General features: G+C 40.7%; 1 protein-coding gene across 1 annotated transcript; it reads right to left on the minus strand.

Moving 5' to 3' along the window:
• Nucleotides 1–9,582: 9,582 nt before the first annotated feature.
• Nucleotides 9,583–88,176, minus strand: TNFRSF21 (TNF receptor superfamily member 21). The gene is made up of 6 exons (XM_001145645.7): nucleotides 87,585–88,176; nucleotides 64,126–64,777; nucleotides 62,119–62,613; nucleotides 31,422–31,687; nucleotides 13,037–13,265; nucleotides 9,583–11,017 (listed from the first exon to the last, which is right to left on the minus strand). The coding sequence occupies exons 1-6, from the start codon at nucleotides 87,678–87,680 to the stop codon at nucleotides 10,788–10,790; spliced, it is 1,968 nt and encodes a 655-aa protein (XP_001145645.4). The 5' UTR covers nucleotides 87,681–88,176; the 3' UTR covers nucleotides 9,583–10,787.
• Between the last annotated feature and the right edge of the window lie 56,003 nt (nucleotides 88,177–144,179).

The following is a 144,179-nucleotide window of genomic DNA, read 5'->3' on the forward strand; positions in this document are numbered from 1 at the left end:
AGCTTCTTCTTTCTTTCTTCTCCCTTCTTTCTTGCCTACTAAACTCTCCGCTCCTTAAAACCACTCCACGTGTGTCTGTGTTGTTTTTTCCAGTTAGACTGGAGACAAGACCCCTGGTGTTCCTCCACTCATCGGAGCCATATCAATAGTACCACTACTGTGAAAACAGCTTGACAGTCTATTATAAAGTTAAACATACACTTACCATACTTCCCAACAATCAACTCAGGTGTATTTACCCTAAAGAAATGAAACATACACCCCAAAAAACTCAGGTGTATTTGCCCTAAAGAAATGAAAACTTAGGTCTGCACAAAAACCTGTATACGAATGTTCATAGCTTTATTTATAATAGCCAGAAACTGGCAACAGTCCAAATGTCCTTCAATGTTTGAATGGTCAAGGAAACTATGGTACATCTATACCATGGAATACTACTCAACAATTAAAAAGAACAAACTTTATTTTTCTATTTTTTTCCTGCTACGACAAAAAAAACTTTAAAATATTTTTTACAGACATGAGTGCTTGAAAAAGCTCTTAACTATTATGGAAATGAAAACATTAATAATTAATGTTAGTATAACAGACCTCTGAATGTTAATACACTGGAAAAATAAAACTTAAAATGAAAATGAATCTTAAAGCTCTGCTATCTCAGTAAGAACATTTACCTTCTATTTTTCTTTTTCTTTACAGGTGTTAATGATTAAATACTGCTAATATAAATAGTTTTTATATTAATGACACACTTTTTAAAATAGTCCATGAAATTTGTTCAAGTTCCTTATGGATGCTGGAAATTAGACCTTTGTCAAATTCACAGTTTGCAAACATTTTCCTCCATTCTGTAGGTTGTCTCTTTACTCTGTTGATAGTTTCCTTTGCTGTATAGATGCTCTTTAGTTTAATTAGATCCCATTTGTCAATTTTTGCTTTTGTTGCAATTACCTTTTTATCTTTGCCGTGCAATCTTTGCCTGTTCTTATGTCCAAAATGGTATTGCCTATGTTGTCTTCTAGGGTTTTTATAGTTTTGGGTTTCACATTTAAGTGTTTAAGCATCTAGAGTTGATTTCTGTATATGGTGTGGGGAAGGGGTCTAGCCTCAATCTTCTGCATATGGCTAGTCAGTTATCCCAGCACCATCTACTGGATAGGGAGTCTTTTCCCCATTACTTATTTTTGTCAGCTTTGTCCAAGATCAGATGGTCTTAGGTGTGTGGCCTTATTTCTCGGTTCTCTCTTCTGTTCCATTGATCTATGCTCCTGTTTTTGTAAATTTACAAGGAAAAAAAAACCCATTATGAAGTGGGCAAAGGATATGAACAGACCCTTTTCAAAAGAAGACATACATGCAGCCAACAATCATATGAACAAAAGTTCAACAACATAACTGATGATTAGAGAAGTGCTAACCAAAACCACAATGAAATACCATCTCACACCAGTCAGAATGGCTATTATTTAAAAAGTCAAAAAATAACAGATGCTGGTGAGGTTGTGGAGAAAAAGGAATGCTTAAACATTGTTGGTTGGAGTAAATTAGTTCAACCACTGTAGAAATTGGTGTGGTGATTCCTAAAAGACCTAAAAGCAGAAATACAATTTGACCCAGTAATACCATAACTGAGTATATGCCCCAAGGAATATAAATCATTCTATGATAAAGGCCAGGCACAGTAGCTCATGCCTGTAATCCCAGCACTTTGGGAGGCCAAGGTGGGCAGATCACTTGAGGTCAGGAGTTTGAGACCAGCCTGGGCAAAATGGTGAAACCCCATCTCTACTAAAAATACAAAAATTAGCCAGGCATGGTGGCACACACCTGTAATCTCAGCTACTCAGGGGAGACTGTGACAGCAGAATCACTTAAACCTGGGAGGCGGAGGTTACGGTGAGCCAAGATCATGCCACTGCACTCCAGCCTGGGCAACAGAGCGAGACTCCATCTCAATAGAAAAAAGAAAAGAAAAGAAAAAGAAAATGTGGTACATGTATACCATGGAATACTATTCAGCCACAACAAAGAACAAGATAATCTCCTTTGCAGGAACATAGATGGAACTGGATGCCATTATCCTTAGCAAACGATTTCAGGAACAGAAAACTAAATACCACATGTTCTCACTTATAAGTGGAGCTAAATGATAAGAACACATGGATGCATAGAGGAGAACAACACACATTGGGGCCTATTGGAGGTTGGAGGGTGGGAGGAGGGAGAGGATCAGGAAAAATAACTAACGGATAATAGGCTTAATACGTGGGTGATGAAATAATCTGTACAACATACCCCATGACACAAGTTTACCTATTTAACAAAACTGCACATGCACCCCTGAACTTAAAATGAAAGTTAAGTTTGTTTTTTTTTGAAGTCCATGAAAATCTCACCTTAAGTATTTGTTTTGTTTTCTTCCTAACACTGATATATAAATTGGGACTCTTCATTCTGGGGAAAGCATCAAGTTCTCTCCAGCCCCAGCCAGGTGAAGAATTTCAAAATTGTGAATAAGGAGTACTGATATGCAAAACAATTGTGGTCCGATCTCAAGGGAATTACGCCAAGTGAAATAAGGTCAATCTCAGAAGGCTATATCCTTTATGATTCCATTTATTTAACATTCTCTAAATTACAAAACTATAGTGATGGACACAGTTGCCAGGGTTTACGGTTGAAAGTAAGGTATGAATATAAAGTTAGCAGAAGGAGGTTTCTTTGTGTGAAGAAACGGTTCCATATTCCGATTATGGTGGTGGTTACCAAGTGAACCAATACATGTGATAACATTTCATATCCACCCCCAAAAAAGTACAGGTTAAAAACTAATATGAACTATGTTCTGTAGTTTCAGTTAGTAATATTGTACCAATGTCAATTTTCTGATTTTGATAATGTCTATGGCTACACAAGATATTATTCTTAGAAAAAGCTATGTGAAGAATAGAGAAACTATCAAAATAAAAAGCTAGGTGAAGGAAATAGAAACTCACTGTGATATTTTTGAAACTTGTGTGTCTTAAATTATTTAAAAGTACAAAATCTTTTACTAAGGAAAAAGCCTGCCTACCTCAAAATTCAATTTCAGTTGAGTCCAGGTGAGAGGCTCTAGGAAAACAGGAATCGGATCCACTTTATTTGCCATTTTGTCTCCAGGATTTACCACCATGCCTGGCTCACTCATCTCTGTAACAAGCCTTCCTGGTTATACCCTTTACTAGCTGTGTGACTTTAGGAAAGTCGCTGTCTCTCTTGGCCTCAGATTCCTCATTAGTAGAATGGAAATAACAGACCCCACATAATAAGATTCAGGTTAAGATTGAAGAGTGAATAATGTCAAGTGCATTGAATACTTTATAGGAAGAGTCTTTCCATGAGGGGACATATATCCTTTCTACCCTCTGAGTATGTGATATGCACAAAGGAGTAGCATGACTGGGCCTCACGTCTTGTCTTATAATGATAGTAAACAATAAGCCCGGGAAATGGTGGAACAACCAATTTATAAATGATTCGAAATCCTTGCTTATAAAATCATGTCTACTGTATACCTGTATTTTTCCTTTTGTTTTCTTCCCCTTTTCCTCTTCCTTCCTCAAGCTTTGAAATGCATGGAACTGCAACTGTCAGCCCTTTGTTTTTGATGCAATTTTCTTTAAAATTAATAAGAAAGAAGGTTTACAGTAGGGATCTTGCAATATTTTTCCTTGATTCATATTTAGTTTCTGGCTTTCCTAATATTCTCTTCATATTACTATCACTTCACTCGGATACATTTGATGATGTTCATAAATCTGTTTCTCTTTCTAAGTTGTGAATTCTTGAAGCCAGGACCATGCATTCATTTATTTATTCAACATTGCAGTGACAGAACACCTACCATGTTCCAGGCATGGGTCTAGATGCTGAGAATACAGCAGTGAACTAATGCCTTGTTCTCATTGGTAGTTACAATCTTGTATCAAATTCTTCTTTGTACTTCTAGCTTCTAACATAGTGCCTGGTAGTTGCTCAAATATTTCATGGATAGATGAGTGGAGTGATGAAATGAATGTTTCTGTGGGTGAGTGCACTGTATTTAAACAGCAACAACAACAACAACAAACCAATGCTATGAAATTGGCTGTCCTAAGTTTCTGGAAGCAGTGAGAAACAATTGTCATAGGATTCTTGGAAATGAGCTGCCTTTCTGCCTTCTCCTTCCCCATGAGATTTCCTGTTTGGCATGTTGCTGTGGATAAAGCAGTAGATGAGTGACAATGAGACAGTGCCAGTGCAGAACAGAAGTATCTCCTTTGGAGAGATGAACTGCTGAAGGATCCTTAAGAAATCTTTGATATTTTTCCTCACAGAGACATTGATTATGAGAGATGTCTTTTTTTTTTTTTTTTTTTTTTAGACGGAGTTTCGCACTTGTTGTCCAGGCTGGAGTGCAATGGCATGATCTAGGCTCACCGCAACCTCCTGCCTCCCGGGTTCAAGCGATTCTCCCACCTCAGCCTCCCAAGTAGCTGGGATTACAGGCATGAGCCACCAGGCCCAGCTAATTTTGTATTTTTAGTAGAGACAAGGTTTTTCCATGTTGGTCACCTCAGGTGATGCACCTGCCTCGGCCTCCCAAAGTGCTGGGATTACAGGCGTGAGCCACCGTGCCCGGCCTGATTATGAGAGATTTCTGTGCTAAGAAATATAAAAAGATATTTTGGCCAGAAATTAGCTACTCTGCCCCATCTCCCTAAATTTCCAACTTTGAATTCTCTCCATTTGAACTTTGTATTACTTTTGTGTTTGTGATCTAAGCCCAAGAAAAGGATGTCAAATTCTCATAAAGAGGATGTGGAGGGATGGGGAAGGTGGCCACTTCTCCTGGAGAGCAGGGCAAGAGGCTGATTCCCTTTGCAGATTTTACCAAAATGCTCCTCACAAAGCTACTGCTAGCATTTTAAGTCTAGCGCATATGACTCTTACCAGCAAGTGCACATTTCCTGGATGCCATAGAAACATTCTACAGTTTTTATTTACAACTTTTTGAATTCAATAATATATACAAATGATGTACTACTCAAAATGCTCAAAAGAACAAATCATGACAAGAACATGTCCTTCTTTGCCTCCTACCTCCTTGCTAGCCCATTTTTCTTCCTAGAGGCGCCCATTGGCATGTTTCTTATGAATCCTGGCAAGCTATTCTATGAATATCTATACTGGAAATCCGAGACTCCAAAATCCAAATGTGTTTCATGTAAGCAGCTACTTCAAAGTCCAGTACAATAAAAGCCTTTTTAAAACTCAATCCTTCCTCAGATGAGTGGATCTCATTTTCTACTTACTTTCAAGAAAGGTAGTAAGAAAAGAAGCAAAAAGAGATAGATTGGAATCATAAAAGAGTGCTGACAGGTGCTAGGGTGACCAGGCTCCACCACTAACTAGCAGATGTGAGTCTAGCTCCCCTACCAGAAAACCGCAGGGTTCTCCAGGTGATGTCCGAAGCTCCTTCCAAGGTAAGGACCTCAGTTCTGCTCAACAAGAGATCACATCTTTTTTCTTAAGTCAAAGACCAGCATAGGTGCCTGTTACATCTGCAGTATTGTACGAGATTGCTGCTCCAAATGGGGCAGTCTGAGACTCTAATATAGTCAGGGCAGTTTTATCACTCATTATATCTCACTGTATCTCTTTGAAAATTGGCATTCTATCAAATATAAATATAGGAACTTAAATCACAATAACATCATTTCCCAAATATTCTTGACTAATAATACCCTATACATTATGCTAAAAACCATGAAGAATTGATTACTGTACTTGCAGGTAGGTTCATCAATGCAATTGAGCTTTAAGGTGTTGCCTCATTAGTGCTTGGTGTGTATCAATTCTTAGCATAATCACATAAATCTTACCATAAGGTTATGGGTCCTAAAGCAAACATGCAGAGTCAGGTAGGACTGGCTATAGCAAAATCACTTTTCAATTACAGATCTTCAGGTTAACTCCCTGGAAGGTTTGTTCATCAGATCTTGGGTGAGGCTTGAGAAAGGCTCTGTTCCTAAGCTTTAAATACATCGTTCTCCAAGCTGACTATACACTGGGATCTCCTGGAGAGCTTTAAAAAATGCTGCTCAATCCCATTACTGGGTATATGCCCAAAGGAATATAAACCATTCTACCATAAAGACACATGCATGCATATGTTCATTGCAGCACTACTCGCAGTAGCAAAGACATGGAATCAACTAAATGTCCACGTATGGTAAACTGGATAAAGAAAATGTGGTACATATGGAATGTGGTACCATGGAATACTACACAGCCAGAAAAAAGGATGAGATCATGTCCTTTGCAGGAACACGGTTGGAACTGGAGGCCATCATCCTTTGTAAACTAATGCAGGAACAGAAAGCCAAACACTGCATGTTCTCACTTATAAGTGGAAGTTAAATGATGAGAACACATGGACACAAAGAGGGGAACAAGACACTGGGGCCTATTTGAGGTTGGATGGTGGCCGGGGGAGAGGATCAGAAAAAAATAACTATTAGATACTAGGCTTAGTATAATATTTGGGTGACAAAATAATCTGTACAATAAACTCCTGTGACAAGTTTACACACACACACACACACACATATATACATACAACCTGCACATGGACCCCTGAACCTAAAGTAAACCTTTTTTTAAAGCTTCCCCCCAAATAAAAAAAAATTTTAAATTTAAAATTTAAAAAAAAGTGCTGCTGCCTGAGTCCTATCTCCTGTGATTCCGACATTGTTGATCTTGTATATGGCCTGGGCATTGGGTCTCTCAAAGTTTTCCCGCTGATTTCAATGTGTAGTCAGAATTAAGACCCACTACTGTAGAATTTGCCCAAGATTGTCTGGTTCTAGAAATCTCGTTGGGTCATCAGAATTTGTTTACTTCTCTCACATGGAAGTGGTATAATCTCCCATATTAGTGCTACCCTTTGCATGAAACTGAGGCATAATTGGCCTGTTTCAGGCTACCCAGTGTTATCTCATGACCGGGAGCATCCACATCACCCAGGAGCTTGTTAGAAATGCAGCCTCAGGCTGGGCATGGTGGCTCATGCCTGTAATCCCAGCACTTTGGGAGGCCGAGACGGGTGAATCACAAGGTCAGGAGTTCGAGCCTGGCCAACATAGTGAAACCCCGTCTCTACTAAAAATACAAAAAAAAGTAGCCAGATGTGGTGGCGGGCGCCTGTAGTCCCAGCTACTTGGGAGGCCGAGGCAGAATTGCTTGAACCTGGGAGGTGGAGGTTGCACTGAGCCGAGATCGTTGCCACTGCACTCCAGACAGAGTGAGAGACTCCGTCTCAAAAAAAAAAAAAAAAAGAAAAGAAAGAAAGAAAGAAATGCAGCCTCAGCCCAGTCCCACAGAACAATTAAAACCGAATCTGCCTTTAAGATACCCAGGTGTTTCAGTTGCATATTCAAGTTTAGGGAGCACAACACAGTGGCCTCAAATTCTGCATTCCTAACACAATGCTTCCTAGTATTATGGATACTGCCGGTCCTCATCCACAGTGGCAAGGATCTAAAGCACTTTCTGTAAGTGTGGGAAACTCATTCTGGAACTCACCACAAACCTGAATTGAATTCTCTCCGAATCTGCCTTTTTAATTGACTGCTTATTCCCAGATGATTCTTATTTACATGAAAGTTTGAGAACCACTGATGCAGGCCCAACTTTTTCCCAGAGCAGGAATCATTCTCTTATTTGAAAAGCAGCTCAGTCTAATTGCACTTAGCCTACATCAGCCTAGAGGAAAGTATATTATCCTCTAGAGAAAAATACATCATCTCTTCCTTAGCCCTTCAAATAACTGAAGCTAATCTTTCTCCTGTTGCCTGGTCTTCATTGTCAGGCTTAGATTTGCCAACAGTTGCTCCTGATTCTGTTTCTTACTCTTCTTGGTATCCCCCTATGTCCCCACGACACACTGGAAACCTTTCACTTCAGCCATACTCCTCACAGTAAGACAGGCCAAAGCTAGAGGAAAGCTCTAAAGTGTGCCACACAGTATACAAATAACACTATCATCGGCTCTGATCAGAACTTCTTATTTTTTAATAATGTGGCTGGAGGTGCCATTCTTTTTAGAAAAGCTATATATCATGTTAGTTCAATATTAAGCTTTCATTTAACCACATCTCCTATGTTCCTTCCCTATGGACATCAACAGATATCACCTCATTCCAATATTTTCACAAGTACTGACTGAACTTGCATGTAGGGCTTTACTTATAACCCAAATAAATTTCATCACTGTGATCTCTGCCCACTATTTCAGCCAACAAGGAATTTCCGGTCACTGGTCCTAAATACATGGAACAGTCAGTCTTGGATTCAGACAGTCAGAAGACATGGATTCAAGTCTGATCTCTACAACTGCTATAGGCCTTACGCAAGTTCTTTAGCCTTTATAAGCCTGTTTTTTAATCTATAAAATGGACACAATAATAGTACCTACCTTATAGTTGTGAGGATTCAATAAGATAATATAAAAATCACTTTGCAAAGTATAAACCTGTGTAAATGTGAGTTATTAATGAAAGCATCCCAAGACACAAGGTACAAATAACCCACAAACTTAATCATAATAACCATTCATTCTTTGTGTTTTCTACCCCCACATGAAATTAGTGGCAGTTCTGAGATCCTCTGAAATGCAAACTCTGTCTCCCCCACTACCATCTGTGACCCATTCTAGTTTGCTTTCCTTCCTGATAGAGTTCCTGTCTTTTATTGACAAAAGGCGGGGAAACCTGGTGTAAGAACCAGTATAATTAAATACCAGGATAGTTCTCTAGAAACCAACCATGTGGAAGTGGATGAAACCAGAAAAACCCTTTAATGTCGCTGACGTGGGTGTCCAAATGTTCAGGCAGGGCATCCACTTCCAGTTTCCCACTGAAAGAGGAACTTAAAATTGCCAAGGTTCTGGTTGTTGGAATTCTGTAGAGCCACGGTTCCCAAGCAAAGGGAAACATGCAATGAATATGATATGATATATGATATGCTACAATATATTCTATCAATCAACATGAGATCTCACCCTGCCTCAAGACCATCAGAGCCCTCTGAACTTATTCAGGAACAATGAGGTATCTACCCATTTCCTATAATAAGGACGATCTCAAAAACTGAATTCTCAGATTTAATCCAAAAGACTAGGAAGTGCTTGGTAGTTTTCACTAAAGTCCTTCCCTATGAACCTCCAGGTACCTTTCCAAACACAAATCTATAGAATTGTAGAATACATTATAGCATATCATATATCATATCATATTCATTGCATGTCTCCCTTTGCTTGGGAACTGTGGCTCTACAGAATTCCAACAACCAGACCTTAGCAATTTTAAGTTCCTCTTTCAGTGAGAAAATGGAAGTGGATGCCCTGCCTGAAATCTTTGCTAATTTCCACGATTTACAGATTAGAATAGCTGAGGTTTTTAGAGCACACATACTTTTGCAAAAGACTAATCAAAGAGTCACAACTAGAGGACATGTACAAAGCAAGAAATTCAACGATTAAATATACTCGGACTACTTAAGTAACAAACACCTAATGTTTATTAATAAATTAGTACACTTGAAGGCATTTTTCTGATATCGGTCCTTCACCACTACCCACAAACCCCACCCACACAAAGGGAGTCCATGCCACCTTTGCATTGGAACCTGGCAACTGAGCATTAGAAGGTACATTTGTAAATGGGAGCATAGTTGCAAATATATCAGACAAGGGTTCTTACAGTTGCAGCCATTTTTAATTAAAGTAATTGGTGAAGGAATCCCACCAGGACCAAGGCCTTGAGAGCAGATTGGACCTATTGATTATGTGTATATAAAAAACAAGACATCTTTTAAAGCAAAGCTGGGCAAATTCTCTATGGAAAGGGCGCCACTGGCACTTGATTTTGACTTTCCAAAGTGCAGCAATGTGTTCCAGAACAGCTCAAATCCTAAAAGGTGAAGTTCAAGTTCTTTGGTGGCCCAGTTGTCAAGCCACTTAAATAGCAAATCCTGATGGCTTGAGGATTTCATTTCTCCAGCCCAGAGCATATTAGCATAAGAAGAGTACAAGTAATCAAGCATTCTACACGGTGTCCAGGTGAAAACCATACAATCAGCAATAGTGTGGTCAAGTTTCAGCCATGAATATGAACTATACAAGACATATTTAAAAGATAACTCAAAGTTGAATTGCATTACAGTAACTCAATGGGGTCTTAAATTTTCTTAATCTTTAAGAAAATTTATAAAGGACAAACAATAATAAAAATAGTAATAATATTTGTTTTTAAAAAGTAGGTGTGAATGTTAAGAGACATAAAGACTGCTTATAGGATTCACAAGATGCCATTATACTTTTAAGAAGTTAAGAGCCTCACAATCCAATGTGTGGGAAAAGTCACACTGCATTTATGGTAAGTTAAGTAAATTTAAAGTGCACAGAATAATCTTGAAAATACATAAGAAGGCAAAATGGAGAAAATATGGAACTTAAAAAACTTTAGTGGTGGGTATTTCACAACAGTTACACCTTGCAAAGGCTTATAAACCAACTTCCCAGAAGAGTTATTTAAAATAAAAAGAGAGAGAGAGAGAGAGAAAGAACTCAAGCACTGGCCATATACTCTGTTAAACACACACACACACACACACCCCCCAAACAACAAAAATCAGAAACAGAAGAAAATTAAAAAACCACCCTGCCACTAAATTGAGTAATTTCCAGAATGCAGTATCCCTATGTTCTACAGCAGGTCAGGAAGATGGCTATAAACAGAGTCCAGGAGGGTCTGGCTGGCTTCCTGGCTCTTGACTCCAATAATTTCGAATAGCCGGTCTAGTTTGTCCTCAGCCTGGGAAATCTCTTCAATCACCCGCAGCTCCTCAGGATTTAGAAAGTGGAGCATGTCATCAAAGATAGGCTGCAAGTCACAGGGGTCCAGGCGTACCTGCCGCAACACTGTGTCCTTCTTTTCTGCAGAGAAGAGAGGGAAGCAAAGACAGCTGTAAGGTGACTGTACTGGCAAGGCCTGGAGGAAGGAGAGCAGGGTCCTAGAGAGAGAGACATCTATGTCCCCCCCAGCCTATTATTCTCCATCCTCCATTACAGTGAGAGAGTGAGTGATCCTCTGGCACATTCGAAACAACACAAGAGTTTTTACTTGTGTTGCAAGTGTAAGATAGCAAACAAGATTTGCCTGGTAGAGATCAGACAAGGTCTTGCTTGAATGGCTTGCTGAGGTATCATTAATGTGACATTTGCCTAGACTTAAGTAACTTCTAAATTATTTTAGAATTCAGAAGGTGAATGGTGAGATACTTAAAGAAACCAAAGAAACAAAAACAAAAAACTAAAAAACCTTTACTGCTTTCCCTATCTGAAATGTGTTTACTAAACTAAGATACACCTTTATCCTCATGATGCTATCAAATGTGTGTTTCGGGGAAGGCCTGATAAAATGTAGTCTGGCAAGATTTTTGAAAATTCTTTACCAAGCTTGCCGTATCCAAAGATTTAAAGTTGAACTTATCTTGAGAGTCAGAAGTACAGGTTTTAGGCCATGCGCAGCAGCTCACGCCTGTAATCCGAGCACTTTGGAAGGCCGAGGTGGGCGGATCACTTGAAGCCAGGAGTTAGAGATGAGCCTGGCCAACATGGTGAAACCCCATCTCTACTAAAAAAAAGAAAAATTAGCCCGCTGTAGTTCCAGCTACTCAGAGGCTGAGGCAAAAGAATCACTTGATCCAAATGATCAAGTGATCCAAATGATCCAAATGATCAAAAATTCCAAGACAATCTAGTCTACTTATGTGACTTTCTGATTACATTGTAATATTTTAGAACTAAACTGCTGAGAGAGTAAAAGCACATAAATAAGAAAATATGATTTCTTCTCAGGTCATACCTTACATTGGGATGAGGAACTATAACTTTTATTACTATTATAAAGCACTTTTTCTAAAATATATTATATAACATAAAATATAAACTAAAATATAAATATTTTATGTAAATGTAAAATAGATTAATATAAATATATAAAGTATACAAATTATAAATATGTAAATATAACATTTTATAAATACATAAAATAATCAAATATAACCCTTTCACTAAAATATAACTGGAATTACCCAAAACTAGAAAATTTCTTTAAAAACTGTCATAAATAGTGTATGCTAATTCCCTACCCTGATATTAAAAATTAAAAGTTGCAAATTCTTTGCCAAAACTACCAATCCATAATGTTTAAAATATTGGTATTTGCAATGTAGTTTAACAAAGTGAACTTTAGGGTATTTTTAAGTCAGTAAAACCTGTAGTTTTCTTTTTTTTGAGACAAAGTTTTGCTCTTGTCACCCAGTCTGGAGTACAGTGGCACAATCTCAGCTCACTGCAACCTCCGCGTCTCAGGTTCAAGTGATTCTTTTGCCTCAGCCTCTGAGTAGCTGGAACTACAGCGGGCTAATTTTTCTTTTTTTTAGTAGAGATGGGGTTTCACCATGTTGGCCAGGCTCATCTCTAACTCCTGGCTTCAAGTGATCCGCCCACCTCGGCCTTCCAAAGTGCTCGGATTACAGGCGTGAGCTGCTGCGCACGGCCTAAAACCTGTACTTCTGACTCTCAAGATAAGTTCAACTTTAAATCTTTGGATACGGCAAGCTTGGTAAAGAATTTTCAAAAATCTTGCCAGACTACATTTTATCAGGCCTTCCCCGAAACACACATTTGATAGCATCATGAGGATAAAGGGTGGCCGATAGCTCTCCACCGGGCAGTGTGAGCTGCAAAGATTTTGGAGGGGTGTCTTCGCCAGCCAATGGCGAGGTTACTCTCGGGCCAGCGTATCTTGAAGTTTTGGACTGCTCTTCCTGGGCAGGTAATTCAGATGACTCAACTCTCAGCTACGACTGGGACGAATCGTAGGGACGAATCCCAGGGGCTCTTTGGGGGGTTTAAGTGCGTGTGTGAGGTCTGCTGCGATGCCCGTACCTTTGGTAATAAAGGAACCGTTCCTGCTCAGCGCGGAGGAGCCGCTGGATGTAGAGTCACAGCGGAGAAGGGGCTCCGACTCATCCACGAAGAAGCCCTTGTTCTTGTCCTGTGGGGAAGGCTCCACCGTCAGGAGAGCGGAATTCTCAAGTTTCGCGTTGGGGCTGGGGATGGGGCTCGGGCTAAGTGGGCTGGGGCTCATCGGGAGAGCTAGTTTGTCAGTTTCCAGCTGTAGGAGGGAAAATTTTTTTTTATTATATATAGAAAAAAAAAACAGTAAAATTAAAATCCCTCCTCAGAGGCTATTTTTTTTTTGTTCCATTTAATATTTTATATATACATCCTCTCACTTCAGTTGACCTTAACTTATTTATATGATTGCTAGACACATACACAGACTTTTAAACCCTTCAAAAATACAGTGAGGACATGCATGAGTACTAAAAACGGGGAGGCATATGAACCAAGCTATTATCTCAGGGGAGTAGAAGGGAACATGGGTGTAAGGAGAAAGATCCCCGATTTAAAATATAATTTTGTAGAGCTGAAAGGAGTCTTAGATATAATTTAGTATTATGAGCCGAACGAATTATGCCACCTCCGTGTTGAAGCCCTGACCCCCAGTACTTCAGAATGCGACTACTGTGAGAGAGGGCCTTTAAAGAGGTAATTACAGTAACATGAGGTCTTTAGGGTTGGCTACACTCCGATATAACTGGTGTCTTTAATAAAAAGAAGAGATGAGGACACAGACGCACACAGAGGGAAGACACAGTGAAGACATGGTGAGAAGGCAGCCATCTGCAAGCCAAGAGAGAGACCTCAGAAGACACCTTGGTCTTGGCCTTCTGAGGCTCCAGAATTGTGAGAAGACCAATTTCTGTTGTTTAAGCCATGCAGTCTGCGGTCCTTTGTTACTGCAGCGCTTGCTGACTCTTACACTCAGCTTCACAGGGAAGGAAACTGGGGCCTGGAGAAGTGAAGTGACTTTCTTAACTAAGGGCCAACAGGGAAGTCACAGAACTAAAACTAGACCCCAGGTTTTCTGACTCCCATTTCAAACTAGCTCAGGAAAAAAACTGCGAAAATTAAGAATGAGAACAGGAGAAAAGGAGAGGTGTCAGTGGCTGGGAGGAGAGTAATGACCAAAGGATAGAACAGAGACTGTGAAGATTGCATTCTGGAGTGGGGAGGTCAGAGAGACAATAACAGACACACAAGATGGTTTCAGATAAAGATGGTGAGCTTCACCACCACTCTGGCTGGTGGGTAGAGAATGGATTTTAGGGAGGCAAGAATCAAAGCAGGGAGAGCAGTTAGGATGCTCCTACAGTGGCTACATACAGTATGACTGTGGCTTGTACTGGGGGTGTGCAGTGGAGAGAGGGGGAAGTGATAGGTGATGTGACCTCATTTTACCAGTAAAATGACTGCGGCCCAAAGAGGGCACACAGCTACTGGGAGAAAGCCAGTGCTCAACTCAGGCCTGCTTGACAGCTCTATTTGGCCCTTTCATTTGAGAAAATACATCAGAACTCTGGCAGGCACTTGTGGCCTCTCCTAGTAATTGACTTTATCTTTTTATTGGCTCTTCCGGCATGGATAAAAAAACCTGGGAGCCAGCTGGCCAGATCACACAGAGCAGGGTTCAGGGAATGATGGGCACTCTCCCCAAGCTGTTAATCACCACTCCTTAGAATCCTCATCCCTTCACCCACACACTTCAAGTAAAATGTTTTCAAGCTTTTCAGCGAAGATATTGATATTTCAAAGTATTACATGGGATAGCTATATAAGGCACAAAGCAAACACAACTGCTTCTTTTACAAATTTTAAGGCCTGAGAAATTCTTGCAACTGATTGCAGATTGTGAAGATAACTGATTACTGCACATGTCTAATGTTCCAACAGCGTTTTTCCTCTGAACCACCACCCACACCCTGCTGCTGCTTCCAGGGCAAGTTTCAGACTTGGGAAACATGCATACCTAGCAGTCCCTTTCTGACCTACAGACAAATGTTACGTACATGCTTGTAAAATGTTAATTCCATAGGCCCTGGCGCGTGCCCCTCCTCCTTGAAAATGCACATGGCCATTCACGCCAACACACTTTTTTAATTCACTCAGTTAGACTAAGAACACTTGTCTACATCCTGGTTCTCAGGGACAATACATTGGAAGACATGGTCAGTCAATATAGTACACTGTTCTTGCTTAAAAGGAAATTTCCACCCACAAATCACATGCCAATGAGCAAAAAGTCCACCCACCTGTTTCCTAAATTCATTTGAAAACTTGAAATGTTTAATTTTCCCCCCGATTTCACCAAAAGGTCCTATTAGTAAAACTTAAGCACATGATTTCCAACATAATTGGAAAGACAGAATGCTGAACTGATGCTCTCCTGTAATTAACAATGAGTCAGGTGAATATGAAAATGCCCCTACAAATGGGATTAGCATCACAGCAGAGCTAACAAGCATCACTAAAGCCAGAGACCATTTAAAAATCATCTTTCTGGAAAATCTACTCAGTTACTAACTATAAGTATCTCTTACTTTGTGCAACCATAGCTGGTTGCATTTTGACTTCACCTAAAGTTGTTTTCACTTTTTCCCAAAAGAAAGTTCATGGTTCAGCATTCTGAGTTTATAGCCAATGAAGAACACCTACAATAAGATTTAGATACTAAAGAGAAAACAAATACTCTAAACAAGAAAGCCATATTTCCAGAGAAGAGGATCCTCTTATAAAAACTTTGAGCATAAACTTACCAAGATACTCATAAAATAAAATAATTTATTTCCTAAGGTTCTTTGAGCTTTCCAAATTCTCTGTGAAGATATATTAGGCTGGGCACGGTGACTCACACCTATTTTTTTTTGTTCCATTTAATATTTTATACATACATCCTCCCATTTCAGTTGACCATAACCAGTTGACCTATAATACTAGCACTTTGGGAGGCCGAGGTGGGTGGGTCACTTGAGGTCAGGAGTTCAAGACAAGCCTGGGCAACATGGTGAAACCCTGTCTCCACTAAAGATACAAAAATGAGCCAGGCGTGGTGGCAGGCGCCTGTAATCCCAACTACTTGGGAGTCTGAGGCAGGAGAATCACTTGAACCAGGGAGGTGGAGGTTGCAGTGAGCCAAGATCGTGCCACTGCCCTCCAGCCTGGACGACAGAGTGAGACTCTGTCTCAAAAAATAGAAAGAAAAAAAGATATATTAACTTTTACAGCTAGAAAATCAATAAATGTTGTTTTTAAAAGCCGTCACTACCGATAAGTATATTTTCCTTCTGCTACCTTGAAAATGTTGTGGCTGCAGCAGCTCTTATTTATATGGGTAGCCAAGAAACAGGGTAACAGGAAGATTATCAACGTGGCTGAGCTCCTCTCTATACTTTTGTGAAATGTTTGTGGACACGGCATTCATACATGTCCCAACTTATTTCAATAAGGCAGATATTAAGAAAACGCGGCCTGTAAAGGCAATGTATCTGTCACTTATTTGAAGCTCCTTTGGAGAAACTTGAAAACTACAGTTCTTTTTGCCTACTGCCATGACATAATCCTAACTTGGAAGACTCATGTGAGAAATGAGGTGGGGACAGTAAATAGACCAAAATGGTAGGGGGCTCCCAAAGCAGCCCAAAAGAGATCAATTCTATTTTGTGAACTTCAAGAGCATGGTATTTCTTTCAGCCAAACAAGTTCCAAATGTCCTTCTGATTAGTTTCCATGCAAACACACTTAGTCCTTCCAGGTACTTATTAGTCCAAACTGATAAGGGAAGAAAGATAAATGGTTCAACTCACTCAAGGCTGAGTCACACCTAAAGCTCTGCTGCTGACCTAACAATTTTCCTTTCCGAGCACCTCTACCACTGAGTACAAGGAACCATCCAAATGGATTAGGTAAACAGACTACTGCTTTGGGAATCTGAACATCTCTGGGCTACTGAGTTTGGTAGCAGTGTTTATGAGAATAATGATTTAACTTGTATCTGGATTGTACCACAATGAACCACGACTGTCATCATTGTCTTTCCCCATTTCCAGCTGTGTCCTTGCCAACCCTACATTCCTGCACCAACCAGACTTCTAAAAAACTGAAGTACCCACTCTGGGTGCTTAACCAAATCAAAATGGGAAACTGAGGCTGGGCACAGTGGCTTACACCTGTAATCCCAACACTTTGGGAGGCCAAATGGGCAGATCACTGTAGGTCAGGAGTTCAAGACCAGCCTGGTCAACATAGCGAAACCCTGTCTCTACTAAAACTACAAAAATTAGCCGGCCATGGTGGCACATGCCTGTAATCCCAGCTGCTCAGGAGGCTGAGGCAGGAGGATCGCTTGAACTGGGGAGGCGGAGGTTGCAGTGAGGCGAGATCACGCCCCTGCACTCCAGCCTGGGCAACAGAGCAAGACTCCATCTCAAAAAAAAAAAAAAAAAAAAAAGGAAACTGAAGCTCAAAAATAATTCTCCACTTCTAATATCAAACTGAAAAATCACTTCCCTGTTGACTGACCTTTCCTGAGATGACACACTGGTGGAGGTTGCAGTATTCCCCTAGCCCCGGGGATGGCAGAGCCATGGATGGTAAAGGAAAATCCTTCCAAGTTTTATTCATGACAAGGGTGGTAGATAAATGAAATAAGATTTCGAGGCAGCAAGATCTGGCAGCATTCCTGAGTAGACTCTGAGAGCAGGAATAGGTGAGAACTCCAGCCTCAACTGCCATCTGTGTGGCATGTACTTCATGTTCCCCATAGTCAGCTCCTAAAAATCAAAGTCATGAAAATCCTGGAAAAAGCATTGCAAGAAAAGAGAGAAGACATAACACTGACTAGCTGTGTGGCACAAGGAAAACCACTTCCCTCATCAGACCTGTGGTCTCACTTCTAACCTAAATAGGTTAGACCAGGTCACTTCTGTGTTCCTTTCATTCAAATTATGTCTTATTTATTGCTTGTCTTACTGTTGCTATTTCATTCTCCTCATGCCCTAATCCCCCACTCCAATTCTCTTTCCCCTTCCAAGTTACCCCCAACTGAACTACCTGCTCAACGAAAGTTTACCACAAAGTTATTTTCAATTACTACCCAATTACAATCTCCCTGTGGTTGCACAATCTGTTTTCATAAAACTAATTAATGACTTTGATGCATCAGCGACCCCCTGAAATGAAGCATTAATTGCCCAGCCTGGATGCTCTTTGCCAGCCTGCTAAAATGGTTCCATTTAACCCCTTGGCTCCTGACACTACCCAGTTCAATACCACCAGGCCCCTTTTCCCTAATATAACTAGATATGCCTGATAGTCCCCAGCAGAAAGCTCCTTACAGTAAAGTCGCTGTTTTGATTTAGTTTTCCCTCCAGACCTCATTCAACACTTAGAAAGAAGGAAGAGTTCTATGTTACATTTGTGAAAATCTCTCACTTTAATAATGGTTTTTAAAAGCCCATTTGCTAAATCTAACTGAAACTTACTGCTTTTCCATATGAGGTAACAAAAAGAGACCTGAAGAAATAAGCCATTGCCAATACTGTGCTAGGTGATTCAGCAGAAAATATCTGTGATTCGTTTGCTGCTAAGGAAGTTGTATCAGCCCCATTTTACAGATGAGGAAACTGAGGCTCTAAGAGATAATAACTTGCCCCAAGCCATAGAACCAGGATTCAAGACCAGGTCTGTCTAGTTTCAAAGTTACCCTCTTTGCCGCCATGTCACTTCCCTGTCTGGACCCCACAGCATTTAGAGAAAATTGACAAATCCTGTAAACTGATTACAAGTGATCACATGACCACAGGGCATTGCCCAAGCCCCTCCGCTAGAGTGAAGTGGGTAGAGGTTGAGATCTGCAAGTACCTGGGACTCAATGGCAGACTTACACTCCAGCTGGATGACTGCGCTAAGATAAATATGAGAGATTCTGTAAATACCAGATACCTCAACTGTAGCCAATAACTTTGTTTTCTATTGAAAATATTTCAGATCCCAACAGACAAGTGGCTGGTTAAGAAAACAAACAAACAAATTCAATTTCTACTAAAGGTTTATCTCAAAGGAATTCTAGTCGTGAATAAATATAAAATTACAACTATTTAAGAATTATGATATTATCTCAAGCCTGTTTCCCCTGCTCTCCTAGCTGCCCACATAATCAAAATCAAATTAGATTTCAAGACCTTCTATAGGCCTATACAGGCATATAAGATTGGGCTCCGGGAGGAAAAAAAGGCATATTTTCTTTGCCAGAAAAGTATTTCTTGATATCTGAATCTATGTGGTCTTTAGAGAAGAGGAATTCAGATAATAAGAAATGCTTTCTTATTCAAATCTATGTGGTTCCAGGATTTCAGATATAAATGAGGGTTCATATAATGAGGTTACCAGCCTGATCACAAAACAATTTATCTGAATCTATTCAATTCCTAAGTTCGGACACTGTAAAATACTTGTATATAATGATTTCTCCCTTAAAAAATAAAAACAAATACATCACCCTAAAAAAAAAGTTTCAGATGATGAGAGACAATGATTTTAAAATTATTCTTCTGAGTGTGAATTCTTGCTCAATTCAATCCAGAGTAAGGGGTCTTGGCAAGTAGAACCCAAATGTACCCAATTTTTTTTTGCAAACAAAAATCTTAAGAGGCAAATGGAAAAATGCTGATTTCTAAATGCTTGAAAGAAGGATTATCAGTTATAAGAAATTTAGAGAAAGTCTTCGAAATGGGAATATGGACTGGAAACGTATACATACCTAGATAAAGCAAATATGCCAAAATCTGAATAACGATTGAATCTAGATGGTAGATTTATTATTTGTTGTAATGTGCTTCCAAATTTTCTTTGCTTCGTAAGTCTTCTCTTAAAACGTTATTTTAAAAAATTAAAGAGAAGGGCCAAGAGTCAAGTAACTTTAAGAGAAAAATTCCCCAAACTTTTCCTGGGCTTCTAATTGTTGAGTTAAAACCTCTTGTTTTCTTTCCTTCTTTCTTCTTCTCCTGCACAGCCCAGACTTTAGTACGTGAAGCAAGGAGGTGCTTCCATTGCATAAGTTAGGGAACAGCACCAACACTTATATCTAAATTGTCAATTGCCAAGTGGACAGCGAGGGCCATCTGCTGTCTAGAGCTCCCTGGGATCACTGGATGTCATGGGATGGAAGAAGGAACAGGAGCACAACACCAAGATGTTCTGCTCAGCTTCCTTGGGAACCCCCAAGCCAGACCACAGAGATGGCATAGGTGAGTGAACCTTAAGCTGGGAGCCAATGCAGAGCCTGCAGAACAAACTCACCCACCATCAGGGGAATCTCAGGATTAACCTGGCCAAAAAAATGCCAAAACCACTGGGGAATTATTTTAAAAAACACTCTCACTCACCCCAGATCTGTTCAAGCACAGAATAATGAAAAGGTTTTGTTTCAACTGCAACCTTACTTAAGGCCTATGAAGTTAGACTAGGTTAGCTGGTCACGGTGGGTTTCTCGCTTAAATACCCCAAACTCAAATCAAGGTAGTTGACTATAATTTTCTGTATATACCTCGTCTTAGAATTCTCATCATTTCTAAGAGTTAATTTCAAAATTGAGCCCCAAAGTCTATAAATCCACCGCCATTTAAGTCAAAGTGTCAATAGCCAATCCTTGCCCTAGGCAAGAGAGCTGTGCCTTTGCTGTATGTACAGGAGAAAAGCCACAACAAATAGTGCTGCACAAAGCTGCCAAAGCTGGTAAGAACCAGCTGGCTCCGGAGGGAGGGAAAAGGGGGGGGGGGGCAGCCCCGCCCTGCTGCCGGCACGGGTGTCTGCAGGCTGTCCAGGCTGCTGACATCAACGGTAGTGGTGTTGCAGCCCTGAGCTGACTCACTGATTAGCTTTCTCAAAAAGAGGAAGTGAGGACAGTGAATAAGTGGGTTCTCTTGGTTCAGAGCTGGAGCCCACTCACGTTTGAATATATTGCCAAGACTTTTAAGAGCTCAGCACCATCGGGACATGAGGAGATCATGCTCCGTTGGAAATTCCTTAGGTTTCCCTAAACTTCTATTGGAAAATCTTTCCCACAAAAAAGCCTTTCGATAATTCTATCCATGAGAAAAAGTTTCGCAAACCTTTTTAAAGCTTGCCATAAGACACTGTGGAGGATGGAAAGTAATTTCATAGGAAACTCAAGACCTTGAAGTAAGAAGGCTTAAGTTCATCTTTATGACTCGGGCTTTTTGAACTCATCAAATCTGATTAAATTAGCATTGCATAATAAGTCCATTAATTAGATTCATGCCATTAGAATTACAATGCATATGGTCTACAAGTCTAAGTTAACCTTTGATTTTAACCTCTGACTTCCAAGTCTCGGCAACTCAGTTTCCCTCCGTGGTGGTAACTACTGTTACCAAGTCACAATATACTCTTCCAGAGATAGAGACAGTCTACACTTATACCAATAAATAAGTATATATGTTCTCCACCCCCCTTATTTTTTAAAACAATTTTTAACATCTATGTATATACTGTGTGTGTGTATATATATATGTATATATATTTGCAATATGGTGGCACAATGTACATACTGTTGTTTTTTTTGTTTTGTTTCTTTCGTGTCTCCCAGGCTGGAGTGCAGTGGTGCAATCTCGGCTCACTGCAGCCTCCATATCCCGTATTCAATTGATTTTCGTGCCTCAGCCTCCTGACTAGCTGGGATTACAGGCATGCACCACCAGGCCCAGATGATTTTTGTATTTTTAGTAGAGATGGGGTTTCACCATGTTGGCCAGGCTGTTCTCAAACTCCTGACTTCAAGTGATCTTCCCACCTTGGCCTCCCAAAGTGCTGGGATTATAGGCGTGAGCCACTGTGCCCCATCCTACGTACTATTCTTCACCTGGCCTTTTTTCGTTTAACCCTTCTTGAGGTTAGCACATGAAGAGCTGACTCACTTCTTCTGACAAGTGCATGCTGTTCCATTGTACGGATGTTCAATAACTTTCATAACCAGTCCTCTAGTGAAGGGCATTTGTAGATCTCCTCACTCTTTTGCTATTACACATGACACTACAATGAATATATGTGTACTTGCATCATTCTGAATGCATGTGAACATGTGTAAGATATCTTCCTAGATGTGGAATTATAGGTCTCCATGCCAGCCTGAGAGGTTAAAAATCTGCATATTTAAAAAGTCTTCAGGCTGGGCGCGGTGGCTCACACCTGTAATCCCAGCACTTTGGGAGGCCGAGGCGGGCGGATCACAAGGTCAGGAGATAGAGACCATCCTGGCTAACACGGTGAAACCCCATCTCTACTAAAAAATACAAAAAAAAATTAGCCAGGCGTGGTGGCGGGCACCTGTATTCCCAGCTACTCGGGAGGCAGAGGCAGGAGAATGGCGTGAACCCGGGAGGCGGAGCTTGCAGTGACCTGAGATGGCGCCACTGCACGCCAGCCTGGGCGACACAGCAAGACTCCGTCTCAAAAAAAAAAAAAGGCTTCAGTATTTCCTTCTCTGTGAACTGTCTTGTTCACAAGACTGCACATTTTTTTCTTAATTTGTAAAAACTCCTTATTTTTCAAGAAACTGAACCCTATGTTTCAAACAATTTCAACCTGTGATTATTTTGTCTTTTGATTTGTATACGGTGTTTTCTGGCTTGTGTATTTATTGTTAAGTAGTTGCATTGTTCTTGTACGGCTTCTGTGCTTTATGTTATTCTCTACTGTTGTGATTATAAAAACAAAACATTTCCCCCAAGTTTTTTTTCTAGTACTTTTTTGGTGATAAGTCATTTTAGTTGTTGGGCATTTAATTTCAGCCTGTCCTGTGAAAGTCCAACTGTAGATCAATCAAAGTTTCCTCTGTGGCAATTGTTTATTAAAAAACCAGGAATGACATTAGTCTCTCCCAAGGAAATGGTGAAAAATAAGTGATGAAAACCTCGAAATTAACTGATATAAAATAAAACCTACTGCTGACCATGATGCAATTCCTCATCAGCAAGTGTACCTGTTATTGACACTTGGGTTATAACAGAATAAGGGACACTTTCACAAACACAGAGTGGAGAAGCTAGGCCAAAGCTGGAAGCTATTCAACTTTATCCAAATCGGTGTTTTGGCTTTAAAAAGAAAAACTGAAAATGTGCTCTCCAGCACTGGTAATTGATGGAGAAAATAAGCTTCTTTTCACAGTATTGATTCTGATTTCCTCCCAATGCACTTTTTGAGAAAGCCAGTAAGGGTGTAGATTAAAGGGGTGGGAAATGTCATCCACTAACAGACCCAGCCTTTTCTGAATGGTGAGACACTCTGTCTCAGAAAAAAATTAAAGCCCACTTCCATCCCTCTGTATAGCAGCTTCACAGAATATATTCTCAAGTCTGGCTCACATATCTATCCCTCCTATAAAACTGTCAGCATCCTAAGGGATGATTCTGCTTTGTGTTTTGTTTTGTTTCATTTAGTATCTCAGTGCCTGGTACAGGGCTCAATACATAATGGGTGCTCTGATAATCTATTAAATAAATTGTCTGTGTTGAATTATCTCAACCTTAAAGGCAATACTAAGAAGAAGTGTGTGTGTGTGTGTGTGTGTGTGTGTGTGTTCGGGAGGGAGTGTACATTAATATAAAGACCCCAAGAATCTGTTTCCTAGACTTTTCTCCTTACGATCTGCATACAGCAAGCTCAACTACTATATTTATTAAAATTCTATGATGCATATTTTTTTCACATTTTAACATCTCTGAAATAGGGGTGTCTCTTACAATTATAATTAACAGTATTTTATTTCTTTCTCAGTAATACATAATGACAATGGTATATCTTACAATTGACAAGGGATTCAATGAAATATAGTAATATATCTGTATTAGTCAGTTTTCATACTGCTATAAAGAAATACCTGAAGTTGGATAATTTATAAAGAAATGAGGTTTCATATGCTCACGGTTCTGCAAGCTGTATAGGAAGCATGACTGGGGAGGCCTCAGGAAACTTATAATCATGGCAGAAGGCAAAGGGGAAGCAGGCATGTCTTACATGGTCAGAGCAGTGGTGACAGGGGGAGGTGCCACATGCTTTCACACAATCAGATCTCGTGAGAACTCTATTGCAAGAACAGCGCCAAAGCAGGAAATCTGCCCACATGATCTAGTCACCTCCCACCAGGCCCCACCTCCAACATTGGGAATTACAATTCAACATGAGGTTTGGGCAGGGACACAGACCCAAACCATATCACTATCTTAATTAGAATATACCCACCTATACTTCTCAGGACCATGAAGCTTGCTAAATAAACCAGCTATAGAGCACCCAGACAGTGTTTGGGACACAACAGATATTTAGCAAATGCTGATTTCAACTTAATGTGCATTTACTGAAAACATAATGCATTTGCTGTCAAGTCAAAAAAAGGACAATGTAGAATTCAAATTCCAACACAGAAAATAGTTGCTAAGATTTACTGAGCCCCCTGCTCTATGTCAAGTGCAGGACTGGGCATTTACACTCACCTCTATTTCTCAGCAAGATCTTTACAAAGCACTTACAAAGCTTGGAGACTGTATAGGACTTGCCCAAGGTCACATAGTGAGTGGCAAAAACAAAATTCAAACCCAATTCAGAGAGACAAAGTCAAATTCTTGAATTTGTCAGTTCCTTCTAGTAGTTCCTGGAGATTCAAAGTTCAATATCTAGCACGTGACATGAAATGGGATATTAAAACCTTATTTCTATACCTTAAATATTACAGAACAGTTAAGGGTTTCTAAAAAGCTTGCTACTGAGCAAAACAAGGATGTAAGTAAAACAGACGTTCTTTGCAGAGTCAAAGATTTGAGAAGCCCTTAATATGAAAAAGCAGGTGGGGCTTCCTAGGCAGAAACCAAATGTGAAAGTTTCAGGAAAGAAGACCAAAACATAGTCTTGAAAAAAAACTAGTCTGATTTTTTTAAGTGACTTTCAAATGGACAAATATATATCTGCTCTAGCTTTCTATGTATTTTTTTGGCAGGTTGAGTACTTCTTCACCCTGATGCTTATAATTCCTCATGCACACTTCTATTATAACATTTGCTTATCCCACTGAATTATAATTATTTGCACATGTGTCTCCATCACCACAAGTGAGTTATTGAAAGGCATTGACCACTTTTCTTCTTTACCCAGTACCAGGCTCACAGCTGGTGTTTGACAAAAGGTTGTCAACTAACTGAATGAAACTTTGGACCATGATAATAAATAGAACAGCCTGAAATGTCATTAAAAATCTAAAGCCTATTTATAAACATTGCTCCTTTGTGCACAATGACAACTTTAAACACAAGCATCACTAAATGTTCCTGGTTCTATGTGTGTCAGCAATCCCTTTATAATGTCTTCTTCTCCTCACCACCCCAGAAGTTCCCCAGAGCCCGCAGTCACACCCCATGAATTAAGTAACTTGACCTTAAATAACCCTCCATGCTGCGGTAACACGGCAGAGGGCAGCTGCTAGATACATGCAAGTTTAGCTGTTACCTTAGGTCCTCAGGTCTTAGGACAAGAATCCCTAATTTCTAAGAGATGACAAATTGGAAAATTAATGACAAAGACTAATTTGAATAGCCAAAAAGCCAACAGTTAATGTACAGCTGGTATTTGCTTCAACTCGTCCTCACTGTATTAAATTTCTGAAAATAGCTGGTCTCAGTCAGACCCGTAGATAAGGACAGCTGCATCCTGCAGCTGGTAAGCAAAAAATCAGTAACTGTAGTTCCCTCTGCAGCAGAGGCAGGAGTGCTGCTCTCACCAAAATAGAAGGCCCAGTACTTCTCTAGCTGTTGGGATTCTCCGAGTTGATTATACAGAGCAAAGCCATCCAGGATCCAACACAGAGTCTACTATAGTAGAGAGAGAGAGAGAGTGCCTAAGTGCACAAATGCTCTGTTCCTGAGACATAGGTCCCCTATGTGGTTCTGGAAAGGACTAAAATATCCTAACAAAGAATCATTCTATTATATAGAAATCAACAACAACCACCACAAAACATTGGCGGTGGGTCTACTGGTTGTGAAATTATAGTGTAGTTTTAATCTGCTTAATCTTATGGAAGGAGAGATAAGAAGTAGAGCATTGATTCTCCACTCCGCTTCCTAGTTAACATCAGTCCTTTACATTTGTGAATCTCTGATCAAAGCAGACAGCTAAAGTAACAATTTATATTATTTTAAATTGTTGTGGTTGTTTTTAATACCATCATTTTTTAAGTATCTATAAAATTTCTTTTTCCACCCCTTTCTCTCATGAAGCAATGAAGGGATGCTGAAACTCTAACCACAGATATAATACTTCTGAACCTAGCTGCAAAGCATCACTTTAATATCTCACTCTAGTATGGCCCACAGTAATTTGATTATCAAAATTAATTTTGATAACCACTCACAGTGTGAAGGGCAGGTTCTGTAATTCCCATTTTAAATGGAAAAATCTCAGAGTTAGAGAAATTGTTTGCCCAGGGTTTCCTATGGAGAAGAAACAGACTCCTTTCCTCCCACCCTAGCCAAGGCGCAGGGGAAAAGTGCACTGGTTAAGTCTCTCTGCACATACAAAGGCGCTAAAATAAAAGGGGGGAGCGAAAAAAAAACATGGAAAACAAAATCATAAGGAAAACCAGAAATTCACTTGCTCAATTTTGTTTCTCTGACAGCTATTGAGGAAGCAGACCATTATCTCCCTTGCTAGAGAAAACATTCCAGCCAGCCTAGGAACATGTGCTCAGGCAGTAAGCAACACATAGCTACAGTTAGCTGGGATTTCCAGCTCTGGGGCACTGAACCCAGATAGCACTTCCTGCTCGGCCACCTGCTTTCAGCAGTCCTGGAATTGGGTGAACATCCCCACCCAACACTAAGTGACCCTCAGTATTCAGCATCTAAAAGACCCATTATGTGTATGAGTTTTAGCTAGTTAGGAACATTCTTCCATCTCTCTTGCCTCCAGAGCCTGGAAATAATTGCAACTCTTAATAGTCAACATCTGACAAATGCTTACAGTGGGTCACACTCACCTCATTCTCAGAGTAACCCATAGGACAGGCACTCATGTTGTTCCTATTGTCTCATGAAGAAACTGAGGCAGAGAGGCCAAGTAATTTACTCAGGGTCCCTAAAATGACTATGTTGCCAGGACAGGGATTTAACCCGGCACACGTCTCCATACTGATGTTCTAATCGGAGCCTTACTGGCTGGTTAGATGGCGATCCAGCACATTCCTCCTCCCAACCTCTTGGATTTACTCCTTCAGATTATATAAGTATGTGTAAACTTCTTCCTTCCATCCAACTGTAAGCTTCCTTGATGGCATTGACTTTGTCTTACTCATCTTTGCATTGCCCAAAGTGCCTGTTATAATACTGTGCACAAAATGTGTTATGTAATATAGATTTAAAAATAAAATCACATCCTCTCGTTTGCTGGTTAGCAGGGGAAACTTAAACCCAGGCATTAAAGGACTAAAGGAAAATAACTGGCAAGCTAGAATTTTATTTCCAGCTATCCTTCAAAAACTAAGGTGAAATAATGCAATTTATTTATTTATAAATAGGCACTTTTCAGACCAACAAAAACAGAGTTTACTGCTGGAAACCTACACAGAGAAGTATTCTTTAGGCAAAAGAAAAATTATCTCAGGTAGAAGTTGAAGCTCCAGGAGGAAGGTATTAAGAATGTTAAGAATGGAAAAGATCAATATGCAGATAAATCTGTGTGACTCCTGACTGTGTAAAACTGTAATAACTCTGCCTTTTAGCAGTATTAAAAGTGTAACATTAAAATTCATGAAAACAAAAGCAAAGTATAAGAGGAGGATAAATAGGATTAAAGTCTTCTAAGGTTGTAGTATCTGTAAAATGATAAGAAGTACACATTTATTGCTTATATCTCATAATTAAGCATGTGTGTTGTAATCCCTTGGGTATCCCTTAAAAGTGAAGTAAAAAATGTGAAATTAACAAGCTAACAGAGGAAAAATGGAATAAGAAAAAATACTTGATTATTCCAAGAGAAAGCAAGAAAAGATGGAGAGAGAAAAAAATAAAAAAAGAGGACAGGACAAATTGAAAACAAAGATATGGTAGATTTAAACCCAAATCTTTGAGTAATTACATTTTAAAAATTACATTTAAAAAGCAATTATATAATTACATAAAAATGTAAACAAACTGAAATTCTCTAATTATCAAAAGCTATCAGACTAGATTTAAGAAAAAAATCTGAAATATATGCTTCTTATAAGAGACATTCTTTAAATAAAGACAGAGAAAAAAATCAAATTAAAAGGATGGGAAAAGAGATAACATACAAACTGGAATGCTGTATTAGGGCAGTGTTTTGTTTTTTAATAGCTTTGGCAAAATTGCAATAACTTACAACTATTATCCCACTGTTTTGCTGCTTATTCCAAATGCTCATGTCCCAGAAGGGAAGAATAGCTATGATTCTGGAAGGCTGGGTTCAGTTTAGATATTGAACTTGAAAGAAGAGGGTGCTGAAAAATACAGCTCATACCTCAGATAAAGAAAGAGTCAGACTCTGAATGGGTTTAATTTAAAAATGGCTAATAGGCCACCATGGTTAATAATGAACCGGCTGTTCTTGACAGAGGCAACAAAGAGCCACACCAGGGCTAATCCTTTTAGTGGAACATAACATAGGCACTTTCAGGCTTATGAAGAGAAAAAACATTGACCATTGAAAAAAAATAGTCATTTTTACCCATTAAGAGTCCAATAACTCCTGGGGCAAAGCCCCAAATCCCCAGCAGTACCACCATACACAGGGAGTACAAGCCCATCACAGGATGAGAATAAGGAGTCTCAATTAAGCCCCCTGCCTTCTGATTCACTTGTTAGATGGGACAAATTTCAGAAATAAACTATGGACAGAGAGTAATATACTGTGCAATTACCACTTGAGCATCCCTAATCCAAAAATTCAAAATCCAAAACTTTTTGAGCACCAACATAATGCCACAAGTGGAAAATTCCACACATGAGTACTTAACACAAACTTTGCTTCATGCATACACTTTTTCTAATTTTGTATAAAATTACCTTCAGGCTATGTATATAAGGTATATGTGAAACATAAATGAATTTCATGTTTAGACTTGGGCCCCATCCCCAAACTACCTTATTATGTATATGCAAATATTCCAAAGTCTGAAAAAATCCAAAATCTAAAACACTTCCAGTCCCAAGCATATCAGATAAAGGATACTCAACCTGTAATAAGAACCGGCAGCCAAAAATCCATGTTCATTGGCTATTAAAATTAGAGTTAGAGCTGAATCCAAAACGCTGCTAGACATTGATGTATATTGTTGAAATGTGAAATGAAAAATTTAATATTGCCTTCTCAGCCTCCATCATAACTCAAAGGCTATAGCAGAACCAAAGAGAAAGTTGTAGAGTGCTTTGACATTACTGTTCTCAAAAAATAAACAACAAAAAATAGCTACTATTAGAATCTTTTGGTATTATAGAAGAGATAAGGGGAAGGAAATAATTAAAGTGTACAAGAGTTTGGCACTTAGGAAGAAGGTGCTTTGTTCTCTCATTCGTTGACCTAATGATTTTATTATGAATCACTCTTTTTGACATGCACTCTCACCTTCTTATTTTTCCATGGGCCCACCACAGGTTTGGGTTAACCAAATCCTAACCTTGCATCAGTCATATGTTATCTTTCTTTTAGGCATCATCAAGGACATTAGGCGACTTATTCTCACGTATCTAAATCCTTCTTTGAGCCTTAGGCTTGTCTTCCAGCTCTCTCCTTAAAGCCAGTCTCTAAGAATGCATGGCAATGCTTTGCCTCTAAACTCCCTGTATTCAAACCGCCGCCATTTTACTTAATTGGAGGGTTAACATCTCCCTCGCTTTCCCCCAAATCCAGCTACTTAAAGCCTAGTTTTACTTGTGAATAATATTTCACACCTAAATTATTTCTTAGAAAGTCATAAGACACTGGTGTATGCCTCTGAATGTTTATCACTTGGGTCTATTAATAAGTATTTTTTTCTGAAATTCCACACTTCAAAGAAGTTAAAAATATGCCAGAGCTTTAAAAGACCACCTTCAAAGTCAATTAGCACCTATAAATTGTTATTATCCAGTTACTTGGATAAAAGATTCACCTGATAAATGATTACATCAATTGTCAAGAATTACTGCACTATCAGTATAAAAAGATAAAAGCATTTGGACTTCTTAAGTACATAAAGTATACTTAAACATAAGTATAAAGTATGCAAAATGGAATCCTTTGATACACAAAATGTGATATAGAATGATAGTAAACTGAATTGATGTCATAAAAAATCTCTACCTAGCTCTTTTAGGTAACAAATTTGGACCACTGGAATAATAACACAGACCGGCCCTTTAAATCTTAAGTGGGTTTTATCTAGTCTTAGTGGCAGCATTTTCTTTACTTTGGGAATATGTTCTGAAACCTGAATTGAAGTCTCTGGAAAATATGATTCAATATCCAAATCTGAACTTTATTCATGGCCTTTCAGGGAAGTACATACAATTAAAGAAAGGCTAAGTAAAATGAGTTACATCATGGTCGTAACTACCACTTGTAGAACACTTTCAATGAGTCAGGCATTTTATATGCTTTATTTCTCATCTTAATCTTATATAGCAGGCTTGAAAATGTGAATAACAGAGGCAAGGAAAGTTGAAGTAACTTACCCTTCATCACCTAAACTAATATGTACCAGAGCCAGGATTCAAATCCAGCGCTGTCTGGCTCCAAAGCCAGGGCTTATTAGCTATAAAGAAATCACACTCCTGGGTCCCCTCAGTTCCCATCTGATGTGCTCCACGGAACAACCCAAGGAGGAGAATCAGTTCTGTCATCAACTGCCGCTAGCACCACCTGTATCCTCAGGAGGCAAGAATGCTGCCTTCATAAGCCACATCACAAAAACACCCTCTGGAGGAGAGGCGGTGTAGTAAAAAGTATTTTTTCTTGGTTTTGTTCAAAGTGTGTCATGCAAAATGAGATTGTAAATGGAGTAACAAAGAGAGCTTTTACAAATACTGATTCACGCTCTGCCCCCTGGAGATTCTGATGTGACTGGTCTGCAGGTAGAGTCTGAGCATCAGTATTTTTTTTTAAAGTTTTCTAGATGATTCTAATGGACGGCCACTGAGAACCCCCAACCTAGAAGGTAGGGTGTGTGTGTGTGTGCAGGCGTATGCGTGTGTGTGTGTGTGCCTATCCACCGAATATGTTATTTTTCTTTGTTCCCATACAACTGATAAAATTTGAAGCATAGGGGCAATAGGTCGGTGGTAACAACACACAACCAGGGCTCCATTACCTGGGTGGTGTCTTCCATCAGCCCACGAATCTTCTCCACAACATCGTTTCTCCGGTGCTGGCGCAGGGCGCTAATTAGCTGGGCGAGGCTGGCCTCGGGGCCCCGGATGGTCCAGTGCTGCAGAGCTGCGTAGGCCCGCTCGTGGTCGGCTGTGTACCCATTGGAGAAAGCAGCAACCTCCCTCTCACTGGCATTGCAAAGAAACTGATAGATATCTTTCCACTGGCTTCCCACTTGGGCTGCTACAAGCTTCAGGATGTCGATACCTACACCAGAGAAAAAATAAAAAACAAATGAGGGCTTGTAAGGGAAGCTTCTTACATAAGGTAGCTCTGCTTTAATGAATGAACTAGAAGAGGCACGCTTTCCTATCGCTGTATGTCAAAGGAATGCATTGCCTCCCTTAAGCACTTGGCACAAGCAGCTCATCTTGTGGACTAGCTGGTACCCTCATACAAATTTCACTTCCTGAGTGTGGAACCAGAAGAAGGAATGATCATGGAATTATAATAAATCAGACCCAAAAAGATGTTTTGAAAGCCAAACCCAAATAAGGTATTCATGGTGATTCCTCTGTTACTATAGTAATAAACCCTTGTTGAAGGAGAGGGGTGGATAAGTTCCAAGATCCCCAGTGGATGCCTTGAAGCCATGGATGGTACAGAGCCCTATACATACTACGCATGAATTTCTTTTTCCTTCTTCACAATGTATGGATAGAAGATTCCTTCTTCTTGTAGATCTTAGCAACCTCAGCATACAATTGACTTTTCTTATTAAGTGGGGAACTTTCATGTTTTCACTTAAAGGAAGCACTTTATGGCCGCTGGCATATCCAAACTGTCAGCATCACTCCTCTCGAGCTTTAGGCCAATATTAAGTAAAATAAGGGTGACTTGAACACAGGCACTGTGGTACCAGTACTGAGACAGTCAATCTGATAACCTAGACGGCTACTAAGTGACTCACAGGCAGGTGAGGTCTCCAGCATGGATATGGTGGACAAAGGGATGATTCCCTTCCCCAGCAGGACACAGCAGCATGGTACAGGAATGTGAGGTTTGATCACATTACTCAGAATAGTGCATCATCTAAAACTTATGAATTGTTCATTTCTGGAATTTCCCATTTAGTATTTTCGGACCACAGTGGACCACAGGCAACTGAAATCTTGGAAAGCTAAACTGTGGATAAGGGAGGACTACCGTACTAAATACAATAGTAACAAAGTAAGTTAGAGGCTCCCATCTAAAAACATGGTGACTTCATGACATTTAGAAAAAGGGAAGCTGCAAATTAAAACTGTAATGGACTTTACCCAGAACTGTCTAGGTAAAAGGTTTTCAAATTCTGGGAATGGTGTCCTTTATATCAACTAACAGTGTGCCCAGCTGTTCCAGGCCAATAGAAGCATTCCTGAAGAACACCTAAGTTGTGCTCAAATTCATGTTCAACAAGCAATTTTCTAATTCATTATTCAGACTTCCAACTTGACTTGCATAGTTATAATGAGGACAGCAGCCAAAATGACTGTATAATAACAATAGCTATTATCTTCCAGGTATTATGTTAAGGCATTAGCTCACTGAACATCTTTATAAGGCATTAATATTCCAATTACACAGGTAAGAAAAAAAATACACTTAGAAAAGTTAGGCTACTGGCCCAGTATCACAAAGGTAGGTGAGTTGGTTATTGAACCCAACTCACCAGTTTTGTAATTCAAATCCTGTATGTGTAACCACTATGAAATGTGACAGTATCGATGGTACCTTCCAAGACGAAGGAAATGCCTTGGCTTATAATGACCATGGCTGGTTAGTCTGACAGACAGCTGTCCCCAGTGATTCAATATATTATCATCCTGGCTCAGCAGTCACTTGAAAACCCAGTGAGTGTGCATCTGTGGTCCCCAGATCTAATGAACAGATGAAATGGTGATGATGAAATTGGTGAAATGCAAAAATCAAATCTCAAGATCCAAAAACTCAGGATAAGCACCTGGCACCAACCGTTCGTGAGGGGAGGCTCTCCCTGAGTAGCTCACTTTGGTGTCTCTCTCTTTATGGCGTCTTCTCTCTGCAATTACACATTGGCTTTGCCAGGATTTACATGTGGGATGCATATATCACCCTTATAGTAAGGGCCCTGGTATTTTACTACAACGGGTGAGTGAGTCCTCTGAATCAATGTCATGTCTTTGGTTTTTTTTGTTTTTTTTTTTTTGAGATGAAGTTTTGCTCTTGTCAGCTAGGCTGGAGTGCAATGGTGCCATCTCGGCTCACTGCAACCTTAACCTCCCGAGTTCAAGGGATTCTCCTGCCTCACCCTCCCAAGTAGCTGGGATTACAGACACCCACCACCACACCCAGCTAATTTTTGTATTTTTAGTAGAGATGAGGTTTCATCAATGTTGGCCAGGCTGGTCTCAAACTCCTGACCTCAGGTGATCTGCCTGCCTCGGCCTCCCAAAGTGCTGGGATTACAGGCGTGAGCCACCATGCCTGGCCAATATCATGTCTTTGAATGAGGTCACGCTCACCTGCCCTGACAACATAGCTGTTATAGTTAACAATATCTTAAAAAATATTTACTGCTCAATAAAAAAAATAGGGTCACATTCCCAAGTGAGGCTTAGGAGAGAAAGGAAAAGAGAAGAATAAAGAGGGGTTTACTGTTCTGATTTCTCAATCAAAGGTTTCCTAGAAAAAAAATAAAAATATTTTTTGCACCCATCAGTTGTTCAGGAAAATATTTATAAAATGATCAATTATTGCTAATAAATACAATAATAATTATAAAAGTTTCTGTAAAAACGAAGGACGCTGTGGCTCCTCAACACGCATTCTTACTCTGCCAGGCAATCCTATTGAGGCAGATGATGTGGAAGACTGTATACACATTCTGCACCAATCCACTGAAAATGGTTTTCAAAAATCAGTTCCTAGTAGAAGGCTGTTTTCCTGTCAACTATAAAAGTAGAATGGCTGGGCAGGGTGGCTCACACCTGTAATGCAGCACTTTGGGAGGTTGAGGCAGGTGGATCGCTTGAGTCCAGGAGTTTGAGACCAGCCTGGGCAACATGGTGAAAACCCATTTCTACAAAAAATACAACAATTAGCTGGGTATGGTGGCATAGGCCTATATTCCCAGCTACTTGGGAGACTGAGGTGGGAGGATTGCTTGAGCCCCAGAGGGGAGGTTGCAGTGAGCCAAGATTACACAACTGCACTCCAGCCTGGGTGAGAGAGGGAGACTCTATCTCAAAAAAAGTAGAATGCCACAAAAAATTAAAAAAGGATGCCACAAATTGAGTCATTACTGTACTTCTCACAGTTTTCCCTGGCAGTGTGAAGTTACTTGAACCAAGTCCTTTTCAGTTTTCCAAGCAATGTTTAGTCAGATACAGAGCTTTTGATTTCAAGCAAATAGACTCCTCAGAAAACCCATAACTGATTTAAAACCCTGCAGGTAACTTTAAGGAATAAGCCAGCTTTTTGTGATCGATGTGGTAGACTCTTCCAAACACCAAAAGTCTTGTTAGTCCCTGAATCTTAATTTAGATCAATTTGACTAAGGTCCACAGTGTCTTACATGAAAACATGACCATGTTTTCTGGTAAGTAGGACCATTGCTTAAATCTTCATAATGCCGATGACAGTGGCTTTGGGCAAACCTCTAACTGTCATGTCCATTTCCTCATGTGTACAATGGAGAAACTCACTAGGGTCACTGCGGATAAGCTGATTAACATTTTCTATAGAGTTACTTTATTTTTGGAAGTGTTCCCATCATTATGAAAGCTCCATACACAGAGCACTAAACTTAAGGCTCAATGCATTTCAGATGCAAATACACGGCCTTTACGAAGTAATTACAGAGTTTAAAAGGTTTAAGTTTAACAACCACTCCTTCTTCCAAAACCCAGTACTGTATTTATCCTTTTTTAAGCCACAAAATAAAGAAAAAAAGAAAAAAAAACCCACAAAGAATAGATACAATGAAATTTCCCATAAACTAAAATGGACTGGAAGCTAAATTTAAGGCCTACAAATCAGGTTTCATCTTGTTCTCTCTCTCAACTAGATTCTCTACTATGAAAACATGGAGTCAACTCCATGAACTGGCTGGGGTCGCCAATGTTCTTCACTGCTGTCCTCTCCCACCGTGGAGTTGATAAATCAAAGATAAATCAATGACTCCCTCAGGGGATACCAACCTTTTAGTCTAGCACATTATCACAAAACCCCAGTGAGGAGACCAGACTGGGGTTTGAATGCCTTCCTTGTGTAGGAAAAAGTGTTAGTCAAAAGAAAACAATCAACTACAGAGAAAAGCAGGAGGATGATTTGCCAAATTGAGATAGTTACCTCTTTGGGGAGGGGGAAGGAGCACAGAAGGGATTTCAAAGGTATTCATAAAGTTCTGTTTCCTAGGCTGGACAGTGGAGAAATGGGTTTTCTTTTCATGTTATTACTTTTATTTGAGATTTATTTTACTATTCCTTTTTAAACTATCTATATAACATACACATATATAAGATGTGTTTATATATACTTCATAAATACACATGGTTAAGTGTTCAATTTTGTTGGCAAGGAACTCGCATGTTGGGGTTGGTGACTAGTGCAAGGTCACCCACCCAGTTAGTGGTGCCTCAATTGTGGTTAATAGGGAATGTGATGCAGTGGAGGAACATTATTATTTGCTGGAATTATTCTCCTCTGGCATGGCCATCCAGCCTAGGATGAACGCACTCAAGGCTGGCCACAGTGTGTGTGCTGCCTCCTGGTCTGTTATTACTGACCAAGCATATGTTGGTGCAAAAGTAATTGTGGGCTGGACGGGTGGCTTATGCCTGTAATTCTTTGGGAGGCTGAGGTGAGTGGATCCCTTGACCCAGGAGTTCATGACCAGCCTGGCCAACATAGCGAAACCCTGTCTCTACTAAAAATACAAAAAATTAGCGAGGCGTGGTGGTGCACACCTGTAATCCCAGCTACTCAGGAGGCTGAGGCAGGAGAATCGCTTGAACCTGAGAGACAGAGGTTGCAGTGAGCCAGGATTGTACCACTGCACCCCAGCCTAAGCAACAGAGTAAAATTGTCTCAAAAAAAAGAAAAAAAAAAAAAAAGTAATTGTGTTTTTTTTTTGTTTTTTTTTTTGGTCACCAAAATGGCAAAGACCACAGTAACTTTTGCACCACCTAATAGACACTGGAACAGTTTCCCCAGGGACTTTATTTCTTTTCTTGTGATCTCAGCTCACTGCAGCCTCTGCCTCCTAGGTTCAAGAGATTCTCCCAACTCAGCCTCCCTAGTACCTGGGACTACAGGTGTTCACCATGCCCGGCTAATTTTTGTATTTTTAGTAGAGACGGGGTTTTGCCATGTTGGCCAGCCTGATCTCAAACTCCTGACCTCAAGTGATCTGCCCACCTCAGCTTCCCAAAGTGCTGGGACTACAGGAGTGAGCCACTGCACCCTTTATTTCCTTTCTTTAAATCTATGATACCCTAAAAGAAAGAGAAAAAGAGAGAGAACGAGAGAAGTCAGCAAACTTTTCCTGTAAGGACAGCAGTAAATATTTGAGGCTTTGAAAACCATACAGTCTCTGTCATGACTCCTCAGCTCTGTTGGAGCATGAAAGCAGCCACCAACACCACAAATGAATGTGGCTGTGTTCTAATAAAACTCGACTTACAAAAAAAGTAGGCTGGATATGGCCTACAGGCTGTAGTTCCCCAGCCCCTGCAATTACAGCAATTTAAAGAGACCTTGGGTAGGACTGTCAAATAGCATAAAGATTTAGAAAAGCATTTCATTAAAAGAAAAGAAACCACACTCAGACGACAATGAAAGTTTCCACCCCAATTATTAACCTCAATGTGAAATGACAGTAAGTGACATGGAGACCACCTCTCTGCTTGGCAGGATGCCCAGTCATCTGTCCCATCAGAGTTCCCAGGGTTTTTGTCAAGACTGGTGACAGGAGCTATGTGTTGAATTGATCTAAATTGTTTAACTGGATGTGATGCCAAGTGTCTTTTTCCTTACATTGAAAAGTAACACAACCCTCAACCCACTGAAGGGCTGATAGACAGGGGCATAGAATATCACATTGCTTTTTTTTTTGAGACGGAGTCTCACTCAGTCACCCAGGCTGGACTGGAGTGCAGTGGTGCAATCTTGGCTCACTGCAACCTCCACCTCCTGGGTTCAAGAGATTCTCTGGCCTCAGGATCCCGCGTAGCTAGAACTACATGTGTGCACCACCAGGCCCAGCTAATTTTTGTATTTTTAATAGAGAAGGGGTTTCATCATGTTGGCCAGACTGGTCTTGAACTCCTGGCCTCAAGTGATCCACCTTCCTAGGCTTCCCAAAATGCTGGGATTACGTGTGAGCCACTGTGCCCTGCCAACATTGCCTTTTCCCGTGGTGCCAGATCCTGGAGCTCTGGAGAATGGATGAAGTTTCTGAGGAGGTCATCAAAGGAGTCAAGCCCTATACATCCGAGGCTGTACTAGTTAGGAATTATCTGAGAAGGTGGCCCTGGCCGCTGGAGAAAAGCATGAGGATGGGAAGGATCAGGTAGTGGGAAGATCATTGGTAGTAGTCACAAGATATGGTTTCAAACTCCAGATTTGTGACTTGTTAGTTGCATGACCCTGAGCAAGTGGCAACCTCTCAGATTTCACTTTTCACTTAAGTAAAATAGAAACACCCCCTCTTATCTGGTAGAGTGGTTAAGGAGATTTATGCGATCAAGTATTAAAGACTCCTAGGGTGGCATATCAGTACAATTCGGCTCTGCTTCCCCTGCCTGTCCATTTCTGCCTGGACAAGTGTCATTGGGCCAATGAACCTAAAAGATGGGAAGAGTTCTGTACAAACACAGGTTTTAGCACTGGGATTATTGGTGCTGAACAATGAAGCCAAGCACCAGACTCCCGGCTTCCTGTGTTTCTTGGAACCTCACACGTACATGTTAGGAGATGGCTGAAGTCATCCACAGGAGGGTTTATGTGGAAGGAAAAATGCTGCTGCTACTACCTCTGCCACATGCAGGGCATCACAGCAGTACTCAATGGGTTCTTCCAAGTGAGCTGGTACTGACTTGATCCCCAGCAGGAGAGCTCAAGAACTGAGGTATGAGCTGATAAACTGGGTTATTATGGAAGAAATGGCAATTTCCAGTGCATCATAAAACCTTGAATTACATATTATCTGGGGGACAATCCTAATTTGAAGCTCATTTTTTAAAAGCTGAATATCAGCTTCAGGATGCAAAAATGGGTTCCTTCTCTTTTAATAAAAACCCAAATTGACCTTTATAATTAGAGAAAATGTGAAGGCTGTTTTCCTTTTGGAGATAAATATCTGGAATGAATGTCATCACTGAGAACCCATATCAAAGCCCTCCTTGGATGAGGTATAAAGGACAGTGAAGACAAAGCCGGAGGAAGCAAAGGCTGCCTGGAACTATACAACATAGCACTCAGTTTCATGCTGCACAACCAGGCTTCGTGCAGAATGGGTGCATCTAAGAGACAGGTTTATAAACTTTTTGATGGTATCAAACTCATCATATAAAAAGATTCAATCACCCCCAACACATCTTGTTACATGTAATGTCAGTTCTCATTATTCTTCTAGAAAGAGAGGTGTAAAGGGACAAATAATGAGAAAATTCCCAGGGAGGCAATTAATACACAACCTCCTCCCAGGACAGACAACTCCACAGTTATCCCTGTGCCAGTTTCTCAACACACAGCAGTCTCCTGAGATGTACACATGGAAGACGGGAGACATGAACTCAAGACAGCCTCCCTTCTAACACCCCCCCAAACCTCCCTAAAAGACATGCTCCTAACAGGCACGCACTGTGTCCATAACCTTACAAGCTGCAGATACAGGGACAAAGATGGCCACAGCACATACAGCAACTATACAAAGCAACATATGTCAAAGTCAGAAATTGGAATAAAAGCCTGGCTTTAGCATTACTGGAATTGATGTTCCACATACAATGGTCTTGTCCTCCAAGATGCCTTTGAGGCCAAGCCCAAGATCACACTGCTTTGACTAGCAGCATCCCCAGCACCTGTCAGAGGAATACCACAAATATCTTTGGATGAATGAATGAGAGTCTTTTTTTGTCATCCCTGCCCTCTTGACTGACCCTCCTCACCATTTGTCATCTCATTAGCTTCTGTAACCTAAGCCACTGAGAACCTGAGTGGCCCCAGGCCCACACACACCCTAGCCTTGTGGCCCTGCCAGATCTCTAGCCTCTATAATAATGAAAAGAAAGGACAACAGTTCTATGGTGTCCTATGCTCACCACTGGGTGAAACCTGGGCTCCCAGGGACCCTGTTCTTGTACAACGGCCTCTCCCTCTGCCAGTGCCCTCTTCCCATTGAGAGTGATCCACTACGTCCACTTTAGTGGCCAGAGCTCATAAGCGGGAAAGTTCTCCCAGATTCTCCCACTGCAGCAAAATCCTTCTGCTGGGATCAGCTGTCCAAGCTGTGGTCTCTCCAGCCTAATAACAGAGTAAGTGCTCCTAAAAGCAACATACCCACATGTACCTGTGTTTCATAGTAACCAGTATACGACAGCATGGTTAAAAATTTGTATACCAACAGCAGTAACTTCCAGTGCATCCACTACACAGGAAACTGCTTTATTAGTGCTAGGAACTTTGTATGCCCCAGGTTAAAAATAGTCCTTCCCTAATTGAGGTGTAAAAGTTAGAAGATCTGTTTAGATTTTACTTTAGCTGCAAAAAATTATTTCTGAAGCAGAATTTATCACTATCTAGTTGAAGGTTTAATAGACAATAACCGTAAGCTCAGATGAACCTTGGGGACTACTAAGAAAGAAAAAGAAAAAAAACAAAAAACACTGTGCAAAGATCTCTTGAAGTAAATGGACAACATGTTTTCCAACGATAAACTATCAAAACAGTAGACAATTTTCCAAATGGAAGAAATATCACTGATACTGTGAGGAAAATGAATAATCTTTTATTTCATTCCACTGGGCAAAAAACAAAACAAAAACATCCCTCCTTCCTGCTTATCTTAGTCTGTTTTTGAAGCTATCCCAAATATCTGAAGCTGTTAACTTATTCATTCAACAAAAATTTATTGAGCGCCTACTTTGTGCCAGACACTTTTCTAGGTACAGGAGATATGGCAGTGAAAAAATGCCAAGTGAAACAAAATCCCTTTCTCTGTGAAGGTTACATTCCATTGGGGGGAAGTAATAAAACATAAACTGTGTTAGACAGGAAGGAGAGCTGAGGAGAAAAATAAAGCAGGGAAAGAGGATAGGGTAGGAGGTGATGGGCCTGCCACATCTAAGAGAAGCCTCACAGAGGTAGCATCAAGCCCCTAATGGAGAAAGCTGTGCAGATTATCTGCGGAAAGAGGGTTCTGGGCAAAGGGAGCAGCAGGTGCAATGGCAAGAAGGGTATTGGCATGGACAAGGAGAAGCAGGAAGGCTGGCATGGCTGGATCAAGTGGGCCAGGGAGAGGGACAAAGCGGAGTCGCAGAGAGAGAAAAAATTGGAGTCAGGACAGTGCAGATCACATCCAGCCTTTAAGCTGCTACTATGCATTCAATAAAAAGTCACAGGAGATCTTGGGGAGAGAAATGACACAATCTGACTTTACATCTTTTTACAGTATCATTACAGCTGTTCTGCCAAGAATAAACTGAAGGGAGCACAGATAAAAATGGAGCAACCAGTTAGAGGCCACAGCAGTAATCCAGCAAGGAGGTGATAGGGGTCTGGGCCAAAGTGGTGGCCATGGAGGTGATGGGAGGTGGTGGACTTCTCCATGTATTTTGAAGGTAGAGCTGACAGACAGGATTTACTAATGAGCCAAATATGGGGTGAGAATGTAATAAAGGAATCAAGGATGCTAAGGTTTCATCCTGAGCAAGTGGAAGACAGGGGACCACTTTCTGTGATGGGCAACTGATGTGGAGGTATGGTTTGTAATTTGGTGTTAGACATCTTAAGCATGAGGTGCCTGTTAAACATCTGGGTCTGCCAAGCAGGCAGGAGCATATTTCTATCGTGAGTGCAGGTAAAAGGTCCAGGCTGGAATATGCACTTGGGAATTACCAGCAGATAGATGGTATTTAAAGTCGTGGGTCACCAAGGGAGAGAGAGTGTGTACATTGAAAAGAGGTGCAAGCACTGAATCCTGGAGCTCTCCACTGTTTAGAGGTCAGGAAAATGAGGAGGAACCCGCCATGGAGACAGAGAAGAAACAGCCCAAGATGGAGGAGGAAAACCAGGACAATGTGGTATTTTGGAGGCAAAGGGAAGAAAGTGTTTCAAGGAAAAGGGAGGCAAGAGTGTCGATTGCTGCCAATAGGCCAAGCAGAGGAAAACTGAGAACTGAACAGTGGCATTAGAATCATGTTGTCACACTCTATGGAAAAAAGGTGAGACTGTGGCTGAAAGATCACCATATTTACTAATTCTAAGACACCTGAATGTATATTTTAATCAATGTCTTTTCATAGTTTGGTTGCATTATTTCCTTTTTCTACTTAGTGGTGTATAAAAGAGTGGTATGTCTCACAATTAATTGTGTGTCAGATTTGGTGAAATAGAATTAAGAGGTTTTTTATACTTATAAATTTGAATTTACCTATTTGTTAAAATTTGACACAACATCAATAAGCCTAATATGTCCAATTCTATACATACATTGCCATGTTAGCCACCAATTACTCATGAAGAACATCAGCAGAATTCCAGAAATTCCTCTTCTTCTGCAAAATCTGCTTACATAATACCTGACCAGGTTGACTCAAGGACATACATTTTTAGATTTTTTTTTCCTATTTGTATTTGAGTCCTATGTGGGAGAAATGCTGATTTGCTTTTCAATATCCCAAACAGCTTAAATTTAAAAGCTGTTAGTTAAAACATGGAGTGAAATATACATTTTAAAAATAAATACCTTAGGCCGGGTGCGGTGGCTCACACCTGTAATCCCAGCACTTTGGGAGGCCAAGGCAGGCGGATCATTTGAGGTCAGGAGTTTGAGATCAGCTTGGCTGACATGGCGAAAACCTGTCTCTACTGAAAACACAAAAATTAGCCGGGCATGGTGGTCCCAGCTACTCAAGAGGCTGAGGCAAGAGAATCGCTTGAACCTGGGAGGCAGAGGTTGCAGTGAGCTGAGATCGCACCACTGCACTCCAGCCTGGCCGACAGAGCAAGACTCCATCTCAAAAAATAATAAATTAATTAATTAATAGCTTCACCCTAAAGGCTAGAGAACAGTCACTAGAGGGTGGGTCTGAGGAGAATCACAGTCTCTGACTCCCAAGGTCAAAGGCCATGCCTCTGGCCACCTTGTGCATGAGATAATGCTTTTTAGGCTACAAGCATAAGAGGCTTTTCTCCTGCCAACAGTTTTGGGTGCTTTATAATCCTCAAACACCCTAAGAGGTTAAAGAGAAAGGTGCTGTCTAGTGGAAATGGTATTCCTGGACTCAGAGGTGGAAAAGGCAGTGGGATGGGGGCAGGGGTGAGAACAGTCCAACCCCACCGCTGGAAAATGACTGCGGCTGTCAGCCCAGAGCTGGAACGCTAGGACACAGCAGCCTCTTAAAGGGAATAACCTGCTCCCTTCAGCCTGGCTTCCTGGTGTTTACACTTCAAGTCTACTTCCCATAGGAAATCTGGGCTGACAGACAGGATGACTGTCTGGAATTTTAAGTCAAAAAGTCTATCTGGCAAAGGAGGGAAAGCTTTGGTTGCAGCAACTGCTGCTGCTGTTGCCACTGCTGTCTGGTGATGAGAAAAACACCAAGTTAAACAGAAGGGAGTTCAGATTAGAAGGACTCCATCACCTCTGACTTACTTGAAACAGCCTCTATTTCTTAAAACAGCCTTGTAGAGCCTTCAGCCATTGGGTGTCTGGCTTTAGAATTTTTCTATTTCAAGCAATTTATGAACAAGTAGGAAATCTGAGTGATTTCTACAGAGGAAAATTTACTGTTGATGACAATTTTGTAGGCGTTTTATTTCAGAACAAGCTGGGCTTTGCTAAGGTAATAATTTTTTTCTTGACTGAGCACAGTTTTTTTGTTTTGTTTTGTTTTTTTAAATCAACCACAAAAGGTTAGACCTTTCTAGCACCGAGTAATTTATAGGAAAATCCAGATTCTGATCATTAAGGGACAGTGTCTAGCATCAGATCAGTGCCTGACTTTAAAACCTGGCACTGCTACTTCCTAGCTATGTGAACTTGGGGAAGTTACTGTTCAAACCTCAGTTTCCTCATCTCTAAAATAGGGATAATAGTGGCCTTCTGTATAGGGTTATGAAAATGAAGTTGATACTTATAAAAACTTAGAACAGGACATGGCACTCAGGAAGCATATCAATCTTTGTTAAAGAAAAGTAGAATGTGAAAACAATGTAGCAGAAGAAGCCTTTCCTATAAAGGTTAAAAATGTATATTGTAGTAATCACATTTTATGTCATCTTTGCATCCCAAATCACCTCCTGATCTTGCCTATGCCGGTAGTAGCAAACACCCCATAGATTCATTTTAAGCAAAACCAAAGTGGCAAAGTGCTAATGTAACATATCATTCCTAACACACTTGATTTGTTCATTTCCAAACACTGCATATGGTGGTTTTAATAATTCAGATGAAAGTTTTCTTAAGGTATTCCTGATACCTGATTGAAGAGTTTATTAATATTGTTCAAATATATCCACAGCATAGCTTCCAGTTGATCAACTTCTGTCACCTGACCACTGAAACCTCTAGGAAATCTTTGTATAAGAAACATGCAATTCCACTCCTACGATTGCACTGCATTGCAAATCTACTCCCACTATTGGACTGGCCCTTACTGCTTACCCTAGAAAAAGGGAGAAGTCTGCAGGGTTGAGAGTCTGGGAGATGGGTTTTGTTCACGACCCCCAATAAAGACAAATTCTCCCACATTTGACCAATCCTAAAAGAGGAATCACACTTGGGGAAGGAAGGAAACATTTTTTTCTAAGCCTGTTGTTGGGATTCATAAGAACTTAGAACTCTGAACTGGGCTGTAATTGAGTAAAATCATTTTTGCTGGCTTGCTAGGGAAAGAAGGATGATGTTATGATTTGCTTTGCTTGAGTAGTACATTGTGGATAAGGGATAGAATGGAAGAAATAAAAAATGTTATCACCAGAAACTCAAGTCCTAAAATATAACTTAGTTCAATATATAAATAAATATGCTAAGCAAATTATGTCTTGTTTGTTAAGCAGCGTTATTTCCCCAAAGAACAGTCTTTACATTCAAACTGGGACATCAAAGTTATGCTAATAAGAGGTTCGACCACCAAGCCAGCTGGTCTGTACTTTAACTTAGTATTTGAATTTCAATCCTAAAATACAGAAGGGGTTGGTTGTAGGTTGTTTTCAACTGCAAGTTTCAGTTTTTGCATCTCCGAAGGAAAAGATTTTAAGATGAAAAGAGACATTATAAATATTTGAATCCAAGACCTTTATCATTAAGGGGAGTAAAATCAGGCCCACAGGGTCCTTCCCTCTGCACAGCTTCCCTCCCGAGCCAAAGTTGCCTCACTCCACACATCTCCCAATAAGCAGGTTTGCTTTTTCACTTATACACAGAATATTCCCTTCTTTCACCTCCCAAGGCTTCACCCTATCAACTTAGCAGGTGCTCCCCACCCTACAAGAGCAGACCTGTGTGAGTAAATTTCCTTCCTTCCAGCCTCTAATATTGTTAGAGTCAGACTACCCATGCCACAGTCTGATTTTCTTTTTTCTTTTTTTTTTGTTTTTGTTTTTGAGACAGAGTCTCACTCTGTCACCCAGGCTGGAGTGCAGTGGTGAGATCTCGGCTCACTGTAACCTCCGCCTCCCAGGTTCCAGTGATTCTCCTGCCTCAGCCTCCTGAGTAGCTGGGACTACAGGCATGCACCACTACGCCCAGCTAATTTTTGTATTTTTTAGTAGAGACGGGGTTTCACCATGTTGGCCAGGCTGGTCTCGAACTCCTGACCTCAAGTGATCAGCCCACCTCAGCCCCCCAAAGTGCTGAGATTATAGGCATGAGTCACCGCACCTGGCCTCACACTCTGATTTTCTTTTCTACTCTTCTTGTACTGGTCAATCTTTAAGGTATTTTATAGTCAAAGTTCCTAGTGCAGTTGTTGCCTCTGCAACCACTTCTTCTGGCCTATGTGACTCATACATTTTGACCCTAGACGGATTTCTACTTGAGTTGAAAATCAGATATAATGTCCCTCCGCCTCACTCCAGCTCTCCATGAATGCTTCAGTATGGCTCATCTCCCTGACCTTGTGGGGAAGAAAAAGGGGCAACCAAGCTGGTAATTTTATCAATGTTACATATTATATCATTCAATCTGCATAGACATCCCATGAGATAGGAGTCATATCCACATTACAGGTGAGACACAGGCTTGGCACCATGGCATAGATAGGACTGATATTCAAAACCCAGGTATATCTGACGCATGAGCCCTCACCTTTCACTGCACTATGCTGCCTCCCAGGGTGAAGTAAAAATTATCAACCCCATCTTTCTGAATCTTGATTGCTTCTTTGAATATAAATATCTTGAATATGTCTCTCCATCAACCCCCACTCCTCATCATGGGGTCCTAGAAAGGGAAACAAGTAGAAATTGAGGAGAAATATGTTGCAACAGTATATTTGTGATGGTCTAGGTTTCAAGCATCTGTCCACACCTCCACTCCTCCTTCTGCAAAGGATGGAAGGGTAAGAGTGAGATGCAGTGTATGCACTAGTTCCCAGCTCAGGATCCAAGGCCACATGCCTGAGAGCCAGTCCAGGCTCCCCACTGACTCGTGGTGTGGCCTTAGTCAAATTACTTTATCTTTCTGTGCCACTGCTCCTAATGTGTAAAATTGGCACGATCCTGACATCATAAGGTTATTCTGAGAATTCAACAAGAAAATATACATAAATTCCATAGAACAGTGCCTGGAACATCATAAGCATTCAGTAAACAGGAAGTATTATTTCTCTCCCTTCCCTCACCAATAATAAGGCTCTCCTAGAGGAGCTTTCTTATAGATTTATCCTGGACAAGAACATTTTCAAGTAAAACTGAGTTAAAGTCAGAGAATGTCAAAAGCACCTAGAAAGGTGCTCAAGTCTCTAAGAGGGTTCAAGGAAAGGAGACATAAAGAAGAACACCTTTGTCTCTTCAAGGCAAAGGTGGGAAGGTTTCATTTGTGTTGAAAGAGTTTAAGAATTTCTTTAAGTTGCTTTCACCTGGAGCCAAGATCTCCTAATTTATCTCACAGCCACCAGTTCTTTCACCTCCCCCAGCCTGAAATCATCCAAGTAAAAGATACTCATAAAAAGGTAGACACATACCGCTTCCCCTTCTGTCTTGATTATCATCTAGGAACCATTACCGGTGTCATCCAGGCTATCCAGGGACAGACAGCAGGTCAGGCTCTGAGACATGCCTTCCATCCCCACCTCGTCATCTACCCTATGCCCCTGATAAGGGCCAAAGGGCTATGTTCCTTCATTCCTTTGCTTCCCCAAACCTCAGTCTCCAATATCCTTATTTATCTTCTAGGTTTTTGCAATCGCCTGTGTGTGTTCTCATTCAAGAAACTTGAGTAATTGTTTACAAACCAGAATGTCCTCTGTACTGAGCAGAAGAACCCTGCAGTCCTTTGACCAGGAAAGCAACATGTCAAATATAAAGAGCACTGTCTCGAGAATTAGAGAGCCAGGCCTTGGCTTCCCTCTAACCCTACTGGCCATGTGACTTCGGGCAAGTCACCCTTCCTTCCTGTGCCTCAGCTTCATCTTCTGTATAATGAGAGGACTGGACTAAGTGAATCTCCTCTAACCGTGACTTACACACAAACACACACACACAGACATGCACAGACACAAACACACTGACACAGACATGCACAGACACAAACACACTGACACAAACACACACACACGCATACACACATTGCCCATGATCTTTATTGCTCTCCAATTTGTAAATTTTCCAAAAAATAAAATGAAAACAAACACTATATTACTAAAGCCTAGTAAGCCCTAGTCCTGGAACAGTGCCTTGAACATGGTGTTCAAATATATATAATTAAATAAAAACATCACAAGTTAAGCAGCTGAATAACAAGTCTTTGTAAAGATTATTTTCTATTTTTTCCTTTGCCTTGAGATTCCTTAAGGGTGAACCTGGTTACAAACTTATCCCAAACTTCCCTCATTTCAGAATAGGATAGCATGTTTACTTCATATAATGTATTTCCCTGCTTTAGCCAAATTCCAACTAATTCAGAATTGGGCAGACTGACCATTTAGCTTCTCTTTAGGCAAATAATGCAAACATATGGATAACAATAACTCTCAACCAAGAGATAATGTACCAAACAGCAGAACAAAGAGGGAGAAATATCATCTAAGACAGAGAATAATTCCTCTCTAATTTAATATCTCTCATAAGCATTTTTAAAGGAAGAAATTTGTGGTTGTCATGGCTAAAGATATATGCTGTGGACAAGAGCTCTGCCTGGGCCCCTGGAAAGCCACCTTCTTCCCAGCAGAGCACTTAGCCTGTAACCTGCATGTGAAACCAGACTTGGACATTGCCTTTCTAGAAGTGAAATAAATTATTTCTATAACCCCAGCCTCTACCCATATATGAGTGACAGTTTTCTCCATTCTCAAGTATCACTTTTAGATTATCTTGTAAAACTTAAGCACATAGTCCCAACAAATTACAAAGATGCACTGATCTGTGGTAAACACGTAATTTAAGAAAGTTTTTACTGGGGAGAGTTACGTCCCTGTCTGACAGCTCTAAAGAGAGCAGCGGTTCTCCCAGCACGGCGTTTGAGCTCTGAGAAGGGACAGACTGCCTCCTCAAGTGGGTCCCTGACCCCCGTATAGCCTAACTGGGACTCACCTCCCAACAGGGGCCAACAGACACCTCATAAAGGCAGCTGCCCCTCCCGGATGAAGCTTCCAGAGGAAGGATCAAGCAGCAATATTTGCCGTTCTGCAACATCCACTGGTGATACCCAGGCAAACGAGGTCTGGAGTGGACCTCCAGCAAAATCCAACAGACCTGCAGCTGAGGGACCTGACTGTTAGAAGGAAAACTAACAAACAGAAATGAATAGCATGAACATCAACAAAAAGGTCGTCTACACCAAAACCCCATCTGTAGGTCACCAACATCAAAGACCAAAGGTAGATAAAACCACAAAGATGGGGAGAAACCAGAGCAGAAAAGCTGAAAATTCTAAAAATCAGAGTGCATCTTCTCCTTCAAAGGATCACAGCTCTTCGCCAGCAATGGAACAAAGCTGAAAGGAGAATGACTTTGAGGAGTTGACAGAAGTAGGCTTCAGAAAATCAGTAATAACAAACTTCTCCGAGCTAAAGGAGCATGTTTGAACCTATCGCAAGGAAGCTAAAAACCTTGAAAAAAAAGTTAGACTAATGGCTAACTAGAATAAACAGTGTAGAGAAGACCTTAAATGACCTGATGGAGCTGAAAACCATGGCACGAGAACTTCGTGACGCATGCACAAGCTTCAATAGCTGATGTGATCAAGTGGAAAAAAGGGTATCAGTGATTGAAGATCAAATTAATGAAATAAAGCGAGATGACAAGGTTAGAGAAAAAAGAGTAAAAAGAAACAAACAGAGCCTCCAAGAAATATGGGACTATGTGAAAAGACCAAATCTACATTTGATTGGTGTACCTGAAAGTGATGGGGAACCAAGTTGGAAAACACTCTTCAGAATATTATCCAGGAGAACTTCCCCAACCTAGCAAGGCAGGTCAACATTCAAATTCAGGAAATACAGAGACCACAAAGATACTCCTCGAGAAGAGCAACCTCAAGACACATAATTGTCAGATTCACCAAAGTTGAAATAAAGGAAAAAGTGTTAAGGGGAGCCAGAGAGAAAGGTCAGGTTACCCACAAAGGGAAGCCCATCAGACTAACAGCGGATCTTTTGGCAGAAACCCTGTAAGCCAGAAGAGAGTGAGGGACAATATTTAACATTATTAAAGAAAATAATTTTCAATCCAGAATTTCATATCCAGCCAAACTAAGCTTCATAAGTGAAGGAGAAATAAAATCCTTTACAGACAAGCAAATGCTGAGAGATTTTGTCACCACCAGGCCTGCCTTACAAGAGCTCCTGAAGGAAGCACAAAACATGCAGAGAAACAACCAGTATCAGCCACTGCAAAAACATGCCAAATTGTGAAGACTGTCGATGCTATGAAGAAACTGCATCAATTAACGGGCAAAATAACCAGCAAACATCATAATGACAAGATCAAACTCACACATAACAATATTAACCTTAAATGTAATTGGGCTAAATGCCCCAATTAAAAGACACAGACTGGCAAATTGGATAAAGAGTCAAGACCCATCGTTGTGCTGTATTCAGGAGACCCATCTCACATGCACACACACACATAGTCTCAAAATAAGGGGATGGAGGAAGATCTATCAAGCAAATGGAAAGCAAAAAAAAAGCAGGGGTTGCAATCCTAGTCTCTGATAAAACAGACTTTAAACCAACAAAGATCAAAAGAGACAAAGAAGGCCATTACATAATGGTAAAGGGATCAATTTGACAAGAAAAGCTAACTATCCTTAATATATATGCACCAAATACAGGAGCACCCAGATTCATAAAGCAAGTCCTTAGAGACATACAAAGAGACTTAGATTCCCACACAATAATAATGGGAGACTTTAACATCCCATTGTCAGTATTAGACAGATCAACGAAACAGAAGGGTAACAAGGATATCCAGACTTGAACTCAGCTCTACAACAAGCAGACCTAATAGACATCTACAGAACTCTCCACCCCAAATCAACAGAACATACATTCTTCTCAGCACCACATCACACTTATTCTAAAATTGACCATATAATTGGAAGTAAAGCACTCCTCAGCAAATATAAAAGAACAGAAATCACAACAAACTGTCTCTCAGACCACAGTGCAATTAAATTAGAACTCAGGATTAAGAAACTCACTCAAACCCGCACAACTACATGGAAACTGAATAACCTGCCCCTGAATGACTACTGGGTAAATAACAAAATGAAGGCAGAAATAAAGATGTTCTTTGAAACCAACGAGAAAAAAGACACAACATACCAGAATCTCTGGGACACATTCAAAGCAGTGTGTAGAAGGAAATTTATAGCACTAAATGCCCACAAGAGAAAGCAGGAAAGATCTAAAATGGACACCCTAACATCACAATTAAAAGAACTAGAGAAGCAAGAGCAAACACATTCAAAAGCTAGCAGAAGGCAAGAAAAAAGCAAAATCAGAGCAGAACTGAAAGAGATAAAGACACAAAGAACCCTTCAAAAAATCAATGAATCCAGGAGCTGGTTTTTTGAAGAGATCAATAAAATTGGTAGACCATTAGCAAGACTAATAAAGAAGAAAAGAGAGAAGAATCAAATTGATGCAATAAAAAATGATAAAAGGGATATCACCACCGATCCCACAGAAATACAAACTACCATCAGAGAATACTATAAACACCTCTATGCAAATAAATTAGAAAATCTAGAAGAAATGGATAAATTCCTGGACACATACACCCTCCTAAGATTAAACGAGGAGGAAGTTGAATCTCTGAATAGACCAATAACAGGCTCTGAAATTGAGGCAATAATTAATAGCCTACCCACCAAAAAATGTCCAGGACCAGATGGATTCACAGCCAAATTCTACCAGAAGTACAAGGAGGAGCTGGTACCATTCCTTCTGAAACTATTCCAATCAACAGAAAAAAAGGGAATCCTCCCTAACTCATTTTATGAGGCCAGCATCATCTTGATACCAAAGCCTGGCAGAGACACAACAAAAAAAGAGAATTTTAGACCAATATCCCTGATGAACATCAATGGGAAAATCCTCAATAAAATACTTGCAAACCAAATCCAGCAGCACATCAAAAAGCTTATTCACCATGATCAAGTCAGCTTCATCCCTGGGATGCAAGGCTGGTTCAACATATGCAAATCAATAAACGGAATCCATCACATAAACAGAACCAACGACAAAAACAACATTATCTCAATAGATGCAGAAAAGACCTTCGACAAAATTCAACAGTGCTTCATGCTAAAAACTCTCAATAAACTAGGTATTGATGGAACGTATCTCAAAATAATAAGTGCTATTGATGACAAACCCACAGCCAAGATCATACTGAATGGGCAAAAACTGGAAACTTTCCCTTTGGAAACTGGCACAAGACAAGGATGCCCTCTCTCACCACTCCTATTCAACATAATGTTGGAAGTTCTGGCCAGGGCAATCAGGCAAGAGAAAGAAATAAAGGGTATTCAATTATGAAATGAGGAAGTCAAATTGTCCCTGTTTGCAGATGACATGACTATATATTTAGAAAATCCCATCATCTCAGCCCCAATTCTCCTTAAGCTGAGGATATAAAATCAATGTGCAAAAATCACAAGCATTCCTATACACCATTAACAGACAAATGAGAGCCAAATCATGAGTGAACTTCCATTGACAATTGCTATAAAGAAAATAAAATACCTAGGAATCCAACTTACAAGAGATGTGAGGGACCTCTTCAAGGAGAACTACAAACACTGCTCAACGAAATAAAAGAGGACACAAATAAATGGAAGAATATTCCATGCTCATGGATAGGAAGAATGAATATTGTGAAAATGGCCATACTGCCCAAAGTAATTTATAGATTCAATGCCATCCCCATCAAGCTACCAATGATTTTCTTCACAGAATTGGAAAAAACTACTTTAAAGTTCATATGGAACCAAAAAAGAGCCTGCATTGCCAAGACAATCCTAAGCAAAAAGAACAAAGCTTGAGGCATCATGCTACCTGACTTCAAACTATACTACAAGGCTATGGTAACCAAAACAGCATGGTACTGGTACCAAAACAGATATATAGACCAATGGAACAGAACACAGGCCTCAGAAATAACACCACACATCTATAAGCACCTGATCTTTGACAAACCTGACAAAAACAAGAAATGGGGAAAGGATTCCCTATTTAATAAATGGTGTTGGGAAAACTGGCTAGCCATACGTAGAAAGCTGAAACTGGATCCCTTCCTTACACCTTATACAAAAATTAATTCAACATGGATTAAAGATTTAATGTTAGACCTAAAACCATAAAAACTCTAGAAGAAAACCTAGGCAATACCATTCAGGACATAGGCATGGGCAAGGACTTCATGACTAAAACACCAAAAGCAATGGCAACAAAAGCCAAAATTGACAAATGGGATCTAATTAAGCTAAAGAGCTTCTGCACAGCAAAAGAAACTATCATCAGAGTGAACAGGCAGCCTACGGAATGGGAGAAAATTTTTGCAGTCTACCCATCAGACAAAGGGCTATAACCAGAATCTACAAAGAACTGAAACAAATTTACAAGAAAAAATCAAACAACCCCATCAAAAAGTGGGCAAAGGATATGAACAGACACTTCTCAAAAGAAGACATCTATGCAGCCAACAGACACATGAAAAAATGCTCATCATCACTGGTCATCAGAGAAATGCAAATCAAAACCATAATGAGATACCATCTTACTCCAGTTAGAATGGAAATCATTAAAAAGTCAGGAAACAACAGGTACTGGAGGAAATGTGGAGAAATAGGAACGCTTTTACGTTTCTATATTCCCACTCCTAACGTGGGAGTGTAAATTAGTTCAACCATTGTGGAAGACAGTGTGGCGATTCCTCAAGGATCTAGAACTAGAATTATCATTTGACCCAGTAATCCCATTACTGGTTATATACCCAAAGGATTATAAATCATGGTACTATAAAGATACATGCACACATATGTTTATTGCGGCACTATTCACAATAGCAAAGACCTGGAACCAACCCAAATGTCCATCAATGATAGACTGGATTTAAAAAATGTGGCACATATACACTTTGGAATACTATGCAGCCATAAAAAAGATGAGTTCATGTCCTTTACAGGGACATGGATGAAGTTGGAAACCATCATTCTCAGCAAACTATCACAACGACAGAAAACCAAACACCGCATGTTCTCACTCATAGGTGGGAACTGAACAACGAGATTACTTGGACACAGGGCGGGGAACATCACGCACTGGGGCCTGTTGAGGGGTGGGGGGCTCGGGGAAGGATAGCATTAGGAGAAATACCTAATGTAAATGATGAGTTGATAGGTGCAGCAAACCAACATGGCACATGTATACCTATGTATCAAATCTGCACGTTGTGCACATGTACCCTAGTACTTAAAGTGTAATTTTAAAAAAAGAAAAAAAAAGGTCTCACATTCTCCCTAAAAGCACACAGAGTTATTACACATTCTCTTGGTTTTCCGCCAACCCTGTGACCTAATTTAAATAGAAATTTTCACTAACCTGCCCTCACACTTTCAAAAGCCTGGGGGAAAGCTCTTTCATGTTGCAGTGAGCACACAATCCTTCAGTGGCATCAGGTTGGCATTGAGCCTGGCCTCTTCCCTCTGACTGGCAGCGCAGTGTTCTCCACCCTACAGCACATTGCAGGACCCCTCAGGCCAGTGTTTTTCCTGATAGACACCAGGAAGACAGTAGGCACACTCAGGTAAGGCACAGATAAATTGTCACACTGATCAAAATCTGGTGGCCCTTCTGTGATGGGTTCAAGTCTCCTGATTTTACAAAGAAAGACGAGATCCAAAGAGAGAAAGTGCCTTGCCTGAGATCATCCAGCCTTTTAGTAGCCGAATAGATTTGAACCTGAGCTCTCCCAGACCCCCTCCTCTCTTCTCTATGGCTCCAGTTTGGCAAAGAGATGAGTTGTAGCAGGTACATGGCAGGTACACCTGTGAGGTGGACCCATACATAAGATGGAGTCTCCTGGTGAAAGCCGACATCTGTTAGGAGATGGAGGAAGCACAGAACAATTTTTAAGAGAAAATACAAGGACAGCTGCCACCTTTTTTGCTCCCACTCATAGCTGATGGTTCTCCTTTGTTACTTACCCCTTCAGCAGACTTAGAAACAGTTACTGCTAGAGGAAAAACTGAGCTTGAACTGTTGAAATTCGAGAAAGCCTCCAAGAATCAAACTGTTTATCCAAGCTGTGCAAGCCAGCAGAAGGTGAAAGAGAAGAAGCTGCTAAGAGATGACAAGTCTATGGCATAGACCAGATGCTGGTAGGCGACAACCTGCAGGACAAACCACCTGTTCTTGCAAATAAAGCTTTGTTGGAACACAGCCACACCCATAATTTACATGGTGTCTCTGGCCACTTTCACACTACTACACTTTCAAACAGAGTGGAGTAGTTGCAACCTATAATCCTAAAATATCTTCTAGATTCTCTTAAAATATCTCCTAACTTGCTGACCCATGGTATAGATAGCTTAGGGAAAATATTGTTTTGGACAGCATAGATTTATATCCAAGTCTAAAGCCACTGAAGAGTCTTGCTTGATGATCTCAGAGGCTCTGTCCATTTGAGAGAGCACTGCCTACAGGTGTAAATTAATTAAGCTAATAATCATATCTGGTATGGAGGGAAACCCATCTTCCTAATAAGCTCTTTTAAGGTGGCAGTGTTGCTCCTACCTAAGTACAGTTTTTTGGGGGTTTTTTTGTTTTGTTTTGTTTTGTTTTTTTGAGATGGAGTTTTTCTCTTGTTGCCCAGGCTGAAGTACAGTGGCACGATCTTGGCTCACTGCAACCTCTGCCTCCCGAGTTCCAGTGATTCCCCTGCCTCAGCCTCCTGAGTACCTGGGATTACAGGCGCCCGCCACCACGCCTGGTTAATTTTGTATTTTTAGTAGAGACAGACTTTCGCCAAGTTGGCCAGGCTGGTCTTGAACTACTGACCTCAAATGATCGGCCTGCCTCGGCCTCCAAAGTGCTGGGATTACAGGCGTGAGCCACTGCGCCCAACCCCTAAGTATAGTATTTTAAAGGAGAATGTTTCTTTCTTGCTAGTGGTCATTTCTGTGACTTAATCGGGAAACAAACTGAGACTGCCAGAGAGGAAGGAGGTGATGATGTCAGTGGTGAGGATGATGATGATCCATCCTCTGCATCATCTCCAGCATCTGCACCCTCGTCCTCATCACTGCTATCACTTGTGAACTGTGGACCATGTGGCCAGCAATGTCCCAAGCACTGGGCACACACTCATGTATGTAATCCTCACTACAGCCTGTGTACTATTAGTATCCCTGTATTACACATGAAGAAACTAAAGCACAGAGTGGTTAAGTAACGTGCCCTGGCTCACACAGCTGGTAAGCAAAGGGAAACCAGACTCCAGAGTCTTTGTTCCTAACTACATATTCTAATGCATTTTTTAAAATTTTCTAAGATTATAAACAGAGGCCCAGAGAAGTAAAAGGTCTTAACTGAGAGTACATGACTAGGAAATGGCAAATCCAGAATTTTAGAACCCAGGTTTATGGATGGAATTTCTAGTCTATGATGCTTCTTTCTTACCCAAAAGCTTCATCTCCTTTGCCTCCCTCACTCCCACTTCAGCCCAACCATATTACTCCTACAAGCATCTCATGCTTGTCTGCTAACGCCACGCACAAGGTTAATCCATTTCCACACTAGTTAAACACGAGCACCTAAGCATTTACGAAGCTGCCTTGGCCTTTGAATTAGCAGGGTTCCCTCTCTTGGCACCACCCTGCTCTCCAGTGTCCATGGGCTGATGTGTTTCACTTTGAAATAAGCAAATCAGATGAGGGATGTTAGCAATCTTTTCCTAGTCAGTTTTTGCATATTTTAAAGCAGTGCTATTATGGAAGCTTCCTTTAGCTCTGAAAAATAATTCTTACCATCTATGGCAATTTACTATAAAGAACCCACCTGAAGGTCTCTATGTTTAAATCCCTAACACCAACATCAGTATAAGTCAACAAGAAAAAAACCAATCCAATGTCTTTAAAACAATCTGGCCTTAAAAAGCATATGTAGATTACTTAGTTTATGGATGCTTTACACCAGTGCTATCCAAGAGAACTTTGTATGATGATGGCAATGTCCTTTATCTGTCCTATCCAATATGGTAACCACAAGCTATGTGCGGCTACTGAGTACTTAAGATGTGGCTGGTGCAACTGAGGAACTGAATTTTTAACTTCAGTTAATTTTAGTTTTAAATTAAATAGCTCATGAGGCTAGTGGTTACCATATATGCCAGCTCAGCTCTGGACCACCCCTCCTCAAGCCCTATTCCAGGCACAGGGGACATACAGTAAGACCCAATGTCTTCTCTCTAAGAACTTAGAAGCTATGTGGGGAGACAAACCACATAGCCACAAAGAGTTAAACAGTGACAGATGGCGAGAGCTAAAGGAATGAAGAAATTGTATCTTAGAATCCAGTTCTACAGAATAAGACCTTTGCCCTTTTGCTGTAGAGGATACAAAACAATCTGCTTGAGAAATAATGCCTGCCCCAACTGATTTCATAATCCCTGTTGCAGTTGATTTAAAGGAGATGCTGCCTATCTATGGCATGTGCCTCAAGTAACTACGTGAAGTGGGATCACTGTCTCTATCAAATGCTTACTACAGTGTCTCCTCAAGGCAGAGCACAGAAACTGAGCAGGTTTAAACGAGGTATATCCAATTCCTTCGTCTCTCACCTTTTTTCCCTCACTTTTCTTCACAGTCTGAAGGAAAAAGGAAATATGATCCAAGCCAGAAACTGCCGATGTTTTGTTCCTATTGTCACTTTGCAGAGCTTCTTCATCCATAAGTACTTTCAGGGCAATTCCTACTCCTCACCTGCTTTTCAAACTTCCCCTCTAAATTTCTAGGCCCACTAGTTGCTCAGAACAAGACTTCCTACTTTTTGCAAATAGTTAAAGAGGGAGGAAGAATGGGGGAGAGAAGGATAATAGGAAAGTAGGGAAGGGAGGAAGGAGAGGAAGAAAGAAGGAAAAGGGAAATAGTAACGGCACAAATTAGAAACTGCAATGAGCAAACAGCAATTGGTTTCTGTTCTCAGCTACCCTGTTTTTCAATTGGGACTGGAATACAGTTTTGTAGCCTCCATAGCTATAAGGAAATGAACAAAGTGGCTGTTTGCAGATCATTGGTGACTTTCCTCAGTGCAATGTATGGCCAATTGTATAGGGATTAAATTCTACTATCTTTACTTTTGTTCTTTTGTGACAAAACAGATCAAATAAAAAAATGTTTTCCATGTAACCTCTCAATTAATGTGAATCCACATAAATCCTTAATTTTTAATTAAATTGAAATTTTTGGACCCTCCCCCTCCACTTACCCCATTACATTGAGGTTATACAACAAAAAGAAATACATTTTCAGAAAATGATAAAAGCATGACAAATTGAGTATTAACAATATTCTTATCTGGCTGACACTTCAACCTCTTAACTATATTTTTATATGTAAACATTCTGAAGATACTTCCAATTCCTGTTGCTGAAATAGATACATTACGTGAAATCACAGTCCAGTCCCCAAACATATACCAACATCTACCAAACATAAAACTGCTCTGACTTCAGAAAGGAAGAAAGAGTACAAAATACCACAGCATCTTTATTCTTCCATCTCCTAGCCATGTGAGGCCTCCTCTTATGTTTCCAATACTAGGACTCCATGAAAGTAGGATTGTAGCTTTCTGGAGTTCAGCTTTAAAAACTATAAGTCCATGGTAGACAAAGATGGATGAGTAGAGCTGAATAATAAAAGAGGTTTTTGTTCGCAAGAAAGACAGAAACCAATGGCCTAGCTTCAAAGTTCGGAGGATGTACATGGCATCCAGGAGCATGGCTTGTTCTACTGAGGGTAGGCAGGGATAAGTGAGGTTTTAGAAGACCTCTGATAGAAAACAACCCAAGGCTAAGCCATTTCCTTCCCACCTTATCCTCATGAACAATTCAGTGTGAAATAGACAAGGACCAGGAAAAGATCTTATTATACGGGATTATCTGCTGGCCAGAACTCAATGCAATCAGACTAACAAAGCCCTGTTTCTAGAGGCCTCTCTGAGCACCTGGAATGGCTTTACTAAACAGAACCTCTCTTTGTAATAGGATTTTACCCGGTTGCATGTTTGAGACTAGCAATTTGGAAAGAAAAGACTTTCCTTAGAAAAACACCTTAAATATAAATATCCCAATGCAAAAATCTGAGGAACAAGCCTAAACTATTGGAAGAGATAGTTATGCCTCAATGAAACTACTGTAATTTAGTTTGAAAAGCATATTGCTGAGGTACTGCTTTCACAGACGAGTAGGATCAGGCTTTGTTTGATTTGGCACTTCCATTATTTTTACAAAATAGGATATTGTTTTAAGGACACAGGCATATAGTTTATAAGGTTACCATGGTCATAAGAACGTCTAAGGTCATTATATTAAATTGCTTTCTGCTGCTGGACCAGTTTTTACTCTACAACTTGCTGTGTTCTCAAGAATTTTAAAAACCAGACTGCAAAAGAGAGTTTAAAAATGTAGCTGACCATAATCTATAAATGCAACTACTAAAGGAATGGAGTTGCTTTTGTAATAAAGTGAATAATGAGAGGACAGTTCCAGATATTTAATTATCTATCAGGATGTTCACATGGTTTTCTACTAATTGGGTAAATCTGCAACAGAACAAATATCCTGACTAGCCACTTACAGGGCAGTTTAATGCAATTCTGATCCTAGACTGGATCCTACACTAGAGAAAAAAAAGTATATTTTATCTACCAAGGGCCTTATTGGGTCAACATACAATATTGGCAAATGAAAGGCAAAGGACTGTAACCCTGCTAAATTTATTAAGGCTGAAAACTGTAGTATGTTTTCTGAAGAGAACAGTCTTATTGTCAGGAAATACATGCTAAAGTATCAGGGGATAAAAGGCCAGAAAATAATTAAGAAAAATTATTTTTTCCATGTATGTATGTGTATATATGCACATAATTATATATTATATATTACATGTTATATAATATATAATAAGCTATTCTATAATACATATTTTACAATATAAAATCTATGTGTGATTTTTTTTTTTTTTTTTGGAGATGAAGTCTCACTCTGTGGCCCAGGCCGGAGTGCAGCGGTGCGATCCTGGCTCACTGCAACCTCCGCCTCCCAGGTTCAAGTGATTCTCCTGCCCCAGCCTCCCAAAAAACTGGGACTATAGGCGTGTGCCACCATACCTGGCTAATTATTGTATTTTTAGTAGATACGAGGTTTCGCCATGTTGGCCAGGCGGGTCTCAAACTCCTGACCTCAGGTGATCTGCATGCCTCGGCCTCCCAAAGTGCTGGGATTACAGGCATGAGCCACCACACCCGGGCCAATAGGTGTATTTTTTACGTAGAGAGAGCAAATGATAAAGCAAAAGAGCAATATGTTAATAATAGATAAATGTGGGCAAAGATATGTAGGTATTCTTTGTACTGTTGCTGCAACTTTTCAAAAGTTTGGAATTATGTACAAATAAAAAGATTTTTTTTTTTTTTGATTAAAAGAAGGGGGAATTGAAGCTTTCCCCAGACAGGCTTCCAGTAAATAGTTGTCTTATTCAAGTTTATGCAGGCTTAGTCTGATAAGACCCAAATAGGATGTTTGCCTCTGCCCGACTTTCACTTGACTTTTGACCATTTACATCATAGGTGTCCAATCTTTTGGCTTCCCTGAGCCACACTGGAAGAAGAATCGTCTTGGGCCACATAAAATACACCAACAATAGCTGATAAGCTAAAAAACAAACAAAAAAAGCTGGGCAAGGTGGCTCACACCTGTAATCCCAGCACTTTGGGAGGCCGAGGCAGGCGGATCACCTGAGGTTGGGAGTTCGAGACCAGCCTGACCAACATGGAGAAACCCCATCTCTAGTAAAAATACAAAATTAGCTGGGCATGGTGGTACATGCCTGTAATCCCAGCTACTCAGGAGGCTGAGGCAGGAGAATCGCTTGAACCTGGGAGGTGGAAGTTGTGGTGAGCTGAGATCACACCATTGCACTGCAGCCTGAGCAACAAGAGCTAAATTCTGTCTCAAAAAAAAAAAACAAAAAAAACCCTCAGAAAGTTTATGAATTTGTGTCGGGCTGCATTCAAAGCCAAAGCTGTCCTGGGTCATGGGATGGACAAACTTGATTTACACAAATCAATAAGGGGAAGCAAAATGAGTTGCAAGACTTTTTTAACTTTTTCTAAACGTTTCGTTATAGAAGTGGCATGTACTTAGTACAGACAACTTGGGGAAAGTACAGAAAACTAATGAAGAAAAAAGAAACCCACACATAAATCCCACCACACTGGGGAAAAAAAATTGTCACTTTGGCATATTTCCATTCAGTCTTATTCTCAAGTTTAATGAGAGTTGGGATTATATTCTACAAAGTATGTAGTTTGGTGTTTGTTTTTTTCCTTTAACCTAGTATAAACACTTTCCTGGCTAAAATCAAAAACTTCATAAAATCTTGAATGTCAACATAATATTCCATTCTATGAATATACCATAATTTACTTAGTTTTTCCCTAAAACTGTCCTTCTGTTATTTTCAATTTCTATGAGACATGATGTTGGGTTAAAAGTTTAAGATCTTTGTGCTTATATCTTTGTTTCAGTGTTTCTGATTATACCTTTATGATATATTCACAAGAATGGAATTGCCATGACAAATGGTATAAATATTTGTAAGAGCACAAAAAGCCAAACTGCTTTTTAGAAAAATAGATATGCCCCTTTCTCTTTGAGGGGAGAGGACACACCTGAATGGGGTTATCAAAACTGGGCTGAAGTTTCATTTAGGATTTAAAGAAAGAGAAGTTACTGCACGGTCTGAAAACTGCAGTCTTCAGATCAAACTTAGCTCTGGGACAAGTTCTATAAGCTATTTTTTGCCCTCAAAAGAGGAAAGGCCAAAATATTCCAGCCTGTATTCAACACCTGCTGACTACCAGGAAAGAGATGTAATGCTGAGCCTCAGATGATGACCGACATATTATGCTTCTGGGGTCTACAATCCAAAAGACCATCCTATCCTCCTGATAGACATGGGATCCTAAAATTTTAAGTGGGGAAAATATATATGTGACGAAATTGTTAGGAATCTAAAAGCAAGGTTCTGACTGAAAATGGCAAACTTATGACAAGTTGGGTTTTGTCCCCTTCATTTGCTTCACAGCCTAATCGTATAGCAAAAGCAAGTGCTCCAACAGTCAGGAGTCTCGTCCCATCTGTCCTCAAAAACAACTAGCCTCTTGTTTGGATCAATGTTGCCAAACCTCTCTAAACTCAAATTTCTCATTTGTTAAATGACAAGGTCAAACAAAGTCCCTAGGAGTCACTCAGGTCTCTGATTCCACAACATTCTTCTGTTTTAAAGGTACCAGGGGAAAAGGAGGAAGAGAGATTATTCTCTCTGAATGCATTACTTCTAATGAGACGGTCAATCTCTTTTTCTATAACACGACTAGATCAAGTAGTGTTTGGTCTACAAAGGAGATTCCACAAACTACGCATTCCCATTCCTTCAGAAAACAGGGACTAGGGAAAAAGTGGCAGAGAGATCTGTGAGCAAGGAGAAAAGAGAGAAGGCTCACCATGGCCATTGCAGTAGTAGATCCATTTCTCCCGGTTCTGGGTTGGAGTCATGGATTTCTTCAGCCCTGCCTTTTCCACAATGGCACTGGGATCCTGCCGGGGCCCCTTTTTCAGAGTCCTCGAGCTTTTCCGGATACTGCACACCACAATCACCACAAGCACCAGCAGCAGGAAAAGCACAATCATCCAGGGCAAATGCTCATTGATGTCAAAATGCTTGTGTAGGTTCTGTCTAGGATGTCCCCTCTTGGGGCCCTTGATGGGCGTGCTGGACTTCTCGCCCCCAGTGGCCTCCATGGACGGCAGCAGCTTCAGGATGTGTCTGTGGTGGGGGCCTTGCTGGTGGTTGACTACCTGAAGGTTTGGGAGCGTCTTGTTCACGTCTTCCTTCCCCCTTGCTGAGCTTGTGTTGTCAGGGACTGTCCCTTCCTGGATGCTACTCAGTACCTTTGGTCTAACAGGGGCAGAAGAGTTGGATTCTGTTGAGTTCATGCCTAGAAAAAAGAGTAAGGAGGGGGGAAGAGCTTTTCCATATTTGGGGATCTATACATTCCCTCCTTTCCCTGGTCATCTCCAAGCTAGGCCAGATAATCAAAGATGAGATGACCCTTGGGGCTTAAGAATAAATTGTGTTGCACATTTTCATAAAGACCCTAATGGCACCTTCATGTGGAAAGCAAAAATGGAACTGAACCACTAAACTCACATTCTTACACCAAAACCAAGGGCATCCTTAAGGATCCAACAGCTGAGCTTGACAGCAGCTTCTCCTGTACTTCACATATTGAGCAGGCACATATATGTGCAGAGATCTAATCAATTCTTATTTTGAGTTTTCAGAGAACCAGTTCAAATTTAATTCTTTTGTCCATCTTCCTTCTCCCACCTTTTGACTATTTTATGATGCAGTGGTAAAACTGAGAATATGACTAAGATAAAAAAAAGAATTCAAATGCAAATTTGACTAGTGAAAGACTTGGTGGGACAGGTCAGCAAATAAGAGCATCTGTTATCAAAAGATTAAACAAGATTTGGGCTGGCAGCTTAGCAGACTTCTCTCAGAGAAGTCTCCACAAGTAATTTTCATTAAGAAGTATGAGAGATGGGAATTTTGAGTCCCAAGAGACAGGACTTGGCCTAAGCAAAGCTAGAGTGGCCATCTGAGCTCTTGGAGGCTGTTTCTTCATTTCAACTGGCAATTGTAAGATGGCTGTCTTCACAGGCTTATCATGAAGGCTAAATGTAATCATGCATGAGAGGACACTAGGAGGAATAACTCAAGTTGGTCATCATCTCATGAAAATTACATTAAATCAAAAAGGATTTGAAAATAAAGGATAAATTTTATATTCTGCTTGAGGTTCTGATGGAAAACTTGAATAATTGATATAAGGAGTAAAGTTAAAATCATTTGGAAAAAATAAAGTTATTATTTTCCAGACATGAGTGCTAGTTACCTTCAATCTGATACAAATTTGCTTATTTCCTGAGCTTCTAACTTTCCTACCCATTCTTTGCCCCACCTGGATTCAAAATTCATCTCTCGCTTCCAGATGTAATGGTATTTTCTTCCTTTCTCCCTCTTTCTCTGCTCCTGGCTATGTCTACCTGGGACTGACTCCATGTTGGAAAACTTTTGATCTGGAAGGAACCTTAAACATCTAAATTATTCATTTGTTTGACAAGTTTGAAACTGAGGCCTGAAGAGGTTAAGTAACTTACATAAGGTCACACGCTGTCCTTGTTTCTCTTGGTTCATATTTTATAGCTTGATGTGACCTAGTTTTTAGATATCTGATCTCCCCTAACAGAAAAATTCTGAGTCTACATGTTTCTAGTAAGTCCAAAAAAGCCAGATTTAATTAGCCACCATATGAAGGTCTCTCTCCAAGGGGTGACTTTGGAATACACGAAATGGAGAAAACATCTTTGGTATAAGCCCACTCTTGGTACCTCCACTGGGCTCAAAGCCTTCCTCAAATAAATAATTCATGAGGTTAAGTTACCTTTGGGAACATAAGTGGAGGAAGGGACTTCATGGGTTTCCATGTGCTCAGGGCGTGAAAAGATGGCTGTGCCAGGGGAAGGTGAGGTGGAGCTGGAGAAGGACGGGAGTGTGCCACAGACGTTGTCTGTCTCCTTGGTCCCCGGCTTGATCACCACCAGGTTCTGACTCAGACAGTCTGTGTATGCTTTGCATTTCATCACACTAGAAGGCACATCTGAGAAGGTACCCCGAGCACACTGCTTACACCGCACATCCTCAGTCTCTGTCCCTTTCTTCCGCACACCCCAACCCACAGGACACACCGTATGGGGGGCACAGGTAGCGTTAGACTGGAACATGCCAGGTGGGCAAGTGCATTCTCGGTCAGTCAAGGCAGCACAAGGTAATTTCTCAATCATTGGCCATGGGCATGGCTGACTACAGTCATGGCATTTCTCTATGCCATTCTCATGCCTGGTAAAGGTCCCCACAGGGCAACTGCTGCAGACGCGCAGGCTTGTGTTGGTACAATGCTCAGAGACATAGGTTCCTGCTGGACACTTGTCACAGGTTAGCACCTGGCCGGTGGCACGGTCAACATGGCGGTATGTGCCAATGAGATTCGAGGCCTTTTGTTCTGGCTGAGCTGTGGTGGTGCTAAGGAATCCAAGCTGAAAGAAACAGAAGGGGAGGGAAAGGAACAAAAACCAAGAAGATGTTACATAGGAGCAGAGCAGAAAAGGGCCAACAATTCCAGCACCACCATCATCATTCCTGTTAAAGATCCGACCAGGACTGCATCCTCTTGACAGCATGCTGCAACACAGTAGAACGAGAGAAACTGTGAAGACTTGGATCCCACCCTACAGCTTGGTCTACTGGCTGTGATGCTTTGGTTTCATTGCCTGACCTTTGCCTCAGCTTCCTTTTTTTCCATTTGTAAAATGAAACTGAGAATGCATCTCAAATTGATTATAAAAATCAGTTGAGAATATGTATGTGAAAACACTTTGTAGCTGAGATTTAAAATGTTATATACGGCTGGGCGCACTGGCTCACACCTGTAATTTTTGCATTTGCAAAATTTGCAATCTGCAAAATTTGCCTTACATCACACCTGTAATTTTTGCACACCTGCATTTTTAGAGGCTAAGGCACGCAGATCACCTGAGGTCAGGTGTTCGAGACCAGCCTGGCTGACATGGTGAAACCCCGTCTCTACGAAAAATAAGAAATTAACTAGGCTTGGTGGTGCATGTCTGTAATCCCAGCTACTCAGGAGACTGAGGCATGATAATCGCTTGAACCCAGGAGGTGGAGGTTGCAATGAGCCAAGATCACACCATTGCACTCCAGCCTGGGTGACAAGAGTGAAACTCTGTCTCAAAAAAAAAAAAAGAAAAGAAAAGAAAAATTGTATACTAGTCAAAATCCAAATGCAACAAGAAAATAACTTGCTGACTTTTTAACATTGGGTATTTTATTCATTTAAGGATAAGGGAACTAATTTAAAAAAAAACTTGCCCTGTTCTTGTCTTTAGAAGATGTATTTTAATAAAAAATGTACTCTTTCTATTTAAGAATTATTTATCACAGATTTGTAAAATACTTTGTTTAGCTTAGTTCTATATTATAAAACTGAAATGGTAACTAAACCTGTAAGAAATCAGTTGAAATTTACATTTCAAATTTATACACATATTTTGTGGCTCAAGTCATGTATGCTACTCTTATAACTGACAAAGGGGTGGACAGAATATGTAAAGGACTCCTAGAAAATCAACACAAGATAAAAATGGGTGAAAAACTTGAGCAGGCATTTTATAAAAGTGAATATTCAAATAGCCAATAAAGGACAAAAACGTAAAACTTCATTATTAATTAAGGAAATGCATATTAAAACCATATTGAAATAGTACTATATACTCCAGAATGGCTAAAGTTAAAAAGACTATCTGATAAAATTAAGTCTTGGTGAGTATGAGAAGCAACTGGAATTCTCATACATTTCTGATAAAGGTATAAATTGCAACATACACTTTGAAAGCTGGTTGGTACTCTTTACAGAAGTTGAAAATGTATATGCTATGACCCAGAAATCCTACTAGTATATACACACATGCCTAATGGAAATGTGTATATATGTGCACCAGAAGGTATGCAACAGTGCTTATAGCAAAACTATTTAAAACATTCCCAAGGTGGAAACAGCACACGTTTGTTGGCAGAAAGGATAAATAATTGTCATTTGGTCATATAATGCATTATACAACAATGAAAATGAACTAATACAGCTCCACATAGTAACATGGATAAATCTTACAAACGTAATGTTGAGTAAAGGAAGTCAGGCACAAAATGTACACATTGTATCATTCCAACTGCTTGTTTGAAAACAGAGCTAATCTCTGTGTTACACTGCTTTGGAGAGTGGAGAGAAGGTACAGTGATTAGAGGAGGGCATGAGGGGTGAGTTCTAGGGTGTTGGCAATGCTCCATAACTTGATCTGGATGCTGGTTACTGGAGTGTGTTTGCTTTGTCACAGATCGTTGAGCTGTACACATAAAATCTGTATACCCTTTTTAGTGTCTCTAAGTAAATAAATAAATAAAAATAAAGTGGTAGAAGCAAACATAAAAAAAAAAAGAAAAAGAAAAAGAAAATAACTTGCTGAATAGTTCTCTTCCTTTCCCCAACCCCAATGTTAAGCTGCCATTTCATGATGCTAGGACAAGGCAACTGGGAACCAGGAAGGCATGCATTCAAGCTGCCAGTTCCATGCACCAGATTGCCTGCTTGGCATTACCTGATAGTCATGGCATGATTTTTTCAGACGCTTTGCCTACATGAAGCTAAACTTTTATTTATTTGTCAAAACAGAGGCGGGCCCTTGGCATTTTTGTAATGTGCTTTAAACAACAGAGTGGATGCTTTTAGATTCACACCCTGTTTGCTCAGCCTTTGAAGACCATAGCTATGAAAGCATGGGCCTGCAGCCACCCAGGAGAGGAAGCACAAAGCTAGACCCAGCAAGAGGGAGTCAACAGGCACTTAGGGGAAAGGAAATTATATTCATGGGACTAAATCCTGAGGTCCTTCTGAGAAGAGATTGGGGGAGAATAAGAATATTAAGAGAAAGTTTTTCTGCATTAATGAATATTGAGAAGTTCCAACAGTTTTCACTATCCTTTATGAAATGCACAAAGTTTATGTGTCAAGGAAATAATGGCTGCCTCAAACTACCAGCTACTCAGCAGGGCAAATTCCTTCTAAATTGGCTGCTATACCAGTGACTAAGAGAATAAATCAAGAATTTTTTTCATAGTGATCAGAGTTTGTCTTTTTAGCACCTTGACACTTAATTCAAGGTTCAGTTCTCTCCCACCCCAAAATTTAACTATTTGAATCAAAAGCATTTCCCTGAAGTCCCTTCCCCTATCCCAGAGCTGCCCATCTAGTTAAATGACAATACAGAAAACAAATTTTCAGCTTATGAGGGTATATTCATTTTTTCTGTCGAGACCCTCCCCCAACAAAAAAAGGACAGTTGTTGATTCTTTTGTTAAGAAACCTAACCTCATCTTAGAACCTGGAAAAAACCTCCTGCTTGATGATAAATTCTGTAATGTCTTCCCTTATCCCTTCTGACTTTACCTTTCATTTTCTTGTTCCTTCTATTTGAAAATAAGCCTCAGACACCTTTTTCTGAGCACAGCAGATGCACTGGATAAAAGGACCCATCCTGTGGAACCCAAGTTACATTTGTCAAGAATACCAGCCGGGCACAATGGCTCATGCCTGTAATCCCAGAACTTTGGAAGGCCAAGGTGGGCAGGTCATTTGAGGTCAGGAGTTCAAGACCAGCTTGGTCAACATGGTGAAATCCCGTCTCTACTAAAAATACAAAAATTAGCCAGATGTGGTGGCACATGCCTGTAATCCCAGCTACTTGGGAGGCAGAGGTGGGAGAATTGCTTGAGCCTGGGAGGCGGAGGTTGCAGTGAGCCGAGACTGCGCCACTTTACTCCACCCTGGGCGACAGAGTGAGACTCCATCTCAAAAAAAAAGAAAAAGAAACAAAAGAATATCAACGACAGGATTAGACCCTATCTCCCTACTAAACACCCAACCCAAGAGATTGCAAAAGTGGCTCTGCTCTGTACTTCCTGGCATGTCTACATACAAAAGCAGTTTTAGACAGCTGCAGTGTTCTGAAAGTTTGAAAGCTGTATTAGTAACCCAAGTGGCAGGGTGTTACACTTCAATTAAGAAAGAAGAGAACTGAACCCAAGATCTGGGCAGGGAGGGGTGGTCGGCGATGAATATCACTCTGATGTGCTGTGTGATCTAAGTCAGCCTCCCTACCTGTGTGGGAGGATGGGCAGTCAGACACACCCACACACACACTCACAAGGGTGGCTCTGCAGAATGAGCACAGGAGGTCATGAATAGCAAGTATGTGTGGATTTGGGTGTGGAGTTGGGGTAGGCTTCCTACAGCTTTCTATACTTCCCCCGAAATATGCACTTCTAAATCTAAAGTAAAACCAAAAAGGTTTTCCTAGCTATACATAAAACCCACCTCCAAACCCCACAGTCCCAACACTCTTTCTCAGACTGTAAGTGGATTTTAGAGCTCTTTGTTCATTTGGAATAACAGATCAAGTTTCTAATTAAAGCAAAACTCGGCCCTGTTTAAACTGTATCATACTGGGTAACCCACTTTAGACAATGTGTCTCTAAAAAAGGACCTTTAAATTACCTCATACAACAAGAGACAATTCCAGCTCCCGCAAGCAGAGCCAACAAACAATGATCCCTCCACAGTCGGGCCCAGGCTGAACACTAGAAATGAGATTTAGCAAAAACTAGACACTATGAATTCATTGGACAAATAATTATAGAAGACCTAATAGGTGTGTGCAAGACAGCATGCCATGGGCTGAGGATAGAACCTTGAGAACTCTATTCCAGCCCTTATGAAGTTTACATTCTAGGCTGGGATGAACAAAAAAAGAATACACCAGTAATTACTCAATTAGAATTGAGATCACTGCTGAGAAAGAGAAATACAGAATCCTATGAGAGGGAATTGAACAGGTGCTTCCTAGCTCAGGGAAGTTAGAGAAACATTTTGTCATCACTCTTAAGGATGGAGAGGCAGAAATTAACTCCAGGCAAGAAGCAGTGAAAGGGGGTTAGGCAGAGGGAACACCAGATCAAAAGTGTAAAGCAGAAGGAAGCTCAGCACAGGAACTAAAAAGCTTGTGGCTCTATCTCAAGATGCAACAGAGTGGCCACAGTTACATCTGAAGAGGCTCCATGTGCTGATCTTAATTCAAAATGCAATGAGAAGTCATTAAATGTTTACATGATAGGTTGGGGGAGAAGGCATATAATTGCACCTGTGAATCAAAAAGCTGTCTGCTTCAGAGCAGAGGGTGAAAAGGGTATGCGGGAGAGTAGACGAGAAAACCCAGTTAAAGGGTGAAAACCAACATGGAAGGTGGTGGTGACTCGGACTAGGGTGGCGGATGCGGAAATGGAGAGAAGGTGACAGATTTGAGGGCTCAGGTCAGCTGAATTTGGTGAATGATTACTTACGGAAGGGGACAGAGGAAGAAATCAGTGGTTTTCAAATAGGACTTAAGAGAGCACTGGACAGAACACAGCTCTCAGGATGCTCCTTGGACCAGGGAGGGATGGGAGGTAGGCTCCAAGCCCCCCATCTCTGCCTAAACCAAGCATCTCCACTTTACCAATTTGCTAATGGCTTTCCAAGTAAGAATTCATTTGCAGGAGGGATTTTTCCTAAAACAAGTCTGAAAATCACTGAACTAGAGGGACTTCGAAGGCCTCTTCCAATTCTGAAGTAAACAGTTAACCCAATCTGTGCTACAAAGCTGGAGGGACTGCTCCATGGGCTCTTTCGCCTGAGTGAAACCCTGCTGAGAGGAAGAGTTGGCAACATCCCTTTCTCTTTACAGAGACTCAGATGGCACCTGAGAAAAGCCATTTTCCTAAGGCCTTTTAGTCAACTCATGATCTAAAACTAGGGCTTTTGCCACTCGCCTGGTGGCAGCCCTCTGATTTCTAAGAAAATTAAAACACTGTAGAAATCATTCCCAGTGATGATCTGGGAGTGAAACAATGAGTAATGGGGGTGAGGTGGACCCCATTCAAAAGTGGCATTTAAGAATGGTTTCTGTATAACACAACAACAAGGTGAGATGCCACCCAAAGCTAATGCTAGGAAAACACCTGAATCAGGGGACACAGTCATTGAAAACTGCAAGAGAGTGGGAGCCAGAATATCTGACGCCGAGTCCTACCTGGTCAAGATCCTTAATTCCTTCATTTGTACAGAGTTGGATAAACTAGATCGGAGGCTCACCAAAGCCTCAGGTCTCAAAGGCAGCATCAAAATTACCTGGGGAGCTTTTTAAAAAAAAATCACACCCTGGCCCCATCATCTGGATCACTGTGGGTCTGCAGTGGGGCCAGGAATTTATTTGGTTTTAGCTTTGGTTCATTTTCTTTTTAAGCTTTCCAAGTGATTCTGATGCCCATCCAAGTTTTGGACACCCTGAACTAAGGGCTCTAATCTTCTCTGATTCTGAGACACATTTTGGAGACTGCCCAATCGCACTTCTGCACCACTCTCTCAGCCTCTTAACCAATCTGGCACTTTTAATTGTTTTAATGTTGCCCTGTATTAATTAGTATTTTTTATGATGAAAATAAACATTCATGTAATAATTCTAACAATTAGGAACTATAAAGTAAAACATTTAAGTCTCTGCTCAAATCCACTCATTCCCAGAGAGACTCACTGTGAATTTTGGTGCACATCTTTCCAGACCCTTTTCTGAGCATTCACACATAATACATACATACATGCATGCACACCTTAAATTGGCTGTTCCCATTGATTTTTGTTTTGTTTTGTCTTACATATCCAAAGGGGACTGTCCATACATAGCGTTCTGTGATTTGCTTTTGTTCATCTTCTAACACTGCATCACTAAAATTTGCAAGTTGGACTAGGTTGTGTTCACCTCTAACCCTCTAAGTGTTTACAATTATTTCTGTCAAGCTCCACCTTCCCTGTAAAGCCTTTAAAACTATTCCCAGACACCCAGATTCCAAGTAGATGAGTGAACTCTTCATCATATTTCCTGTTTCTGTTCATCATATTGGTGCCTAATTACATATTGTCTTGTGATGTTTGCTGATGGCCACTTAAGTGTATATACTTATCTTCCCATAATGATTATAAGCAGCTCAAGGCCAGGGACGACCACATAGATTGCATTTCCTCCCTTGCACAAGTACCTCAATAATGAAGATCGTGGGAATAAGAAGCAAAGCATTCTCCAAACCAGGGGTCAGCAAACTAAATCCCACATTCCAATTGTTTTTATAAACACGTTTATTGGAATTCAGCCCTTCATGTAGGTATTGACTATGGCTGCTTTCATGCTACAGCAGCAGAGTTGGATAGTTCCAAAAGACACCTTATGGCCTGCAAACTTAAAATATTATCCAGCCCTTTACAGAATACACTATATATACTACATGCTGGATAATATACTATCCAGCCTTTTACAGAGAAAGTCTGTCAACACCTGCACAGGGCAGTCAAAAGAAATGTCAAAAAATACAGAGAGCAGAAGCTCACTCACAAGAAATCGTCAGACCTCTGAAAGTTTAGCAACGAGTACTGAGATATTGGCTTCCTTTCTTGACACCCACTCCAACTCACACTCCAAATCTCATCCTTTCATCCTCTGCTTAAAACTCTCAATCACTTCCCACATGACTTAGGATGAAAGGCAAAGTCTTTAACAAAGATAGGACTTTCTCTGGAATGCCATCCCTGACCACCTCTCCACTAATAAAAACAGGTTTCACAAGATCCCCTCATTCCCATTTTTTCCCCCAGTATGGCTACCACAATACTGTATTTACCCATTTTTCTGTTTAGCATGTCTTCCCCTGTGAATCACAAGCTCCATGTGGACAAGGATCAGGTCTGTTTCACTTACTGGTGCTATCCATGCCCTCAAGGACCCAACTCATGGTAATGTCTGACAAGTGTTAGTTGAATAAATGAATGAATGGACTTACAGACCATAAATAATTAGAACCAACATATTAGAAGTGGTGGCAGAGGAGGTTGCTAAAGATGAGTGCACAGGTTTTTCGTTTTGTTTTGTTTTGAGATGGAGTCTTGCTCTGTCGCCAGGCTGGGGTGCAGTGGTATGATCTCAGCTCACTGCAACCTCCGCCTCCTGGGTTCAAGCGATTCCCCTGCCTCAGCCTCCTGAGTAGCTGGGACTACAGGGGCGCGCCACCACGCCCGGCTAATTTTTTGTATTTTAGTAGAGACAGGGTTTCACCATGTTGGCAGGGTGGTCTCCATCTCCTGACCTCGTGATCCGCCTGCCTCAGCCTTCCAAAGTGCTGGGATTACAGGCGTGAGCCAACGCGCCCGGCTGCACACAGGTTTAAAAGCGAGCAGGAGAAAACCCAAAGCCTCCACAATGTAGCCACAATAACTCAAGAGATAAAGCAGTCTGGCCTTATACCCTTCAGTACAAGGGCAGATACTTCATTTCATCTCCAAAGACCCTGAGGACATCACTCTGTTTTAACAGAACTACAAATGGCTTACAAGAATTACACTCTGCAGGGTGCTTAAGGTGACAAGCAAATGTATCAAAGAGTTAAAAAATTCCCTCCTCATTTCTTTCTTTTTTTTTGAGGGGGGCCAGGGGTTCTCACTATGTTGCCCAGGCTGATCTCAAACTCCTGGCCTCAAGCATTCCTGCCACCTCAGCCCCCAAAAGTGCTGGAATTATAGGCATGAGCCACTGTGCCCAGCCTCCCCTCTTATTTCTTTAAAAAAAGATGATACTAACTTGGTGATTAGAATTATAAGCAGCATAATAAGATTATCCTCCAGAACTTATCTATGCACCATCCTAGTTTAAACTTTAGTTATGTGGAAAATTTCACTTATCCAAGACATTTATTTCACCAACAATGGATAAATGTGGCAAATATCCCAAACTGTACAGGATTTATGAGCACTATAAATGCCTACTGAATGATTAAAAGGTAAACCCAGAACAACACAAATTTCAAAAGAGGGAGGAGGTAGCTCTAAATAATCAACAGTAGAAACTCCCTGGGTCTCAGCATTCACCCTGGTGAGCCACACCACACCTCTCCTGTTGTCACTTCTATTCTAGGACACAGACATGGGCCTGACTAAGGACAAGAAGCACTCAGATTTGCAAAGACATGTCAGAATGTTGATGCCTATTTATTCCTTAACAATTCTTACTCCATGACCTCATCCTTCAAACAACGTATTTTTGTCATTCTTGTTCCCTATCAAATTCTAATTTTTAGCGGAAAATGAGCAAAGTCAAGGTGGAAATAAACTTTTTTTCTATTCATAAAGGGCAGGCAGAGAGACTGCCTATGAGTTTGTTGTAGAATTTTTCAATGCTGCATAAAACTAATATTTTGAAGAGGAAGCCCGTTACCGTAGAGATGATAATGCAACCAAGTTATTCCTGAGATGGTGAATCTAAAATATGATAACAGATGATCTAAAGGCAAAAGCCAGGCAGAGCTGGACCTTCCAGAATTTCTGATCATTTTATTTTGAGCATCACATTAAATGTGTAATATCAAGACACTGGCTGTTTAGAATTCTGTAGATTTGAAGCGGGGAAAAAGGAATGCACAAAGAGGAAAGCTTCAAGGACAGAGCTTCCACAAATCACAGACAGAACTGTTCCCAGTTATGTTATACAAATTTGGTCAATTCTTGCATTTCCTACTATCCTCTCCGATTTAAAAAAAAAAAAAAGTCTTCTGTTGCTAAGGCAAAAGCAGGGACCATTTTTAAAGCTGGCGAATATAGAGGATGCCAAGGCTAGAATGTGCTGACTGCAGGACTGGAAGGAGGCAAGCTCAGGGGACACTGGAAAAAGGAAAAGCCATGTGAGACTTAACTCAGGTGCTGTTTTCCCTGGAATCTGCAATGCAGGAGCGTGTACACTCAGCAGCACTCAGTCCTGGGGCCACAGAACCTCATCTCCTTCCGTGTCCTTAGAAATAACTATTTCTAAGACTTCTGCATACATGAAGAAGCCAAGAGTAGGCTACCCATTTATTTAGTCACTAAGCAGTAAATGAATTGGCATTCCATGAAAGACAGGAGGAAAGATGCAGAAGGAATGTTACTCTGTGCTCACTAAGGATTTAAAGAAAAGCATGTGAACCAAGGCAAAACCAATGACTCTGGCCAGTGCAGCAACTCCAGCATAAAAGCACGCATAAACAAAACCTATTAATATTTTAGCCTATAGTGTGCTGAGCAGCCCAGATCTACCAGGTACTAGCTAGGTGTGATACTGTGATATAATAAATATATATATTTGGTCTCTGTCCCTGGTTTCTGGTGCACAATTCCTAAAACCTTAAAATCTCCAGCCATAATAGTGTCTTTTGTATGCTAATGAGATGATTGTCGGCTGGGGGCTGCTAGGTAGCTTCTGGATAGGGGCTGGTCATAAGAATGACCAAGGTATGATGGAAGGGTTGGGACTTTCAACCCCACCTCCAACCTCAGGGAAGGGGAGAAGGGCTGAACGTTGAATCACCAATGGCCAGTGATATAATCAATCATGTCTAAGTAATGAAGTCTCCATAAAAGCCCAAAAGGACTGGGGTTTGGAGAGCTTCTGGACAGCTGAACACCTGGAGATTCCTGGAGGATGAGGATGGGCATGGAAGCTGCATGCCCCTTCCCACACACCTTGCCCTATGCATTTCCTCCATCTGGCTGTTCATTTGTATCCTTTATTATATCTTTTATCAAGAAACTGGAGCTGGGTGTGGTGGTACACGCCTGTAGTCCCAGCTACTCAAGAGGCTGAGTAAGTAAAATGTTTCCCTGAGTTCTGTGAGCCGCTCTTGCAAATTAATCAAACCTGAGGAAGGGGTTGTGGGAACCTTGATTTACAGTGGGTCAGGCCGAAGCACAGGCAAAATAACCTGCGGCTTATGCTTGACATCAGATATTGGGGGCAGTCCCCTGGGACTGAGTCTTTAAACTGTGGGATCCAACACTACTTCCGGGTAGATAGGTCAGAACTGAATTGAACTAGAGGGCACTCAGTTGGTGTCCGCTGGAGAATTTGGTGTCAAAGATGTTGTGTTGAGCCTTGTGTGCGAGTAGAAAAACACGTTGGTTTTTTTTAATCCTTAATTCTGGGTGGCCTTGGCAAATGGCTCACTTCTGTGTCTCTGCCTCCTCATTAGTATAAAGGAGTTAATTAGCAATACCTACTCTTCAAAGACTGTTTTGAGAATTAATTGTTAATACAGATAAAGCAGGCAAAATGTGTCTGACACATAGTAAGCATTCCATAAATGTTATCTTAATTATCACTCCCACCAACTTAACAATGTACTATATTTTAACAATCTTTTAGTTTTTTACTTTTATTTTTCAAATTTTCTAATGAGTGATGGAAAATCCTTTCTCTTTTTACTTTTTTTTTTTTTTTTTTGAGTTTTTTGAGACGAAGTCTCGCTCTGTCACCCAGGCTGGATTGCAGTGGCACGATCCGGGCTCACTCCAACTTCTCCCTCCTGGGTTCATGCAATTCAAGTGCCTCAGCCTCCCCAGTAGCTGGGATTACAGGCGTGTGCCACCATGCCCAGCTAATTTTTATATTTTTAGTAGAGACGGGACTTCACCATATTGACCAGGCTGGTCTTGAACTCCTGGCCTCAAGTGATCCGCCTGCCTTAGCCTCCCAAAATGCTGGCATCACAGATGTAAGCCACCGCACCTGGCCAAGACAATCTTTTAAAACACCCCAATTAAAACGCAAGTATTCAATTCCTGAGAAGTGTATCAAAGACTTCAGATTTTTAAAAGCTATAATCCTGAAACAAACCATCCTGGACTTAGAGCAAACAACGAAACAAAAAATACAGACTGCACAGTAAAGAGTTAAAAGAGAAACGTGGGCCCACTAGCATTTTCAAAACATTTAAAATTAAAACTTGGTATATAGCAAATGAGAAAACACAAGAGAGCAGAAGGGATTTACTATTAATAAGTACATTAGATAACTGGGGCAGAATTTAAGTAAGCATTTCCCACAGTGAGTTTCCCTGATCTAGTCCCATGAGATATTAATGATTCTACCGTCTTAAAAGAGTGAGCATGGGAGGGCAAGGGGAGAGGATTGCTTGAGCCCAGGAGCTTGAGACCAGTCTGGCAACATAGGCAGACCCTGTCACTACAAAAAATTAAAAAAAAAAAAAAAGGAATCAGGTATAGTGGTGTTCCAGCTACTCAGGAGGCTGAGTGAGGTAGGAGGATCACTCGAGCCCAGGAGGTTGAGGCTACAGTGAGCTGCGATCACATGACTGAACTCCAGCCTGGGTGACAGAGCAAGACCCTGTCCCAAATTAAAATAAATAAATAAAAATTTAAAAAGAGTGAGTAAGCTCCAGCACCTGCCTGTTTCTGTATTGCTCACAAGCTAAGAATGGTTTTTACATTTTAAATAGTTTTTAAAAAATCAAACAAATAATCATATTTTGTGACATATAACAATTATATGACAATCAAATTGTAGTGTCCACAAATAAAGCTTTATTGGAACACAGCCACACCCAACCTCTTAGGTATTGCCTAGGGCTGCTCTCACTATTCAAACACAGAATTAAGTAGTTAGAGCAGAAACCACATGACCCATAAAGCTGAAAATATATACTATCTGGCCTTTCACAGACAAAGTTTACCAGCCCCTGGTCTAAAAGTTTAGAAAGTGCTCCTGATTAGAATCTTCTCTCAGAAAGGCACAATTAATATTAACCTATTGAGGGCTCCAGCAGGCCCTGCAGGACAGCTGCCAGAAATGGTGACTTAGTTGAACCTAGCACTCCCCAAACATATTTGACCATAAAACTCTTTCCTCATGCAATGAGTATTGCTATCTTGCAGAACATACTAATGTAGTTCTTACCACAAATATGACACTAAAGTCCGAAAAGTCAACAAACCCAATATTTAAAACATCACATAGAAAATTCAAAGTTATCAGAATAGTTCATTGAAAAGGATCAACTTCTGTTAAAATGAACAGCACCAACAAAATGAAAATATTCTCAGACACAAAATATTCTCAGACACAAACAAAGAAAAAGGTTTAAAAATATAAATCTCAGCTGGGTGCAGTGGCTCACACCTGTAATCCCAACACTTTGGGAGGCCGAGGCAGGAGGATCACTTGAGGTCAGGAGTTTGAGACCAGCCAACATGGCCAACATGGTGAAACCCCGCCTCTACTAAAAATACAAAAATTATCCAGGCAGGGTGGTGCACGCTGTAATCCCAGCTACTCAGGAGGCTGAGGGAGGAAAATCGCTTGAACCTGGGAGGAAGAGGTTGCAGTGAGCTGAGATCACGCCACCTGCACACCAGCCTGGGGAACAGAGCGAGACTCTGTCTCAAAAATAAAAACATAAATCTCAACTTTTATGTTATTAAATATAATAATATTACAAGTAGAATGTAAAATAAAACTAAAAATGTATATAAAGAATTCATGCAAATGTGGCTAACGTAACTCCTCAATAGTTATGACAGAGGGCTACATAAGTACATAATTACAAAGGTGATCATCCTATGGATAAATGTTTGATATCCCTAGGAGCTATTGAAATTCAAATTTGCACCCAAGGACCCTGACATATCTATATTAAAGCAGCATAAATAAATTAAAATTATAAACTCCAATATTGGCAGGCTTGTGGGCTAGAAAGCACATTTATAGGTGGCTGGTGGCATTCTAAATTAATTCAGTTCTTCTGGACTACAGTCTGGCAAATTCAGTTCTTCTGGACTACAGTCTGGCAAATTCAGTTCTTCTGGACTACAATCTGGCAATGTGCAGCAAAAGCCATAAAACTGTTCATTTATTTCCTTTGACCCAGCAATTCCACTTTGAGGAACACACCTTGGGGAAACAACCAAAAAGGAAAAAGAGCAACTGGTTTATACAGAGACAACTTCATTAGTGCTGCTTGCAGTGGAAGACCAAAGAGACAGCAAGCCAAGCATCCAACAACAGTAGAATGGCTCAACAGAGTGCCAACTGGAGGGGATAGTGCTATTAAAAAGTGGCAGCCATAAAGGCTTGAACTGACGTGAATCACAGGCACCTCAAAATTACTCAATACGCATCCAAACTTAAGGCCTCTCAGTTTCACCCGCTGCTCCCCAAGCCTTCCCTTTCAAAGGGAACCTAGGAATCAACCTTGATCACTGCTTTCAATATCACCTGCTCCTTCCTATCTCGCCATCAGCAAATCTCTCCAAAATTTCTATCTAGTAATCCCCATCTTCATTGTCACTGCTCTAGCACCATCATCTCTGCCCTGAATTACTGTAAAATGTGCTAACTGGCCTCCAGCTTCTATGCTCCCCTTCTCTAATCCATTCTCCACAGAGCTGCCAGTGAGTTTTTATTTTTTTTAATTGCATTCAAGTCATAGTATTACCCTGCTTCCCACTGCACTCTGAGTGATGTCCTGATCCCTTAAAGGATCCTGTATGATATGGCCCCTGCCTGCCTTTTCAAGCTCGATCCATTGTCCCCATTCACTGAGCAGCAACCACCGTAATCTTTCTATTCTCTGAACATGTAGGCTGTTTCCTCCCTCTGGGCCATCCCACATACTGTTCCTTCCTCCTGGCATACTCTTCCTTCTGTTCTTTAAAAGGCTGGTTCTCATTAAGCATCACCCCTTTTACGACGTCCAAGAAGGAAAGCCCATGAATAGTTATTCATATCATATACCCAAAGTCTAGCAATGCCTGACATTTAATAGATGCCCCATAAATTTTATTAAACGGATAAAATATAAATATATCTCTGTAAGATAACAGAAAATAGCTGCACTAAGAAAAGCAGAACACAAGCAGGTACATACACATTAGTTTTAACTATACATAAATACTATAAACAAAGGGAATTGAATTGAAATGACACATAAAGAGAATTCTACACCCACTAGGTTCTTCTAGTCTGACAACTTACATAAGTTTAAATTGTTCTTTCTTAATAACTCATCTATCCTTCAGTTGTTGTTCAAAGTACTGAGATGTAATGCTAGCTCCAACTACCCTCTAACTTGACTAGAATGAATGAACAGTTAGTTTAAATCAAGATCCTTCTGAAATTCATTAATCATTTATTGCTTAACTGTTATGTGTCAGGACATTGAGCCAGAAACACAATGATGAAGAGCATATTGTCTTTGAGAAGCTGAAAAACAATATTAGCCCTGAGCTTTTCAAATGAGGAAACACACACTAACCTTGTCTATTTTGTTATTTTTCCTTGACCAGGTCTGCAAGGTTTAAACCCAAGAGGAGAGAGGAGTCATGGACTTCTACACATAAAGGAATAGCAAAGATTGAATCATGATGTAGTTAGGATGTATGTCCTCTCCAAATCTCATGCTGACATGTGATCCACAATGTTGGAGGTGGAGTCTTACGGGAGGTGTTTGGGTCATGAGGTGGATCTGTCATGAACGGCTTGGCCTTGTCCCATTGGTGATAACTGAGTTCTCTGTTAATTCCTACCAGAGCTGGTTGCTTAAAGAGCCTAGCACTTCCTTCCCTCTCTCTTGCTCCCTCTCTCACCATGTGACACACCAGCCGCCCTTCCGTTCTGCCATGACTAAAAGCTTCCTGAGGCCTTACCAGAAAAGCCAAACAGATGCTAAATCCATGCTTCTTGTACAGCCTGCAGAACCATGAGTGAAATAAACCTCTTTTCTTTATAAATGACCCAGTCTTGGGTATTCCTTTATAGCATCGCAAAACGGATTAACAAAAATATCCAGCTAAATTATTCTGGGGACCTGTTACCATTTGCCTTGGAATCTCTTTCTTCCTTCCCAACACCCCCACCTCTCCTAATCCTGGGCAAGCTGACCCGGCCGTATATAGGATGAAATCAAACAATGGTCTTGTCCCAAAGGTTATTTGGGAGACCAGAATTCCAACCTGTTTTCCAGGACAAATGATTAAATAATTTCCTCTCACCCTTTGCCTTTTCCTAGTTTACTCAGTCTCTACAACCTACGAAGCGATGTTTAAAAGCTTACTTAAGCGAGTGCTACCAGTCAGTATGATAAACCACACACAAACACATGACCTCTGACACCCCTCAAATCACGGAGTTAAACCGGTTTCTAAGAGACCTGAAATGAAAGGTGAAAAAAGGAAATACTAACAACAGATGGTACAAGCCCGTGCACTTATCCTATACAAATAAACTAGGCTGACAGCAAAGAAAACCCTAAAAGGTCCTCAAGTTCTCAGGATAAGTGAGTTGAAACTACATTGCTAAGCAGAACCCATGTCACACCGTTACTCACTAAACAAATATTTTTCAAAATGACCCAAGTAGCAGGAAAGCAAAGGATCCATTCCCTATTTATAACATTTCAATTTGCAGGAGTATCTTTCCATCTTAGCGATGGCACCCTTGCCCGTCAGAGTCACACCATAGGAAAATGCTTACCAATGACTGCACACCCTTCCCTTTCAATCCACACACAGGTTGCTCTCAGTTTATAACCAGCAGTTTTAGCTAAACTTCCAAGCACCATCGTGGAGCAGAACTGCTCATTAAATTTCTGGAAAGAGAATGTTCAACTCTTGGGTAAAGTCATTCTCTTTACAGAAAACAAAATTCTGGTAAATTAAGGTGACCTCTCTCCTACCAACAACTTGCAGAAAAAGCAGTGTGCACAAAGCCACACTGACCTAGATTTAAACCCTCTCTCCAGCAGTTGCCAACTGCATGACCATAAGATTTCTCAAACTCCATTCCCTTATCTGTAAAATGGGGCTAATGCTACTACCCCATAGACTTGTCAGATGTACTGAGATCATTTGCAGAAGGTATTCAACACAATGTCAAAGATAAGTACTCAATAAATAAGAGGCAGTGATAGCAATATCAGTGATTAATATTAACACCCACTTGCTTATTCCTCCCCTCTGGGCTTTCAGAGCTGAAGCCCTATTGAATCCACAGCTGCTCTCATTTGATTCCAGGACTCATGGACTCACTCCTCTCCACTCTCCTAAATCCATTAAGCTCATGTTCCTTTTCCCAAAACAGATAGATTTGCAAGGGCACCAAGCAACAGAACCACACAGCAGTACTGACAGCAGACGAACAAATAGAAAAGTATATAAAGATTAGATAATGAGCCTTGCTATGACTTAGCTTACTAAGTGCCCCCCTTACTTTTCTTGTTTTTATTTTTGTGTAGCACAAAGTCTTAGGTATAATTTTTAAATATGAAGCCACAGGGCAACGTCCTGATCCCCACCCACACCCTGCTCAGTCCCACACCTGCCTGAGATCTCTTTGAGGGCAACTTTCCCACCACTGCACACATCTGTCATCTCCAAAGCCAGGATACTGACAAGAAAATCTTCTGGTGGCCTTTAGCACCTCTCAAGAACAGTGAGATCACTATTGCTCACTGATCTCACTGAGATCACTATTGCTTACTATTGCTTTGAGTCAACAGCCTAAGTATCAGTGAACCCCACCTCTGTACAGCCCTCAGTCCTGCCTGTACTCACTGATATCTGCCAGGTTCCTCCCAGGTTATAACCTCTACCCAAGCTCCTCTCCTCTTGGATTCAGGCTAGAAATGAAGGTGGTAAGAAAGCTGGGTGGCAGCATGCAAGCCAATTTAGGATTCCCATTTTATTTTTTGGTATTTGACAAACACAAACACTGGGGCAAGGCCAGTATTTATTCATGATCTCGCCCCTATCCTAAATAATCAAAGCTCAGCAGCTGTTGCTGCTACAGCCACAAGGCCCAGCCTTCTGCTAATGCTAAATGAGGATTCAACTTTGGGAACCAAATTGATTCCTATTATGGCTCCCATTGTCATTCTGTCAAACAGACATATCTTTGCCTAATGGTCCACACTGAGTCAGCTCCAAGTGATCACTGGACACATGCCCAAAGCTCTGAGATAACCTGGGCTCTTCTTGTCACAGAAGAGAAGCACCTGAGTTTGCCAAGAAGTTGCTGGTGACCTGGCATCACCGGAATTTGCCAGGCCTGCTTGGGGAAAGAAAGCCAACAGAATATTAGTGCTTTCTGGAAAATAAGCACAAGGAAAAGTCACTCAATTCATACCAGCCCCTGAATAGTAATGATCTGATAATGCACCGGATCATTTCGTGTCACCAAAAAAAAAAACCAAAAAAAAAAAAAAAAGATGTTTATTTAAGGCAATTAGAGTTTACATGCTTTATGAAGGACCAGCTGAACACAAAATTAATTTGCAAACTGTCTATGCAGCCTCCAAAGAGGCTTCACCTCTCATCTTTGTGGATATAGTTGCCTGCAAAGTTAAAGTGTGATGTCTCCACATTCTGGTCTACAATGCAGAAAGGACAAAGACCACCTGCCAGAGCCAGCCCAGAAGCTCCCACCTATTTGTTCTGACCCAATAATAGCATACCTGGAGAAAAGGACTGTCTTCAAACTGCCCCAGAATATACAGCATTAACTGTGCTTACCATATCCTGCTTGATAGACTTTGTCTACATCTAGCCACACTAAAATATGTCATGCAGGCATTTGGTGGATATATGCCTTTTCAAGCCTCCCTTTTTTCCCTTCCCAACTTAAGGTAGTCCTTAAATCCCACTTACGAGGAATTTTTTTTTATTGCTGATTTGATTTACTTGTGTAGTTTATTTACACTAGAGGTGTGTTTGTTTTGTACTGGACTTGGGGAAGATTCAAACATACGCCTTCAGAAACAGTTCAGATGACAGAGCTCAATTCCATGATACACATTTTGACTGTAATGATAACTCATGGGGTCGGTCAGGACTCCTGTATTCCAGCACAGGTTCTGCGCTCCCCATTCCTCTGATTAGAAGTTGCTTTCTCTACTGAGGCTAATGTATGTCATTCTCAGATTTGAAAGTTTTTTTTTTTTTTTCTCTTATTCTCAGACTAAGAGCCAAAGTTACTTCAGGTATTTTAAAGATTTTAGCACCAATCATATTTTGTGTATTAAGGTAAGTATACTACATTCATCCAGTGATTCCATATGAGCGAGTAAAACCCAACCAGCACTGGTGATGGCCATGCTCATTTTATATACCATACAAATTGTACCTTCATGGCAAGATCCAAATCCCAATTCATCCCTGGGTTCCCACTGCCCAGAATAGTGCCTCACTTAGAAAGGGTGCTCGATGCAGTTTCATTTGTAAACATGAAAAAGCAGTCACTTCCCCAGTAATTTTTTTTTCTCTCAACCAAAAAATACAGGGTGTTAAATCAGTATTTTTTATGCTCCCTTCCAGCTTTCACATTCTAGGATTGCAGAGCTAAGATATATAGGAGGGAGAAAATCTTTTGGATATAATATCAGCTCTAATTTAAAGTTCTGCTTGAATTTGCCACCAAGTCTTGACATGATTCAGAACTTCAGCCCCCACCAGACCACTCCACACCTGCCCAAACAGCCAAAGTGAATTGCCAATGTACGAGGTAATGTACTTTGATAAATGATGGTCAGGAGGTAGCACTAAGCTACATGTCTAGTTTCAGTAACAGAGAAAAACACTACTACTTGGCACTTTCTAGGCAAACGCACAGCTGGACAGGCTATAACAGCAAATAGCCCTCTATCTGGAATTCATAATGCTTGCAAAAGAGTTTTCTAAAACTTCAGACCTCATATCCTTACCAATTATGGCTCCCTTCTCTTCTGAGGGCCTCACTGCCAAAATCCTATCTATGCAGTTAAAGCGAGCTCCCCGAGGGCAAGGGGCATCTCTGACTAAGTAGTGTCACTCTGGGCAAGCCATTCTAGAGCATTCCTTATCACTGGCACAAACCTAAAGCTCTCATGGATCTTGTCTCTGCCTTACAGAGATATGATATAGCAAGGGTAAGTGTCTCAGGCAGAATAGTACAATTGGTAAAGTCAAGATGGTGGAAGGTAAGCTTAGATTCTGAAGACAAAGCACAATCATGCACACTAGACTTACTGGGTGTCGAGCAACAAGAATGTTTTGTCCACCTGAGCCCCAGACTTTTGAACCAAGCTCTTGTCTTTCAGTGTATGTTTTACTTTCTATTATCATGCAGACACTCATCAGAAATAGAAGGGCAAGCAGCAAGAATACTTCCTTCCAAAGGCATTCCTGTAATTCTCATTCACGTTCTGTAACAAACCAAACCACCTTCTTAACTTTTCCCCAGTGAGCCTTCTCTGTTGTTACATTTCATTATCAAGCAATTTGGACTTGTGAAACACAGTGTGGCACAGGGCTAAGGGAGGACATGAGCTGAAGAGCCAGGCAGTCCTGGGTTCTGGCCCCAGCAATATCACGTGCAAGCTGTGTGGCCTGGGACAAACCAATGAAGTTCTGGGAGCTTCCATTTTCTCAACTATAAAAAGGAGATAATATCACCTGCTTCACAAAGATGCTATGAATAAATGAGATACTGTATACAAAGCACCTGGCATGTAGCAATTGCTCTCTCTATACATATACAATTGCTATATACGTGTGTATATATTATATCATATTGTGTACCTATATATTTGTATTTTTATAAGCTTATAGTAAGCTATTTTTCATGCAGTTAGCCTGTCATGACAAACAAAAAGTCATAACACAAAAATGATGACAATAAATATTATCACACAAAAAGGGAGATATTTGAAAGAAGAGCATTAAAAGACATAATAAATAGAACACTTTACTGGGATTATTACTTTTTAATCTAACTGTAATACGTGGGCAGGCCACTAACTTGCCCACCTCCCCCAGTAGTGTTCTGAGTACCCTGCCACGTGTACCCAGGCTCCAGTACCTGATGTCCCTTATGTTCACATGGCCAAGGATCCCAATGGGATAAATACTTCTTGGAACAGTATCCTGAGATCATCATTTTACACATTAACAAAGCCTGTCCTGTGGACTTGGGCATGCAGAATAAGAATGTGAATGACAAAAGGCATTTCCTCCCCACCCTGGATGGGGATTATAACATAGTCTCTACTGATTCCTGGCACACCCTCCAGTCACCCTTCAGGATGAAGGGCTGAACCTCATGCCATTTCATGAATTTACCTGAAGTCTTTTTAGCATAGCTAGCAGAAGAATAAGGAATCCTGTATTGGTTATCAACTTGAGACTGCTCCTAAACCCCATTATAAATTTTATCTTTTTCAAAGTAGCCAAACTTAAATTGTCAGGTCTTTAGTTGCAAATCCAGTACACAATTTTTAGGGTAGGTTGAGTTTGATGACTTATTTTTTATTTTGGTTTTGGAGACAGGGTCTCACTCTGTCACTCAAGCTGGAGTGCCGTGGCATGGTCACAGCTCACTGCAGCCTCAACATCCTGGGCTCAAGCCATCCTCCCACCTCAGCCTCCTGAGTAGCTGGGCATACAGGCGCACACCACCGCCACACCCACCTAATTTCTTGTAGAGATGGGGTCTCACTATGTTGCCCAGGCAAATCTCGAACTCCTGGACTCAAGCAATCCTCCCACCTTGGCCTCCCAAAACGCTGGGATTACAGGCATAAGCCAGGGTGCCTAGCCTGATGATTCAAGAAAAGGAGCTGGGCCCTTTCTCAGTTAGTTAAGGCAACCTACCCTTTGATTACATCAAGACCTTTGTTTAATTACCTACCTCATGCTAAAAGGTAAAATAAATGGAGTATTGCACAGTGACTTAAGATTTAATCTGGGAATGGACTCTGTGAGGCATATAATAATCAGATGTGTTGGAAGCACCTGAAACATAGTAGTGGATAGTAGTGGATCTAAAGCCGTGAAAAAGGAAATGATGATAGTTCTCACTCCACTGAACTAGGATCAGTGTTCCCATGGACCTAGATGTGTTTCTCTCCACACCAAGACTGTCAATCCAGGTTCATTGTCCCAAGAGACTCCCCGACTACTGCTTACCACCCACCACACTTGTTTCACTTGTTTCAAAGATATAAACCTTGGCCATGCCATTAATAAGTGGGCAGAAAAGAGTTTCTGAAGGGAGACTGGGACTTGCCTCATTATAAATGCTAACAGTAACAAACTTTTCTTTAGTCTCTCTCTTCCTCTTAAAACACACACACAAGGAACCAGAGTGTCTGTAGGATGAATTCCCAGGCCATAGCAACTGCAATGTCCTGAGATCTAAGCAGTTCTTGGCTGGCCAGGCGTTAAGCCCTTTTGGGGAAGGAGACAGCAAGCCTGCTTTTCCCTTACACAGCCCTGTCGTGAAAACAAGCTCTTGTTTTTTGGGGGTTTTTTTGTTCGGTTTTTAGCTAAGAATTTCCATCCCTCCTGCAGTGATAAAAGATAGGCAAGGGAAGCTCAAGGGTTTGATCTCAAATTTTCTTCCACCTAACTTGCCCCTTCACCCCAATATTTGGAAATAAAGGGAGGGAATTTGGGGGAAGTTGAGGGTAAGTTTTTGGTCAAGATGATTGACCCGAGATGTGGATGCAGCTTAGACGATGAGGGAGACTGCACCACCCTGCAGGGTCACCTGCCTAGCCCCAGGTAAACGAGGGATCGGAAAGACTGTAGAAAATTCATCTTCCTTCACACACATCTCCTTCCCCCTCCCCCCATTCCAGTGCCAGCGCGCTGGCTGGCTGGAAGCCGGCGCTTTGGAGGCGCCGGAGAGTGGGTCTAAGGGTGATATTTCGGCATGCAGAACCTGAGACCCCACCCGAGCCAAGAGGGAAGAGAGAGGGTAAAGGGATTGAGCAGGGGGCGGCTTGCTCCCTGCTCGGGAATGCACCGCGCGACAGCACCCGGAGGTCTCCGGTGTCCGGCGCGCACCGGTACCACTCTCTTCCACTGCGGTAGCATCCCGACATGACATTGCAGCTGCAACAAAGCGCCGGCCTCGGCCGGCCCTCGGAGCCCCACACCGCGGCGAGGCCCCACACCACGCAGAGGGGCAGTGGCCGATGGGTGGGGGGCTGTGGCTGCGGGCGTGGGGAGCGCGAGGTAGGCCGAGTAGGGGGAAAAGCCCTCAAATGCGCAGAAGCCGGGCGGCTACCTCTAGCGTCTCCTCCAGCAAAGCCAGACTGCAAGGAAAACAATTCGTCTTCATTCCCGAGCCCCGGCTGAGCCCTGAGATTCCCCCAAATAACCTAGTCGAGGCCCTCTGGTGTGTTGCCTTCCCTTGCAAACCCCTCAGTGCCCGTAACCCAGTCGGCCGGGCCCCGCGCCTCCCTAAGCCCCGGCCCGGAGACCCGCCCGGCTCCCGGAGAGCGGTTCCTTCTGCTCCGGCGCCGCCGCCACCCCCGGTCCACGCAAGCGCTCACCAGGAGAAGGGAGCCCGCGATCATCGTGGCTGTGGCTCGGCGGGCGATGCGGCTGCAGGAGGCGAGGGCGGTGCTGCTGCTCGCAGAGGTCCCCATGGCTGAACCGGGGACTCGCAGGGGCGCCCGGGGCGCGCGGGGCAGCTGGAATCGGCGGCTGCTTCTGCCCAGCGCCGCATCCACCGCCGCCTCCCGGGCCGGGAGCCCATCTACCTCCAACACCCCATGTGCACTGCTGCGGCCGGGCAGAGGAGGGAGGCGGCAAGGGAGGCTCTAGGGGCGCTCAGCACCTGCCCAGCGGCGCGGCCGCCCAGGCGGGGAGAAGCCGCCGCGACTGCAGCCCGCGTCTCCGGGTGCTCTCCTCCGACAGCGGCTGAGGAGAACCAGGGAGGAGGACTGGGCGCGAGAGAGCAAAGGAACAACTTCCCATAGCGAAGCTTCCAGCCACTGCCAACCACCCTCCTCCGCTGCCCAGACTGGCCGGCGAGGGACTGAGTCGGTGGCCACCGGGCGCAGGGACACACGTGGTGGCGCCGAAGGGGCGGGGGACCGGCCCTTTGTGATGTCACCCGGGAGGAGGCCGGGCTCTTTTGTGCGGTTGGAAAGGCGAAGGCGTTCCAGGTAGAGCGGGGAGGGAGAGGGTGCCCCTTGGCGTTCGCTGAGGAAATTGCACGCGCCTGTTGACCCTGGGAAAGCGCTGAGAAAGCATCTCACTCCTGATCTAACTTTACTTATTTTTTCCAAGATAATTCCAACTAAATTATTTCAGCTACATACGCCTTTCCATTGTTTCGGACACGATGATTAAATCAGAGAGCGATGGTGAATAGACCACAGAGCACTTAGATCAACTGCGTGACAAAAAAGGAGACCTGTGTGTTGCTTCTCAAACTTTGCTGCCCTGTGGAATCACCTGGAGAGTTCAAAACATATATATTGATTCTTGGGCCCCACCTCTAGAGACTCTGATTTAATTGGAACAGGACAGGATCTGGTCTGGGCATTGAGGCTTGTTGTTGTTGTTGTTTGTTTGTTTTTTAAGTCTTCAGGGTGATTTTAATATGGGGCAAAGATTTTAATTTTTTATATTTTAATTTTAATATGGGCTTATGAATGCAATTAAGGAAATCCAAACTAAAAGGATTTAAAACCCAGAGTCATTGGTGTTGGGTCCATGGATGGTCTTGGAGGGACTTTTGAACTCCTTGAAATGTATCAAAAGATGCATTTTCCTAATTTAAAAATCAAGAGTTTTGAATCGGATTATCCCTGAGATTTTTTTAATCACCCTTCCCCCAAAAAATAATGCTAAAAATTTTTGAGTTGATTTCCAAAGGCCTTGTCAGGATGTGGGTGGTAGAATAGGTAGTATTCTGCTTCAGAAGGAGAACTGGAATATTCTCGTGGATGTTGGTATCTCACACACTTCTGAATGTAAGAGAGCACCTGTTATCCTTTTGTTTGTTTCACCTGGGGGAAGGCCGAGTCTCCTGACTGTGGCCACCATTTCTGGTATCGTGTAATCCATCATCTAGGTACTGACAGCACATGGCACACTGTATTGATATTACCTCTTCAGCCATCCAGTCCACACCCCTCAATTGGGAGCCCTATGGTGCTGGGCTTATCCTAGGCTTCTTTGGTCCCATTTCAAAAGAATCACACTTTTTAAACTATCAGCTTCAAGATCCAACACCCAGTGCTAATAAAGGTAACTTGCTAAGTCATAGGTACCAATTATTTGCTTTATTAGTTAACATGTTGTCCTTTGATTCTTTGTTCTATGCACACTTTGGTAGAAGCTAAAATTAATATGAGGGTTAATTCCAATCTATTATTTCAAACATTTGTCAGTATTGTCTATAAATGTTAGAGTGGGAAAAAAGCTACAATATATAACCTCTAGTGAAATTCAAAGAAGTTCTAGAAAATATTACCACTAATTATGGAGTTTTGGGGAGAGGATGATGGTTGGACTTGCCACTCTCTAGCTATTTTCAGAAGTTGAAAGAGTGAGGGTTAGATGCTGTGTTTTCATGCATAACTGTATCAATTTTTTCTTCAAAAATTCAAATGACTGGCCAATACTATTATAAGGTTGGGTTTTTTTTTTTAAGAAGTTACATAGGTATTAAAGAGGGAGAGGAGCTTCAAATACGTTTTTATTTAGTCCATTTTACTCCTTGCATCCAAACTCACATTTTTCGTGGTAATATATGATTGATTTGCTCTAAAGAGTTGGGCAACTTTAGAGTTTAGTGTCTGGGTTACTATGCAGGTATAAGAAGTTCTTCTCAACTATTTGTCTTCCTAAAACTAAAAGAAAATTGTTTATTCGTGCTTGGACCACTTTGAAACTTCATGAATTCCTGGTGTTCCATTGATCATATCAAGTTGAAATTTAATATACATTTTGAGAGATGAAAAAATTTACTCAATTCTGTTTACTACTAACATGTAAATACATGTCCCTCTATAGAGTGATAGATTATAGATAATTTGAATCTAGATGCAGTGTGAAATTTTATTACTTTGAATTGAAATGTATACATGCCTTCCATTTTGAAGTAACAATGCTGCAACCATTAAATAATTCATTGCCACATTTTCAATATGGTAGCTTAGACATGTCTGTTTTCTGGGAAAGGATAAAAATTCAATGATACATAAGGAAGTTTCTTCCAAAGTTCCAAGGAAAGAGGAGATATGTGTTGATAAATCATAATTATAGCTAAATTTTAAAGTAAGGCCTAAATGAGTTAATCCAATGTCATCTTTGCCATAAAAATTACTCTGTCTCCACCCTCCATCCTAACTTTGGACTTTCTCTCTTTCTGCCAATGTTGTACAATTTTTCTAGTTTTCCAACCTCAAAAATCATTGCTAATTCTTTCCTCTTCCTTAGTACATTCCAATTAATGCTTTCCTAACCTTTCATTTTTTTCTATTTTATCTTTCTTGTTAAAAATCTGATATATACATCTGGATACTGAAGAAATCACCAGATTTACCATCTTGTCTTAATTTTTTTTTTAACTTATCCTGCATACTTTCAGAAGGTCTAGTAAAATTTCATGTTCTTTATAATGAAAATAACAATTGTCCACATTTTGAGAAGTGACTGCTGCATGACAAACATCCTGAGCCGATCTATGAAGGAATGACAGAAAGTTGACAGGAAAATGCCAGCTCCGTTGGGGAGACCCTAACCCAGTGGCGCTAGAGGAATTAAAGACACACACACAGAAATATAGAGGTGTGAAGTGGGAAATCAGGGGTCTCACAGCTTTCAGAGCTGAGAGCCCCGAACAGGGATTTACCCACGTATTTATTAACAGCAAGCCAGTCATTAGCATTGTTTCTATAGATATTCGATTAACTAAAAGCATCCCTTATGGGAAACGAAGGGTGGGCTGAATTAAAGGAATAGGTTGGGCTAGTTAACTGCAGCAGGAGCATGTCCTTAAGGCACAGACGGATCAAGCTATTGTTCGTGGCTTAAGAATGCCTTTAAGCGGTTTTCCGCCCTGGGTGGGCCAGGTGTTCCTTGCCCTCATTCCTGTAAACCTGCAACCTTCCAGCTTGGGCGTTAGGGCCATTATGAACGTGTTACAGTGCAAAAGAGATTTTGTTTATGGCCAGTTCTGAGGCCAGTATATGGCCAGATTTTGGGGGGCCTGCTCCCAACATGTCCCCCTTATCTGATTTGCAAATCGATAAAAGCAAAGGCAGCTTTGTCATGGTGAGCTACTTCTCGCAGGAGTCAGGATCCACATCTGCAGACTATACAAAGACAAACAACACAGATTAAAAGCACAAACGTCATTGAAATCACAGAGCTTCCAAGTGTTTTTATCCATTGTAATGGGTTACTAGCTGCTAATTTGTCTGTAACTCCTTCAAGCACTCCAGTTCCTGGCATTAAGGTCAGGTGTGCCTGCAATGCTTTAAACATTTGTTCTTTTAATTTTAATTCCTTATGTTAAGCTCCTAGAGCGGGCTATATCATTTGAGGCCGAGGTGCTGCTATACCACCATGGTTCCAGGTAATAGGAACTTTTGCCGTAGTTCTTATCATTTCTACCATCTGACCGTTTTGTTCAGATCATCTGAACATAGTGTGGCCGTGGCATGCAGACTGAGAGGTGCAATTCAAGATAAACGTCCCGTTAGGGGACGAATTAATGATTCCATAGGAATCGTTGTGCAGCACCTCTGCCTGTTCTGCAATGCAATCTTCCTAAACAAGTATGTTCATTTTTTCTAACTGGGTCCAATCCTGTTTACATATAGGTTTTTGTAAACCTATTCTGCCCCAATTTTTTTTGTAAACCTGATTCTGCCCCAATTTTTTTGTAAACCTGATTGTGCCCCAATTATAGGAACAGAATCAGAAATCACATTAATAGGCATATCAAAAGCAGTCAATACCTCAATTATAGCTACAAGCTCTGCTTTTTGAACTGAAGTATAGGGCATCTGAAAAACTTTACCTTTTGATCCAGAATAAGAAGCTTTACCATTCCTAGACCCATCTATAAAACAATGAAAACAGGCTGCATGTTGTTTACTGCAGGAATTGTAAATGCAAACCATTCACAGTCTTGCTCAGCTAAAGGGATAGTAAAGAAACAATCTTTTAAATCTATGACTATTAAAGCCCAATTTTTTGGAATTATAGCAGGAGAAGGCAATCCTGGCTGTAATGCTCCCATAGGTTATATAACTGAATTGATAGCTCTGAAGTCAGTTAACATTCTCCATTTACCTGATATTTTCTTAATTACGAAAACTGGAGAATTCCAAGGAGAAAATGCTGGAGCTATGTGCCCATTTTCTAATTGTTCAGTAACTAATTTCTCCAAAGCCTCCAGTTTCTCTTTACTTAGCGGCCATTGTTCTATCCAAATTGGCTTATCTGTTAACCATTCTAAAGGTATAGGTTCTGAAGGCTTAACAATGGCTGCCATCAAAAATGATATCCTAATCTTTGGCGGGAACTTTTTAAACCTTGCAAATTTTTTTTTCTAGTCCTGTTCCGGGTACATACCCCATTTCATGAATCATATGTTGACTTTGAGGGCTATATAATTGTTCTGGAATTAGAATTTGTGCTCCCCATTGTTGTAATAAATCTCTTCCCCATAAATTTATAGGTACAGCGAGTTATAATTGGTTGAATAGTCCCAGGTTGTCCATCGGGCCCTTCACAATGCAAAATATAACTACTTTGATATACTTCAGGGGCTTTACCAACTCCAACCATGTTAAATTGAGTGGGTTGAATTGGCCACGTGGACGGACGGCCAGTGCTGTAGAGAAATGATTGACATGTCTGCTCCTGTATCTACCAAGCCTTTACATTTCTTTCCCTGAATAGTTATTTCACAGGTAGGACGTCTATCAGTAATTTGATTTACCCAATAAGCTGCTTTGCCTTGTTTATTTGTGCTTCCAAATTCTCCTGTTCATTTAATTTCACTTTTTCCCATTCCCACATATGGCACAATCAGGAGCTGCACTATGCGCTCTCCTGGCTCTGCTTTCCAGGAAACAGAAGTAGATATAACAATTTGAATTTCCCCATTGTAATCTGAATCAATGACTCCTGTATGTATTTGTACCCCTTTTAAACCTACACTAGACCTTCCTAAAAGTAATCCTATCATCCCTGCTGGCAAGGGTCCACAGACTCCTGTTGGGACCTTTTGTGGGGGTTCCCCAGGCAGAAGGCTCACAGCTTTTGTGCAGCATAAATCTACCATGGCACTACCGGCTGTGGCAGGCGACAGACATTGTACGGGGGTGAAGGAATGGCCTGGGCTGGAAATGCCCCAGTTTAGACCTGGGCCCGGGATGGGCCCCTCATGGTGTTTCCCGAAATCGCGTTCCCAGCTTTATCAAACTTAGAGTGACAATGATTAACCCAATGTTTTCCTTTTTTACAATTTGGACATATTTCAGGATCAGCAGTTTTCTTTTTTCCCATATCTGGCAGCCTGACTCACTGATTTTTTCTACATTCTTTTTTAGTATGACCATGCTTCCCATAGTTAAAACAAGGTCCAGGAAATGGAGTATTTCCTTTATCCACTCTCAGTCCTGCCATTGCCTGTGCTAGCAGAGTAGCTTTATGCAGATTACCTCCGATACCATCACAGGCCTTGGTATAATCAACTAAATGTGCTTTCCCGAATTTAAAAGGAAAAGGCTCAAATGTAGCTATAATATTTCCCTGTTGATCTGGGGGGTGTATTCTAACAGGGAACTGCCAAGCCTCTAAATCACCCTCTCGTCAGGCTGAATTCCTGCCTGAATAGAACTAAGAGTGGTGGCTCAAGGCGCTGCTCAAACAGTCACTGGGGCAACTACTTTTTGCCCAGTGTCCTCTGGAAAAGAAAGATCTGGAGGGTCTTTTCTTCAAAATAATAAGGAGGGGGTGCAGAAAGGTAGGGATGAACCTCTCCCTCCTTTGCCGCTTTAGCTTTAGCTGGCACATAAACCTGGTCTGTAACCTCTTCTGTTACTTCATTATACTCTCATTCCTCATTATCAGTGTGAAAAAGTTCCAAGGTGAAACGAACCAGACCCCACACCTGTCCCATTGTTACCCTGATGCTTCTGAGCTCCCCTTCTTACTCACCATGGGGATTGCTTTAAGAGTACTCAGGTATCCTCCAGCTAGTTTTCCATTCCAACCGTCATTCCAGCCACCCTTCCACCTGGATTCAAGCCCCCACAATGGATGCCACTTGCCAAGACCAGCTCCGTCAGGGAGACCCTAACCCAGTGGCACTAGAGGAATTAAAGACACACACACAGAAATATAGAGGTGTGAAGTGGGAAATCAGGGGTCTCACAGCCTTCAGAGCTGAGAGCCCCGAACAGAGATTTACCCACATATATATTAACAGCAAGCCAGTCATTAGCATTGTTTCTATAGATATTTGATTAACTAAAAGCATCCCTTATGGGAAATGAAGGGATGGGCCGAATTAAAGGAATAGGCTGGGCTAGTTAACTGCAGCAGGAGCATGTCCTTAAGGCACAGATCGCTCATGCTATTGTTTGTGGCTTAAGAATGCCTTTAAGCGGTTTTCCGCCCTGGGCGGGCCAGGTGTTCCTTGCCCTTATTCCTGTAAACCCACAACCTTCCAGCTTGGGCGTTAGGGCCATTATGAACATGTTACAGTGCTGCAGAGATTTTGTTTATGGCCAGTTTTGGGGCCAGTTTATGACCAGATTTTGGGGGCCTGGTCCCAACAGGAAAAGGTGTGAGCATAGAAAAGGTGCATGAATTAGCTGAAGCTAAACTCAAACGGAAGAACTTGAAATATGTCTAAGCAAGGCTGGGCATGGTGGCTCACTTCTATAATCCCAGCACTTTGGAAGGTCAGGAGTTCGAGAGCAGCCTGGCCAACATGGTGAAACCCCGTCTCTACTAAAAATACAAAAATTATCCAGGTATCCTGGCAAGCAGCTGTAACCCCAGCTGCTCAGGAGGCTGAGGCAGGAGAATCGCTTGAACCTGGGAAGCAGAGGTTGCAGTGAGCCAAGATTGCGCCACTGCACTCCGGCCTGGTGACAAGAGTGAAACTCTGTCAAAAAAAAAGGAAAGAAGGAAAGAAAGAAAGAGAGAGAGGGAGGGAGGGAGGAGAAAAGGAAAAGGAAAGAAAAGAAAAAAGAAAAGAAAAGAAAAGAAAAAAAGAAATATATCAAACCAATGGCAAGATTGTTTCATTGCAATGCATACTAAGTATCTATGTATCTACTGTGTGCCCGGCACTATTGGCTACTGTAGATAACAATATCTCCCCTTGAAGAGTCTCATCTTCAAAGTCTCCAGAGGAGAGAAAGTAAAAAGATGATTAAAATACTGCAGCTATAATATAGATATGGGTGGTAGAGATTGCCCTTATCCCGCTTGATAAGTGTATACCTATTTTCAACTGATCACATGGCTCCCCAGAAAAAAAAACTACATTTCCCAGCTTCCAATTGTGCTATGCATGGCCATGTGACTGAAGTTCCGGTCAAGCTGAATTGTCATATGTGCCTTCTGGGAAGCCTTCTCATTGGCTAAGACTTAATTATCCATCATCCCTCTCATTCCATGTGTCACCAAGACCTGATAATTTTATCTCAATCGATTCTAATTTAATTTTATCTCTACCAGTTTTGTCCCCTGCCCCTTCACAATATCCCTTCTGCTCTAGGTCTTTTTTCTAGATGAGTACACAAACGTCATGATTGTTCTTCCTGCCTCTAGTGTTGTCTGGACCTCTTAGTCCTGCAAAAATCTCTTCTTCATATGCTAAGGAAAATGAGCTTTTCAGAATACAAAACTGATCATGTTCATCCCCCACCAAAAATCCAGCAGAATCGTCATTATTCTTAATTTGAAGCTCAAAGTCCTAATAAAACTACCCATATTCTGATCACTGCTTATGATTCAACCCTCCGCATTGCTACAATATGGCACATAGAGCCTTTACTTCCTATATCCAGTTTAGTTTTCCATCCCCACTGCCTGCCAATCCCCAGGGATCCCTACCCCAAATTCTACACACTAATCCCATTTGATTATTCTGTTCCTTAACTACTTTTTTCCTGTTGTGCTTCCAAGCCTTTGTTGGGAGTTGTTTTCATTTCCCTTCCCATGAATCAACCCTTAGATCAAACTCAAATGGCACCGCATCTGAGAAGCCATTCCTAATGATCTCTCTTCACCTACTCTACCTCCATTTGGAACTGGTTGTTCCTCTTGTGTGTTCCATGTGTCTCTGTTATAGCATACATGATATTATACTATAGTTACTTTATTTCTGTGTGTCCCCAGCCAGACTTTGAGCTCTTTGAGGTCAAAGTCCATGTCTTAGTTATCTTCATATCTCCATAGTTGAGATTTGAGATAGTTACCTAGCTCAGTAAATATTTGTTGAATGAAATAAACTTGGAAAATCTGACAAGCAGCATAAGAGTTAACACACACGATGTGCCCTTTCTTTTTCCAGGTCTTAATTCAAGCATCCTGAGTTGTGCTATCCAAACAATAACAGATTTAATATTGTGTATTACTAAAGTGCTATGTACCAGACTTGGGTTAAACATTTGTCAGCAGTTCTGGTTCTTTAAAAGAATTCATTTAACAACCTGCTGTTCTTTGGCCTAACAAGGAACATCAGCCAGTCAGCAACAGATTGCAAGATTAAGTGCATGAGCATGAGTTTGATCAAGTCTCCATGGTGACATGCTACAAAGATGGCACTCTTGGATAAGATAAAATGGGGATAGAATTGCAAAGCAGGCACAGTTCCAGAAGCTTTCTTCTTTCTTAGATGATAAGAAAGGAATAATTTGAAAACTAAGATGGCCAATCCCTTGAGGATAAGATACCTCTGTCCCACTCCCAAGAACAGTGGGGCAATTTATTTCCCTTCTCTTAGGAAAGAAGCTGCAAAAGGTAAAGCACTGTGGAAAAGAGAGCTCATCTGGAATTGCCCATTCCGTATCTGCTTTGGAGCCCACATGTGTAATGTTTTCATTTTGCCATAAGCTTTTCTCACAACCTTAAATCATTTGTCCCTCATTGCAAGAGTTGGTGTGAAAATAGATCTTGTTCTACACTATTCCCTGCTCTTGCTAAAAGAAATTTTAACAGTTTTCTCAAAAGGCAGTGGGCTTGGGGAGCCACCAGGTATTGGATCAAATCTCCATTATACTACTTATTAACTGTGTAAATTTAAGCAAGTATCTTAATCTTTTTGCATCTCTTCACTCGTAATGCAGTTAAAAACTATCTCATAGTGGAGATATGAGGAATAAATGAGACAAAATCTATAAAATTTCTAGCACAGGGCTTGTCCCTTAGTATTTACTTGATAAATTAACTTCCTTTCTGGAATCCCTTTTTGAAAGGACAGTCTTTTATAAACTACTCTGATTAGAGAAGAAACATTGGGTTGGAAAGTTTGAAATTTCTTCAGACACGTTAGAATTTAGGGTAAAGATGAATAGAAAAATTGCTTACTCAGATATTGATGCAATGTGATGTCATAAAAGGTATAATAGCCAGGAGATCTGACTTCTGGTCTTGGCTCTGGCATTAACCAGCGGTGTGATTTTGGACAAGTCGCTGCACTTGACTGTATCTGCTTGGATTTTTAAGCTTCCTCGTGTGAAAAATGATAAATGTGGACTAAATGATCTTTTATGATCCTTTTCTGTCACTGAAGTGCTAGGATACTAATTGGATCATGTGGTATATTTCTCTTGGTTATGAGAATTGTGGGCTGTTTGAAGTAGGAAAAGAGTAGATTGAAGAACGAATTATTTGGTGAGTGTGAGGTCCAAGCAGATGCTTTGAAGTGTAAAAGGATCATGGAATTTAATTAGCTTCTGTTCAGGAGTTGTCTGTCCACTTCAGGAGTTATCAAGTCATTGGCATCTCCAACCTTTTTACTTGTTATCTCTCTCTGATCTCCTTTCATCTGCTCAATCACCAAGTAGTTACCGAGGACTTGCTTTGGCCCAGTGCTGTGCTAAGAGGCAGAGTTGCAAGCAGAATATCAGGCAAGGTCTCTGCCTTCCAGAAGCTTTCAACAAAACCAGATTGATGAGATTAACATACATGAAAGCATACAGTACAGACACATAATTTAGTACCGAGATATGTGACCCAAGTTTTACATGTATAGAAGGATTTTTTAAAAAGATTATTGAGGGTTGGTGTACTTAGGAAACGCAGAATAGTTATTCTTGAATATGGGGAAATTTTGTATTGGAAGAAGTCAGCTGGGTTTCTGAGCCAATGAAGCAAAATAAGTGAAGGTGCAGAAACAAGGAAGACATGACTTTGCCATTTGACACTCTAAGATGTTTCCTATCTAACCAAACACTGTACCCTTTTCTCTGTCCTTCAGCCCTGCTGAGCCTGACATGTATTCTCATCATGGTTTCTGATCTATCTACCTCTCTGCTTTCCCTGTTAGTTATCCCTTCTATTATCAAGTCACTTGCCCCAGAGCCATGCTACAAGTCCTCTCCCTGTGGCCTACCATTCCTATCTTAAAAGGTTCATCCAGTTTGGCATAGCCCTGCCTTTATTTTCTCAGATCTTACTCTGTGAACCATCAGGCTTGTTAAAGAAGTCTTGTCTACACTAACAGAACTCCATGCTATTTAACTGAACTTGATCCTCACTGCTTGGTGAAAATCAAGTTTTTTTTTTGGGGGGACGGAATCTCGCTCTGTCACCCAGGCTGGAGTGCAATGGCACAATCTCGGCTCACTGCAACCTCTGCCTCCTGGGTTCAAGCAATTCTCCTGCCTCAGCCTCCAGAGTAGCTGGGATTACAGGCACACGCCACCACACCTGGCTAATTTTTGTATTTTTAGTAGAGACGGGGTTTCACCATATTGGCCAGGCCAATCCCCAACTCCTGACCTCAAGTGATCCACCCACCTCGGCCTCCCAAAGTGCTGGGATTACAGGCATGAACCACTGCACCCAGCCACAATCAAGCTTTTGTCTTTGACTTCTCATGGCATTGTGCATGTTGATTGCCCCAACTTCTTTCTGTTTTTCTCAATTCCTCTGCCTGCCCTCCTTTGCCCTTTCACTCTCATCAGATAATCTTGATGATCATGATTCTGTAATGTAAGCTCCCCTCCACTTCCTTCTTTACAAGTCTAAGTAGGCCTGGAATGGTGGCTCATGCCTGTAATCCCAGCACTTTGGGAGGCCGAGGCAGGTGGATCACAAGACCAGGAAATGGAGACCAGACCATCCTGGCTAACACGGTGAAATCCCATCTCTGCTAAAAATACAAAAGAGTTAGCTGGGCATGGTGGCACATGCCTTGTATCCAAGATACTCAGGAGGCTGAGGCAGGAGAATCACCTGAACCCGGGCGGCGGAGGTTGCAGTAAGCCAAGATTGCGCCACTGCACTCCAGCCTGGATGACAGAGGGAGACTCCATCTCAAATAAATAAATAAATAAACAAACATGTAAACAAATATAAGATCCCTTACACTTTACCCTGCAACCTCTTCAAGTTACTCCTTGGTCTTTCCTCTTCTTTTTAGCAACCAACTTTTTGAAAAAGTAACTGTTTTCTTCCAAGTCGGTTTTCTTATCTCTTGAGTTTGGTTTTCCTTTCATCAAACCACAGTCTCCATCCCCGACACCCCGTCATGTCCCCGGTGCTCCTGCTGCACAGATCCTTCAGCATTTGTGCTGCTGAATCCATCTTCCCTCTTGAGTATGCATTGCCATCTATTGGCTTTCGCTGCTGTAGCATTACCTTAAGATGTCTAATTTTCTCTTTTTGTTTCTGCCTTATTCTTTGTTTCAGTTTTCTTTCTCCCTAAAAATATAGACATCCCCTGATGTTCTTTTTTCAGCCCTTTCTTTTCTCTCCATGCCTTCTCTCCATGGTTATGCATTTATTATCACAGTTTCAGCAATGTTTCTATTCCTTTAACTCTCAACTCTTCACCTCTGGCTCTTTCAGTCAAGACCCATTTTCATTTCTAGCGGTTTGCTCAGTGCCACTTCTGCAATATGGAAATGGCCCTCAAACTCAACATCTCAGCCGGGAACAGTGGCTCACGCCTGTAATCCCAGCACTTTGGGAGGCCGAGGCGGGTGGATCACCTGAAGTCGGGAGTTCGAGACCAGCCTGACCAACATGGAGAAACCCCATCTCTACTAAAAAATACAAAATTAGCCAGGCGTGGTGGCACATGCCTGTAGTCTCAGCTACTCATGAGGCTGAGGCAGGAGAATCGCTTGAACCCAGGAGACGGAGGTTGCGGTGAGCTGAGATTGCATCATTGCACTCCAGCCTGGGCAACAAGAGCGAAACTCCATCAAAAAAAAAAACTCAACATCTCTGAAGCCCTTCTCCTGTTAACAAGGCCACAGCTCTAAATAAGCCAACAGCTCTTTTTGTAGTCACTATTTCTCTTTTGTTTTTTTTTTCATTTGTTTGTTTGTTTTTAGTGACAACACATTTCTTCCCCACTCATAGGCCTGGTTCCCAGAATTGTGTCTGACTCCTCCTTTTCTTTGCTTTCTCGTACCTCCTACCTCTACTCTGCTGCTAAGACCCGTATTTTAACAAAGACTCTTATATCTTTATATGCCTTTCCATTTCTTTCTAGCAACAAACTCATTGAAATTTTTAACAACGTTGCTTAGCTAAATTCGTTAGCTTTATACCTGGGCTACTTCTCACTAGTCCCTCTCCTCTAAGATACTTAAACACCATGGCTAAATTAATCTTCCTAAGTAATGGACTTGATTATTTCTCACAGTGCTCAAGAACCCTCAATAGCTCCCCATTGATTGAAAAACTATGTATGAAATTATCAGTGTAGCATTCAAGGCTCTTCACAATATAGTTTCAAACTCATCATCCACCACTCTCAGCTACAGAAAACATGAATATCTCATTGTCCCCAGAGAATACCTTGCATTTTTCTACTAAACGATTTTGTTTATTCCATTTTCTCTGTGTGGAATCTCTATCAGTTGAAATTATCAAGCAAAACTCATTTTAATATTTCTCTCTTTAATATTTCTCTATTATTGATTCCATTCAATTCAGTAAACATTTATTGAGGACTTGCTATGCAATGTGTGCCATACAAAGGTGTATAAAGGTAAATTCTACCTTTGGGTACTGGCAAAAATATTGGGAAGACAGCCATATATATAAATATGTTTATATTTTCATGTTCTGTAATGAATGTCTAGCATAGAGCCTGGTACAGAGATTATGCAATACAGATTTGTAGAATGATTGAATAATTAAGTATTTTATGAGATGCAAATAGTGCAATACCAGTGTACATGAAGTAAGGATTCATTTCAACTGAGAGACCACCTGGGAAAGCCTAAAAAAGAAGTTGGATTTCCAGCAGAGGGAGGCTCTGCAGTCTAGTGGTTAAGACCACAGGCTCGACAGAAAGTTAGATTAGATGCCGTTATTCTGAGAACCATCTGCCTGATAAAGAGAGTCTGGAAGAAACAACCTTCTCTCTCCTGAAGATTCTCACAGTTTTTCTCCAGCCTGCCCTCTCTATAGAATTCTTCCTTACATCTTTCTTCTTCTCAGCATCCAGGACTTCCCCAAACCTTTCTGGGATCTGTCCCAAGAAAATTCCAAAGTACTTTGCATAGAAAAACCTTCATATGCTAGAGAAGAAAGTTTTACTTTGTTATACAGAGTTCCTTGGCTTCCTTTGTCTTGATATCATGGACGTTGCCTTTCAATTAGACATTTTGCAAAACAAAGGAGTAGTTTTTCCCTTTTGCTAACTCCAAATGAAGAAATCTGACTCCATTTATGATGAGAGCTAGGAAAAGCTTTAGGATGCTATAGTTTGAAGTACTACTAATCACAGCATGTATGAAACATTTACTATGTACCAGGCACCATATAAGTCCTTTACGTACATTATCTCATTTGATCCACACAGCACACTTTTGCAATATGTGTTATTAGTATTATCATTCCCATTTTGTAGATGGGCAAATTGAGGCCTAAAGAGATTTTGTGACAAACGTAAGGCACTGATGGGGACAAAATTTGAACCTAAGTCTTGTGGCTTTGTATAGCTCATCTCTTTAGCTAACATGCAGAGAACTGCCTCACAGTAATAGATTGTTGGTTGTTGGTTATTGTAGAAGATCCTGTGGGTAAACAGGTACTATACCTACTCTCTTGAGCAATATTGTCAGCTTTTGTAATTGGTAAGGGAGCAGTTAAAGCCTCTGACAAATGAACAGAGAAACAGCTTTATTAGCAATAAAAAAAAAAAAAACCGGATCCAGAGTCATTTAAGTAATAAAAATGTAATGAACAAGTGGGATTCATCCCAGGGATTCAAGAAGGGTTCAACATATGTAAGTCAACAAATGTGATACATCACATTAACAGGATGAAGGACTAAAACCGTATGATCATTTCAATAGATGCAGGAAAGGCATTTGATAAAATTCAGCACCCTTTTATGATAAAAACTCTCAACAAATTAGGTATAGATGAAATGTACCTCAAAAAAACAAAGGCCATTTATGACAAAACCATAGCTAATACTATACTCAGTTAGGAAAAGTTGAAAGCATTTCCTCTAAGATCCAGTATAAGACAAAGATACCCACTCTTGCCAGTTTTTTTGTTTGTTTGTTTGTTTGTTTGTTTGTTTGTTTGAGACAGGGTCTCACTCTGTCGCCCAGGCTGGAGTGCAGTGGCGCGATCTCGGCTTCCTGCAAGCTCTGCCTCCTGGGTTCATGCCATTCTCCTGCCTCAGCCTCCTGAGTAGCTGGGACTACAGGCGTCCACCACCACATCTGGCTAATTTTTTGTATTTTTAGTAGAGACGGGGTTTCACTGTGTTAACCAGGATGGTCTCGATCTCCTGACCTCGTGATCCATCCGCCTTGGCCTCCCAAAGTGCTGGGATGACAGGTGTGAGCCACCATGCCTGGCCCACTCTTGCCAGTTCTATTCAACTTAGTACTGGAGGTCCTGGCCAGAGCAATTAAGTAAAACAAAGAAATAAAAGGCATCCAAATTAGAAAGGAAGAACTTAAATTGCCCCACTTGCAGATGACATGATCTTATATATAGAAAATTTTAAGGACACCATTAAAAGTTAAAACCAATAAATGAATTCAGTAAAGTTGCAGTATATGAAATCAACATACAACATTTCTACACACCAACAGCAAACTGCCTGAAAAAAAAAAAACAAGAAAACAATCCCATTTATGATAGCTACAAGAAAAGTTATGAATAGTTGAACAAAAGAGGTTGAAGATCTCTACACTGAAAACTATAAAACCTTGATAAAAGAAATTGAGGAAGATATAAATAAATGAAAATATATTCTATGGACTGGAAGAATTAATATTGTTAAAATGTCTGCACTACCCAAAGCATTCTACAGATTCTGTGCAATCCCTCTCAAAATACCAAAGACTTTCTTCACTAAAAGAGCAAAAAAAAAGTCCTAAAATTCATACAGAACCACGAAAGATCCCAAATAGCCAAAGCAATCTTGAACAGAAAGAACTAAGCTGGAAACATCACACTACCTGACTTCAAAATTACACTACAAAGAGATAGTAATGAAAAGAGCAGGGTATTGGCACAAGAACAGGCACAGAGACCAATGAAACAGGATAGAGAGCCCAAAAATAAATCCATGTATTTACAGGCAACTGATTTTTGACAAAGGCACCAAGAACACACAAGGGGGAAAGAACACTCTTTTCAATAAATAGGGTTGGGAAAATTGAATATCCACATGCAGAAGAATAAAATTAGATTATTATCTCATATCATATGGAAAAATAGACTCAAATGGATGAAACATTTAAATGTAAGACCTGAAATTATGTAACTATTAGAAGAAAACATAGGGGGAAACTTTCATGACATTGGTCTGAGTGACAGCTTTTTGGATGTGACCTCAAAAGTAAAGGCAACAAAAGCAAAAATAGGCAATTGGGATATATCAAGCTAAAAAGCTTCTGCACAGCCAAGGAAACAATCAACAGAGTGAAGAAACAACCTACAGAAAAGGAGAAAATATTTGTAAACTATGCATCTGATAAGGGTTTATATCCAAAATATCTAAGAAAATCAAACAATTCAATAGCAAGAAAACAAACAACTGATTTAAAAATGGTCAAATAGATCTTAACAGACATTTCTTAAAACATACAAATGACCAGCAGCTATATGAAAAAAATACTCAACATCACATATCATCAGAAAAATGCAAATTAAAACTGCAGTGAGACATCAGTTTACACCTGTTAGAAGGGCTAGCATAAAAAAGACAAAAGATTACAAATGTTGTCCAGGCTGTGGGGGAAGGAAACCCTTGCACACTGCTGGTGGGAATGTAAATTAGCACAGTCATTATGGAAAACAGCATGGAGGTTTCCTAAAAAATGAAAAATAGAATGACTATATGAGCCAGCAATGCCACTACTGGGTATATATCCAAAGGAAATGAAATTAGTGTGTTGAAGATATGTCTGCCCTCCCATGTTTACTGCAGCATTATTCACAGTAGCCAAGATATGGAATCAACCTAAGTGTCCATCAGTGGATGAATGCATAAAGAAAATGTGGTAAATACATATAATGGAAAACTATTCAGCCATAAAAAAGAAGAAAATCTTATCATTTGCAGCAACATAAATGAAGCTGGAGGACATTATGGTAAATAAATCAGGCCCAGAAAGACAAATACGGCATGATCTCACCCATATGTGGAACCTAAAACAGTTGATCTCATATGAGTGGAAAGTTATAGAAGTTACCAGGGCCTTGGGTTGTGGGGGAGGGTGGGTTGGAGAATGTTGGTAAAAGAATACAAAATTTCATTTAGATAGGAGGAACAAGTTCAAGAGATCAATTGTACAACGCAGTGACTACAGTTATTAATATATGGTACTCCTGAAAAATGCTGAGTGTGAATGTATTCTCTTCACAAAAATACAGCTTTGTGAGGTCATGCATGTTCATTAGCTGGATTTAGTCATTCCAATGTGTATATATATGTGTGTGTGTGTGTATAAATATATATATATACACATACATATACACACATATATATACATATATATACATACATACTTCAAAATATGTTGTAAATACAAATACATACAATTTTATCTGTCATTTAATAATAAATATATTTAAGCCTCAGTGCAGTGACTCAAATCTCTAATCCTAGCAATTTGGGAGGCCAAGGTGTGGGGATCACTTGAGGCCAGGAGTGGAAAACCAGTCTGGTCAACATATTGAGACCCTGCCTCTACAAATAAATAAATAAATTTTTAAAAGGAGAAAAACTTGAACCCAGGTCTGCCTAGCTGGCAAATTTGTACCCTTCATTTCTTTGTTTGTTTTTGTTTTTGTTTTGAGTCAGGGTCTTGCTCTGCTGCCCAGGCTGGAGTGCAGTGGCTCAATCACAGCTCATTTCAGCCTCAAACTCCTGGGCCCAAGCAATCCTCCCACTTCAGCCTCCACAGTAGGTGAGACCACAGGAGTGAGCCAGCACGCTCAGCTAATTTTTAAAATTTTTTGCAGAGATGCAGACTCCCTATGTTGCCCAGGCTGGTCTTGAACTCCTGGCCTCAAGTGATCCTTCTGCCTCGATCTCCCAAAGTACTGGGATTACAAGTGTGAGCCACTGTGCCTGGCCTTATACTGTTTTTTAAAAATACACCAGAGCGGGTCAATTGGTCCCAAGATGGCCGAATAGGAACAGCTCTTGTCTGCAGCTCCCAGCATGATCGACACAGAAGATGGGTGATTTCTGCATTTCCAACTGAGGTAACTGGTTCATCTCATTGGGACTGATTGGACAGTGGGTGCAGCCCACTGAGGGCAAGCTGAATCAGGGCAGGGTATCGCCTCACCCGGGAAGCACAAGGGGTCAGGTGATTTCCCTTTCCTAGCCAAGGAAAGCTGTGACAGACTGTACCTGGAAAAATGGGACAATTCTGCCCAAACATTGCACTTTTCCCAAGGTCTTAGCAACCGGCAGAAAAGGAGATTCTCCCCCATGCCTGACTCGGAGGGTCCCATGCCCACGGAGCCTTGCTCACTGCTAGCGCAGCAGTCTGAGATCAAACTGTAAGGCAGCAGCCTGGCTTGGGGAGAGGTGTCTGTCATTGCTGAAGCTTGAGTAGGTAAACAAAGTGGCTGGGAAGCTCGAACTGGGTGGAGGCACTGTGGCTAAGCAAGGCCTACTGCCTCTATAGACTCCACCTCAATGGGCAGGACATAGCTGAACAAAAGGCAGCAGACAACTTCTGCAAACTTAAACGTCCTTGTCTGACAGCTCTGAAGAGAGCAGTGGTTCTCCCAGCATGCTGTTTGAGCTCTGAGAAAGGACAGACTGCCTACTCAAGTGGGTCCCTGAACCCCGTGTAGCCTAACTGGGAGACAACTCCCAGTAGGGGCCAACAGACACCTCATATAGGCAGGTGCCCCTCTGGGCTGAAGCTTCCAGCAGAAGGATCAGGCAGCAGTATTTGCTGTTCTGCAATATTTGCTGTTCTGCAACCTCCACTGCTGATACCAAGGCAAATAGGGTCTGGAGTGGACCTCCAGCAAACTCCAACAGACCTGAAGCTGAGGGACATGACTGTTAGAAGGAAAACTAAAAAACAAAATGGAATAGCATCAACATCAACAAAAAGGACATCTACACCAAAACCACATCTGTAGGTCACCAACATGAAAGACCAAAGGTAGGTAAAACCACAAAGATGGGGAGAAACCAGAGCAGAAAAGTGGAAAATTCTAAAAACCAGAGTGCCTCTTCTTCTCCAAAGGATCACAGCTCCTCGCCAGCAATGGAACAAAGCAGGACAGAGAATGACTTTGACGAGTTGACAGAAGTAGGCTTCAGAAGGTAGGTAATAACAAACTTCTCCAAGCTAAAGGAGCATGTTTGAACCCATCACAAGGAAGCTAAAAACCTTGAAAAAAGGTTAGACGAATGGCTAACTAGAATAAACAGTGTAGAGAAGACCTTAAATGACCTGATGGAGCTGAAAACCATGGCATGAGAACTTCGTGATGCATGCACAAGCTTCAATAGCCGATTCGATCAAGTGGAAGAAAGGCCATCGGTGATTGAAGATCAAATTAATGAAATAAAGCGAGATGACAAGGTTAGAGAAAAAAGAGTAAAAAGAAAGGAGCAAAGTCTCCAAGAAATATGGGACTATGTGAAAAGACCAAATCTACGTTTGATTGGTGTACCTGAAAGTGATGGGGAGAATGGAAACAAGTTGGAAAATACTCTTCAGGATATTATCCAGGAGAACTTCTTCAACCTAGCAAGGCAGGCCAACACTCAAATTCAGGAAATACAGAGACCAGAAAGATACTCCTCAAGAAGCGCAACCCCAAGGCACATAATTGTCAGATTCATCAAGGTTGAAATGAAGGAAAACTGTTAAGCACAGCCAGAGAGAAAGGTCAGGTTACCAACAAAGGGAAGCCCATCAGACTAACAGCGGATCTCTTGGTAGAAACCCTACAAGCCAGAAGAGAGTGGGGGCCAATATTCAACATTCTTATTCAACATTATTAAAGAAAAGAATTTTCAACCCAGAATTTCATATCCAGCCAAATTAAGCTTCATAAGTGAAGGAGAAATAAAATCCTTTACAGACAAGCAAATGCTGAGAGATTTTGTCACCACCAGGCCTGCCTAACAAGAGCTCCTGAAGGAAGCACTAAACATGAAAAGAAACAACCAGCCACTGCAAAAAAGTGCCAAATTGTGAAGACCATTGATCCTATGAAGAAACTTCATCAATTAACGGGCAAAATAACCAGCTAACATCATAATGATGGATCAAATTGGCAATAACAATATTAACCTTAAATGGAAATGGGCTAAATGCCCCAATTAAAAGACACAGACTGGCAAATTGGATAAAGAGTCAAGACCCATTGTTGTGCTGTATTCAGGAGACCCATCTCACGTGCAGAGACACACATAGGCTCAAAATAAGGGGATGGAGGAAGATCTACCAAGCAAATGGAAAGCAAAAAGAAAAACAGGGGTTGCTATCCTAGTGTCTGATAAAACAGACTTTAAACCAACAAAGATCAAAAGAGACAAAGAAGGCCATTACATAATGGCAAAGGGATCAATTCAACAAGAAGAGCCAAATATCCTAAATATACATACACCCAATGAAGGACCACCCAGATTCATAAAGCAAGTCCTTACAGACCTACAAAGAGACTTGGACTCCCACACAATAATAATGGGAGACTATAACATCCCACTGTCAATATTAGACAGATCAATAAGACAGAAGGTTAACAAGGATATCCAGGGCTTGAACTCAGTTCTGCAACAAGCAGACCTAATAGACATCTACAGAACTCTCCACCCCAAATCAACAGAATATACATTCTTCTCAGCACCACATTGCACTTATTCTAAAATTGACCACATAATTGGAAGTAAAGCACTCCTCAGCAAATATAAAAGAACAGAAATCACAACAAACTGTCTCTCAGACCACAGTGCAATCAAATTAGAACTCAGGATTAAGAAACTCACTCAAAACCACACAACTACATGGAAACTGAACAACCTGCTCCTGAATGACTACTAGGTAAATAACAAAATGAAGGCAGAAATAAAGATGTTCTTTGAAACCAATGAGAACAAAGACACAACGTACAAAAATCTCTGGGACACATTTAAAGAAGTGTGTAGAGGGAAATTTATAGCACTAAATGACCACATGAGAAAGCAGGAAAGATCTAAAATCGACACCCTAACATCACAATTAAAAGAACTAGAGAAGCAAGAGCAAACAAATTCAAAAACTAGCAGAAGGCAAGGAATAACTAAGATCAGAGCAGAACTGAAAGAGATAGAGACACAAAAAAATCCGTCAAAAATCCATGAATCCAGGAGCTGGTTTTTTGAAAAGATCAATAAAATTGATAGACTGCTAGCAAGACTAATAAAGAAGAAAAGAGAGAAGAATCAAATAGATGCAATAAAAAATGATAAACCGATCCCACAGAAATACAAACTACCATCAGAGAATACTATAAACACCTCTACACAAATAAATTAGAAAATCTAGAAGAAATGGATAAATTCCTGGACATGTACACCCTTGCAAGACTAAACCAGGGAGAAATTGAATCTCTGAATAGACCAATAACAGGCTCTGAAATTGAGGCAGTAATTAATAGCCTACCAACCAAAAAAAGTCCAGGACGAGACAGATTCACAGCCGAATTCTACCAGAGGTACAAAGAGGAGCTGGTAACATTCCTTCTGAAACTATTCCAATCAATAGAAAAAGAGGGAATCCTCCCTAACTCATTTTATGAGGCCAGCATCATCCTGATACCAAAGCCTGGCAGAGACACAAGAAAAAAAGAGAATTTTAGACCAATATCCCTGATGGACATTGATATGAAAATCCTCAATAAAATACTGGCAAACCAAATCCAGCAGCACATCAAAAAGCTTATCCATCACAATCAAGTCAGCTTTATTCCTGGGATGCAAGCCTGGTTCAACATAGGCAAATCAATAAACGTAATCCATCACATAAACAGAACCAACAACAATAACCACATGATTATCTCAATAGATGCAGAAAAGGCCTTCAACAAATTCCAACAATTTTTCATGCTAAAAACTCTCAATAAACTAGGTATTGATGGAACGTATCTCAAAATAGTAAGAGCTATTTATCACAAACCCACAGCCAATATCATACTGAATGGGCAAAAACTGGAAGCATTCCCTTTGAAAACTGGCACAAGACAAGGATGCTCTCTTTCACCACTCCTATTCAACATAGTGTTGGAAGTTCTGGCCAGGGCAGTCAGGCAAGAGAAAGAAATAAAGGGTATTCAATTAGGAAAAGAGGAAGTCAAATTGTCCCTGTTTGCAGATGACATGATTGTATATTTAGAAAACCCTATCATCTCAGCCCCAAATCTCCTTAAGCTGATAAGCAACTTCAGCAAAGTCTCATGAAACAAAATCAATGTACAAAAATCACAAGCATTCCTGTACACCAATAACAGACAAACAGAGAGCCAAATCATGAGTGAACTCCCATTCACAATTGCTACAAAGAAAATAAAATACCTAGGAATCCAACTTACAAGGGATGTGAAGGACCTCTTCAAGGAGAACTACAAACACTGCTCAACGAAATAAAAGAGGACACAAATAAATGGAAGAACATTCCATGTTCATGGATAGGAAGAATTAATATCATGAAAATGGCCCTACTGCCCAAGGTAATTTATCGATTCAATGCCATCCCCATCAAGCTACCAATGACTTTCTTCACAGAACTGGAAAAAACTACTTTAAAGTTCATATGGAACCAAAAAAGAGCCCACATTGCCAAGACAATCCTAAGTCAAAAGAACAAAGCTGGAGAAATCACGCTACCTGACTTCAAACTATACTACAAGGCTATAGTAACCAAAACAGCATGGTACTGGTACCAAAACAGATATATAGACCGATGGAACAGAACAGAGGCCTCAGAAATAACACTACACATCTACAACCATCTGATCTTTGACAAACCTGACAAAAATAAGCAATGGGGAAAGGATTCCCTATTTAATAAATGGTGCTGGGAAAACTGGCTAGCCATATGTGGAAAGCTGAAACTGGATCCCTTCCTTACACCTTATATAAATATTAATTCAACATGGATTAAAGACTTAAATGTTAGACCTAAAACCATAAGAACCCTAGAAGAAAACCTAGGCAATACCATTCAGGACATAGGCACAGGCAAGGACTTCAAGACTAAAACACCAAAAACAATGCAACAAAAGCCAAAATTGGCAAATGGGATCTAATTAAACTAAAGAGCTTCTGCACGGCAAAAGAAACTACCATCACAGTGAACAGGCAACCTACAGAATGGGAGAAAGTTTTTGCAATCTACCCATCTGACAAAGGGCTAATATCCAGAATCTACAAAGAATTCAAACAAATGTACAAGAAAAAAATAACCCCATCAAAAAGTGGGCAAAGGATATGAACAGACACTTCTCAAAAGAACACATTTATGCAGCCAACAGACACATGACAAAATGCTCATTATCACTGGTCATCAGAGAAATGCAAATCAAAACCAAAATGAGATACCATCTCATGCCAGTTAGAAGGGCAATCATTAAAAAGTCAGGAAACAACAGATGCTGAAGAGGATGTGGAAAAATAGGAATGCTTTTACACTGTTGGTGGGAGTGTAAATTAGTTCAACCATTGTGGAAGACGGTGTGGTGATTCCTCAAGGATCTAGAGCTAGAAATACCATTTGACCCAGCAATCCCATTACTGGGTATATACCCAAAGGATTATAAGTCATGCTACATACATGTTTATTGCAGCACTATTCACAAGAGCAAAGACTTGGAACCAACCCAAATGCCCATCAATGATAGACTGGACTAAGAAAATGTGGCACATATACACCATGGAATACTATGCAGGCATAAAAAAGGATGAGTTCATGCCCTTTGCAGGGACATGGATGAAGCTGGAAACCATCATTCTCAGCAAACTAACACAGGAACAGAAAACCAAACACTGCGTGCTCTCGCTTATAGGTGGGAATTGACCAATGAGAACGCTTGGACACAGGGTGGGGAACATCACACACCGGGGCCTGTCAGGGGTTGGGGGCCTCGGGAGGGATAGCGTTAGGAGAAATACCTAATGTAAACGACGAGTTTATGGGTGCAGCAAACCAACATGGCACATGTATACCTATGTATCAAACCTGCACGTTGTGCACATGTACCCTAGAACTTAAAGTATAATAATAAAAAAAAACACCAGAGTGATGAGATCCATCAAAAAAAAGTTATATATTATCTTTATTATTGTTATTGTTAACATTGGGTTTTGCCTTTTTAGTCCTTAATGTTAACCAGTTTAATGACTGCATTTAAAACATGAGGCTCATTTTTACCCTTCGTATCCTCAAATATGAGCCCCCCAGCCCTCTGTCATTTTAGCTACAGCAGGCAGGAGTCAAGGAGTCCCACTCCCATGGACAGCAATGGTGTGAGAGCTGATTTCCCAGGGATCAGACTGCCCCTTCTTTTTTCTATTTTATTTCTTTACTCTTCTTTTGATCTTATGCTCTCAGCTTCTTTGTCCAAGCTCCTCCCTCTTCTCTTACCCCTCCTCCTCCCTGACCCCTCCTATACTTGTGAACTCCTTACCACCCCAAATGCCAAGAATGTGAATTATATAAAAAGGCAAAAATATAAGATGTAAACAGAACCAGACAATGGAGAAGGAAGCAAAATTGTTTTTCAAATATAAGAGGAAAAAGCAAATCCTCTAAAAGATCCTATTACATGGTGGTGACTCAGATACTGGGGCTTGGGAAGGGATGGATCATTTCAACTCTCATGGGAAGGTAACTTTGTCCTATACAAAGACTGTGATCTTGAGAAGTGATAGCTTCCCCCAAGGTAAGGTGCTTGCAATACCGCAATCTAGTTAGAAACATGTATTTGGTCTCTGTTCCTGCTTTGATAGAAGTGCTCTAGCTTGTGGATAGAGATGCTAGGAGAATCTTTTCTTCTAATATTTGGTCTTTGACCCTAGTTCCTGACACAGAGCTTCTAAAACCTTTGTAATTTCCTGAGTGATAGGAGTGTCTGACACAGAGCTCCTAAATCCTTTAGAACTTCCTGTGTAATAAGAGCATCTTTTGTTCTAGTGAGGCAACTTTCGGTGGGCTTCTGGATAGCCTCAGGATGGAGGCTGTTTGCCAGGGGAACCAACCATATGACTAAAGGCTGAAACTTTAAGCCCCATCCCCTGATCTCAGAGAAGGCAAGAGGGGCTGAAGGTTAAATGCATCCTCGATGACCAGAAGTGTAATCAATTATACCTATCTAATGAAGCTTCAATATAAATCCAAAGGGACCATGGTATAGAGAGCTTCCAGGTGGCTGAATAGGTAGAGACTCCTGCCCAGAAAGGGCCTGGAAGCTCTGTGTCCCTTCCCACACGCCTTGCCCTATGTATGCATCTCTTCCATCTGGCTCTTCATCTGTATCTTTTGTAATATCGTTTATAATAAATGCGTAGATTAAGTAGGGTGTTTCCCTGAGTTCTGTAAGCCTCTCTAGCAAATTAATCAAACTCAAGGAGGAGGAATTCTGATTTACAGCTGTTTGGTCACAAGTATAGGTGACCTACTACTTGTGATGGGCATCTGAAGTTGGAGGGCAGTTTTGTGGGACTGCGCTCTTAACCTGTGGAATCTGACTCTAATTCCAGGTAGATAGTGTCATTATTGAATTAAATTATAGGACACCCAGTTGCTGGTGTTAAAAGAAAAACTTCAGCTGAATTAAATTTAAAGGAGTTTAATTGAGCAATGAATGGTTCACGAATAGGGCAGCCCTCAGACTCAGCAGATTCAGAGAGACTCCAAGCATGCCTCGTGGTCAGAACAAATTTACAAACAAAAAAGGGAAGTGACGTACAGAAATCAGAAGTGAGGTACGGAAACAGCTGGATTGGTTACAGGTTGGTGTTTGCCTTATTTGAACACAGTTTGAACACTTAGCAGTCTAAGTGTTCAACGAGTGGTTGAAGTATGGCCTCTGGGATTGGCCAAGACTCAGCTATTGTTACAGGCACATAGTCCTAAGTTAGGTTTTCAACTTGTCTGCTTATCTTAATAAGGTTACAGTTCATCCACCAGGTCTCAAATATAAAATTACGGAGTCCTTCTAGCCCATATTTAGTTTGCTTTAACAGTGTTCACTGGAAAATTGCTTTTGGTGTGTGAGAAAAAAAATCCCCATACACATTTTGGTGACCAGAGGTGACGTATTCTATATTGGGTGTGTAAGAAAAACACTTGGTTTTCCATCACATACTCCCAGAGCCAGGGGAGAATGCAGGAGGCCTGTCAGTAATGCCTCTAGGAGATACCAGTGGGCTTCTTGGCAGAGGTAACACATGAGCAGGCTATTGCTGAATGCAGTATGACTCTCCGGTGGATACAGGGAGAAGGGCATCTGTCTCCCCCATCAAAGGAGCAGCCAAACAATGACGAGAAGTCCTCAAAGCCCCTCCATGGTGTGACCTCTGGAATCCCCTCCAACTTCACGTATCACTCCCTTCCATGCTCCCTCTGCTCCAGCTACACTGACTTCCATGCTGTTCCTTAAACTTGCCAAGCAAACCCTGCCTTGAGGGTTTTTGCACTTGCTGTTCTCTCTGCCTGCCAATCTCCTTTCTCACTCCTTCATTGTATCCTCCACTCACAGCCATCACTTCAGAGAAGCCCTCTCTGGCCCCCCTTCTAAAATAGCAATCCCTGTCATTCTCCATCCACTTTCCTATTTTGCCTTTATCAGCATTTTTCTCTACCTGGCATTACATTTTTTCCTTCTGTGTTTATCTTACCATTTTCTGTCTTCCCCCATAAGAAGTTAAGCCCTGTACTTACAAGACCTTTTCCCACAAGCTTCTTAGCAGACTTAGAATTGATTCCTTTGTTTTGGGCTGGCTGCACAATTTTTTCACTTTGCCTTAGAATTTCATCACCAAGAAGTCTTCACACACAAAGTCTTCACAATCAGGGCAAATGTTCCTCAAAATTCATTTTTTAAATCCAGGTAGGATTTTCCTACTCCTGTTTAACCCTTCCTATCTGTCATTCATTGGCTTTGTGAATTATCTCAAGCCTGAATTATTCTACCTCACCCCAGCCTGTCTGTGCCCTGCCTATGTCAAGAATTCTGCCTTAGCACTGAGAGCCTGCCTGAGAGCTGGGGTTTAAAATGTCAGGTGGGACCCACTAGCACAATTGTGTTTCAGTCCAGACTTGTTGAGCTGCCTGGGTGCAGACATGTAGGAGGTGGAGGGCTAGGTTACACAGGGGTGAAGCTTATAACAGAAAGGGAGCAGGGCAAGGGTGTTAAGGGTGTATGCAGTGGAAGATTCACAAAGACAGATTTTGAAGTCTACCTGAGGAAGTGTGGAAGTGGGAACAGATCATGGATGGTTATGGTAAACTGAATAACCTCCCCCTAAAATATTCACATCTTAAATGGCCAGATCCTGTGAATGTTACTTTATATAGCCAAGGAGACTTTGCAGGTGTAACTGAGTTGAGGAGACTTTGCAGGTGTAACTGAGCTTAGGATCTTGAGATGAGATTATCCTGGGTTATCTAGTGAGCTATAAATGTAATCACAAGGGTCCTTATAAGACAGGGGACAGAAGGTCAAAGGAAGAAGAAGATATGTTGATGGAAGCAGCAACAAGAGTGATGCCCTTTGAAGACAGAGGAGGAAAGCTATGAATCCAGGAATGTAGGTGGCTTCTGGAAGCTGAAAAAAGCAAGGAAATGGATTCTCCACTAGAGCCTCCAGCAGGATGCAGCCCAGCCTATGTCTTGACTGTAGCCCAATAAGACTGATTTCAAATTTCTGACCCCTAAAACGGTAAGAGAATAAATTTGTGTTGTTTTAAGGGGAGAGAGAGAGAGAGAGAGAAAGAGAGAGAATTTTCTGCCTTAAGGCCGTGTGAGAGCTGTCAATTGCCAAGATGTCTGCTGAATTTAACCAGGAAGCCACTCTCATTGAATCATCATCATCACCATCCTCTTCCTCATTTTTAGCACCTCTGGGATTCCATTGCCACTACCACCACAGCAACAGCTGACATTTATCAAGCACTTACCTTACACCAGGTTCCTTGGTATGTGTTTTACACGCATTATCTAATTTCTGTATTTACAATAACCTTGTATGGGAGGTACCATTATTAACCTTATTTTAGAGGTGAAGAAAATGGGACTGAAAGGTAACTTTTTGCACAGAAGTTTCATAGGCTTTCTACCAGGTGGGGAAATACACACATTTCCTATTTTATGGTTTGCCTGATGGTAATGAACAGGGTTTGAGACCAGGAGTAGGGGAGGTGGCAGAGTAATGGACATAATCCCTTAGTACCTCCCTTTCTGATATCTGCTTCTTTCTTTGGTATTTGGGGTTGGGGAGCAGGCACACCAACCTAAAACAAATCTTAGTCCCTGATCCATGACTCTGGCAATGGTTTTCTGGAAGAGACCCCAGTAATAATAATAATCACCACTTTACAAAGCTACTATGTACTCAACACATTATTAATAGACTTTCTAATCTCCACAACTATCTTGCATGGTAGATATTACTGACATTTGTCAGATAAGAAAACTACACCTCAGCTAGGTTAGATGACTGGTCCAAGGCTACCCAGCTAGTTAGTAAATGCCTAATCTCAGATTCAAACCAAAGGCTGATGCCATCATCTATATTGTTTCAATTACTCTAGGCCACTGTCTAACAACCAGCTCACAGAGAGCACATGTTGAGGTCCATTTCAGATTTATACCCAGATTTGAGTTGAGCATCTGATCTTATATGGCCAAAGAGACTTTGCAGGTATAACTGAGTAAAGAGCCTTGAGATGGGGGGACTATCCTGGATTATCCAGTGGGCCGTAAATGTAATCACAAAGGTTCTTCTGCTGGCTTTATTTGGGCTTCAGTGGATGCTGAGCCTTCTGCAGTTCAGACTTCTTCTGAGACAAGCACTTAAAAATTGGAGTTCAGGCCTTTACACCTAGGTCACAGCTACCCCAACCCTGGGGTGGGTTGTTGACTGGCTGTTTGGCCAAGCAAACCTCAGTGTTTCATTCTGAGATATTCAAAGGTTCTGGGAATTGGGACATGGATGTCTTTTGGGGAACATTGTTTAGCTACTACATCAGGTAATGCAGATCAACTTCAACCTTGGGCCTGAAGGCCAAGTTTCTCCCTTAAAATCTGGCTTTAGATTGAATATCTCATCTTATAGGACACTTTGTTCCAGTGCCACAACTGGTAAAATTCACTAGAAATGTAATGACAAATAGTTATCAAGTGCCTACTACTACATGCTAGTCACTGTGTTGGTCTCCAGGGATTTCAGAGTTTATGGTGCTGGGATAATTGGCAATCCACAAGTAGAAGAATGAAACTGGATTCTCCTCTCTCATCTTATACAAAAATCAATTCAAGATGGATCTTGAATTCAATTCAAGACTTAAATCTAAGACCCAAAACCATAAAAATTCTAGAAGATAACATGGGGAAAACCCTTCTAGACACTGGCTTAGTCAAAGACTTCATGACCTAGAATCCAAAAGCAAATGCAACAAAAACAAAGATAGATAGATGGGGCTTAATCAAACTAAAAAGCTTCTGCACAACAAAAGAAGCAATCAGCAGAGTAAACAGACATGTTTACTCTAGGAGAAATCTTCACAATCCATACATCTGACAAAGGACTAATATCCAGAATCTACAAGGAAGTCAAATAAATCGGCAAGATAAAACCAAACAATCCCATCAAAAAGTGAGCTAAGGACATGAATAGATAATTTGCAAAAAACAAACATATACAAACATGAAAAATGCTCAACATCACTAATGATCAGGGAAATGCAAATCAAAACCACAATGTGATACCACCTTACTCCTGCAAGGATGACCATAATCCAAAAATCAAATAATAGAGGTTGGCATGGATGCAGTGAAAAGGGAACACTTTTACACTGCTGGTGGGAATGTAAACTAGTACAGCCACTGTGGAAAACTCTGGAGATTCCTTAAAGAACTAAAAGTAGAACTTCCATTTGATCCAGCAATCCTACTCCTGGGTATCTACCCAGAGGAAAAGAAGTCATTATACTAAAAGGATACTTGCACATGCATGTTTATAGCAGCACAATTTGCAATTGCAAAAATATGGAACCAGCTCACATGCCCATCAATCAAGTGGGTAAAGAAATTGTGGCATATACATCTACCATAAAATACTACTCAGCCTTAAAAACAAGCAAAATAATGGCATTGGCAGCAACCTGGATGGAATTGGAGACCATTATTCTAAGTGAAGTAACTCAGGAATGGAAAACTAAACATAGTATGTTCTCACTCATAAGTGGGAGCTAAGCTATGAGGATGCAAAGGCATAAGAATGATACAATGGACTTTGTGGACTCAGGGGGAAGCATAGGAGTGGTGAGGGATAAAAGACTACACACTGGGTACAGTGACACTGCTCGGGTCCTGGGTGCACCAAAATCTCAGGAATCACCACTAAAAAGCTTATTCATGTAACCAACCACCACCTGTTCCCCAAAAGCTACTGAAATGTAAAAAAAAAAAAGAAAAAAGAAAAGAGAAAAAATACTTGAGTTCTGTAGGAAAAGAAAGAGCTAGACCATTTAAAGAGCATGAGGGGAAAACATTCCAGACAGAGAGAAATGACTAGACTAAGGCCTTTGAGAGAGGTTGGCACACTCGGGAACTGAAGGAGGAGTGTGTGATTGCAGAGTAAGGAAGGAGAGAATGTCACAACATGGCTGGAAACGCAGGCAGGGGCCAGATTATGTGGATGTTTCAAGTCAGGAAAGGCCTTGGAATTTTATTCTAAGAGTAGATAGAGTCCACTGACGGGAGAATACTGTTAATGTGACAATGAAATGTGGTCAATGATATTAAAGGATTCCAAACCCCAGTTACATGTTTCTTGAACAAAAATGTGTAGGCTAAAGCGAAAATCACTTCTTTTTTTTTTTTTTTTTTTGAAATGGAGTCTCACTCTGTCTCCCAGGCTGGAATGCAATGGCACAATCTCGGCTCACTGCAACCTCTGCCTCCTGGGTTCAAGCCATTCTCATTCCTCGGCCTCCTAAGTAGCTGGGATTACCACCAGGCCCGGCTAATTTTTGTATTTTTAGCAGAGATGGGGTTTCACCATGTTGCCCAGGCTGGTCTTGAACTCCTGACCTCAGGTGATCCACCCTCCTCAGACTCCCAAAGTGCTGGGATTACAGGATTATAGGCGTGAGCTGGAAGTCACTTCTTAAAAGTAGGTTTCCTTCCCATGATGGAGAAAACTCAATACTACTAATGCATTTTTCTCCAGACTTGAGAAGAGGGTTCTGGCATTGCTTCTATGTCTGCCATTGCAGCTTCTTTACAACTAACATCAAAGATAACTTTCTTACTTTAAAAACCTTCATGCTTTTTGGCCCAGTACTTCCAGATCTGGGAATATATTCTAAGGAATAATAATCAATGTAAATAATGATTTATGTAGAAGGATAATTGTAGCATCATTGCAATAGTGAAAATATTAAAACAACCCTGATATTAACGGGGGGAATGATCATGTCTATTGAAATGATAGAATATTATATAGTCATTAGAATACTATCTTTTGAGAATGACATCTTTTTACATGTTTAGTTATATAAAAATCTTGCTAATATAACTTGAAGTTAAGATAAATAGACTATTAATAAATATATACCCACATATGTACATAAACATATTCTCTATTTCATTTAAGACAAATGCAAATGAATGTAAAAATAAAAATATTTACAATGGGTGTCTCCATGGCTGCTCCTTACTCAGCATAAGATACTAATTGACGTTTCTTGAATATCACCCAGTCTATAGTAGACACTAGGGTAATAATTATCGACTAAAGAATAACTCCCTGAGAATACAGAACTAATTCCAGATATGTGAATGACAACTTAGCTTTGCTTTAGTGCAATGGGTGATGGCAAGTTTAAGAATCCTTAAATTAGAAACATTTCCCTCTTATAAAAAGATTTTCTTGTCCTTTATTTTGTATCTTCTGAGCCTCTTTCAGAGCATAAAATGTGATTATTTCTGCCAGTCCCAATATCCCTATTCTGTGTGGCTCATGAAAAAAAAAAAACTCATTAATTTATCAATCATCATCAAGAAATAGAGGTGGTAGTGAGATATTTAATAGAAGTTTGGAACTGCATTGATTGACACAGAGAATAAATGACTGTTTGTTTATATGATAATTGGAGTAGTCCGGGGAAATGTGCTCCCTCCCAAATCTTTCTTTCCTTCTAGCAGTCTGAAATATCACATTAGAGGAGAATTTGTTCAGCTTAAGGTATCATTAAAAATATAAATACCCAAAGAAATACAGTGAGCCATTCTCAGTTATAATTAATTAAGTAGATCCTGTTCAATAATACCAAGGTCTGGGAGAGGGGGCCTTGCTCTGCAGTAGAGGGGAAACAACAGGATGCCCCAGGGGAATGAGGAGCTAAGAGGCAGGACACTGGTGAGGAAGAGATATGAAGAACTAGGGAGCGGGCGGGACGGGCCTCATGAGAACACTGAATGAGGTATGTGAATGCCTGAATTTAGGCTCCACCTTAGTCACTAATAGTCACTAACAGAGTCTGCTTGGAGAGGAGGTTCGACACGTGTTAGGGCCTGCCATCTCCATAGTCCCTTCTGAAGAAGGCAGACCATGGCCATCCTGGTCATGGCAGATGGGCCCCAGGACAACTGATCCACAGGCCCAGTGGCAGCCTTCATGAGTGGCTGACACAAGAACTTTGTCCATAAGAAATAACTATGAAACTAAATGAACCAACCAGTCCCTCTGTCTCAGGGGTGTGAAGGATAGATAGAAGGAAAGAGAGCTAGCAATGGGCACAAGCCAAAGGAACCCCGGAGAGAACCAGAAGTCAGGAACCTTAACCATGAAAGACTGAGAGTCAGCAGAAGCTGTAAACACTGATGAGTTGGTTTCTTTCAAGTTATTAACCTTCTGCGTCCGTAGAAGTAGCAGAAGCAGTAAAAGCCAAGACTGAAAGGAGCAGGAATATGGCAAAGCTTAACCCTCGAGCAGACGGGAAGGGATCCCTGCTGCTGGGTTTGTGGCCAGATGGCCTGGATTCTCTGCTGTCTCAACTCCTGCAGGAGTGCTCCAGCAGCCACAAAACCCAGGTACGTGGGATTGCTTCTGACCTTCTTCACTTCCCTGTCTAGACCAGGACCTGCCACCACACATCCCCTCTAATGCCCATACATGTGCACACAGCCACATGCACACACACACACACACACACACACCCCTACATACCCACCCTTGAGTAAGGGAACTGGGATGTGCCTCTGTTGCTTCCAACTCCAGAGCTTGTTAATTTTAGATAAGTTTCTCTGAGACTAAAAGACGTTTCTAAAATAAAGCATTTGGACAAGACAGTCTCTAAATTCGTGTTCAAATCTTGCCTTTGGAATTCCATGAATCTAAGATGTGAGGAGATTAGGATTGGATCATGTTTCATATTACAGTAACTTCCCCCACATAAAGGGAGAGAGATTCTAAAAAAAATTTATCCCTTCTTCATTATAGAAATCCAGTGAATGTTATAATTTGCCATAACAAATAGCAAGAACAGGAGAGTTATAAATCTATAAGATGGGCAAAGTATGTATGTGTAGTTGGCAAAAGGGGCTGAGGAGTGGAGAGTTAAGGAAGTAAGAATTTGCTAAGAAGACAAGCTGAGAAACGGAGTGGGCTGGAGCAGGCAGGACTGATTAGGAGGGGCTGAGGTTTGCTGCTTTCAGACTAGCCCTAATCACATTATTTGAGAGTACACAGTGGGTCTGGTGCCTTTTCTCCAAATGATGTAGACATATGTCTGCTCAAATAAATTAATACTCTCATCTCATCTGACTCATTTGGTGGGGATGACAAGCACACATCTGACTGAAATAGAAGAAGGAGAGGGCACAGTGGCAGGAAGAAGGAAGGCAGAGATATTGCACAAATTATCAGACCTTCCCCTCACCATGGGATAATACCCAAACTCCCAGCTGCAGGCATGACTGGCCCTACCTCATCTCCCTCATCCTTGCCTTCCTACTGCACATGGCATGAGCCAACTATACTAAATTTTTTGGCAGTTTAGTTATATTCTTGCTATCTTTTGCCTCTGTGCTTCTATGTATTCTCTTCTCTCTGTTAGGAGAATCCTGATTCTCTTACCTACACAGAGAACTTCTATCCTTCCTTCAAGTCATGAAACAAGCTTTATATCCCCCCAACTAGAATATAATCTCTGATAGGGCAGGACCTTTGTGTTTTGTTCATGATGATATACCCAATAGCTAGAGCAGTGTCTGGCACTTAGCCAGCTCTCAGTCAGTGTTTGTTAGTTGGATGGATGGCTGGTGTTAAAGAAAAAAATGTATTCATTCTGACACGTGTTAAGAACAATAAGGTGAACTTTAGCCAAGTGGGACAATTACAATAAGTATACAGGAGAGCTACTACAAGGGGGTCTTGCAGAAGGACAGAGAAATTGGGCATGACTCCAAATACAACAAGGAAAAGTGGGAATTTATAGCTAAGAAGCAGAGAGGTCAGTGGAGGGAAATCAACTAAGAGGAAACATTGGGGTAAGGAAGGATTCTGGCTAAACTGACCTAACAGGATTCCTGCTAAAGGCAGGCCGGGATATCAGACATCACCTGGGGGATATTGAGGGTAATCATATATTGAGGGTAGGTAGTTATGGTTAAAACAACTTGGCAGAATTCTTACTGAAATTGGAAAATGAGAGATGAACACAGAAGCCCAAAAGTTGACCTAGTTGAGAAAAGAGTTCAAGAGAGCCTGAGTAGAGTTTAGCCAAGGAGATAATCTTTTGTCAATGTATAGGTGGATGAATGGATGGATGGATGGATGGATGGATGGATCGATGGACAAAAGAACTTCCTCTTAACCCCCACAAGTCCCTTTGGGTACAAACTGTTTCTTTCCTGTTGTCTATTTACCACATTTTACAAATCTTTATTAGGCCCTATACCCAAGAGACAGAATCTCCTAAAGAGAAGATATCATGTAATAATAAAAGCAGAGAATGATGGGTAGACAGGGGAGAAGAAGGAGACCAGCTATTTATAACCATCAATTCCCATCTAAGAAGCTAGATTCTATTAAATAAAGAGCTCCTGCTGTTCTGTTGGACTCTTGGGTCATTTTAATATCCAATGGATCTGAGAGTATAGGCTGCTGGGAACTGGATACCTTCCCATAAAACAAACAGGGGAATTTAAGGGAGGAGAAAAGATACTAGGAGGAGGAGAAGAAGGTGGTATGACTGGCAGTCTGTTCTGGGTGAGAGAATATTACTAAAAAGTTGCTGTTAATGGTAAGGCTGGATAACTTTTTAGATTTGAAGATATTTGTCTTCCTGCAATATAAACCCTTTTCTGTGTCCCTCAGTCTTCAATGAGCCCTATGCCACATGCTTGAAGTGAAAGGGACTGAACTCCCTATTAAGCAGGAAGAAGAGAGCTTTGCCAGATGATGAATCAACCTAGAAACTGAGGAAAAGCAGGAGTTTGAACCAGAACACACTGTAAGCCTCCTGGGAATGCAGTCATCTTAGGGTGGGTTTTGGACTCCCACAGGGCTGGGAACAGGGGTTCAAGACAATCATGTCTACAATTTGGGACCAGGAATGACCTAGCTCATGTTTAACTCATAGAAGACTCTGAACAACTTTGTTGGGGGGAAAAAAACAGAGAAGGGGAAAAATGAGGAAAGGGAAAGATGTAAATACTTGTACTTGTTTTCAGAACTGAGCCTTGATTGCTTAATGCAAACATGGAAATAAAAATAGTATACTTATAATAAAAGAGCTACTCAAAGAATTTTCGTTCATAAGCTGTCAGAGGCTTTAGCAAAACTAAAAATTTGGGAAAATTTGTCTTGACCTCTCATTCATTACCTCCCAGACATCAGTCACTCTCCCCAAAGCATTTGCTTGCCAAGGGGGAAACTTTGAACCCTAAAAGACCTTTAAATAAAGTAGTTAAGATAGCCTGGGTGGGGTAGTTTTATGCACAAGAGGTCAACCCGCTGGATCAGGGAGTAAATTACAAGGATTCAAATTTGCACCCTCACACCCGTTTCCTCTATAAATCCTCCAGTCCAGGAGAGAACACATAGAAGGACCTGATAACTGCGTGTTCACCGTGCACAATATTTACCACTCTCTCTCTCCCCCTTCTCTTCTTTAGTCTCACAGCATTAATTTAAGATCTCGCTGTCTCCCTCATCTCATTCCTGAACTAGCAGAATAGCTTCCTGACTGCTGACTGGACTAATAGTTTACCTCCTCTCAATCAACTTCAACTTTCCATCCTACCATTAATTTTTTTTTTTTTTTTTTTGAAACAGAGTCTTGCTCTGTCGCCAGGCTGGAGTGCAGTGGCACAATCTCGGCTCACTGCAACCTCTGCCTCCTGAGTTCAACTGATTCTCCTGCCTCAGCCTCCTGAGTAGCTGGGATAACAGGCACGCATGACCACACCCAGCTAATTTTTTGAATTTTTAGTAGAGATGGGGTTTCACCATGTTGATCAGGCTGGTCTCAAACTCCTGACCTCGTGATCTGCCCACCTCAGCCTCCCAAAGTGCTGGGATTATAGGTGTCAGCCACCGCACCTGGCCCCATTAATCTTAAAATACTGGTTTGACTTTGCACTCACCTGTGCCTCATTGCCTGAAGAATAAAAAAGAGGCTCTGTCCCCAACATGTCTCTTGTGCTTATTCTTTAAGTCTGTGCTCAGACACCATCTCTAATTCTGTGCTCCCTCGGGGAAAATTTAGTTCTCCCTGTTCTCTAGATAGAGTGCTTTTTACACTCTCCTATTATTAGAATTAATTGTTTATGTGTCTGTCTCCACACAAGCCTGTGACCCCCACCAGGACATGACCACACCTTTGTTTTCTGTAGTTCTGTATCTTTAGCCCAATGCGTGGACTACATGACTATTCATTCAATGAATGATGGTGTGGAGGCTGAAGTGACTCCATCTTGGATGCTAATCCACATGTTGACTTCTGATTAACCTCAGTTCTGGGAATGCCTCTAAGGTTTCTATTTTATCTACTGCTCCTTGGGTAAGAGCATGTACTTGCCAAAAATCCTGCCCATAGGTCAAAATGACCTTGACTATAAATCCTGCACCTAGTCAAATTCTATGCCAAGACATAGTATTCTTGCCCTTCCCTAGTAGGTCAACTTCAGTTGCCCTACATAGTCTTTCCCTGTGGTATATAAGCCCTGGGTCTGGAGGGGGTGATGGTGCTGGGATCCACCATCTTGCCTTGCCCTCAGACATGGCTTCTGTTTGTAAGTCCCTGTTAAATGTTTCTTTCTAAGAAACAAGACTTCTCAGCCTCTTTCTTCAACCTCTCAGCTTCCTCAGGCTTTGGGGGTAGATTTATATAGATCTGCCCACTATGGAACAGATGAGCATGAAATAAATTATCTTTAAAGTAATTATGAAGCTACAGTATTTAAGTTCCTCACAATTTGAAGACAATTGTGAAATAATAGAAAAATAAGGATTTGAACAGTAAAGACAGACTAAGGTTTCAATCTAATCCTTGTGACAGAGTAGCTATGTTGGCCAAGTTCCATACACCCCCTGAGCTTCAGTACTTTAATTTGGTTGTTATGAGGGTGGGATGCAATCCACACAGAGAAGCTGGCCCATAGAAAGTGCTCTAACAGAGCAGACAGCTAATATTAGAAGCTTGGTCCAAGTTTTCCTTTCCAGAATTTCCTCCCAGAATTTCTATGTGGCATGTGGGTTAGGAGGGGCAGGCTCTGGCATCGGGTTGTCTAGTTTCAAATCCTGGCCTGACCTCTTGCTAGCTGTGTGCTCTTATACAACTTGCTTTCCCTTTTTGCCCTTCAGTTTCTGCATCTGTAAATGAGAAAATAACAGTACCACCTCACAAAATTTTATGTGAAGATTAAGTAAGATAATATAGGTAACATACTTAGGATAGTACCTGGTCCCAAGAAGTGCAAAGTAAATGTGAACTCTTGTTACTGAAACTCCTAAGCACATCCCACACATTAAGCCTCTTACCTTTGTACATGTTATTCCTCCCTTTGGCAGCCTTGTCTTTCTCATTTCTGTCAAGACCTACACATTTCCCTAATCCTCCAAACCAAAATTTTTAGTTAGCTTATTTTTTATTTAATATTTATTCAATATTGATGAGAAGCATCATAGCAACCATCTCTAAACTTGGCTAATCATAGGAATCATCTATGGTGTTTGTAGAAAACACAGATTTGTGATCTTATCCCAGAATTTCTGAATCCTGAGATGTGCACTGTTAACAATATACCAGGTGGTCATTATGATGAGCAAGTTTAAAAAGCATTACCATATAGCAAAGTTCTTGAATCTCTTTACCAAGCTCCATGACCTGGGTAAGTTTATTTAACTTCTCTAAGTCTCAGTTTCCTCATCTGTAAAATGAATATAATAATTGTATCTATTTAACCGGATTGTTATGAGGAGGAAATGAGATATTGTGTAATGCATTTACCACAATACCCTGGCACAGAGTAAACGCCCAGTGTCCGCCTGTATACACAGTATATTATACTGTGTGCTAATATTTAACACACATTATCTATTCCCCCTGCCAAAGGTACAAGCTAAATATCATTATCTTCATTTTAGAGATAACACTAAATTAACATGTGTTGAATAATTACTATGAGAAAACAGGCTCATAAAATTTGACTGCCTTGGCTGAGTGTGGTGACTCACATCTAATCCCAGCACTTTGGGAGAGGCCAAGGAGGGAGGATCATTTGAGATCAGGAGTTTGAGATCAGCCTGGGCAACACAGTGAGGCCCCATCTCCAAAAAAAAAAAAACCATTTTAATTAGCTGGGTGTGGTGGTGCACACCTGTAGTCCCAGCTACGTGAGAGGCTGAGGTGGGAGTATCACTTGAGCCCAGGATATCAAGGCAGCAGTGAGCCGTGACTATACCATTGCACTCCAGCCTGTGCAACAAAGCAAGACCTTGTCTCAAAAAGCCAACACGGTGAAACCCTGTTTCTACTAAAAATACAAAAATTAGCTGGGCATGGTGACGTGCGCCTGTAATCCCAGCTACTTGGGAGGCTAAAGCAGGAGAATCGCTTGAACCCAGGAGGCAGAGGTTGCAGTGAGCCGAGATGGCACCACTACACTCCAGCCTGAATAACACAGTGAGACTCTATCTTAAAAAAAAAAAAAAAAAAAAAAGGCTACATTGTCCAAGATCGTAAAACCAGCCAATGGCGGAACTGGATATCAGTAAAAACCTTTATTGCTTCAAAGACCACCATCTTGCCACTATACCACACTGGGTCACACACAAGATTTCTTTCTCCTTCTCCTCCTCCTCTTCCTCCTCTCCATCCTCCCTCTTGTTACAGTTTAGGGCAGTGGGGGAGGTGTTACTGGCATTCAGTGGCTAGAGGCTAAGGATGCTTCTAAACATTCCACAATGCACAGGACAGCCCTTCACAAGAATTGTCCAGTTCCAAATGTGAATAGTGCCGAGGTTGAGAAACCATGCCCATAAATGACAGATTTCCTAAGGGCAGGAACTAGGTACCACTCGTGTTTGTATCCTCTACAGCAGTCCTTCTCAATATGTGCTGCATTCTGTAACCACTTGGAAAGCTCCCTGAATCACCCTCAAAATGTTTGACTTAATTGTTCTGAGGTGAGGCCTGGGCATTAGCATTTTTTAAAGCTCCTGGGATGATGGAGATGTTCGAAAATTGAATTGTGACAAGGCATAATTCTGTAAACTTACTAAAAAGTGGGCAAATTTATGATATGTGAATTAACCTTCAACAAAGCTGTTAAAAATAAGAAGAAAAAAGCTCCCCAGGTCTCTTATGTTCCTCCCTCTGTGAGAACAGCTTTCCTTAAGGGTTTGCCATAGTGTTTTATTCATAGCTGCTGCTTGGCAGATATTAACTGTACAAACTGAAATGTAACTAGATTGATTTAAATGTGCAGAACAATGACCTCTACATAATAGCCAGAATATAACTGCTTTAAAGCTCTTCATAGAAATTTGTATTACGTTGAAAATGGCAAAGTCCTTTGGCCCAAGAGCCTCAGCAGTTTGGACATCTGAAGCTGGCTGAGTGGTTGGCTTCCTAGGGATCATTACAACACGGAAGCTGAAAGGGCACTCAATGTACATTTCTACCAAGCAGGACACTCAGCTTCCTGCACCCAGAAAAATTGGAAGCATCTCTTTTCCCAGTGAATTGTGGGGAAACAAACTGGTTATATATCCCTGAAATCATCCACTGTGACTTAAAGTTTTCATATTAGATTTCACAATCAATACCCCCTTGCCAGTTAAGCCATATTTCTTTCTGATTGGTAGTAGTAAGATAAAAGTGACCTATTTTTTGTGGTGTGACATATCATTACAGGCCTATGTGAAATTATGAGTTTAAATGAACTAGAAAAGGAGAATCCTTTCCAAAAGTGAGTGCTGCCTTGCTATTTGGAGAAGATAAAACTTACCAACTTTAGACTTATCATGAGGAAAACTAAACTGTCCACCTCCCTTTTTGGCATCAGAATAAGGGGAGGGTAGATCACTACTATACTTGTGGAGGGCAAAACAAAGATCTGAGTCCCCCTTTCTGGGGTCCATTTTAAAAGACATACAGACAAATGAGTGTAGCTTCTCTGGGGATAAAAAAATTCATTTGATTTTGTTTTACCTAAAGCACCTTTTTCTGAAGATGGTTTTCAGACTTTTTATTAATTTTGCTCCCAGTAATAGCCAGTGGAGTATTTTAAGTGGAATGCAAGACTCCCCCACTCCTTATCTATTTACAGCACTGTGGTAATATACATCAGGCTACTGTTCTAATGAGTATTCCTTTAGGTTTGTGTGTACACAGGTTGGAGTCGTAGTATGTCTGTATTAGGCTGTTCTCGCATTGCCATAAAGAAATACCTAAGGCTGGGTAATTTCTGAAGAAAAGAGGTTTAACTGACTCATGGTTCTGCAGACTTTACAGGAAGCATGATATTGGCATCTGCTCAGCTTCTAGGGAGGCCTTAGGAAACTTACAATCATGGCAGAAGGCAAAGGGGGAGCAATCTCGTCACATGGCGAAAGCAGAAGCAAGCAAGGGGGGCGGATGCCACACACTTTTAAACAACTAGATCTGGCAAGATCTCACTCACTATCTCAAGGACAGCACCAAGAGGATGGTGCTAAACCATTCATGAATAATCCAACCTCATGATCCAGTCACCTCCCACCAGGCCCCACCTCCAATAATGGGGATTACAGGTCAACATGAGATTTGGGTAGGGACAGATATACAAACTATATTAATGTCCTCTTCTGTTCTTCTTTCTGATGAGGTGGGCTTTTCTTAATACCATTTATTGTTATGTGACCCTTCCTTCTCAGCTTGGTATAACCAGATCACCTGACTATGAAGTTTTCTGAGAAGTACCCTAAGGGAATGCTCATCTCCCCACCAAGTCCTGGGTTCCCCACTGACCACATAAAGCCAAGGGTGGCCTGGGAAAGTGTACTTGCTGGCTAAGCCTTGACCCCACCAAATCCTTTTCAGGGAATTGAGTGGAGAACAAGACACCTATGTCACCCACTTACTCACTGGGAAATCTGTAGGACAGGCATTTCCATACACTAAGACCTTTGTGGCAGGGTAGGATTTTCTTTTCCCCATGCCTTATTTAACTACAGGACAGTAGCAGTTCCATTTTCCATTAGGCAATAGATACAGACCTTATGCATGTTATTCAAACTCTATGCCTGTTTCCTCGTTTGTAAAATATGAATAATGATAGCACATACTTCATAGTCATAACTACAAGTGCTCAATAAATGGGAGGTAATTTTTTATAAGGCAATATGGAAACAGAAACTTTGTCAGAAGAGTGAGGCATTGAAGTTATTCTCTGAGCAGGATTGTCTATTGACCAAAGAAATGTTGCTTGCTTATTAACCTGAAGTGCTCCCCACAGAAGAATGTGAAGGACTTAAAACCTTTTTCACTTACACCCAGGGAAGAACTGAAGTCACTTCAGGATGGAGCCATTAGTGACTCCTCCAGGTGCCCTAAAAAGAGCACAGAGGGAGGAAGAAAAAAAAAATTGTGAGGGTTCCTCTGAGAAGGAGAAAAGACGCCATATTGGAAAAGGCTTCCAGTTGCCTGAGGTAGGCACTCTGTGAGGACTAAGAGGTGACTCTGTAGGAACACAGAAATGCTTGGCACCATCCTCTGCAGTCAGATTGTCTGTCCAACAGTAACATTTTCCTTCATTTTCTGGTAATAAATTTTCCTGCACACTTGTCCAGACATTTTGTACTCAGCTGACATGTTTTCCTAGAGGCTTCTAGGAAGGGTGGGCACCCTCTAGTCAGGATGTCTGGAAGCACTTGTTAAGCACCAGTTTTTCTAGGCACCGGAAGGAAGAAACGGGAGAAAAGGCAGAGAGTAAGGACAGAAGGAAGAAAAGAAAGTTCCTGTCAAGCTGTTTCTGGAGAGATAAGACTTACATCATGAAATGAAACTACAGTTAAGACAATAAGTTATTAAGTTGCACCTACATGTGTTTTGAGAAAGGAGAAATCTGTGGGGACATAGGAAGTCAAGGAACCTGAAGGGGGAATAATGTGTAAATACTGATTTGAGTGCCTACTCTAGTATTTTAGCCCTCACAATAACTCAAAAGTTAGATATCATTTCCCTCATTTAACTTAGGAAATTGCAGCACAGTGACATTTAAAACCATGCCCAACGTCACGTGGCTAATAATAAGAAGCTGAGTCTAAGCTGGTACCCAGGTTTGTCTGTATCCAATGCCCTTGCTCATTCCACTCTCTCTTGGCCTTGAAATGAGATCTGAAAGATGGTTATGAATTGGTTAGTGGTGATAATAAAGTGGGTGGATTCCAGGTTTTAGTTCAGGAGAAGGAAGTATAGATTGAAGAGGTGGTTTATGAGGGTAAACCTTCATTTCCTTTACTTTGGAGATTACTGTGCAAAAAAATACATAAGGCAAAGAGAGTTAAACCATACAGTGGGCTTCTTCCCTTGGAAATTCTCCTGATGATCTGGTGCTACAGGATTTTACCTCGGCAGCTTTGTGGAGACAATCCAACCCAGTGCTGGAAAGTTCCAACAGCCTCTCTGTGATTTTATGAGCAGATGGCACCATTTGGACCATATTTCAGAACTTACAGATTTTGCCCAGAATTTTTTATTTTTCATTTTCTATGTGTAATTCATACGAGCCTTGACAGCTTGCCTTGCTGAAATACTTTCCTTTTACACTCTTGTGCTCTCAGTTGGTCTCTACCTGGCTGAGCCACTGGCCAGTTTAAGCAAATAAATAGTAATTTTTATAATAGTAATTCATGCCTAGTTTTTACGAAAGTAATTCAAACTATAATTTTTGTAGGAATTTTCAAAGTCTATCTTGAATATTTATCTGTCTTGTTCAGATGCTACCTCAATATGATAGTCAGAAAGGAAAGGAGACCTAGCAATGCCTGGTTTCCCTGCTGGGCACTTATACACACATTATCTCATTTTATTGCCATCACTAATATTTGTGAGGCTCTCACATCCAGAATCTGAATGATAGAATGAATCATACTCTAGAGTTTGTAGCACATGATTGAGAGCACAACCTGCATAGGCCCTTTTAAATTTAATTGTATGCATTTTTTGTCATCTTCACCTCCCATACTCAATGCCACTTGCCATCTCTTCTCTCATCATACACCTTCAAGCTCATATATTTAACGCATGTCATTCCATCATCCATACCTTTATTCACAAGTTTGTGTAACAATGAACAACATAAAGTATTATTTTGTGTTTTATATAAACTGCATTGTGCTAAGCCTTTTATTTTGCTTTTTACTTTTTATACTCTATATTACGTTTGTGAACTACCCTCATTGATACATGTTGATCTAGTTCCTTCTTTTTTATTGAAACACTGTATTTCATAATGTACATATACCACATTATGTTCATCTGTTCCCTGTTGATGAACATTTGGGTTGGTTCCAAATCTCTGCTCTGACAGATATTAGTAACAATGTTTCTTTGTGAAATATTTTCCAAGATAATTGCCCAAGCATGGGATTTCCTGAGTTATAAGAGAAATGCATATTTCATTTCACTAAAAACCAGCAGACTGTTCTCCAAAAGCTTATACTCTCAGCAGTGCATGAAGCTTTCTGCTTCCCCATCTATTATCAACATTTGATAGCATATTACTTACTTATTGCCTATTGTTGAGAGAAAAATGAAATCTCATTTTAATTGCATTTTAAATGACTGCTAATGAAGCTAAGCCTCTTTTCATGAATTTATTAGCTATAAGGATTTCCACTTTCTGTGAATTGCCTACTCACATCTACTGTTCCTTTTTCTGTTAGGCTGCTGATCTATTGTTGTAGATTAGCAGGGATTTCTATGCATTCTAGATGTATATCCATTAACAGTATGTAATATTTTATTATCAATATACCGTGTAGATATTTTATTTCAATCAGCCCCGTTGTATTCACTAGATAACTTCTTATATGCCAACTGTTGTTGAACAAATGTTTTTCATTTAAATACAATAAAAAGCCAATAAAATTTCCCCTTTATGGTTTTTAGACTTTTGTCTAAAATAATACTACTCCTTCCACTTCCAGAAAGCCCGCATGAAATGCTCTAAGGACCCCGCTCTCCAGGAAACAGCTATGATTAATGAAAATTGTATTAAAACAACGATTTCACATCTCTGAAAATTGATCTAAGGGCATATGCAAATAAAGAAAGATTTATTCAAGAAAATTTACCAAATCTTGGTAAGAACACCAAGAGTCTGGCACTTGAGCCACCACCACTCCTGTCCTCATTCATCCATATTTCAGTGCAATGCCTGAAGCTCCAATCTGGGTGGATGGCCAAGAAAACAAGGTCCCTCAACTCTCAGCCTCCAGTTAAGTAATACGTTATCTTACCAAGAAGGGCAGACCAACAGCATTTCTCATCCCCTCCAGCTCCAAGTTGCTGAGGCTAAATTCTAGATAAGTGTGGCCAAAATACAGTGGCTCCTTTCCTCCACTCATCTCATACTTTTAGAGGCGCAGGCTTGGCCCCAGATGTGGCAGGCTGAAAATAATGAGATCGTGACTACTCTTGCCTCAGCTTATTCATGGAACAGAGATTCCATGCTGGAAGAGGCAAACCAGAAGAGCAGAGGCTATCACCCCCATCCAGTGCCCTGCTTGTTAGCAGGAATGTCACTCCAAGAGAAGTTTGACACTGTTTTCTTCTCCTGCTCCAGAACAGGGGCTCCAAGATTTTGTTCAGGGGCAGAGGTGCTCTCTTTCTATTTTTTCAGAAGAATAGAAAGTTCCAAACTTCTTCCTAAAGAAATGGGCTTTATTTGAAACACAGTATGGGGAAGTTCAAGCCTAAGGTCACTCTCAAAAACAATGAAGATTTTGGTAGTAAGGAATTGAGAGGAGGCTGGTAGCTCATTTGAGTAATGAGGTAAACTGTAGTTTGGCTAGCGACTGCTAAGGAGAGCCCTCCAGGGGTCAGAACAAATCTCAAAGACTTGCCTCAAAAACTCTCTCTGCAAAGGGCCCAAATTCAATTGTATCAGACTATGAAGTAAGTTAACATCCTGTGCATTATCCAAAACAACAGAGCAATCAGCCAGTAATTAATGGAGCATAAAAGCTGAGTGTGATACTAACAGAAGCAGATAGCTGAACAGAGAAATTGGGGAAATATACAGTCAAAGCAAGCCCTAATAAAGTCACTATAATTCCACTATGACAATTTGTAATAGCATATAAAATAAAATAATTAGGCAAAGATTTAAGCAAGTTTCATGTACACTGAAAACTACAAAACATTGCAGAAAGAAATTAAAGAACACCTAAATAAATGTTCATGGGTTGGAAGATTTAATATTATTATGATGTTAATATTCGCCACATTGAACTACAGATTCAATGCAATGTCTATCAAAATTCCAGCTACCTTCTTTGAAGAAAGGGATGAGTTAATTCTAAAATTAATACAGAAACAAAAGAGATCTGGAATAGGCAAAACAATCTCAAAAAAGATACTATTAAGAAAGTGAAAAGACAACCCACCGATTGGGGGGAAATTTTTTCAAATTATTTATCTGATAAGGGTCTAGTATTTAGAATAATAAAGAACACTTACAACTTAACAACAGAAAGACAAACAACTCAATTTTAAAACAGGCAAAGGATTTCAATAGACATTTCTCCAAATAAGCTGTACAAATGGCCAATGGAAATAAAATGCAAGAAACATATGTAATTTTTTATTTTTATTTTTATTTTTTTGACATGAAGTCTCGTTTGGAGTGCAGTGGCATGACCTCTGCTTACTACAACCTCCACCTCCGGGGTTCAAGCAATTCCCCTGCCTCAGCCTCCGAGTAGCTGAGATTACAGGCACCTGCCACCATGCCTGGCTAATTTTTGTATTTTTAGTAGAGACAAGGTTTCACCATGTTGGCCAGGCTGCCCTCAAGCTCCTGACCTCAAGTGATCTGCCCACCTCAGCCTCCCAAATTACTGGGACTACAGGCGAAAAATATGTAATTTAAAATTTTCTGGTAGCTGTATTTAAAAAGTAAAAAAGAAACCAATGAAATTGATTTTGATAATGTTTTATTTAACCCAACACATTCAAAATGTTAATATTTCAACAAATAACATAATACAATTATTGATGAGATAGTCTACTTTTTTTAATAGTAAGTCTTCAAAATCTGGTGTGTTTTACATTTACAGCACATGTCAATCTGGTCTACCCACATTTCATACTTGAAATGTAGCTATATGTGGCTAGTGGTTACTGCATTAGATAGCATAGTTCTAGAGCAACCTATGCTTACCTCTGTCATTACACTTATCTCTCAAGATGGTTACCCTTGTTTGCTAGCCTGTCTTCCCTTATACTAAGCCCTCGAAAGGCAGAGAGTCTATCTTCACCACTGTTATAGCTTTGGCATCAGCATAGGACCTAGCACATATATACTTGAGTGTATTTGGTTAGAAGGTAAGTATGCCAACCTTATTCTACTTGAGATGTTCACCTATGATCTTCTTCCTTCCCAGAATATTCAGAAAAACTGGGACTTGTTATTTTCAGGAAGAAATATATCAGCACCTTCTCTAGCTAACAATATTAATCATCACTACTCTCAAGTCATTTTCCATTTTTTATTATGTTGACAGAAAATTCTTGTGAGGTTGAGAGAATTGTATTCTCCCTCATTGAAAGATGAGGAGACTGAGGGTCAAAGATGTTAAATTACCTGCTCAATACCTAGTGGTATGCTGATTAAGATTTTAAAATGAGCTTTTTCTTGGTGGAAGGTATTGAGGACGCCCTGACTTACAGCAATTTGCCAATATCCATGGTGTAAATACTCCCACCACAGCAAATTTCAAGCAATCCACATGATAACCCTGAACACGAAATGGGGAAGAGATGAACACAATTGCACATAGCTCCAGTGTGAGCCAGCTCCAACACATTGCTATATGAGAAAGAGGATTTGTGGAAAGGAGGTAGCAACTGACATTTTGAGTACTTGTTAAGTATTGAGTAATCTGTAAGGTGCTTCGCCAATGTTATCATATTTGATCATGGTAATAAACCTTTGAGGTAGGTATTCATTATCCCTATTTTACAGCAATGGAAAATAAGACTTGGGTTAGGTAACATGCCCAAGGTTACCTGCTAATACATAGGATGATCTTTGGCTAAATTAATGGCTAACCCTACTGCCTTCTCCTTTACTTCAACTCTCGTTTATGTATTTGGGTTCTCCATTCTTGGCCTTGGTAAAAGTCTTATTTATATCTGGACTGTGATTCTATGCTAGCTCCCTCAAGGCTCTGCCCCAAGGGAAGGGTCATACCAGCTTGACACACCAAAGATTCTTATAGCTTCACTTCCTACTCTAGAGAACTTTATGTGATCTTGTGGTTTCCACAGAACAGAAATCTAGTGGAGGCTGAAGTGAGAAGTTTCAAGTGGGCAAAAAATGTTTGTGTGGTGGCTCTGGCTCCAGGGCATCCCTCGCAAGCTGGTTCCATAGTCAGTGTCGATGTGAGCATGAGAGGTGAAATAAGACATCATCATATGCCCTCTTTCTCCCTAGAATATCAGAAACAATAACTCCTACCAGTTATTGAGTAGTACAATGCAGCACATGGTTTACATACCTGTCACTCATTAATTTAAAAAAAAAAACCTGGAAGGTTTGTATTGTTATTCCTGTTTTAATCTTGGAAATAAGGCTCAGACATTTAAATAACTTGCAAAAAGACTCTCGGCTGATAGTGGCAAAGCTAGGATACGAATCTGGGTCCGCCTAACTTCTAGGTACATCGTGTCTCTATCATACTTTCATGAAGCACAACAGTGAAATCTGCTCTCCCAGCAGCCTCTCTTGGGTTCCTTTTATGCCTTTTGTTCCTGTTGTTCCTAGTTCTCTTGCTTGGCTTGGTCTATTTGATGTCTGAATGTTGGGCAAGTGACACCTGGCGTGTGGGCAGACAGATAATTAAAAGACAGATTCCACCTTTCCCGTGTTCTCTTTGGTTAGACAAACAGCAACTAATGAAGCTTGCTGACGTCAAAGTTGCAGTCCTGTGGGAGGGTGTGGTGCTCACACACCCATTTCAAAGATCAGCTGGCCAAACAGAAGACTAACGAAAGAACCAGACTTAGTCAAAACAAATAGGTGAGAAGAAAAGCCTAACACTTCATCCCATTGCCTCATCATTAGTATCTGTTCATATACATTACCTTTGAGAAAATGGTAATATTCTGTAACTTTATATCTAAAGGTACATTTCAGGGGTTGGTTTTTGTTTTTGTTTAATCCCTGCACTTTGGGAGGTCAAGATGAGAGGATCACTAGAGCCTGGCTAGGGCCTTGTAAATTAGATTGACAAAAGACAGATTAACAAGAGAAAAACAATTTATTAGCATGTGCATGGTGCTTACATACAGGAGTACCCATAGATGACTAATTTAAAGGATTGGTTCTAATTTGAGATTATCTAGCATCTTAGCTGAGGAACAATACATTTTTAGATAACTGACAAGACAAAGGAAAAGGACTTTGCATTTCTAGGGGCAACAGATTGTGGAAAGGCAAATACATGAGGAAAAAGTGGAAGGTTAAGGGCTAATTAGTAAAGTTTGTTATGTAGGTTCCTCTGGTGCCATCTCTAGGCTCATAAAGATCTAAAGTTGTCTACATTGATTAACTTTTGTTCTTCATAGTAGAGAGAGAAGGGGGGACATCTACGCAAATTTATGCACTGTTTTTAGGGAAATAAAGGATAGAGAGGTTTTCTTGTATCCACATCTTCTCAATTGCCTTCAGCTCAAAATAATCCTGACGCCAAAATGGCATATTTTGAAGTGGTATATTCTGCTACCCTCCTACAATGGTAACCAGTAACTTCTGTTTTTCCCAATCAACATAAATAGTAAATAATTCAAGGAATCTATTTTTCCAGAACCTGCCTTAAGTCTCCTTGCACTGTTCCATTAATCTTTCCGGTGTTCAGTGATTTGTGGTTGCAAAGTTTGCACAATGAATTAACTGAACCATGTTTGGAGGCCTTTAAAACCTGCCATACCTTTTGTAGCCAAACTTCTAACTAGTCCTTTAAGTCCTGAGTAACAAATAGTTTGGATGGAAAAAAATAATGGTTGATTAGGCAAAGATACTTATTAATTATTAAAAGGAAATTCAGGAAGTAAAACAAAAATGGAAGGTGAGACTCTTGCCCCAGGAAAAGCACATCAGTTAAATCACAAAGAAACATGTAGGAGAAACACATGAATAAGCATCAATCTGGAACTTTGGGCCTGGTGGAAAATATACAATTAAGAAAGAGAGAAATTCATTCAGGGCACAAATATTTACCAGGAGATGATTTTATGCCAGTTCCTGCTCTAGACACTGAGGATAAAACAATGCATTAGATAATGTCCCTGCACTCACTGGTCTTATGTTCTAGTGGGAGACAAAGGCAATACACAAATTATCAAATAACTATGTAATGTAATGTCAGGTACTGTACACAAAATGAAGTAGGGTAAGGAAATACAATTGGTTGTGGCAAAATAGCATCTATTTTATATAAGGAAATCAAGAAAAGAGGGGACATTTTGATCAGAGACCTGAATGAAGTACAAAGTATGGGGGAAGAAAGTTCTAAGGAGAGTCAAGGCAATACAACATGATTGGCCTTTCAAGGACCAGACGAAGACAATGAGGACAGAAGGGAATGAGTGGGAGGATCTTGGTAGGAGCCCAGATTCTGTAGTCTTTTAGGGTGTGGTAGGAATTCTATCTGAAGGCCATCACACACCAGGAGCCACATATTTCAGAGCTCCCTAAAATATGGCTCCTTTGTATTCCCCTTCCAATTCCTTCAAAAGACATTGCTTTGACACACTCAATCTGAGAGCAGAACAGATGTTTAAAACATGGGTCACAGCCTACCATTAATGGAGTTAATTATAGGAGCACCACCAGAACATTTGGTTTTGAAGTGTGAATTATTATCCTCCCCCACTTTCATATCTCTAAATGCCATATGGGGAGGAAGTGGAACAGAGGAAGAAACCAACCTTGGTGAGCTTTATTTCTGCTCAGAGGGTTTTTACTTCTGAGTATCCAATTTGTATTTAGATATACCCTCATCGTTTATTTATTAGGGAATTTTTAGATTTAGCTTTTAGCAACAATCACTTGATGGCCAATGGAAATAAAATGCAAGAAACATATGTAATTTTATATTTTTATTTTTAGTTTTTTGACATGGAGTCTCATTTGGAGTACAGTGGTGCGACCTCCACTCACTACAACCTCCACCTCCTGGGTTCAGGCAATTCCCCTGCCTCAGCCTCTGAGTAGCTGAGACTACAGGCACCTGCCACCATGCCTGGCTAATTTTGTATTTTTAGTAGAGACAGGGTTTCACCATGTTGGCTAGGCTGCTCTCAAACTCCTGACCTCAGGTGATCTGCCCACCTGCCTCGAGTGATTTGCCTTTGAGAAATAGGAAAATCAAGTTTCAGAAATACTAGTTACAATGTTCAGTGCCACCCAACAGGACTGGGTAAGGAGATTTCACTACATAGGATCCTGGTTTCCATCTCAGGAGCTCTAGACAACTCTCCAAGACACTGTCACAAGCCATGAGGATCCAAATATGCATCACTGAGGGAGATGCTGACAATGGGGTTACTTTAGGAAATGCTGATAAACTACTATCTCCCAGAAAATTCACATTAAAAGAGTTGATAAAAACACATTAGGGGGATATTTTTCTCTTTGAGTATCCACTCTCTCAGACCCAACTTCCCCTTTTATAATAGATATTTTATAATATCCCTTTCACTACCCTGAAATGAAATTCACAGATAATATAACTTCCTGTTTGTTTGTAAAATGCAGATATGCTGTAGACCCAGATCATTATAAACAGGTTTTTCACCTACGTGAATGTCCTCAGGAACATATGACAAGTTGGGGACAACTTGGGAAAGTTGCAGAGGACATGGGACAATTCTTCAAGCTGGAGTGTCTCACATATCCCAAGGCAAGGAACAACCCAGATCCTTGCCCACTCTGCCGGTAGTGCTCCCCTTCACTGTAACCCCGCAAAGTCCCAAAACTCTCCCCAGGTGGCATTACATTTCACATCAAAGTTCTTTCCTTTTGAACATTAGCATATCTAATCTATAGCAGAAAGTTGGGCCACTTGCCTTTAACCATGTGTTGTGGGTGGAATGGCTGTCCTCAAAAGGCTGTCTACATCTCAACTCCTAGAACTTGTGTATGTGAGCTTATTTGAAAATGTCTTTGCAGGAACACAGCATGCCACATAGTGTGTGATGAGCCAAATAAAAACTTGAATACACTGTGACCCCTTTACAAAATCACCCAGACAGTGTAAGACAGCTTCCCCTTCTTTGATTCAGCTTTCAAAGTCTGAGTGTCTCCTTTACTGAAGCCAGAACCATGCAGGAGGCTGGAAAAGTAATGATGATGATGATGATGACAATGATGATAATGACCATGATTATACCAATAATGTTAAGAATCTCATTTGAAAAAACCTTTCACAGTCAGTTGGTACACAAGTCTCTGGCATTTGGAATTGGCAGCTGCAAAATTAAGTTACAAGAAATTAATCCAGAATTAGTCCCACTGAATGTATTCATCAATTTGACCACCAAAAGGTACTTGTCTAAATTAAAAAAAGAATTATTAAAAAAAAAATTCACAATGTGAGAGGTAATTTTTTGTCTATATTTTTAAAAATATGATGAAACATATTAAGAACAATGCTATGTTTTAAATCATCTCTATAAAAATGAAAATTCCTGTGTTTCTACTTTAAAAATTGATATTATGAAGAATTAAAAAGCATAATTTAGTTTGTATTGTCTGTCTTTCTGAGAAAAATCTATTTGTAAGTCTGTGTGCTACTTGCTGAACAACTAACTGGAACATTTCACTTTTTTCACATTGGGGAAAAAAAGCTGGCTTTTATATTTTTAATATTTAATCTATGTTTTGATGCAGTTCACTTTGCTTTTATATACTATACTGCTAGGCACATTATTACTATTTTGTTCTCCTATTATATATTAGAAATCCTGCCTTCTTGAAACTCTTAGGAAATGTTGATGGCTAAAATAATGCAAATTTTTTTGTTAAACATTTTAGCAGAGGTCTTTAAAAATGCATCATATATTTCCTGCTCTCTTATACAAATATTCTGTATCTGTTTAATCCACTCTTATGAATGACTGTAATACAATGATACTCTCAAGGGTTGGTGGAGGAGGTATTGAAGTTTATTGATCACGAAGAGGATAAATATGATGACATTAATTTGTTCTCCAACATACTAGGCATAGTTCTATATCGCGACCTTTACACTGGCTCTCCTCTCTATTTGCGAACCTCTATTTGCGAGGCTCTTACATCAGCTGTCCACGTGACTCACTCCCTGATGTCCTTCAAACCTTTGCAGCCTGCCTCCTCCCCACTACCACACACACACACACACACACAAACACACGTGTGCACATAGACACGCACGTCCACTCCCTAACACTCCAACTCCTCTTATTCTGCTCTACTCGACATTTTATTTTTGTATCATTTATTTTTATATCATATATCAAGTAAATTAGCATACTAATTTACTTACGCATTATTGTTTATTGTGTGTTTACCTTACTTTCTGCCATAAGCTTCATGAGGGGAGGACATCTAGGTTGGCTGTGCTCACCAATGTATTCCCAGCACTTAGATCAGAGCCTGAAAAATAGGAAGAGCTTAAAAACTACTTGTTGGATTGAATGAATGAATGACAGCTTCCCTACAACATACAAGAGTAAGCTTTTCTGGTTAAATAGCAGGTATAAACTTTTACTTTAGGATCATAGAATTGGGTCTATATCATGTAAGTAATGAAGAACTAAAGAAGGTCATTAAACTTGATGAGGGCTATGAATTGTAAGGATTAATCTATAATCTATGGGCAGTTTAGGGAATAAATTTGAAGCGGTCACAGAGGGGCCATTAGCTTTGATATTACCTGCAAATACCCCCAGATTAATCTTCCTTAAGCACAGATATAAGAAAGTGGTATTGATTTAAAATGTGAAGGAAAAGATGAGAGTAGAGAGTAGGCGAGATAAGAACCTTGGAAAATGCCTGCCTTTAAGGGGCTGGAGGACTAGGAGTTGGCAAAACAGTATTGAGAAAGAACTAAAATGTGGGATAAAAAACAAGTTCATGGATTCTAAGGGTGGAAAGTGTGTTCAAGAAAGAAGGGGTGGCCAACACATGGAATTCAAACTCTTCAGGAATGTGGAGGAGTGTTATTTACAGGTTGGTAGGAGACAGTGACAAAGCTGGAAAGAAGGTGATCTAACATCCTGGACTTTAAGGAAAGAATGATGATAGAATAACAAGATAGATGTCAGTGCAGCAATAATCTGGAAATAGCACTGAAGAATAACAAAAATAAGAACTTATTTTCTAGATTCAGAGGTTTAGGGAAAAAGAATAAAGAAGCAATCACTACTTGAGAGCATCGTAAGATAGAAGAAATAAGGTTTTAAATGATACAAAGAAATAGAAGGAAGAGGAGCAATAGAGACAGATCGGGTCAAAGTGTAAAGAAATTTCTTGACAATAGTATGACAGTGGCAGAGGTTACAGTGCAAATGGGTGGTATTCCCTCAGTAAATTATCTTTTAGTCACATCAACCTAACTTAAACTTACTGTATGACATTAGTTAATATATGCCAGCAGAGAACATTTAGTACACAAATTAATAGCATCTGTTTATCTTTCTATTATCAGGTTAACTAAATGTTACAAATCAACTTTGACCATTGCATTGTTTCCCAAATTTGAGTCATCTGCATACCACCATCACAATTTTTATTGTAGTTAATGTTTTTGAATGGTTTCCCCAATAAGCGGACCCTGGAAAAGGATTTAGGTGCAAGTAGTTTATTTGGGAAGTGATCCAAGGAAAGTCCAGAGAAAAGTGAGGCAATAAGATAGGGAAAAGAAGGAAGCAAACTCAGGACAGTTCAATGAACAAGTTATTGATGTGGGCAACTGGAGTTCATTCCTACTAGAAACTTTTGGGAAATAGAGTAGGCCACGCCTCAGGATCGTCCCACCTGAGGAGAAAAAGAGTTGAGATATTTATCTGCCAACTTGATCTGTTATTAGTTATGGGCTTTACCAACTACCTCCAGTCAAAAAGGCCTGCCACTCATGGCACTGATGAAAAACAATCTTTAAAGTACGCCAAGAAAAAAAGACCCCGTGAGTCCAGAATTCTATACTCAACCAAAAAGATCTTCTAAAAATTAAGAAGAAATAAAGACTTCCCCACATACAAAAGCTGAAAAAACTTATCACTAAAAAGAAAATACAAAAAATATTAATAGAATTGCTTCACACAAAAGAAAAATGACTCCAGATGAAAATCTGCATTGAAACAATGAAATGAGGAGCATCAGAAATGGTAAATATGTGAATAAATATACATTTTTTTCTCATTCTTAATCTCTTATAGACTACTTAAAACAAAGTAATAATAATACACAGCTTATACTACATGTAGAAGTAAATTGTATATAACAATTATAAATAACAATTATCTTATAAATGTATAATAATAATGCATAGTCTATAACCTATGTAGATAATATTTACTGTATATATTACAAATTATATAATAAGAATGTATATTATAAACTTTATAATCAAAATGTGTAGCTTAAAATATATGTAGAGGTAAGTTATATGACAAAAATAACACCAAATCATGACAGGGAAATGGAAGTATACTCTTACAAGATTCTTATGCTACACTTGAATAGTGTAATATTGTTTGAAGGTATACTGCCATTATCTAAAAATGTTTATTGTCAATCTTAAACCATTAAGTAAAACAAGTAGACTTAATAAGCCAAAAGTGGAAATAAAATGGAATACTTAAAAAAGGATATTAAATTAATCCAACATAAAGTTAAAAAAAAGAGATAACTAAATGGAACAAAAAACAGATAGGACAAATAAAAAAATTAATAGCCCTCTGATGAATATAAACCCCTTGGTATCAATAATCATATTAAATAAAATGGTCCAACTCCAAATAAGAAACAGAGAAAATCAAGTTTAATTTTTAAAATCAAGATATAACTACATGCTGTCTACAAGGAGCATTAAATATAAAGACACAGGTGCCCAGCATGGTGGCTCATGCCTGTAATCTCAGCACTTTGGGAGGCTGAGGTGGGCAGATCACTTGAGTTCAGAGTTTGAGCCCAGCCTGGACAACATGGCGAAACCCCATCTCTACAAAAAATACAAAAATTAGCCAGGCACGGTGGCAGGTGCCTGTAGTCCCAGCTACGGAGGAGGCTAAGGCAGGAGAATCACTTGAGCCTGGGAGGCAGAAGTTACGGTGAGCTGAGATCCCTCCATTGCACTCCAGCCTAGGCGACAGGAGTGAAACCCTGTCTCAAAAAAATAGAAATAAAAATAAAGACACAGGTTACAAGAAAATGGAAAAAGATATTTCATGTACACATTAATCAAAAGAAATCTAAATAAAGAAACTATATTAA

Source organism: Pan troglodytes, chromosome 5 (assembly GCF_028858775.2).
Source record: "Pan troglodytes isolate AG18354 chromosome 5, NHGRI_mPanTro3-v2.0_pri, whole genome shotgun sequence".
In the NCBI taxonomy this organism is placed as follows: domain Eukaryota; kingdom Metazoa; phylum Chordata; class Mammalia; order Primates; family Hominidae; genus Pan; species Pan troglodytes.

Excerpts from the sequence above, each read along its gene's own strand:
- TNFRSF21 (XM_001145645.7), bottom strand. The coding sequence starts at position 87,680 with ATGGGGACCTCTGCGAGCAGCAGCACCGCCCTCGCCTCCTGCAGCCGC. Across the intron at positions 31,688-62,118 it reads CTACTACTGCAATGGCCATG|GTATCGACATCCTGAAGCTT; the intron begins GTGAGCCTTCTC and ends TCTCTGGTGTAG. Across the intron at positions 13,266-31,421 it reads TGATGGAAGACACCACCCAG|CTGGAAACTGACAAACTAGC; the intron begins GTAATGGAGCCC and ends TCCCTCCTACAG.